The following is a 106,163-nucleotide window of genomic DNA, read 5'->3' as shown; positions in this document are numbered from 1 at the left end:
TACAGTTTTGATGTTGGCTTAAGGTAAGGGGAGAAAGTATTACACCGATCCAAATATCTTCTTCTTCTTATATAAGATTTAATGCCAGAAAGGTAAAGTGAAGGCTTGCACCTGTTTGTCTGTTTCATTTGATTCAGTAAAACCTGCTTGAGGCTCAAGAGACTGTGAGAGAGCATAATGACCAGAAGGGGTTGAAAGAATTAAAGTTAATATTTCTATTTCAAATAGAGGCTATTACACACTGTATGTTGTGTATCTGAACTGGAAAACATTAAAAGACATTCTTAAACAAATGCTGTGCCATCGCTTTTATGACATGGCTGGGTTTGTACTGCTAAAAAGGTGTTTGTGGTTTGGCCACTGGGTGGCAGAGGAATTCTGCAGCATGTGAACACAACTTGGCTTCCTAGTATTTAAGTATCGCATTAGCAGGCAAATTCTAATTTACAGAAAGACAAAACATGGCGTCATTTTAGCCTTAGTGTAAAAAAGATGTTAGTTACTCTGATGTGAAGTTTCCGAAGTCCATTTTGAAGTCTGGAGAGAAGCATGTCTGCTATTGTTTCCACTGTTGTAAAAATAATTGGATGTGGCAAGGACAGGCAGGTGTAACTGTAAATCTGCATTCTCATTGGCTTCCAGTTTATGATTTACAAATTAGTAGACCATGAGCAGTTTTGTTTGTTTGTTTGTTTTTAATTTGGTTTGACCCAAAATGAATGAATGAGCCAATAAATTTGCCCGGAAGGTGTTTATAGTAGTCAAGATAGAAAGGACCAGAAGCTTTTTTTGCAGCCACAGCCACCTGCTGACCTTCAGATAAAATGCGAATTTAAAGCACTTCCTCTTTGCCTTCATATTTTGAACTAAAGCTTCAAAGTTTCGTCCATGTTTTAGATCATCTATGGTTAGAGTGAGTAAAAATTAATTCCTGGATTTCAGATTTAGTCACTGCCAAGAACCTCTGGTCTGGTAAAAAAAAAAAAACAAGAAACCAAAAAAAGCTATTTAGCTAGTAGTTATTTAGTAAGCTAGCTTAGTTTCATGCTAGCTAGCTCAGTTTCTAGCTTACAGTACTTAATGTTTGCTAACAGATGCAGAACTCCTGCCGAAAGAATTTGACAATGGAAAGAATCTGACTAATGTAAAACTTCAAAAAGGGGTTAAGAAGGCAAGAAAAATAAAGAAAGGAAAAAAATTACAGAGTTAGTTGCTAGTGTTTTTGAAGGCATGTATTGTCCCACTACAACAATAAAATAGAACAGGTCAAACATGCCCTATAACTTCACCTGGGTCCTGCAGTCATTTGTAGGTTTTAAGAACTGTCTACAAGACCAGGGTGGATAAATATAATTTTATCTTTAACGGACTCAATCAGGAGAAAACAAATGTATGTTTGGTAAGAAAGCTACATCTAAGATGAATTTGAATGTAAGGAATGTGCTTAAAAACATTATCTTTTGCCTTCTCACTTCTTCCAGTCCAACATTTTGATTGTATTCTTTAAACTTATCAAAGTAACTATGCAAAGCATTATTTTCTGATTCTATTTGTATTATGATATATCTATATTGGACATGAATATTACCATTCGTGACCCTGTATCAGGTTTAGCGTACGGCTAGTTTTTCATCTGTAGTCACCTAGCATTTTATGTCTTCTTTTAGCTATATTTTTCAGAGTGTAAACTCTGGTTCATTGTTTCCTTTCTGTTTCTGGTACCAAGAAACTACTTGAGTTTCTTTAGGGTGTTTCAAGGTTACATAAGTATTTTATTTAAAGACTTTGAACACAACTCTGTTTCCCTGTCTCGTGTTTTTGTACTTGCAGGGTGGCCAGTTCTGTGGTGTAACTGTCCTCGGTGTCATTCAGCTGCCTCTCCAGTGAGTCATTTGTGACACATACTGACGACAGTCCTGTTTTCCACTGCACCTGATAATGCTGATGTCCTCTTTCTACACTGTAGTGTTCGTGATCTTGGCCAGGGGTATTGCAGGAGAGAGATGTTGCACTCATAGAATTCTTAATTGAAATCTGCAGAAGAATTGAAAAGTAGTAGCACTTTTTAGAATTTTAGATAGTAAGATAAGTAAGACTTGGATAAAACCAAATAGGGGAAGAGGATGAAGTCTGCTAATTTTTTAAAAGCATTTTTCGAAAAAGATTTGACAGGTAATTCTATATATGTAGAATGTCTACTCACATCATTGCCAGTATTGACATCACTCACCATGGTTGGTTGAAGTTCGTTCATTTTTTCTTTAATTTCAAAGGAGCAGTTTGTTAATTGGCATTTGTGTGCATCTCCTTTTCTGTTGTGCCTGTGTGGTCCAGTTTGTGACAAAGTTCATTTAAAAATGTGCTTCAAAATAACTGCTCAAATAAGTGCCTAGAGCCATTTCAATATGCCTTGATTTAACTTCACCTCAGAGGGTAATGTGCTTTTTCCCATCCCTTGGGGACATAGAATGGAGTGTCTCCAACTTTAAGGACTCTTTATTCGTCATATACCTTAAAACCAACCTTCAGTGTCTCCCTCCCTGCTCATTTCTCATTCCCCAACTACATCACACAGCCTCTACCTTCTTCAACCCTGATTTCTGCTTTATTCAAACATAATGATGATGAGACTATCATAACCATCATATTACTTCTTAGTTGCAAAGAAGATTTTCATTATGATAGATTACAGTGTGTGGCAGCATAGTACCCGAGTCAAAAAATAAAACACAATTCTTTGACATGTTTTAGCTCTGCCACAACACTGCCAAGCCGTGCCACACATGCACCAAAATTAGAGCTCCAGCTAATTCTGTGCATTCTGGTAGATAAACCAATGCTTATCCAGCACACATGGTGTAAAAACCATTGCCTTTCGCTGACTTGGTTTTGCAGAATGCTCATCAAGCAGAGATATGGCTCTGTGTAATATTCGGATCCTCGTGGAAATGTCCTACTGTTAGTCTGCCATTTGGAGGAAAAAAAAAACTCTGGTTCATTTTTGCAGTAATGCTTCCAGTCTCACCACGCCATCAATAGCTGATGAAACCTTCTTCTTAAAAGTATAAGGCTACTCATCATTATGTTAAATAAACAGGAATGAACACAAACTGAGCTCTGATTGTGGTTCAGTTCATTCACATCCAAATAATTCTAATTTCAAAGCCTGGCATAACTTGGCAGTGAGGGTTTCATGCTAGGAACTGTCCTCTCATCTGTTTATTCAGCTGCTGGTACACAATAATTTGTTATTACAGCAAATACACCAGACTAATGCACTACTTTAGTTGGATAAAGCTAGCAGAACGCTTTCCATTCATTCAGGTCCTTATGTGAAAATAAAACCTCCTTTGCCAAAGGTAAATTTCTTTGGTATCAGTGGTCAGTAAATGGTTTAAGAACTTGTTGCTCCTATTTTTACATCTCCCCCGTCAGATTTATTCTCCAATCAACTGATCATCTTTTTTCCAATTCCACTTTTGGCACTGTAAGTGAAACACCTCGAAATCTTTACAGTGGACAAACAAAAAGGACAGATCATTGTTGCGCATAATGCTTCCTGCAGCTGTGTACAGGCTTCCGTGTTCAACAGTTTTAGATCAATATATAGGAATTCCATAATGAAAAGCCTGAGAACTCAAACTGGTATACAATATATTTAACAGGTTTACTAAACATCATCTTCATCATTTCTTTTATCTCAAACACCACATCCTTATTTATACTTTAACAACTGCTTTAATGAATACACCCCACAAGGTTTAGTATAATTCATAAATACATATCACAGCTGTTTAGATGCACATTAATGTAATGTCAGGTCTTTTGCTCTCTGAATATACTCACTTGGATGATGTTTTCTGAACCCTAAGTTTTTTTTTCTCTACACTAGATGGCAGCATTGAGCTAGAAATTATAGAGAACACATCAAAACTTTTTTTTAAAGGGCATCTTGTACGAGGATATCTTTACCAACACAAAGACAGAGCATTGCCTTGTTTTTTGAATGTCCTCAGAATGATCAAATTTAGATTGTTATAGTTCTGGTTTTCAATTTGAGAACTTTACTACAAATGTGGGTTTAAAAAAACATATATATATTCAAAAGTCTTTTATTATTTGTAGGTTAACTAACCGATTAAAGACACTAAAACCCAACAGACACCCATAAAAGTCAAATCCAGTTTTTATATCTGGACAGACAATGAAACTTGCTCCACAATATACCACAGGGAGGCTATTTCTGATCTAACAACACCCTTTCTTTGGCATTTTACAAGAATTTCAAGTAAATGACTCCAGTGGACAGCTGTTGTAGTGTAAGAGGAGCCTTTATGTCCGAAAGCACATTTCTGATTCTTTTTGCTGTCAGCTTTAAAACAAGAGCAGTCTGATAATGAATGCCTCTGCAAAAGCTGAAAAATTCCCTCTACACCATGAATGAGTGCCGCGATCTGTCCAGGAGCAGATATTTGTGTTATAATTCTTGAGAACATCAAAATCATGTATTCCAGTTGTTTTCATTGCAGTTGGATATGACATGCAGTATTCAGTGTTAGGATTCGGGTAAAGAATCCTTTTTGAAAAGTTCATGTATCTGCATCCGGATTAATGCCAAAGTTAATGATAGCCTTATTGAAAACTTTTTACGCAAATGTGTCCATATACTTTTGAAAGTGGGGTTCAAAGATTAGTATTTTACACAAAAGCAACACAAACTCAGTTTGGGATATTAGATTAGGACAATTTATTAAATGAGCCAATTCCCATAGCCTTCCACACAAGATTACATAACTGTATTGCAATCCTTTTCTAAATAGAGTAGTCCTCCTCTAAAGCCTGAAAACCATCACCCAGAACATTTTTATTGAATGAAGAACATTTCATTTTATTCTGATACGGACTCCTTTCTTAGATAATATCTTGCAGGACAAAATTTGAATTACCTTACTTCTGCTATCATTGTTTTTATTATTGTTAATGGCTGCTGTTAGGCTACATAAACCCATATGCACACAGAGGATGTAGCTGAGATAGCATTCAGATGGTGTGCTGCAGATAAAGAGGAAGGGGTGAGGGAGAGACACAGTTGTCGTAGAAGATCTGAAGGTTGGTGTCGACTTCGATGTTATTTCTCAGAAACATTTCAAGCTCCAGGACTGTCATCTCGTGGATGCTGTTGCCCTCTTTGGCGTTTTTGGCTAGGGCTGCATGGGATGGGAAGAGAACGCGAACGTCATGGGGCGCGTTGCGGTCATACTCGGTGCAGCAGTAAGCAGACCACACATCTTCGGGGATGGCCACGCGGTTCTGATTGTTGCGACGGATCATGTTGCCCCTGGTGGTCACTCCGGTGACAATGTAGGCAGTGCCACGGCAGAAGTTGTTAAGGCGCACCCGGATCCGCTCCTCGTACTCTCGCCAAGGCCCGATGTTAAACTCTCGTATCTCTGGGACCACGTTGGTCAGTGTGTAAGTGGCAGCGCGGTCGTGTGGACTGGACTGATGCTGGTCTGGGTTCAGGTGACCTCTTTCATAAAGAACCACATCAGAGTAGTCATCCAGCACTGCCTGGCTGTCCTCAAACTTCATGTGCAGGTAGCCAGTTGGGAAGGGCAACATGTTCCCATTGCCATCGAGCTCTGCCAGCTGGGGAAATGAAATAAAACTTAAAGCAGTCTTTAACATGCCAAGAAATAGCACAAGATACCCAATAAAAGTTCTTTATGCAAGGCCTTTATGTCCCTTTTTCTTTCCAATTTTGGCTTCCTTGAAAGCTTCTTTTTTAACAAGTGTGGAATATCTCATTAGGCAATGGTTAAAATTCAAGGATTAATGAATGAAAAAAAAAGTATTTTTGAAACACTAACCTGTGGCTCGTACATCCAGGGGTAGTCCACACGTCTGTCTCCCTCAGTTTTCTTGAAGGTATAAGCCGAGTAAACTGGGATCCTCTTAGAAGGATCGTACAAGGTCACATAACGGGGTTTGTCAGCATATCGCTGGCAGATCTTCTTCAGTTTGGTGTCGACAAAACCCCGCGGCGGAGTCCCCATATAGAGGGAGTCCTTGCATCTCTCCACATGATTAAAATCTTGAACAACTGTTGCTGATGTGAGACTACTGATTATAAGAGCACAAACTAAAGGCAGCTGCAGGATCTCCATGGTCAACGTGTCTCTTCAATGTCTCGCACTGTGCTCTCTGCAGAACTATGACAGCGTAGGGTGTACGGTTAGGATTTAAATGTAACACAGCAGATAGGCAAAGCAGGAAGTGTGTGCGCCAACGACAGGCCTTCTAATGGATGGTGGCATTGATATGCAGGTTTGCTGCAGTATAGGTCAAACATACAGTGTTTAAAGCTTATGGACCTGTTGTGGTTAGGTTAAGTGCATCAGCTATATTGACTTTTAAGCTAACTATCAAAACTTTTTTAATGTTCTTAATGAAGTCGTGGCTTGATTTTTGAGACAGAGGCCAATATCATACTGATGGCCTAATCAAATAAATTCAAAGAGGATAGCTAGGATGTCACAATGACTTATTTTTCCCAAGAAAAACTGTAATTGGTATTCACTCTCGCATAAGCCCGAGGTCTGCTGAACGATAATGAAACAGAGGACACTGGAATGTATTCAGGAAGATGCTACTGGAGGAATCCTAAAATGCAAATCCATCTAATCTATGTTGGCGATGAACAAAAGGCTCACAGTCCAGAAAAAGGCACTACGTATACACGTTTCGCAGTAAAGTACTACTCACCGTGAAGCATGGATAAGCCAGAGGCATGAACAGATAAAGGATGGAAATTCAGCTACATAGTGACACTTGGTAACTATGTCATTCTCCTGTATAGCTGAAAACAATAGTTAAACTAGAGCATAATGACTTGGACAAGGATAATCGAGTGTCTATAAGCTTTGGTACCAAAGATGGTATTGTTTTTAATACATATAGCCAAGAATAAAAAATTCGAAATGCAAGTTTTGTGAGGACACTGGAGCAAAAGTACTTCATAGCAACTCAAGAAACTTCCCTTGCAGTACAGTGCAAGTATTTCTTAGCAAATGGCTCAGTGTTCTGCCAAAACGGCTTCGGCACTTATTTTGGCAGCTCACTGTGTACAGAGCGAGTAATCCATCTGAAGACGGCGTCCTTTTTCCAAAGTTTTTTTTTCCTCTTTGTCCTCTCACTTATAATAACAGCTTTTGAACCTATATTGCATATTCTTTATTTTTTACTGTATATTTTTCTTCATCCAACTTGTTGTCAGCCAGTATTTGATGACAGGCTCTCCTTATCAAGCTCACTTGAGCCTGTTTTCCACCTCATAAACATATCAAGCCACCGCCCACGTGTCCCGTCAGAGGTTGTTTGCTTTAATTAACCATGCTAGGATAAAGATTAACATTTGATTCAGGGTTACCTGTACCCACCTTTTGCAGATGGAAAGAACTGGAAAGTGTGTGAAAAGCTCAAAGTTACGGATGTGCAGCTGAGGCGTCTAAAAGCTTTGACATTTGATGTAAGCTGCCTTTTTTTATGACAATTTGAATTATCTCAAAATACCAGTCCAAGGAGCTAGATGGTGACGGATTCTGTTATAGCAATACAAAAGCATACAAAAAGAGCAATTCATGGAAAATGTTCGTTCATATTCATATTTTAAATATAGACAAGTGTATTGATTTTTTCTCTCTCATTAAAATCAGTTCAAATGAACACACTTAGGCTTTCGGGGTATGTCCAATATGAAGTGATGGGAACCACACATGTAAATAATGTGCGATGCAAAGCAAATAAAAGGAGCTACACGTCAGCGGCGGGAGTTTGTGGAGCTGTCCATACTGCCCTCTGCCAAAGTCGGTGTTATGCAAATGGAAACTGTCAAATTAGCCGGAGCAACAATCCTTCACTGCCCTAATAAGTCAATTTGAGTGACTGAGTGTTGTTATTCATTGAGGGACCAGCTTGCCTCTCTGATCTAATCTTGAGTTATGACAATCATAACTTATGTAGCCGGGGCTGATGATGCAGTTATGTGAACGGACATTTTTCAGCTGTCAGCATTTTTACCAATTAAAATTATAAATCCAGACCAAGTGTGTAGTCCCGGCTCCACTGCCCTCTGCTGCTCTTCGAGGGAAACAGAAACTCCAAAGTACCGGTCTGGTTCCCTTCATAGAAAAATGGTCAGTGTGATGAAACTGTGCTGTCAGATTGTGAATTTTGAACAAGGCTCTAGCTCAGCAGAGAAACCCATTTAACAGAGAATCTTATCAGCCAAAAATGATACTGTTAAAAAAAAAAAAGCTTTTGAAACAGTGCTAGATCTCAGCCAGCAGGCATCCTTCCGCCTGCCTGACTGCATGTCTGTGTGTCTCTTGGGGTGGATCAAAGAGGGCAAGAGTACTTTTCATACAAAGTTCTTTACAAACATGAAGCATCACTGTTTCAATGATGCTCAGACAGGCAATGAACATGTGATCAGAATACAGGAAGATTGTGTATGGCTGTTGAGTAATTTAATTACAAATGAAGTGCTTTATGATGGCTTATTATTGATGAATAAATATATAATGCAGTACATTAAAGCAATTCAATGTATGACACACTTTTAAATACAGATTTATTTAACCTTTATGATACAGGTAATCCCACTGAGACTCAATGTCTCATTTACAAGACAGACCTGTTTTAAACAAACATAAAAAATACAAAAATAAAGTAGTTAAAAATGTTTGCACAATCATATTAAAAACAAGAGTGATTCCATAAAACATAGACACACATATATTTACTAGTGATAATGCATTTATAGCATCAAACTGCTCTAACGTACAGCAGTTTTGCCATTATGTAATACTGCATATTAGCCACATGGAGGCACTACAGACTCGTCTCTTTTGTTTCCTCGTGCCCTCTCTCATGATAACTGCATGAAATCACGTTTATATATATGGTCATATGATGACAAACTGTTTTTAATTTCCAGTCTTTGCTTTTGTTTCTCCACTTTGTGCATCAGTGTATTATTGCTCCGTTATAGTCACGGTAAACTAATGCATCACAAAGTTTAAATTACATCCACATTTACACGAACTACTTTGAAGATGACAGACAAGACTGCAAAGAAGAAAAAAAGTTACAGGACTGAGAGTTTATGCTCCCATCCACTTGAGAACAGATTGTAGACCTTCATTGAACCGCCAGGGGGCACAATTTAGCAGGTATTGCTAGCCTGTGAGACTTTCCCCGCTTAGTTCTGCAGCAAAGACCGCTCATTGGTCCAAACACCCACATGGGGTTGAGCCCTGACCAATAGACTTTGAGCTGATCAGGGACTGTTGCTAAGGCACTTCAGGGGGGGAAAGGAAGAAAAAAAAATCTTCCAGCAGTCTGATTCCACCTTTTCACTCTTTACATTTGTCTGGCTGCTCGTCCTCTTCATCTCTGCCTCTCACTTTCACTCGCAGCTGAGAGGTCTGCCTGCTCGTTATTGGTCGCCGACGGGTGAAACGAGCGGAGAGGAGTGAGCGGTGGCTTTGCATTGTTAAAGCCACAAAGACAAGACCCTCCCTTCATGAACCAAAAGCTGTAGCTCCACCTCCCCTCAGTTATCCTGTCACTTGACATTTGAGCTCAGCCAACGCTGGCTAGCCTCTCTGTCACCATTTCACTCTGCTTCACTTTCCAGCGCACCCAGAAAGACAACACCGCGGGTATTGAGCCCTTACACGGTACACACTGAAACTGTGCTTCTGTGAGCCTTTGCGGGGTTTTTTTTCAGTGTTTTGGGGGAGGAAAAATGTTGTAACAAGAACACATGAGATATGTCATACTGGTGTAATATCTCTCTCCCTCTTTCTCTCTCTCTCTCTCCCTATATATATATATATATATATATATATATATATATATACATATATATATATATATATATATATATATATATATATATATATATATATATATATATATATATATATATATATATATATATATATATGAAAGGGGGACATGATAAGGTAAACGAGTCGCCAGTCTATTTATGCATAAATACGCATGTATAACCAATTTCTCTGCTTCCGAAGATTATTTTACAGCTGTGGAGAGATTTAAATATCTCCTCTACTGTACTGGCTGTGTTCCAGGTTATACACACACATACACACAGGGGAGGGGAAATAAAGAGGGGCTCTTTATTTCTCTCTCTGTCTGCCGTTCTCCCCTCCCCTCTCCTCTCGCATACCCTGCAAAGTGTGTTTGATAGGAAGCTCGCGCGCCTCATTCGCTCGCACCGCGTGATTGACAGTCGGCCGGCCCGCCCCCGTCGTTTCTGTGCACATGGATGGGTCTGCTGCGAGAGCGAGAACCAGCATCGGAGTGGAGTGGAAACAGGAAGAGGAGGAGAAGAGGGAAGAAAGGAGAGGATCGTGCGAGAGACGAGGTGGCCAGGAGTTGAAAGGGAGGAAAAAGGGGAACAGAGGGGCGTGCGACGAGAGAGAACCAAAACAAAAACAACAAAAAAAAAGAAGGTAAAGGAGAGAACCGCGGGCGGGTGGGCAGGAGGGAGGCGGGGGGGGGACTGGATGTGCATTTATGTCTGAGTGGAAATGTGTCGCTTTGTGTACAGCACTGTGGAAGGAGAAGTGTAACTGTTTTCTGTCCCCTTGCATTGTTGCTGTTATTTGTGTCACTATGCCAGAACGATCTGCCTTGGATGAGCATACTGCAGTGTGTGTGGTGTCTGCAGACTGCCGCACGTTCCTGAATGAAGCTCCCTCTCCCTCTCTCTCTCTCTCTCTCTCTCTCTCTCTCACACATACACACACACACACACACACACACACATACACATACATGCACACATACATGCTCACGTGCAGACACACAGCATGCGCAAGAACAGAAATGTGATGGGAGGGGGAGGTTGAAGATAGGGGAACTGTTGCAGTTACACTCTTGTTATGGCTACATCGGTGCTCTCCGGCACATTTAAACTGTTGAATATCCTCTTGTGTGAGCGTGGAGGGAGGGAAAGAGGTGTACAGTAGTAAGGCTCTTCAGTGCAACCAAGTGCTGTAATTATGGCTTTAGCTCAGGTCTGAACTGTGTCACTTGCTGGGCTCCTCTCAAAGTTCACTTCCCTCAACATGTTTCCCACAGTGGTTCTTTGGCCATGCGTTGACTCCATCTAAATATCTGGGTCACGTTTGATAACAGAAGCGATCCCTTTTTGTGATTTTGAAAGGAAAAGCAGCAGTCTGACGTTACTGTCAGTAATGTGAACCTGGTGTATGCTTTCAGCTGAAAGGATCAGTGCAAGCAACCACCTGCACGTGCATTTCTAGGTTACCATTCTCCCACAAACCCAGCTGTTTGTCACGCGCATTCATGCATGCATCCAGCGTCTTCTTCACTCCTGCTTCACAGTCTTTTGTTAAAGAGAGGGGGGAAAGCTGTACAAAAAAGCTTCATTTTTTTGCATTGTTTGCAAAAGGCACCCCTCTTTCTTGTTCTTGACCTTGCCTTGGTACATTCCAGCACCCCCTCGGAGAGCTGTGCTTTATGGAGCATACACTGGGAAGAAGCTGCTGTTACAGAAAGGGAGAAGGGGGATAGAGCAAGAAGGGGTGTGTGTGTGTGTATGCGTGTGTGTGTTGGGGGTTATTTTTAGAAATGTGATTGATATTCGCCTCATACTGTACGTTCTTTCTCTGCGATGGTGACACTATTTAAGGCCGGCGTCCGATAAAATCACGCATGTGCACGAGAGCCTGCCCAGTCTCTTGTTTCTCGTCTGTACATTGTTGCTCGTCCGCTCTCCTCCATCTGTTCTCCTCACGTCTCTGCTCTGTGTTAGCTTAGCAATAGGAGACCACCAGAGGCAGCCCATCGTTCCTTTTATGGTATAGGAGCTGTGCTACATATACACACACGCACACACATGCACATGATGGAGCCTCGGTGGAAAAAAAGATCTGCACATCTGCAGCGGGGTCACTGCAGTCGGCGTGGTGGAAGATTTGCATGAATTTGACAGCTTGTTTCTGAAGCTCTGGAGATCTCAGGAGCTGACAGAGCTGCTGTGTAAACAACACCCAAGCCTGAAGAGAGCGAACAGAGAAATGTGGCAGGATCCATTAAATCCTACCGCTCGCCCCCCCCCCCCCCCCATTTCCATGTCAAAATTCACACACAAATGTAAAAACTCCCCTCCTTGCTCGAGGCCTTCCTCCCAGCTCTGGACTAAATGATATCATTGGTTGCCAGGGATACAAGGACACAGCGTGCAGAGAAAAGGAAGGGTGAGGCATGGGCAGAGCCGTACAGATTGCCTGGAAGAGAAAGGGTGGGATATTGGATATCAAGAGGGAGGGAGAAGGAAAAAAAAAAGAGCCTTGTTGAAACAAGTAAGGAAGAGAGCAAAGGCAAAAGGGCAGACCAGCAAGGAGGGGAAGGCAGGAGGAAAGAATGCCTGCCAGCTTGTCAAACCATGCTTCCTCTCCTCTCTTGCTCACAGCTCTTTGTCTTAGAGGGGGTCAGGTTTGCAGCAATGTAGATCTTTGCAAAAAAAAAAAACAAGAACAGAAAGAAAGAGAATGGGCAGGTGTACCCAGGGGACAGATGAGATGGAAGTGCCCTTTTTCTTAAAAAAGCAAACAAACAAACAAAACCTTCCTTATCTTGTACATCTGTGCACCAACTGGCGATGGTATTTCCTCAGTCCTTTTTTACTGTGTGTCTGTCTGTGTGTGTGTGTTTACCAGCTAGCCAAGGATGAGGATGTCTATTTAGAGGGATCCGAGACTCTGCGGGTCTGCTGTCTTTCTATTCCGGCCTGACAGCATCATCTAATTTGGACCAGAAAGTCCCCACTCCCACTCACCCCCAACTCCACCAACAACACTGTTCTCTCAGCATTTATTTTGAAGGTAAGACTTGTGTAAGAGATGCACAAACACACACATGGGTTCTACATTTGGTTTCAAATAGCCAGATGTGGGTTTACATGGCTGTCCTTCTTTGGTGGCATGGAAAGAGAAAGGAGATGGTGGGTTTAAGTGAACAATAGGCGTCAACAAATGAAGGCTTTTTACCTGTCTGCGCACAAACGTTACACACTGCCAAAGCAAAGAGGGGACTGTAGTGGCCAAAGGTACAGTGGTAATTGAATGCACCTGGCATTTCATAAAGTCAGCTCTTACATACTACACTTTTGGAATTGTGTACGCTTTCTTTTGGGCTACCTTGCTGTGAAGGGAGTTTAACCTGCAGCAACTTAACCCATTCTGCACATGACATCATGTGGCCTCGCAGCTACAGCCCATATGTCTTGAATTAACTCCTGCACACATGGGTTTAATATTGGAGCCACAGAGCCGTTGTTGTGTGGAGTCAAATGCAAGCTGGTGCTGACTGACGGCTCCCCCTACAACACTGTAAGCAGGGAGGGTCTATACCAGATGGGTCTGCATACCGTTGCCCCATCACTTGCAAGCACAGCAACCGCAGCACTTTGTCCGCAAATGTTGTGAAAGTAGGAAAAAAGTGGAAACTGTTGTATGCAAGTAATTGTTTGGGACAGTCACAAACACTCAAAATACATTAACAGAACCAAGCGATATCTCAGCTAAGGAGACTTTTACTGATAAAGCGGCAGAGTGGAATTGCGGACGTTTGAAACAGCAGATTTTTAGCAGGACTGGGGTGGATGTCGCCAGATGTGTTGCATCTGCTGCACAGCATAACCCAGCGATGACTGATGTCACCCGGTTCTGTATGTGAAAGTGAAAGCATGCAGTGTTGTTGTAATGCATGCTAGCAGTGCAACGTTGTGTGCACGCTTAAAGACCTGTTGTGTTCTCAGTGTGCTCTAAAAATACATCTAAATGCAGTTGAGTCTGAAAAGCCTAGAGCTACAGCATTAGGAACTGTCTGGCCTCAGTTGCTCTAGCAACTGGTTGGAAATGGTCCCTTGAAGAGGCTGCTTCCTTCACTCATTCAGCACTCGCAGAAAAGTTAATATAACACAGCTGCAACAGTCTCACCACGCACAGAACCATGAAAAAAACAACAAAAAAACCCTACTTATAGTAGAATGAATGCACAGTGAGGGAAGTGGTGAAATGCTGCATGCCAGTTCATCATTCATTGTGAGAAATGAAGCCAATGTCTCACCGTAACAGCAAAGCTTTCTTCAGCAAGAAAAGTGTGTCATCATTAGAGGCAGTAAGTGATCTTTTCGGTCCACGCTAATGAAAGACGTACGTGTGACTTTCCTGTTTTAAGCAATGAAAGCAATCACAAAAGTGGAAATAAGAATTGAGGCTGTAAGACACTGTAAAAGACAGATACAGTGCAGCAAGCTCCTGACTTGATATAGATTGTGGCTTAGGAGGAATATAGGGAAACGCAGAGCTCCTGGAATAGCGACTGATAAAGCTGGCTAGAATGAACTCCTACTGTGGATGTCTGCTGCTGATTTGAGCCACATCTACCACCAGCTCTGTCAGTAAATTAGGGACTTATGGCTTGAAGGGAATGGTGATAAAATAAATGCAGCAGGCCACCATGGTTTTTTTTTTTTCTTTCTTTGTCTTCAAAGTGAGGTTGCCATGGCCCATGGTCTCACTGCAGTGGGCTTTTTTTTCCCATCACTGGGTGACCACTGGCGGTGGTGGCTGTGATTAGAGAGAAGCTGAGTGCACAGTGCAGCTGTGGCTGAGTGATGGTATTACCACTGAGCAGATACAGTGCAGCAGCAGAAAATTCGGCGAGCAGAATTAAATCTACCGGGAGCACACAGAGTGATAGTGTGGCATCAGTTCAGTCACAAACCCACATGATTAAAAAAATAAAGCTTCTTATAACGCCAGAAGAAATGCAAGTGTTGTGGAAAAATGCCTTGAACGGAATGTTTCACTTAACCACGTGTTTTGTCCACAGACTGCTTTTTTTGCTCTCAGGTGTGAAGTGGAGGGCCTCCAAAACACAGACCAAGACTGGTAACCACATAAATATTTTTGTCTGTCTCTGTGCTCTCTGTGTGTGGGTGTGTTTGTGCGTGACTATTTAAAAGCAGACATACTTCACAATTTGGCGCTACCGTACAGAGTTTATTATCACCCAAAGTCCTTACTGCACTACAACCCAGAGCTGCATCGACCTGAGGTATAAGTATCATGGAACTAAAGCTCCCTTTTTTATATACGTGGTATGAATGTAGGAATTACCTTCAAATGAAAATTACTGCACAATTCATTGCAGTGGACCCTGAATACCGTATACAGCATGTGTGCAGTATATGCATTTCATATACCTGGGATGTGCATGCTGAAATTTGTGTTAAAAGTTTAAAGGAGCATCATTTTGAAATTGCATTTCATAAAGTCAGGGTATTTAAATATTTACAGGTTGATTTGTGTATTCAGCATTTTCACTTACACATTAAACTCTGTGCGTGTGTTTGTGTGTGTGTTCCAGGCTGCATGTATCACCCAGCAGAGCTCTACTCTGGCCGTAACACATGGGACTCCTACTCAGCTGGAGGACCTAACAAAGGACAATGGGCTCCTGTAAATGCTCGCCCCTGGAGCCACACACAGAGGTCAGCAGCACCGTCCCCAAACCCACACACAAACGCAACACTTGCAGGACAGTATTTCATTTAAGGGGTACACATGTGATTCACCTGCAGCAGATAACATGTGCTATGCATGTGCCTCACCATACTATATTCGTTTGTTTCTATTTTCATGTCTCTGATCATATTGATATGAAAAAAATTAACCACTAAGGCTGCATCAGTTAAGAAAGCCAGTGTGACTTTTAAAAAAAGATTCTGGGTTTAAGCTCACTGCGGCCGTTGGTAGTGGAACAACTCGATGCTCGAACTTCCTCAAACAAGGGTCACTTGAGCACGTGAGACCTGAGCCTTTTGTAGTCTGGGCTGACTCAAGATAAGAGCCACTTTATGTGGCTGACTGATCAACTGAAACTCTGATGAGCATATTCATGAAAAGCTCTCACTTCATGTGCAGCTGTGGGAATAAACCCGTGTGCGGTTTCAACAGACAGGCTTGTGGTGAATGAAACTACAGCATCTTCAGCTGCAGTTGGCACAAGACTCAAGTCTCGCTATTCAGCTGCAACAGTTGAGGGTACGCGCTGATGAATGCGACTGTAGCTCATGCAGCTATGTGCAGTCGCGGCTTTTGGAGAGAAATAGATAATAAAAGTGAAAGGAAAGCGCTCGTTTTCAGCTCCATAGTTTTCTTCCTATTTCTAGGGTAAAGCTGCTACAGTAGCTTTGCATGATTCGCAGATCAAAATAATCTTCATGCATTTTATACGGAGCCTTGGTGCAGCCAAGTTCATCTAATGTCTGAAACAAGTCATTTTAGTTTTCTTTCCACTACCTTCAAGCAAACTTAGCTTCTGATTGGCTGCTTCTCATAGCAGCAGGTAGGTAGAGAGTGTGTTCTTGCAGACAAAGCGCTGTGCATGAGATGACCATATAAGGGAGATCAGCTGTTATTCACATCATACAAAGCCAAGAGTTTAAAAACATACTGCCTGGATATAGTGTTTTAGAGCAGTTTGAACTAACTGATAACAGTAATCTAAATAAGTAATGTAGAAATGAAGCTGATGCTCTTATTCCACTACGTATTTGATGTGTTTATTATGCGCATCCACCACTTAAAGTTTAAATAGTTTGGTTGAGTCATGGTGGTTACCGTGTGTGGTTAAACTAGTGTTTCTTAATCAGGCCCCTCTGGTGGAGCATAGAGCCACTGCAGGGCTGTAGGTAAAAACATAAAGCTAAATATAGTGTTCTTTATTTAACATAAGTAAACAAAATTCTGCTAATGCTGTGGTGATAGCATTTATTTCACAGAGAAAAAAAACACCTTGAAAACATTTTCTTGTGGGGTGTGGGCCGTAAACTATTTTCATTTTCTGAAGAGGAGGCATGCCAGGAGAAATTTTAGAAACAGTGGGATTAAATTATTCTTGCAGAGACCTTTGATGAACAAGCTGTGAAGTTTAGCATGTGGGAAAAAACTGGATTAGAGTCGCTGTGAAGGAAAACCTCATTTCTGAGTATGTCCAAAGTTGTGAGCAACTTTGAGCAACAGTGAACTACATTTAACATTTATTTGCAGAAAACATTTGAGAAATTAGCTTTAATCTGACTTCAGGCTACGAGTAAAAGCGTCACATCTTTTGAAACGAATTAAGACAACACAATATTTTTTTTGTCCCCCACTATAGGCTCCAAGAGGGGCGCAAACAGCCATATCATTCTCTGTCAAGTCGTATTTATAGCAGGTAAGTATTTATCGTTCATACCACACTTTAAAGGGGTTTGTGTTGACCAGCTTTCAGAGCTATGTGCTGTGATTTGTGACTGAAACTGCTTTTGTCAGTGTCATTTTCTCTAAGCTGGCTTCACTCGTACTGAGAAACTGAACAGTACAACTCTTGATGCCCTGATGAATCTGAGTATTGACCGGAAAAGTTTCCGTTGTACTGTGGTGTAATTACCATTAATGCCTGTCCACAGCGTGGTCCTGAGTTTAGTTGTTTTCACAGGGGTGACAGAACAATCAACCATGTCTCGGACAAAGGTATCCCAAAGGGGCATAGCCAGCTGCTGCGAATTTGGGATGGTAAAGAGGTGCAGTTTGAGGTCCAGAACTGGCATCACAACTCCATCCATTCGTTCCACATCCGAGATGGCACCAACAATGGTTATCTGCCAGGACCAGAGGAACGCTACGCAAACTGGCAAAACAATGTCAGCAACTTTGTGGTGAGGTGTTGCCGATAAGTCATTAGTTAAGGAATCTTGACTGTATTGTTTTTCTTTTCCCAATAGAACGGGGCTCCTCGCCTGCATCGCAACAACAGGGAGCTTCAGGGAACCACGCCAGAGAGATGGGCCCACTCGGACCCCCGCAGGAGTTTCCCAGACAGGATGGTGAACAACAGAACAGGACCATGGAAACGGCCAGCCCTCCACCAGCGACGGGAGCAAGCGCATCATCACAGTCCAACCCCGGAGCACCCATTAACCCCCCGGGATGAGTGTCCAGCTAAGAGGAGAAGAGACTTTGGACCTGATCAGGTAAATGTGTTTGATTTGGAGACACAACCTTTATTTCATTTTTTAAACGCAAAATGCGTAAAATGTCACTGCTAGATGTCAGGAGATTGCAGTCGGTCAGCCAAGAGAGATCAAAAGCATTCAATGTAAACAGTAACCCATAACTGCTATGGTCAACTTTTTTTCTACTATCTGTGTATAAAAGCATTTTTGTACACGCTTTGTTTTAACATATTTGAATAACACGGAAAGTAAATCAGGAAAGTGTTTTACGTTTTTTACCCCGTAAGTCACCTCAAAACCTCTGGCCTCAATTCATCTATGGTGAGTGCAATATGTATCCACGTCTGTAAAACTGTGTAAAACTTCTGTTCAATGGCAGTTATGCTGAGATAAGTTGTTGAGGATATCCAAAGGCTTTCTGTGTTTCTGGCTGCTGTTAGCGGCGTTTTTTACCGTGTTGGCTACTATTAGCTGGCTCTAGTGAAACTTTCTTTGAAGTGGCTCAAAAACTGGAAGTAAAGTTTATGTACATCTTTGTGTGTTAGAGCCCTGACTTCGGTTCAGGAGCAGAGGCTTGAGGTGAGGAAGAAGAGGATGGTATTTTATACAGATGCTGTGTTATCCCTTTCCCTTGTGTTTTAGCTTGTTGAAGGGGAAGCCTTCTCAGGCCATAAAACATAGGACTTTGACTATTACATATGTAGCTAGTCTCTAGCCACATACAGGAAACTCAATTTGCGAGGTCGGTGATGTCCATCTCGGGCACTCAAACACTGCATGTTTAATGGATTCGTTTTAAGTTCACGTGAATGGATCAGTTTGTTTAACGCCATAATTACTCACTAATCAATATTTATTTATGAATACAACATTGTTTTTTTTCTATTAACCTTAGTTTCTTAAACTTAGTCAGATAATTTCATTTGACCTTACTGTGCCAATTTCACTGCTGTCACTATGTTTACATGTACACATCTACATGGCATTTCATTTCTGTGTAACAGCCCCACCTATTGGTGTAATGCAGTTTTAAAAGAAAGGATATTTATCTGTTTAGGCTTGTCATACTGGATCCAGGCAATTACCTTTACTTGTTCGTGCCCCATCACCACCTCACCAACAGCGCTCCAACCAGGACGACTGGAAGCCTCCAAGTGACAGGGCGGGTCCATGCCACCACTCTGAACACAGGACCTCAACAAAACAGCAACAGGTGAGCATGTACAACATGTATTATTCCTCAGATTTGGCACAACCATTGATTCCCAAATCTGGTTTTTCACTTTTGCAGGAAACCTCTAAACTGCGAGCTGGGAAACACGGCTTCAGTGACCCAGTGCCATCCAACCAGAGCTGCGGCAGGAGGCCACCGCATTATGGAAGCAGAGGGAAGGTCGAGCGGAAAATCTCATCTTCACCAGCAGACCACACCCGTGTGCCTTACAGCCACCAACACCATCACTATAACCATCAACGGCACACAGGCCAGCCTAGAGCACCTCAGCACAACGCCCCACTACACCCTCTGGAGGATAAGGACTCTTGGAACCATTATCACAAACAAAGCACAGTAAGAGATAAACTACTATCACACTTTTATTTCAGTATGCTATTTTACACATAGTAAACAGGTAGAGTGTTTTTATTGCAAAGCCATATGCTCATAAAGTGTGGGTAGATGTTGCTCTTTATCACCTTCAGAATTGACAGGAGACAGTATGTTTTTAAAGGGGTCATGCTCTGGTGACCATGATGTTATTTGTTGTGTACAAGAAAGAAAAAGTAACCTGGTCTTTTTCCACCCATCCTGAGGATCCTCCAGAGCGTTTGGGATCTGTATATCCTAGCTACAGTACCCTATAGTTAAATCGATTAATAATGATTAATGATTAGTGTCAGTATAATTGTGTTTTCTTCCACATCCCCAGTTTTATTGTGAACCTAAAGACCATTACACACTGAGTACTTAGCGGAAAAGTGACACATTCCACATTTTTTCAGATGCAAACTTGTCGACCGCTCGTCGAAGCGCTGAATTTTAGCAGAAAATTAATTCTCAAAAAACGCACTGTGAAAAAAGTTGACATTCAATTCAATTCAATTCAATTCAATTCAATTTTATTTATATAGCGCCAAATCACAACAAAAGTCGCCTCAAGGCGCTTCATAATAGACATGAAGCGATGATGAGCTGATCCTGATGTTTCTAAACAAGAAAAGGAAGAAAAGGAAGAAAAGGAGATTCTGAGCTCATCCAATTCTCACATAAAGGCAGCAGCAGGGAGAATTTCTTGGTTTGGTCCAGGAGTTCAAGCTGTATCACGAACACTTTCGTACATATTTCAGGATGTCAGTGGGGTAGTTGGAATTCTTGTTGACAGAGTTTGGACCACATCTGAGGAGGCAGAGAAGTAATTTCCGAGAGCAGATTGAACAGTGTTTAGTAGGGGTGCAACGATACACAAAATTCACGGTTCGGTTCGGTTCGATACTTTGGTGTCACGGTTCGATATTTTTTCGATACAAAAAAAATGTTCATGCCTTTTTAATTTGTCATTTATTAAAATTATAAATGTATATATTTAAACTCAAAGGTACAGTTTTTAAATTTAACCCTAACCCTTGTGCGTGTTTTTTATTTTGACAGCGAATGCGCACCTGCGGACCACTTATGTGCAGCCCTGGTTATTTAGCTCGTCATATTGCAGCCACAGAAATTATTTTGTCCATGAAACCATAAAGCTGCACTTTCCTTTTGCCTTATAGTCTGATTTGTCATAACTTCTCCGTTTTGTGGTAAGCTTTTCTTTGGCTGTCACTTCTTCACCCTGACCTGTCTTATTTGGCTCAGCAGAACTAAAATATATATCCTGCTGCTTTTACACACGCACTCACATAAGCTCAGCGATTCTCTGCGCGATCAACCTCTCACATGTTTAAGCTTGCTGCGGGAGATTTCACTTGTCATGTTTGCATAGTAAGCTAACGATTAATAAGACGATGTCAGAGGAATTGGTGCACAAATTATCATCACTCACAGATCAGTGCTGTCGCTCTCTATACACAGTTCGCACGATTGCAAAGTGAAAGCAAAAAACAAGCGCAAATTCAAACGCGATCAATATGTCACATATTGACAGTGGCTCACCGATGCCAATGACATAATTACCCAGCTACATTTCTGAAAGAATGCAAAAGCATTGACATATATTTTTCCTTCCTACAATAGCCCAACGGGCAGGGAAGAGATAGATTTTGGTAGCCCGACTGAAAAAATCGCTAGCTCCAGGACGTCGGGCTAGCGATATTGCAAGCCATGTATCTGATTGAGGAATCACTCATCTTTGGAAAAGAGAGTTTATTACAGAGAAATGTCTCTTTCCAAAATAAAAGCTATACTATCCGCTTCTTCTGGGCTATATTCTCAGCAGCATAAGGAGAATCATGTGCTAACAGCTGTCTAAATGACTCGGCTAAAGTTAGTAGCATGCTTGTTGTTTTTGTCTTTGCACTAGGATGATGTCGGCGTAAATGTGCAGTCATATTCGTTGTGTTCCCACTAGTGCTTTCAGGTTAATCTCGTTGAAATGACCTTAACGCCACAACACGGCAAATCTCCGTTAACGAGCTACCGCCGATCGCCCCGTGCATGGGGCTAGACGGCCAACACGTTAACGAGCTAACTGCGCTAACACACTAGTTCCCACCCATGTAATTGAGCATTGCATGGCACATCCAACATACTGTTTTACTTTAGTCCATGACTCGCTTACCTTCAGGGTCATACGTCACATGAAAACCAAAATAATTCCAAACGCCAGATCTGAATGAGAGTGGGGGAGGTCCATGTTGCAAGGAGAGCTTAACTTCTGTCTTGCTAGCTTGCCCTGCGCTCTTCCTTCTGACTATGCTGTCTGTGTTGAGCGCTCAGTGGATCTGCGCTCGACAGTGCAGCCTAGGCGGAGTAGTCGAACACAGATTCACTGAGCGCTCCACACAGACAGCATCGTCAGAAGGAAAGTTGATAAAATAAATTACAAATGTTGTATTGTTCGATACATATGCGTACCAAACCGAAAGCACTGTATCGAACGGTTCAATATCGATACGAATATCGTTGCACCCCTAGTGTTTAGCTGTGTGTAAACAGGTAAAACAGTATAATTTTACTATTTACATATCATTGCATATTCAGTACTAGAGATGGACCGATCCGATATTACGTATCGGTATCGGTCCGATACTGACCTAAATTACTGGATCGGATATCGGAGAAAAATAAAAAATGTAATCCGATCCATTAAATATCACGAAAGCACCTCACAAAACTTGCAACACGCCGTAACTCACCTCAGAACGTTAGCACGTCGGAGCAGTATGCATCACGTGATAGAGCGGCTGTGGCATGCGGGACCTGTCGGTGGTCTGGATAGCATTTGGAGCTTCGCTAGCAACCCGGCATTTCATCTCCGACAAAGTTATCCCCGAGAGAAGTAAAGCAAGTGTGTAAGTCCATCTCTGAATGTAAAGCATTCCTGCGTTAAGCTTAACAAGCGACTGCCTCTTCTTGCTGCTACTTCAATCATGAAACTGCTTAATGATCAGCTGATCGGCTTTTCTGTCGCGAGTCCGTCTTTCTTGTTTGTTTTTGGCCCACTTTGCACCAGAAAGAGGAAACCAGCGGCTGAACAACAGCAGCACGTTTAAGCTTGATAAGCTGTTGTTAGAATTTATTTAATATTACTTTCTACTCGAGAATCTTTTTCTACGTAGCTGACGGCTGGTAACTGTGCAGGGGCGGATCTAGCAAAGTTTAGCCAGGGGGGCCGATAGGGCATTAACAGGGAAAAGGGGGCACAAAGACATACTTTTCTTTCTTATTCTCATTTAAAATGTCTAGCTTTTAATAAATAATTATCTGACACCCAAAGTTTTAATTTGATGTAAAATGAATAGAAGTCAATTACTGTATATAGTGACTATTAAGTCTAATATATATACCCTAGTAAGCTATAGTACTTTTTCCTTTGGGAAGGTACCATCTGTGCAGTCTGCAATTTTGTTGAAGAAAGATGTTGAATCTATTTAATATTTCTTGAAAAATAATTGATTTCTGTGCATTTTTTTTTCACACTGCATCAAATTAAGGTTGATTACGTCAATTAAGCATCATGAGGTGGAGCGTGAGGGGTGGTTCCCTATTTTTTATTTATTTATTTTTGTTGCTGGGAGTTGGAACCCTATTAGTTAGGTTGCTTAATATTTACGCTAAGTACTCTTTAAAATACCAGAATAGGGAGGATGGTGTAGGTTTAAGTTTATTAGATTGATCAGTATTGCTGAACTATGAAACATTTCTTTTTTGCATACAGGTATAACAGAATAGCTTTAGTGTAGTTGTTGTTTTAAACTTGAGTATGAACTTATACAAAATGCAGCAAGATATTTAAAAAAAAAACAGTTGATTAAAAAACACTATATTGGATTCATATCGGTATCGGCAGATATCCAAATTTATGATATCGGTATCGGACATAAAAAAGTGGTATCGTGCCATCTCTATTCAGTACTGGCTTTGAGCTACAATCATACTTTTTGCCAGATTCAGTGATCTGATTGGTCAGAATGTTTCTTTTCATCAGAAAACTTAGAAAAATTCAGCTTGGTCCCAAAAAGTACATGACAAGTTTGTCCAGTAAAATTACACAGTCACTTGCACAGTCACGTGCACCAAGAATAAGTGAGTCTGAAAGATATTTTTAACACTTAACCAATTTTACATGTCTGGTGTATAAAGGCCTTAAATGTACAATACAGCTTAAAGTTACTGATGCAAAATTAATTCTGCAGGAGAATCAGCGCATTCATCAACGGACAAATTCAAGGGACCCCTCCCTCTTGAAATCTGGTGTAAACTCTCCTCAGTACTCATCTGTACTCTGTGGTCCGAACAATGGAGGTTTTACTTCCAGCAGTACAGGTGCTCCTTCCAGTCCTTCTACAGACAAAATGCTCAATGGCAGAAAAGATTCACCAGTCATTCAGCCGCGTTGTCCCAGCCTCAGTGGGCAGCTAAAGCTCCAAGAAAGTCCCAGTGTCATCCCGAGACCCAGTCGGGGATCAAGTACATCTCCGACACCCCATGCTGGTTCAAAATCTAGGCTTTCAGACCTCAAGTACAGGAAGACCTCACAGCTCCTCTGCTCACTGCAGTCTCCCCACGATAGAGCAAGAGTGGACAAGCCTGAGAGGGAGTTAGAAGATAAAAAGTCTGAATCCAAACAAAAGTATAAGCTGCTGAAAAAGGAGAAGAAGGGTGACGTTCCAAAGATGGGCAGAAAGGGTGAGGACAGAAAAAGGCGGAAGAAAAAAGAGGAGAAAAGGTTGGCTGAGAAGAAAAAGAAACGCGATAAAGCATCTAAGAAGGAACGGAAATTAGCCCTCAAAATGAAAGTTACAGAACAGGAAATGTTTTCTTCCATCTCTGTTTCCACCTGTCTAAGTGAGGCAAAGATAAGTAAAATGCAGACTTTGAACGGAGAGAATCAGGCCCAGTCACCACCCAAACACAAGCACAGGGACAGGAGTGAAAAAGGAGAAAAGACTACGCATAGGTCATCCACAAACACCCTTCATCCCAGGCCCACTTCACAGCAGCCATCCTCAAAGTCTGAAAATCACAAAATGCTCAAAAAGAGCAGCAGTGCCCCAGAAACCCCTCTTCCTAAGAAAGCCAGCCACCACCAGGCCAGCAAGCGTTCCACCATCGTCTCAACCCAACTGGAAGGTGAGCCAAGAGCAAAGCCAGATGACATACTCCCTTCCCTCTTATTTAAAGCCTTAGCGCCTCTCAGTACAGTGTGCTCGGCTGGCTTAGAGCAGCAAGGTGGGCAGGGAGGAGTTCTCAATGCTCCAGACCTTCAGCCTGTGGCTGTGATGGGAAATTTAAGGGAAACGGGAGACAACCTTGCCAACACACCTCCTGTGCTTAGCTGGCAGGGATCTCCAGTATCAGATCTTGGAGATGAGGAGGAGGAGCTAGAGAAAGGTGTACTAAGCAGACCTGTCCTCCAGCTCAGCCCCACTCAATGTCTTTCACCCCCTCCTGTAGAGAGTGAAAGCATTGATCATATGAGTGCAGAAGATTATTCCCACAGCAGCATGTCTGAATTCTCTGATCTACCTTGTACAATTGAACAAGTCCTGGAGGAAGAAAAAGAAGCGATGATGGACAGCAGCAGGAAGCTGTCTGGCTCTCCCCTTCATGAGTTTCACAATGATGACGCAGGTCTTGATGATGTCTTTGAGAGCCTGGCCACCTTACTTGCCAGCCAGAGGGTCGCGTGCCGAGGTGGTCCATTCGGCGGTCCTCCTGCTAGTGATGCCAATGGAGTGAAGTACTCTTCCTCTCTTGAACTGGGCCCAGATATCCACTGCCCCGAGAGCCAGGACTTCTTCCCTACATCAAATCCCACAGAATCCTCCGAACCCAGTAATCAATCACCAGTTCACATTACCTCAGACACACTTGAAGAATTCCGCAGTCAGACAGATGTGAGTAAGCCAGCCACCAGCTCAATGGTGCAGGAAAAAGAGGAGGGAAATGAGAGTTATGTACAAGATGTGATGAAACAAGACAACAAGGATGCAGCAAACCCGATGGAGAGGACGAAGACTCTTTTGGATGGGGCACTGAGTGCGGAGCTGACTCTGACCACAACACATACAGTAATGAAGATGGTAAAGCAAGCTCCCTCTACCAAGGAAGAAAGTGGAAACGGCACAAAGACAGAACGTGCAGGCAAAGAGAAAAAGAGAAAACAGAAGGTAAAGGATGGGAAAAGAGAGGGAGCGATCAAGATTAAGATAAAGAGAGAAGAAAATAAGGTCATCAGCTGTAAAATTAAAACAAGTAGAGTACCCGATGTAAAAGACAGCAATGCTTTATCTTCAGTGCCAGTTATTTCATACTCAGCCAGACTGGTCAAAGACAGCATGAAGGGCCAGACTCCTCAGGAAAATCAAACCCCAAATGGTAAAGATATCAAAAGACAAAAAGTGGACACTGGGAATTCAAATGCAACAACAGATGAGAAGAAAGGGTTCGTTAATGAGACTGCCTGTGTAGTCGGAAATACAGACGTTACCACCTCAAATTCAACATCAGCTGTATCAACAAGTCCAACCAAATTAGATCGTCCTGCACCAGCAAGTAAAGTGGACCCACTGAAACTGAAAGCGCTGTCCATGGGCTTGTCTAAGGAGCTGAAGATCCTCTTGGTTAAAGTGGAGAGCGGCGGAAGGCAGACATTCAATATATCAGAAGTGCAGGAGCCCAGAATCCCAATCCCACTTTCCAAGATCAACATCACAAACACAGCCGCTGATGTGATCAGAGCATGCAGGTGAGTATAAAGCTGACAAATGTGCTACCAGCTCACTGAGTGTTATTCACCTCTCTTAATGAGTATTAATGCTCTGGTATCATTTTTTTTCCTAGGGGGGCAAGTCTGAAAGGGAAATTCAAGGAGTCGTACTTGCCTCCCGCATTCTCGGTTAAACCCAACATTGCAGTGGAGACCCCCATTCCTCGTGATAAGCTGAATCCTCCTACACCAAGCATCTATGTGAGTATGTGCTAATTAATGGAGCTCAAGTAACCAGACTTCAAAAGTAATCTTGTTTTTAGCCACGCTAACAGGCTGGTTCTGCGGATCATGTTCTCAGGCTAAGCTGGTCAGTTAGCCTAAACTCAAAAACCTGCTAACCTTTCTAGCCTAGCTTAGCCATTCTCAACTTTTGAAAGGTTAAGAATGAAATCTCTTGGAAATTTAAAAAAAAACTGGATGGATTGCAGTTCAATTAGTTTTTATGGATATACAACAAATCCCCATGTTAACATTTAGCTCAGTTCTATTTCTTGGCCTGTTTATTGGTTAGCAAGCGAGAGCTATCCTAACACACCTTGTTTGAGAAATCTGCAAATTTCAAACCTACTGTGAGGACTTTTCCCCTGGTTTCCAGAGAAATGTTCTCCAACACTGCATTCAGATCTCATCATGGTTTACCCCGTGCTGTTTTCACAGTTGGAGAGCAAGAGGGATGCCTTTTCTCCGGTTCTGCTTCAGTTCTGCACTGATCCCAAAAACGCTGTTACGGTCATCAGAGGCCTCGCTGGCTCCCTCCGCCTTAGTAAGTTTAATTACTGTTAAAAAAAATAATTTTACTTTATTGTTTTGTTCAAATCATCACACAAGAAGCAGGAAAGGTCAAATTAGGCACAGATTGTTCAGATTAAAAAAAACTGGTTTGTCATAGAAGTAGTGGATATTTTAATAGTGCTGTATCTTGCTATATAACCCATTTAAATTTTGTTAGCCACATAACACAATCGAATTTCCCAGAGGAACCCACCCGAGGGATTAATAAAGTTCTATCTAATCTAATCTAATCTAACACTTCCTGCTTCATCTTTCACATTTAAATGCAAAACATGTATTCTCAACTGCGATTGATGGCTTGGCAACCACTCTTCTATGATTGCCGCTTTGAATTCATTTGCATGGCAACACCGGTCTCAGCAATTGAACAGGGGAAAAAAATTTTGTTTTTGTAATTATCTGGTAATTATCGTTCTCTGTTTCTTTCTCCATCGCAGATCTTGGTCTGTTCTCAACCAAATCTCTGGTGGAGGCCAATTCGGACCATGCAGTGGAAGTGAGGACTCAGGTTAAGCAGCCTGCTGATGAGAACTGGGATGCAAGTGGCGCGAGTCAGACATGGCCCTGCGAGAGCAGCCGCTCACACACCATCATTGCCAAATACGCCCAGTACCAGGCCTCCACCTTTCAGGAGAGCCTGCAGGTAGGCATACTCTCATGTTACTTTTATGGCAATTAATGTTGGGTAATTAAATAACTGACTGAATAATTGAGTTGCACCAGCTTTTATTTCAGCTCATGGCTAAATAGATTTTAAAGAAATATTGTATCACATGTTCTAATGTGATTGCTGACATTGCTAAATTTGTTGTTTGCCTGCTGGTGTCTTTTCACCCCTGAATATCATTTTTTAACGGACACTTCAGGTTGGAAGTTCAGCAGCATTTGCTAGACCAGGGTATTTTAATAAAGCAAACAAAAAAAGTTCAAAATAGGGTGTATGGCCAGGTGGCTTCAGGTCATTTCTTCTGTCTGTTAAAGAGGAAAGGGGATTGACCAGTAGAGGACATGGGCAACAGTATGTGACCCAGTTCCAAAAGGCTCCTATATCATTGCAGTCTGTCTGCCCATTTGCACAGTCCACTGCATTAAGCTCCATTTTAAACCAACTGGCTTTTAGTCAGAGTGCATTATAAATCCCTCCCAACAAGAAGTGCGCATCAATGCAGGCTTTCTTACCACACCTGTTTTGTGACCGATATGGAGGAAGCTACACATGCAAAACAAATAAGCACTATCTTTGGTGTTGAAAAAAAGAAACAGATTACAGCTGTGATTTGAATATGAAGGCAGTGTTTTGGATCGTCTTGCATATATTACCAGGGACAGAAATCTGAGCCGTCCATTTCCTACTGCTATGCTTCTTGAAGAATAAAGGCTGCTAGCTCTTCCATGTATCAGCACAGAAAAAAACCAAACAAACAAAAAAAGAGGTCATGAATGAATGTAATCATAGGTCTGAATATAAGACAAGCGGGAACATTTTGGGAGTGTTGTTTTTAAATGTCTGAATGAAACAGAAGGTTGTTGGGTGCAGTTATAGGCACGTTATTAATGTGTTCATCTGATAACAGTATAAAACAAAGCATCCAAGGATCGCAAAGTTCATGTTTCTGTCTGAGAAAGGCAAAGCTATCTCAAAGCTAAAAGTCCTGTCCCGTAGTTAAGAGAACCTTATTTATCATGAAAAAATGTGGTGATCTTTTCTGTGTTAGACAAATGTGTTAACCGCTATGCTATAGACTGGAATTAGGTTGAAGTGGGGTCCATGAACTAGAACTTAAATGTTGGTTTACTTGAATAAACAACAGTGATTTGCAGTGTGTTAAAAACATTTTTAAAGTTGTATGAAAACTAATGTTTTGCAAACTGGAGATTAGCTTCTTTTTTGTCATCTCAGATGTGTGAGATGTATATTTTTCAAGAAAGAATCCATGCTTCTGTAAATAAGCATACATGTGTTATGTGTTCCACTGTGAATGATAATTCAGAATTGTTTTATATTCTTAGACTTGTATTTACTTTTGATGCAGGTCTGTCCATCGTTTAAAGCATTAGGGGGACACTAACAGTATTTTAAGGTATTTTGTTCAAAGGTTATTTGAATAAAATACATTAAATGAAGGTTGTAGGTTAGTAAGCAGATGTGTAGTAGTTTGTGTTTAACAATTTAAGTGTCTGAAGTGAGGAAATCAACACATGCAGGCAAAAACGTGATTGACTTCACAGATGTTTCTGTCCAAAACTTACCTTGAATTTATGTAATCATGCATTTGTTATCAGTTATAAGCTAAGCTCATGCAGATGTATTATAGGAGGAGAAGGAGAGTGACAATGAGGAAGATGAGGAACAGACTCCAAACCAATCGGCAGCCACAAAAGCCGCTCTGACACTATCCAACAGTAAAGGCAATCATACCTCAAAAGCCAGTTCTGCGTCCATCTTGAGCAAAGCTCAGCCTCCTCATGCCAACAGCTCTCTGAGGTTAGTGAAAAACTGTGATCTGTTCGTGTAAAAGGTCACAGTATTACAGCGAAGCATATTCATGTTAGGCTTGTGTCTCTCCCCAGCTCAGAGCAAAAACCTGTTGGAAAGATCATTAAATTCGGGACCAACATAGATCTGTCTGATCCTAAAAGGTAAGATCATGTTAAACTTACCTAATCGAGGATCCACAATCTCTCACATTACCTTCTTTTTTTATGACTTTTTTTTTTTTTCAAGGTGGAAGCCCCAGCTGCAGGAGCTGCTGAAGCTGCCAGCTTTCATGCGAGTGGAATCCAGTAACAACATGCTGAGTCACGTCGGTCACACCATCCTAGGCATGAACACTGTCCAGCTTTACATGAAGGTGCCGGGCAGCCGTACACCAGGTAAGTGCGTGTCTTGACTCAGGAGGGTGTTTTTTAATGTTTCAAATGAGGGATAGCTCAGTAGGTAGAGTGGTAGCCCCATGATCGGAAGGTCAGGGGTTCGACTCCACTGAACGGCTACCTTGAGGTACCCCTGAGCAAGGTACCGTCCCTACACACTGCTCCCCGGGCGCTGCACTGGCGGCTGCCCACTGCTTCACTGGGTGAATGGGTTAAATGCAGAGGAACTATTTCCCTATGGGGACTAACACGCACACTTTACACACTTTGCTTTTCAAATTAAAAGGACTGCTTGTGTTTCTCATCAGGTCATCAAGAGAACAACAACTTCTGCTCAGTTAACATCAACATCGGGCCTGGTGACTGCGAGTGGTTCGCAGTCCATGAGCACTACTGGGAACTTATTAATAATTTATGTGAAAAGTGAGTTAAGAACTTATTCAGTTGAAACAAAAATGATACAAAAGATGTTACTGTAGCCTGAATTGCTTTGGTCTTTCCTTCAGGCATGGAGTAGACTACCTTACAGGCTCCTGGTGGCCAGTTCTAGAGGATCTCTACAGTTCCAACATCCCTGTGTACCGCTTCATCCAGAGGCCAGGCGACCTGGTGTGGATTAATGCAGGGACTGTGCACTGGGTCCAAGCTGTGGGCTGGTGCAACAACATTGCCTGGAATGTGGGACCACTCAACTGTGAGTTACAAGGACAAAAATAAAATAAGCCAAAAGCAGCAGCTTCAAACCTCTTTGTCTAAAGTTACTACTTAAATATGCTGTTGCCTTTTGTCAGCCACTGTTTTGTGTTTGCTTTTTTTTCACTCCTCCAGCATACCAATATCAACTCGCCCTGGAGCGCTTTGAGTGGAACGAGGTGAAGAAGGTTAAGTCAATCGTTCCCATGATCCACGTTTCCTGGAATGTGGCTCGCACAATTAAAATCACAGATCAGGATACCTTCAAGATGATCAAGTAAGATGTGTGTTTGCATCTACAGAATACATGTGTGTATGTGAGGGGGCGTTAGTTTACATCTTTCACTGTCTTCCCCTCCCTCTCTGTCTCCCTCTCTCTCAAACACTCAGACACTGCCTGTTGCAGTCCATCAAGCACATCCAGATTCTGAGAGACCAGCTGGTGGCTGCAGGGAAGAAAATCTGTTACCAGAGCCGCGTGAAAGACGAGCCAGCCTACTACTGCAACGAGTGTGATGTGAGTGACTCTTCTGTTGTGTGAAAGAAGTGAAAGCATGATACGAGTCCCACTTTCAAAAGTCGAGCGCGGTGTTAGTTTAATCAGGCTATGAGGTCGCTCAGCTGACACCCTTTTACACATCCAATTGGCAAATCCATCCTAGAAGATGCTGTTTGTGCTGCTTTAGCTTTCCCTCAGTGCTGCATACCTGCAAGCTGCTTTGTAACCCTCCTCTGCTGTAGCTGCTCCTTTTCATGCTGTTTATGGCATAAGCAATGTTATATCTGCAGTCGCTGATACCTGCTTTGTCCTGTGTTGGGGCTTTGCTTTGGCTCTCCCTATGTCTGCATATAGAAGGGTCTGGAAGGTTCCCCAACAGAGTCATACCACTAAATATGAACTAATGCTTGACTAAAGTGGTGCTGACTACACTGTGTTTGTGCAGGTGGAGGTGTTTAACTTGCTGTTTGTGACCAGTGAGAACAGTAGTAAGACGACCTACGTGGTGCACTGTGAGGACTGTGCCAGAGCTAAGAGCCCGTCGCTGACAGGAGTAGTGGTGCTGGAACAGTATCGGACAGAGGAGCTGATGAAAATCTATGACGGTTTTGTGCTGGTTAGTATGATTTTATAATCTCTAATGGTCACTTTTTAATCTGGCATCTGGAATGAATTAAATTTATTTATTCAGACTGTTTTTTGTTTTTGATGGCATCTCTGTCATGCATTTGGAGCTACGGTGCTGTGAACAAGTATTTCCCCCGTTCTTGATTTTTTTTTCCCCACATATTTGTCATAATTACATGTTTCAGATCATAAAAATATTTGACAAAAATAACCCAAGTAAATACAAACTGTAGTTTTTAAATGAGTTCAATTTCATGGACTGTGAGCAGGCCTGCAACACATGTCTAATCAAGAAACCACTTTAAAAAAGCTGTCTGACAAAGTGGAGCAGGCTAAAAGATCTGAAAAAGCAACACATCATTATCATGAAACAACTGAGAAACAAAGTCGCTGAAAGAAAGCGTTATAAAGCCATTTCTAAGGCGTTGGGACTCCAGCAAACCACAGTGAGCTATTATCCACAAATGGAGAAAACTTTAATGGCCGGCCTACCAAAATTACTCCATAAAGCTTTTAACAACTCATCCAGTAGGTTATAAAAGAACCCAGAACAACATCTAAGGAACCCACTCATGATTCAACAGTAAGAAAGAGACGAAGGCTCATCTCATGTTTGCCAAAAAACATCTCGATGATCCTCAAGAAAATATTCTGTGGACTAACTGGACAAAAGTTGATTTATAATTATTTATTTATTTTTTTTGCATCATGTAACGGGAACAGAGCATGTCATAAAAAGAACATCACACCAGCAGTCAAACATGGTGGTGGATCTGTGATTGTCTGGGGCTGTTTTGCTGCTTCAGGGTCTGAGCGACTTGTCATAATTGGTACAACCATCAGTTCTGTTCTCTACCAGAAAATCCTGAATGAGGATGTCCTGCCGTTAGTTCATGCCCTTAAATTTAAGCACACTTTGCTTATGCAGCAGGTCAGTGATTCAAAACACATCAGCAAGTCCTCTAAATGGTTCAAAAAAACAGAATTAAGGTTTTTGGAGTGCCCAAAGTCCAGATTTAAATCCCCCCAAAACCCTCCAATGTGGCTCACTTAAAACAAATTCTCTAAAGAAGAGTGAGCCACAATTCCTCCACAGCGATGTGAAAGACTCACTTCCAATTATCACAAATGCTTAATTGCAGTTCTTGCTGCCAAGGATGACACAAGAAGTTACCAGGTTTACTTTTTCACATTTTCACTTGGTAGGTCTAGATAAAATTCTGTATTTACTCAGATTATCTTAGTCTAGTATTACCATTTGTTTGATGATCTGAATCATGTAAGTGTGACAAATATGCAAAAAGCTAAGAAATCAGGAAGGGGTCAAATACTTTTTCATGGTGTTGTTTTAGCGAAATTACCTTCCTACGTTTTCTTTTTAACAGGCTGAGCTAGCAAATTTGTGAAGTTCACAACCAAAAAAGAAAATCAGAATTTCCCTGTAACTTTTATTTTTTTCCAAACAGCTACATTGCTTCACTTTACAAAGTGATATCATCTTGCTTCCAAATCATGTATTTGTCATTTAAACAGAGAATAGTCATCATTCTCAAAAAGCACACTGGGTTGGATGAAGTGCTGTTTACTGGTGGCTGATGTGACGCTATTATGTTAATCCAGCCTTTAGAGTTTCTCCCTTTAGAAATGTGTGAATGAGAGTTTATTTCTCTCGATTTCTCTTTTTTTTGTTTTTTATTGGCTTTGGTTAACCTTCCCTAGAACTGCTCTCATCTACCATTATACATATCAAATAAGTCATGTGTTATTTGGCTAAAATTTATATTACTTTTGGCCATGTTGTAAAATTGGGGTTCACATTATGATTTCTTGCTGCAGTAAGGGAGTCTGCTAGGTTCCCTGTCCTGGTGCTTTTAAATAAACAACATCCTTATTGCAGATACTAGTTGTCTGCTTTGAAAAATAGTCCGCAGTAATGCAATGAGTATTTGATAACAGCTCTTTCCAAACCCCCAGCTGAACTGTCTCTCTTCCTCTTTTTTTTCTCCCCTCATCCTTCAGACTCCAACTCCCTTCTCAAAGTGAGGACTCCTCCACAGTGTCTTTCAGCCATAACCAAAACTCTAATGGCAGCACAAATGTTGCCTTCAAGGCAATCTGTTCCTGCAAACACTGTCTCAATCAGCCAATCACGTTTACTCAGTATTGTTTACATCACACTGTAAGGTATGGATACTCAGCCAGTCCAACTATATAGCTCACCGTCTTCCCCATACCAGCTGCTGATTGGACATGTGTTTTGAAATAGAATGACTAGACTGGTACTTTTCACAAGAAGCATTTTAGATAAGGACAGGAGAAAAAAAACACAATGTGAGCACTGCTAGCACTGAAAATCAGGTGATGTATTTTCAACGGACACTGCTGTGATTCAAAAGCGTCAAGTAGCCAGTTCTGTGTATTGATTCAGGTACTTTTATGCAAATTCAGTAGAACTTTTTTACACCAATCTAGTTATTCTATGTGTCCATGAATTTGCTGTGATTCTAATGTACCAGCAGGGGAAACGCTTCATAAGAGAAGTAGCTGATTGTCACATTTGGCATTGTACTGGTTTCTGTTTCTGGTTATTTGTTGTTGGGGGGTTTTTTTTGGTTTTTTTTTCATATTCAGGTAAAAGCTCTGACATTTGTAACTCCTGTCTGTAAACTCTCTGAGGTGCTATTCCAATCTTATTTATGCTCGTTAGATGCTTAAAAAAAGTTTTACCAGCCTAGAAGTACACCACATTGGCCTTGTGAACTTTAGAGGAGAGATAATTAGAAGATTAAACACACACAAAGGTTTTATGTAAGCATTAAAAAGAAAAAAACACAAATTTTTATCAGTGTCTCTAAAATACGGGTTTAGCAGAGGACTAAAACAGTTTTGTTCTTATTTGAAAATGAAGTGTGCAGAAAGAAAAACGAACTTGTCTTATTTGTTTTTGGCTTCTTCACAGGTCTAAATGGTGTTAGGTGTGGTTCTATGACACATGGAGGAAAAAAGGCATTGTGATGTCTTTTTCTTTTCTCTTTTTTCATTATTGGAATGGGCAAACAGTCCCAGTTTTATACCTCTTTTGTTTCAATATTCTTGTTTCTAGATGACAGAGAAGATAAATAATTGTAAATTGTGAATAAATTTATGGGATACGCAGTGGTGTGCATAGATGGGGTGCGAGAGAGCAGGGGTCGCCGTTCGGGTTTATGTCAGTGAAGTGCTCGTGAAGTGAAACGTCCGGAGGGACACACAATCATGTTATAATGCAAAAACCAGTGAGGTCAGACTGCAGGCCGCGTCAGTATCGTCAGTCCTGAAGGGTCCAGCTCAGTGCGCTGCTGCTCAGAAGTTTGGGTTGGTTTCGGAAGATTTTTTGTTTCTGAAATAGAAGCATATTTGTTTTTTGTCTAATGAGGCATAGTGCTGATCAGACATGCCACATGCTACAAAACAATTTCTGATTAATGGACAAAGTCGTCATTGCTTCGAAGAGAACCATCACTTCTGTGTTCTGCGGTGTTTCCTGTTACAGCTTTATCGTGCTAAAAGGCTATGTGGTCGTCAGAAGAGTGTTTTTGTAAATTAAATGAGTACATGTGAAAATGTTTTTTGAAGTAACGGAAGCAGTAAATTTGGCTCGTTCAGTTGTAGCCAAAAAGAAATTGACAAACTAGTTCTAATCAGAATGGAAAGAGATTTTGGAGAGGCTGGTGCACAGCTGAGGAAGAGGAAAAGTCCATTACTGACTAAAGACTGGTTTGAGAAACAGGTACCTCACAGGTCCTCACCTGGCATCTTCAGTGAACAGCAGCTACATAACGTCCGTCTCAGTGTCAGCAGTGAAGAGGTGACTCCAGGATTCTGGTCTTCAAGCAAAGTTGTGAGGAAAAAGCCATATTTTGCTGTTCGGTCTTCTGCCCGTCTTGTGGCTTTTTTCCTTTGTGACACTGCTTAGACGCCTCTTTACTGCAGATGTTCAGACAGGCATTTTATGGGCGCTGTTGAAGCTGCCAGAGAAGACGCCATGTGGCATCTATTGTTCAAACTGGAGACTCAGATGTACTTGGATACTTTATTGGCTGCACACAAGGACCTCCGACTTCTCTTGGTTATAAGCAGATTGTGCTGGTTCAGAGAAAGCTATCATATACGCTGTTTTATTAAATATTTTTGAAGAGCTTCATTATTTAGAACATAAACCTTCTTGATGAAGCAGCTGCAATCAGTCAAACAAAGGCCAATTCTGCAGCTTCCGAGCATGATCACTTAGCCTTCTAACTTAATAAACTTGTATCAGGTAACAGTGTACCACAGGAACACACGATGCTTCCTGAAAACAGCCCTCCATTAAAATAGTTACTAATGATGTATAGTTAACGATTCCGGTGGTCACTGATCATCATTTACAATGTGTCTAATTTAAACTAATGATTACTAAGTAATTTCAATTTTTTTCCAAAAACAAATTACTTTTTTATTCTAAAAAAAAAAAGTGCACCAAAACTTTTGAACAGTATTGCATGTTCAAGAGCGGCTGAATGTAAATATGACAGGAAAGACCCAGATTTCTTTGTTTAACAGCACATCAAATGATTTTCATTGTCATTAATTCATTTTATTGCTTATATTAGTAATGGCGCATTTATTGTTCATATGACCTACTTTTATTTTGCGTTCACTTTTACTTGGCTACAAAATGTGCCAAAGTTGATGTAGCTTCACATGTTGAGATTTTAAGTCACATATTAATGCAATCTATGATGATGTTGTTTTTTGTTTATAAACACAACTAATTTTGTCACAGATACTTTTTTAAAAAAATTCTAAGCTACAAGCTAAAAATCTCACGTGTGCTCTGTAATGTAGTGTGACGCTGGGAGGCTGGTTACCATGCTGTATGCGCCTAGCGCTGCTTCAAGTACATTCAGCAGCTTTTCTTCCTGCCGTTGTCTTTCGTGCTCGCTCCACAAGCTCGGGTCTGTTTTTATGAATTTGGATGGCGGTTCAACCTCACTGTCGTATAACCATTATAATAGAATGCCCACGAATGACATCTTCCACATCATACCTCTGCCCCTCATTAGTCTGTGCACACCATTCAATGTACATAATGTATCTGTTTTCAGGTTTGCTAGAAGACTGTAGATTTGTTCTCAATCAGAAATTTTAACTCGTCTTTGGTCGGACTTGTCCACCTTAGTCATTTGTTTCTGTTGTTGCTATATTAAAATACACCCTAAAAATATCTTGTTTCACTGTAGTTTAAATAACTGCAATGGGAAATCTTTCCCGCTTTTATACCTCTTTTTTTTGTTGTCAGTTTCGATTTTTTGGATCACAGAGAAAATGGAAAATTGTAAATTGTGACATTATTTATACTGTACATTGTCGTTTTCGTATATATTTATTGCATATCAAAGGATACGTCACTTGACAAGGGGCTACAAGGTATTTTAAAAATGTAGTATGGTCATAATGTGTTGATAGGGGAAGTGCAATCAGGGGGGTGGTTTAATTTTCATGGTGCTAGACCCCTCCTTGCCTCAGTGCCCCCTCATTAAACAGCATATAATGATATATGAACATAAGTCAGTGATACAACTCAAACCAACCATTTGGTGCTCAGAACCATTTCAACACAGTTTACTGGTAACAGAAATGGAATGATGTCTTTGTACTGTATCTAACAGATAAATACGAGATCTTTTTTAACATTTTTTTTCCATTGTATGAAATTCATAATCTTGTGAGGCATTAGTGATTTTATGATGAGCATTAGCAGTAGTTGTAACTCTTGACACTTTTGCAGAGACTTTTAGGGATGTGACTTTTAATGGCGTCGAGGTTTTTCGTGTCTTGTCTTCATTATTGGGATTATTTGGAGGGTGTAATAATGCTTCTTTTTTCCCCCTCTTGACTTGTTTGATTTATGCTGCACTTACTGTTTGAAAAAGAACTCACATAGAAGAAAAAACCTGAGCCAGACCTGTCTTAAATCCCTCTGTGATTTTTCTGTGACATATTGTATGGTTGTGCAAGAAAATAAAATGTTTTGATAAATTATCCCACAATGATTTTTTCCGACGTTTCATTTCTTTTTTGGAGTCCCATCGAGTACCTTCTTCAGTCTTAACTGGCTAACCCTCTCTGCTCTCTTTGAGATTAGCTCAATATGAGCGGATGTCTTTTAGCTGATGGGTAAGCTACAGCCTCTATTTGCATTCTATGAGAAAATCTTAAAAAGAGCTTTGCCCGCCCACATTTGTAGATGGCTCGGCAAGCTGCTTTGCAACCCAACTCCATTCTAGTGTGGAGGTACAGAAGTTTATAAGCATTTAAAAACACGACTTATTTTATATGGTATCGTTTTCTAAGAAAGTGAGACTGAACTGCATGCAACTTGCTTCTGTCTGAATCTTTTATTAATTTGAATAAAAATTAGTTTTACAGGAGAATAAAACCTCGTGTTATTGGTGATGCAATTCCCCCTTTTTTTCTAGAACCAGTACATCAAAATTTCCATTTTCTAAAAATTCAAATAATCTCACTATGCACCATCCATTATCCATTAATTACTAAATCCCACTATCATTCCTGTCAAACTCAGTATTAATTAAAAAGTGTTAGCTATCAAGCCAAACTAACAAATGCTGAAACAAAGGATAATATTTTTTATTTTCATTTTAGTTTTCCAAGTTCACAAAATTGTTTCACTTTTGAAGGCATATCTGTGCAACAATGAGGTCTTGTGGTCCTGAAGGATCTGATCCAGCGTTTAAATGTGCCAGCTGCACTTCTGTCAGTCTGCTTATGGCCACTGAGTGGCTCCACTGGACACTGTGCTTCCCTCAGAGTTGATGCTGAGGGAGGCGAGCACACAGCTCGTTTATTTTTCCCTCCAACACTTTCCTGATACCATCTTGTCAAAGCTACAAGCTGCAGCTGCTCTCGAGTTCAGCAGGAAAGTAATTCAAATGTAGCAATAAGTCAACTAAGTCATACAGTAAAACAATGAAGTCAGTGCCTAAAGTGACCAAAAGAAGTAACGCTACATATTGCTTATACAATGATAATGAACCAAAATAATATAACAGATGTAGACTTGCATGAAACTGTTTGAAAACAGGCGCCACACGCAATGAGAGTGTCATTCTTTCTGTCTCACGGGTATGAGATTGCCAGACCTGTGCACATCACAGTGTCGAGCGTGGACACAGCAGCGGATATCCCGGATCCAAGGACAGGAAGACTGGTCTTCCTCTACCAGCCCTCTCATACACTCACATGCACATGCAAACAACACACACTGTGGCACTGCTAATGGCAAAAACACTGGTTGACCCCCGTCACCTTCTCTGTTCCTCATCCCCTCTTTCTATTTTAAACCCACAGATTAAACGCCAAGAGTTCTTTGATCAGTCTCATTCTCTTTGGGTAATTTACAGATCTGCCCCTTGTTAAAAAAAGAAATAAACAAAGATGTCTACGGTGAGCTTTTTAAAAAAAAGATAATAAAATTAGACTTCATATCAAAATACTAATTTCACCCTTTGATCTGAGCCCCTCTGGCTTCTTATCAGTCCCATGATAGCCTCTTTCCCCACCTCTAAATTAGCAAGTGTTCCCCCGCTTCCTCGTTTCCTTATGTTTTCTGAAAGAGCAGATCTGTTTTTCATCACAGGGTCAAAGGCCAAACCCCTGTCACTCCCGCACTGGGAAGAAACCTTATGTAAGTCTGTCTGTGCCTTAAACATCTTACTTCAGGCTATATTGCCAAGTGGTTGAATTGAGCTCTCAGTGAAAATGTAAATATAGCAAGTCTTCTGTCAGACTCTCAGTTTGACTTCTCCCAGAATGGGTTCAAATTTATTTATTTTTTCTCTTTTGGCTTGAAAAGCGATACAAAATGAGCTGTTTTGGATTTTGAACAGGACCTTATTGGGACTTGACAGTGAAGAAAAAGCTCAGTGAAGGTGTAAAGTGTTGCAGACTGGGCTGCATATAACTCCTCTAATCCATCCAAATAAACACTCTTCCTCCCTCCCCCTTCCTCTCAGGGGTTATCATATATAAACCCCTCCACTGCACCTCTGCCCAACAAACCTAACATCAGCCTTTAACACAGCCCAGCCTTCTTTCTGTGCATTCGAGGCAACACAGGATACAGGCTCACTGGCTCGGATCTCAAAACTGGAGTCAGAGTGAAAATCTTAAAAAGGGAAGGAAAAGCATGTCAGGGAAGGAAGCCAGTAGGAAAGCACAATTTGCCACCAGCCTGTAGAGCTTTTTTCTCCCCGCCTCTGTGACATCTCTAAAGTCCAAACTGCTGACAGATTCCTGATTCTTCTTCTTATTATTATTATTATTAGCTTGTATAATTAGCCCTGAGCACAGAAGAAGACTTAGCCGAGAGGTAGAAACTCCACCTTTACTTGGATATACGTTCGAAATCTGGATTTTTAGTCGGAGAAGACGCACATCAGGAGGAAATTCTTGAAATTCTCTTCATCTGCTGGTGCCACTACTGAGCTGCACCGGGGAAGGTCATCAGGTTTATAACGCAAGTAAGTATGACAGGATCCATCCTTTACTTTTGCTTTCCTTTCTTTTTTCTTTTTTTCAAAAATAAACAAAACAGCTCATTTTATTTGAATGTGTACACACTAAATCAGTGCCATTCAGTAGGGTTCATTTTGATCTGGAAGCAAACAGCCTATTTTCTCCAGTGTCTCCAAAAGGCCATCCCAGATCGAAGGAACTGTTAAAATGTTGTGTAAGCCGTTAATATGTTTTTTTAATACTCAAAAAGCCCTTTTAATCTATGTGATAGTTGTTACTCAAGTTGTACTCTTTGACTGCCATATAATGCACAATAATCTAGTTTTAGAAGAGATATTTTTTAATGATCTTAACACCTAACTGGACAGTCGATTGGAGGGTGAGGTTGAAATGCCAAAGTGAAAGATTTCACACTGGTGAATACCAGCAGCTGTCAGTGCAGCACAGATCAGAGGGAAGTAGTGTTAGTGCTCCTCTTTATCGCGTGGAAACACTTGAATGAATTGAAATGTAGGAATTAAAAGCTCACACCCAGCATTTCATGAATAAAATTGTGACATTGTTCTGACACTTCGGTGAGTAGTGGAATTTTTTCAAACTTTTCCAGATGCTCCTGGCTCATTGTTTTGGGAGGGGGTTGGAGGTGGAGTCAGGGAAGTTAATTTCCTTGCACTTACAACTGTGCAGTTATCTCATGGTGACTTTCCATATCTTTCGCCATAATATTTCAGGGAGCTATTGCATAATATGGTTTAACATTCTGTAACTTTCCATCTTTGTAGCGGTCAGACTGAATCAGAATCAGAGCATGCAGGGAGAGGGAAGGTTTTTAACAGACAATCAAAGACCCAAGATGAGATCGATAACGTCGGGATTAAAACAAAGTCATGCTGATCCAGGTTGTTTTGTGGATTGTCTAGCTGCATGAATGACTCGTGTGTGGTTTTTTTATGCAGAAAAGACCACAAAGAAGATGAGCCTCTCACGGACCGGGACGCTGGAGAAGACAATGTCTGAGCAAGCCCGCTCCGAAGCACGGTTCTCCTCCAGATTGGGGTCAGGGGTCGTGGTGCCGCCTCCTTACTCTCACAGAGGGAGCGAAGCCGCTGACCCCCCTGTGGAGTTGAGGGGCTCTCTGGACTGCTGGGCGTGCTCCGTGCTGGTCACTGCACAGAATATGATCATCGCTCTGATCAATTTCAGTCTGGCCAGCATCTTGTTCGGCATCATTCTCACCCCTGCGCTGACCATGATCATATTCGGCTTTCTCTGCCACTCCACAGTAAATGCATATATATATTTATATAATTATCTTGGATTTAATGAAAGAAAATGCTGTTTTAAAAGATTGAAAGAAAGGGGTTAAAACTAGATTCTACTGGTAATCACAGTTTATCAAACCAACCACTGGAGTTGCACCTCCTGATGTCGATTTTTAATCAAACTCTTATGTTGGAATGCCAAAGAAAAGAAAGGAATTCCTTTATTTCCGGAGATTTGACGCTGTTTTCTCAGCTGTTTCTGGAGCCTCCCAGAGCTCATTTACTAAGCTGCTCTAGGTCACTGTGAGACTTAGGCCCTCACAAACAGCACACTGCATGCTGACCGTGTTGTACATCACTAGTGTGAGCACCTTAAATACACAAACACTTCTTAGAGTTAGTGCTGATGATGTGCTGCTCATCCCTTCTCCTTCAGGTGCAGCCCCATGGAACATCACTATACTGTTCAGACCTGCTGGACGACACAGCCTGCATAGCCCTGCTGGTGGTGGGCTTTCTGCTGCTCACCCCTCTGCTGGTCTTGGCGCTGGCGGCTTACTGCCGTCTGGCCCGACACCTCCAGCTGGGCCTGTGCTTCATCCCCTACAGCCGGGCTGTGTACAAGAACCTGCCCACCCAACGCAATCAGAAGCAAGGTCCGGGGAGCTGCTTTAGTCAACAGGATGCAATGGAGAGACAGGGGAAGGGTAGCATCTGGGTGTAGATGAGAGGAGTGGAGAGGAGGATTATATATGATTATATTATCAAGTTTCCTGCTTTATAACGAAATCTACTTTTATATGTCCTTTTTCTGTAGCCATTGTAAAAATCCATCACATTTAATCATTCATATTCATTGTTTAAGAGTCACAATTGCGTTTTGAATACAGTTTCAATGTATTTAATTTCTTTTCTTTTCTTTTATACAGTAAAGTTATTTTTAAAAAAAAAAAGTGTCACTCAGCTTTTTTTTTTTTTTTACACAAAAGAAAACCTGCCCTGATAGCTCAGTTAACTCAGTGACATATACTTTTGGCCAGATGCAGGAAAAACTCATGACACGAGCTACATAAAATATAGCATGGGCCAGATGTGGCTCAAAGGGTATGACCTGAGACTGACTTAGGATACGGCACGTGTCTGGGGTCATAAGGTAGACCCGTGGCTTAGTTGAGGCAGCTAGACTGCATCTCAGCCTCATTAGTCAAAGCCAAAGGTAGCCCAAAGAAAATTACAAATGTGGGCCAAATGCTGAACATGGTGAAGGAGGACATGCAGAGTGTTGGTGTGGCAGAAGAGGATGCTAGGGATGAAACTGAAGATAAAATTGAAGAATGAGGAGAAGACTGGGTAGTAGATCTAATGGACAAACTGCCATCAACAACCCACATAACAAGCTGCTGGAAAGCAAAGAGGGCATATGGGGATGTCAGCTTTTTCACAGGTGAGTCTGTTACACTGGACTTCTCACTTAGACATAAAAAGCCACATCCCTGCTGTGTGACTGATGGTAGGAGTACTCTGTTATTTTTCTTTCTGTTATTTCTACAACTTGTGATGCCCTGGTATAGCCGTGTGAAACACATTTATACTAATAAACTTCAGTAATAATTAAAAAAGCAAGGTTTCCAATTATAATTCCGTACTAAAAGTACAGAACATTTTTTGGTTGCACTCTAGTTATATGAGGTCAGAACAGGAATTTGTAGAAACCTTTTTGAAAAACGTGACATCTTGATTTAGACTCTTTGACCAAAGACTTTAGACTTTATCACCTCTTGAGATTTTTAATAGGAACCACGGATCTCAAATATAAGGTCAGTCTGCCAGACCCTGGCCCTAGAAGTATTCAGTGGTTCAGATGGTTTTGCAAGCTACAAAAACGGCAGAGAAAAAGTGAGCAATTCCATTTCCTTTGTTAATAAAATTGAGGAATTTCTTGATATATCTTTCGAAAATTGACTTTGTCATTCCTGGCTTCAGAATCTTCGAATAAAAAAATATTGAAAAAAAAATGAAGGTAAACTGGTCTCTGTGTTTATGAATGACAATACATTTTCTTCATCTAGAGCCATGATTATCCGATTCATAATGTGCAGGTTGCTCTTACTTTTTAAATCCACAAGGTGGAGTCAGAGACATCATTCTAATATTAAGTGTCACAGTTGATACACACACACAAAGTAGCCAGTCAGATAAAATGAAAGAGATATAAAACCTTTATTCAGTTATAAATTACAAACATAAGGTTTGGCAGAGTTTTGAATAAGACATTACAATTGCCTTCCTTTTAATTATTTTGCGGTACAACACTGAAGTTATGTATTCCTGTATAACATATATATAGTGCTTTGAAAGAGCTGCATTTCACATTAAAATGTCTAGATTTGTGTTTCCATTTTCTGGTCTGGACGGGTATTTGAGGTTAACAGGGTTGTTGGCTGATATTCATTAACAATTTGTGGTGTGGGGCTTTGTAGAGAGCTGTGAATGCACCGGGTTCCAGGGTACCTTGTCCCTGTTCATTCACCTGACCCATGATGATGTAGTTGACACCTGTGAGAATGAAAAAAAAAACGAAACCCAAAAAACCCCACAAACATTAAGATTAAATGAGGTTATGTTTGTTGAGTTAAAGACGATACTGCTGATCTCCGGCACCTGGATAATACGAATTAAAAAATAAGCAACAACCCACCTTTGCGGAACAGCGGGCACTTCTTGCACTGCGACATCAGCTTAACTGACATGGTCTCTCCAACTTGTGTTATGGTTAGCCGGCCTGCTTTGTAGGCCTTGATGAGGGACACAGTAATCTGAATAGCACCTCGGGGCCTCGGGGCCACAGAGGTCACCTTCCCGGTTAATACTGGAAAAAAGGTGGGGTCAGTCAGAACGCAACATCTGATTGATAATGCATGTGTGTGTATATATGTCAACAGCAGGAAACTTACCAAATTCACTGGCACAGAAACTAGTCTTGATTGTTCCATTTCTTTTACAGGCTTTGGCACAGAGTGGATTTTGAGGCACTAATAAGAAAATAGTGAAAAAGAAATAATATGTTTTTAGTGATACTAGTTGTTAACTTTTTTATTTTTATTTTGTACATTTACCTACCAGGCCTCTTTCCATTTGGCTTTGCATTACGGTCTCTAGTGGGCTTGACTGGTTTGGGGCTCGGAGTGGACCTAGGGACAGGAGCTGGCACATATTTGGTGGTTGTTTCTATCGGGGTAGAAGGATGTGCAGGTTTGACAGAAGGTACTGGAGGACTGTATCTTGTAGTCTGTCCTGAGTTGACTGTTGGTATCTGAGAACCACGTGCGATGCTGGTAAAGTGGGCGAGGAACCCATCAGACGTCACACTGAGGTCTGACACAAACTGGACCAGTAGCACATTTCCGCTGGTAACAATAGGTCTAGGAACGAGACAGGAAAAAGGATGAGGTGTAAAATTAGAAATGGCTATTTTAAAACGACTTTAAAGGCTTCAGAAATTTCTGTCACTCACTCTGGGACCTGATCGCCACAGTATTTTCCAATCAGACGTGAGTCATCCCTCTCTCCGCCATTAAAGAATGCCACATAGTCAAAGCGACAATAAGCGTCATCCTCCACGGCAAACTTATCAAAATTCACGTGGATCACCTGGTATCCAAAGAGACACAAGTATAAAGATTCAATTAATCAAAGTAAGGAACTTTGGACTATACAGTGGCTGCACACTGCGAGTCAGCTTGCCACTGACCATATTGGGCTCCACAGTGATCAGCCAGGAGCAGCTTGTTCCTGGTTCGTATTTTTTGTCGGGCCAGTTGGGTGTCTTGATCTCTCCCTGGGCTTTTGTCATCCTCCCCCCACAGAACTGTTCGTCTGAAACAAGCCGTAAACACTCCATTAGGGTGCTAAATGAAGAGACTTGTAAATTTTTCTTAAAGCTGTCTGCACCATTAATATCAAATAAGACATTTCACATTTATAACAAAGATATCAATTTCAACATTTTGAGCTGTTATTAATAATCTAGCCTGTTGGCTGGAACACTTTTTAAAACACATTGTGCAAGCTCAGGGGTGTAGCATCATACTTTGGCCTCTATTCCGGCCCCCCTTCTACTATTATTACACAATTTCTGATGAGCCCCCAGGGTACTGCTGGAGGTCGCTGGTGCAGCATGACTCAGGGTCACATTTGAAGCATATTATTGAAGCTTAATTATAAGCTCTTCCAAACAAAAAAGAAACGTCTGAAGACTAATCTCAGGCTTGATACTCAACATCTATCTGCTGAATCCAGACTGTCGATGGTTCTGCCTCCTGTTACTTTTAATGATATGTTTCAGATCATTTGCCAGAGGTTACTTTAATTACCAGTAATAATTTGCTATTGAAGGTTTTAATGCAAAGAAATTCACTACTTATTATTCTGCTCCCTTACAACAGTACTGTGAAAGCTGGATGAGGTGGGAAACTTCCTGTTTTCTTTAACACTGTAAACACTTCATTCCTAAACTATGAAAGCTGCACTTGCCAATCGTTTTAAAGAATATAGTCATTTTTAATAGTTTAAATCCAAAACAGGCTTAATCTGGGATTTATAAAAATTTTAGGAGTCATAAATGTTGTTAAACTAATGTGTATTGAGAACCTCTGCAGTGCTTTCAAATGTTTTATTATTATTGTTATTATTATTACTTTGGTTTTAGGTTTGCCACCACTTAAAGCTGAGCAGGCAAGAGGCCAAGAAGAAGAGGAGATTAACTATTTAATTAAGCTTAACTTTAATTTAAGGCAAAATTACCTCATTAGAAATTGTGGTCATGGATACGAAGTCCAAAAATATATGCTACATTCAGGCACTGGGATTATTTGGGAATGCATACATGGCATTATAATGAAAAACACAAAAACAAAACAGCTTCATCATGTGACCACATACCAGATACGTAGGGTTTGACTGCACTGAAATAGGCCAGAAATCCTCGACTCTGCGTCTCGTCATCAGTCACCATCTCCAGCATCATCATGTTTGTGGTTGAAATGAGCGCTCCAGGTCGGAAAGTTCCACAAAAGCGACCCAGTTTTTGCACCAAGTTGGAATGTCCATTGTAAACATCCAGATAGTCGTAGCGGCATTGTGAGTCAGCCTCGAGGTCAAAAATGCGAAAGGAGAGCGTTATCACGTTTCCCTCTGGGACCTGGAAAGCATCGAGATCACATGAGTCAGACACAGAAAGCTTGGAAAAGCTGGAGAACTCAGGCTTGGGGAAGGGAGAGTGACTCACAGTGATGCGCCAGGCACATTTGCTGTTTGGTTTGTAGAAGCTTGGGAACCCTTCACTTCCAACAAAGCCTGATTCAGCAACCATGTCTCCTCCGCAGTAGAACACAGGCCTGTGGTAAAGGAGTCAGTGAGAAATGGGAATCTCAAGCAGAGTCCTAAAAGGACTAACATCCTCTAGTTGTCTCTCTAAATGAACTCTTGGCTGTTGTGGTTGTTGTTGTGGGAATTTACTGGAAGAAATTAGTGTAAGAAGATGGAAATTTTCATTATATGATGATTTAATCGCAGGGTGCAGATGTTGCTACATGTATTCTTGCAATGTTTTTCTTAATTAAAGTCTGCTGCTTAATTGACACTAAAACAGGGAAAGAATGAAAAAAACAACAATAATCACACTTCAATCAAGTTGGAGTCAGCACTTGAGCTCTGTAACAGGATCATAATTAAGTTAAGATGACTTCTTTTGACAGACCCTTGTTTACTCTATATCAGTCATTTATAAAGCCTATAAATCGATTTATAGTCTTAGCTTGGCTGTACCTCAGGAAATAGAGCCAGAGACTGTATATAAAACATGGCTGTGGCTTTCTGCTCTTAAGACAGAAGCCAGCGCAGAAGTACTTTGCATTCTTTTTAAAGTCCAGCAAGAGGAAAATCTTGTGATTGCAAAAAGACTTCTGATTAAATGGTTATACGTGTGGGTTTACATAGCGATTTTCTTTTGTCAATTATCGTCCCCATAGGAATCTGAACTTTTGATTGATTGAAGTCATTAGCCTTTTGCTAATGTTGAAGCTTCACAGCTGGACTTCCATTACCAATAGGAGACGCCAAGGTCCACTAATCTAAAGGTTGGTGGTTTCATTCGCAGATCTTATAGCCACATGTTGAATAGCATTTTAGTAAGATAAATTGCTCCCAAATTACCTGTCATTATTTGTGTGTTTTAAATAGACTTGTACCTATAGTTTGCTTTTCTATTCAATTTGAGCACTCAAAGGGCTTTCTTATACAAGCCTCATCTACCCAGTCACACAACTGCCTTTTTCTTAGTCCATTTATACAGTAAAAGATTTTCAAACTTAACAGAGTTTGAACTAACCAGCCATGGTTTGAGTTTGGGCTAGCATAACTAATGTAAACTGGTTATCATGTTTGTGTCTTTTGATCCCCAATGTGTTCCTTGGACAAAACAACACTTTACATGAACAAGAAAGAGGTGGGTATTTCCTTCTTCTTGCTAGTTAACATTATCTGTTATCTTTGGTGTTGGAAACTATCTAAGTTGTTGTAACTAGTTTACCCACGAGGTAAGATTTGTAATGCTTGTTAAATAGAGATGTTCTTGCATTTGTGCAATGTGCGTATTTACATCAAATAACTGTTTGACTCAGACTGACTTTGATATTGTGTGCAGCTAACAGAGGCTAACTAGCTAAATTTAATAGGGGTTAGAGACAATACCATCACAGTGGTTGTACATATTAATTTTTAATTTGTATTTTTTTAAACTTGAGTGCTTTGGTAGTCCATAACTATGTAGTGACTAGTCAGTAGCTTGAAGTAAAGAGTTGAATAATTGTAGGCCAGTGAAAAGTACTGGGGATTTTACAGCTGACGCTCAGGTTTTGGACACTTTGTCAAAATGTACTTTCCAGGAAGAAAAATGTCCTATTTTGGCAAGGATACATTTGTAAAACTAGGAGCCACTGAAAAAATGTCAGTTATTATGAAGTCATTTCTGTTAAGGGATATTTTACAGTTAGTGGTGTAGAGAGTTTTGGAGAGTTCAAGTTTTTAAGAAATATAAAACATCTTTCAATCATGCCTCATTTTAGAGGAAGTAAACAAATTGTAAGGAGGCAAAAACAGCAACGTGGACAACCAAAATTAGAAAACTAAAATTAGATTGAAACATAACGTTGTTGTTTTCCCAGACTAGGACTCAGACAGCAGAACCCCAGCAAAGTCAGACAGCTGCTGATTACAGCCTAAATGCACAGAATCAGAGCCAAGTTTCTCTGATTCAACCCCACAGGCAGAGCTGAAAGCATTAACATCTGTGGCACCTCAGCCTTTGCAAACTCAGTGCGCCACACATCATGAGCCCAAAACCAACAGGACAGCTCTGTGCCCAATTAAACAGTCAGCTGGAAAGAATGTACAGAAGCAGGACTGAATTAAAATGTCATAGTAAAGATCATTTCAAAGAGCCTTTTTATCCTGGTTGATATTTGTTAAAATAAACAAAAGTATCTTCACCTCACATATCTGCATATGAGGATCAGAGTGAATTTCAAGAAGAACCTTTCTTTTGCAGGTTCTCGATCACAAATGGTTTAAAATGCAACCTCACCTGGTGAAATTTGTCTGTTGGGCCTTTGTCCATCCCAAACTCAGAGACAAGACCAAGGAGAGACCCCAGATATGGCTCATTGGCTTCATGATGCTGCGTACAAAAAGCAAACCAGACTATTTGCAGAAAAGGAAGATGGTAACAGGAGGCAAGAGGTGAAAGACAGAGGAGGAGGAAGTGGAGGAGAAGGAGGAGGAGGAGGCTCGGAATGGGCGGAGAGAATGAATGAGTAGGGGGGCAAGAATGGACGAAGAGATGGACAATAAGGATGAAAGGGCTAAAGTTGCAAAAAATAACCATGAGGGGGGGGATGACGTGAGTGGCGAGGGACGGAGGAGAAGGCTTTAATTTGAGCCAGATGTTTCTTCCAGAGTAAGTCTGGTCTCAGTCTCAGTGAGCATCTAGGAAGGAGGAGCAAAGGGCTCCAGTATCAGAAGTCTGGAAAGTTTTGTTTCTGGATGTTTCTGGACCTTTAAATGCCTAAAAGTTCAGGAAAAATGAACTCCAGCTTGCGTCTGACTCCTGATTACAGAGAGGGCACAGGTAGAGGCAAAGCCTGAGGCTGTATGGGCTGTACGTGCACAGGAAGGCCCGTAAATCTTTACATTCCACAGCATGATGTGAGACCTTTAATTTGCAAAACAGAATGTTTTTCTTTAAAAAAAATAGCCTTAGTTGAATGAAAAATACATGTGGGAGTCAAAATAAGCTCTAATAGGAATGATAATAAACCTGATGCTCTTATTTCCCTAAGCCCCAGGAGCTCCTTTGGCTCCATTGACTCAAGGACTGTTTATTTGCCACCAAGGCAAGAATAACACTTGAGAGGAGGGAGTATCCTTTCTCTGTTGAGATTCAGTAATGAGCCAACTCTTTCGCCTGCGTTATTGAGGCCTGTGGAGGGTACGCTGATGTAAAATGATAAATTTTTATGGACTACAAAGGTGGACATCTTGATCAAACTGTGAGGGAAAAGGTCCAGACAGTCTGTAAAATCACAAAGATATTTCCACAAAGAAGTTTTTTTTCTTTTCTCTTCTTTCTTTTTTTATGTTTAGTAAGATTTTATAGTTCAGATCTCATTGTGGCGTTCCAGATTGCTTGAAAGAGGTTTTGTGCCACATGCTTTCCAAACTTTTGACAGATTTGGTGCTTGTCTGTTTTGCAGTTAGAGAAATGAGCATTCCCCAGTTGTGCTGTGTTGTGTTTGTGTTTAACCCCAAAGACTCTGATAAGAGTCAGCGGGGGAAGGAATGCAAAGGCGCACAGGAGTCTGCTGGTGGTGGTGGTGGGTGGGGTGGGGGGTGGGGGGGTGGAGTGTACGACGTCTGCACAACCATGCAGCCGCTGCCAATATGTGTGGGAGTAACAGTGACCTTTAAGCCGTAATCCGAGGCAAGAGTGTAGGTTTCTGCTGTAACTCCTGAAAGAGTCCTCCAAGCTGGCCCCACATTCCTGCTGGGGAGTCAAGAGGGAACAGCAGCGGGGGAGGAGATGACTTGTAGTGAACGGATGGCTGAGGCAAAAGAGGAGGGGTGCGCTGACTGAGAAAAATGGAAAACAAACTTAAAACAGTTTGACAGCGAGACAGTCCCAGAAAAGTGAAAAGTTGTTTTTGGTACGCACCCTGGAGTTAGGTCACGTCCATGCCTCCTCCCTGAGCCAGCACATTACTGTTATTACATCCACACATTTCCTTTTGCAAGCTGTTAATCTCTCTCCCTCTCTTTTTAAACTCTGAAACACAATTTAACGTGACACTGCGCTTCAGAGGTGAGGAAAAAAAAAACCAAAACCAGAATGCGTGCAGTTGTGTGAATCCATCTGTAAAGGTGATGGATCCAAACTGATGATTTTAAAGCAACTGTGGAGCCATCTGTTCTGTTTAAATATGGTTCCTCACAAATTCACTCCACACATTTTTTTTTAACAAAAGAAGAAAAAAACATTCCTCAAATCATGTGGTGCGTTGCAGTAAGGACCAACTCTCATAGGATCTCAGTGATAACTAGATGGAAGCACATGCAGAGGTGACTTGGAATGACTGTGTCCTGCTTTGTCTGAGTTTGTCACTTTTCAGGAGGGAAGTCGTTGAGGCATAATAGCCTTTTTCCTGGATGCACTTCATTGTGCGTTTTATGGGGAAAATAAGATATTCCAGTGAATGAGCCAAAAAGCTCACAGCAATAACAGGATGTCTCACTAAAGTCAGATCTAACGGCAACTCAAATGTCACACCTAATACTTGACTTCCCTCACATTTTATGGTAGCTGCTCAGGAGACATCATTATTTGCCAGTAAGTCCGAGTCATGGTAATGACAGTATTCAGCTAGAAAGTTAATTCCTTTCACATGCATGCTTTTTCCCTTATGCTGCAGTGGCAGACATGTGGTTTACAGAAATAAAAAGCACAAGTTAGACAGATTAGAAAATAGCTAACTATATCCATCTGTAGAAATGAGTTCAAATAATAAACACCATCAAAACAAAAACAAGACGCTTGCATGAGGAAACATCTGAAAAGAAAACTCTAAGTGCGCAAATAGAGCAGTGGTTACCCTCACAGATTTCGATGTAGCTGGTTGCATGCAGAGGTGATATAAACGAAGTGTTGCAAGCCAGCATCTATGCTTTTGCATGCTGGCAAGTAGTTTAGTGTGAGTAATTTCAGTCTGTAGTGTACGTGAAGTAATGTTGTAGAGGACAGGGCGACACCCAGCGGTGAAAACGTGAAGCTACATCTTGGGTGCAGTGTTATTTCTTATCGCCGCCCTCACAAATAGATGGTGAAGTCGTGTAACAACAATGGTCTATCCCCCCTCTTTCTGTTTCATCATCTTCGGAGTGATAGCAGCTCATTTTCTGTTTCTTCGTCCAAGTTGTTCCATTTGAAGCGTGTGCAGTCGTTCATTTAGCCACTCTGTCAGAAAGCCTGTTTTGCGCTGACGAAGCAATTGGAAAGAGTCAGCGCCATGATAATAATGTGCAAAATGAAGCTTTGCTTTTATGTGCTTAATTTAGAGCTAGCGCTTGCTGGAGAGCTTTCTTCTTCTTCTTTTATTACATATGTGGGCTAGGAAATTCATATTTAGTGAACCGATAGCAAGAAATATGACCGCTTTAGCTACTCTTCAAAATAAAAGCCACCGGAAACGACGATGATAACGTTTTGGTTTTTTGATTGAGCATTTATTAGAATTAAGTAGAAAATTCGAGAATAAAGGTAAAATACTGCTTGATCTTGGAATAAAATTGTCGGCAATAAGATAAAATTGTTAATTTTCGATACTTACTTGGTTACCAGATGCTAAAAGAGAAAATATCTATCTGTTACCTGACACAAAAAGTAGTACATTCTCACAAATTGTGGCTTTACTATTAAAATTTCTATTTATGTTCTCAAAATTTCAACTTTAATTATTGTATTTTTAAAAATATGATCCTAATACTCCTTCATAGGTTTCCCTGGTTCCAAAACCCTAATTAGATATTGGCAGGTTGTTAGAAGTTTTTAGAGAGCAACCCCCCCCCCCCCCAATCCCATTCTGCGATGTACATGAGTGTCTCAGCCACACCTGACAGTTTGTATTTTTGCCCTCTGGTTTCAAGAGACTTACTTTTCTGATACAGAATTTAGTGTGCGTAATTACTATGGAGGCGTAAGTTTTGTGCCTACTTTATTAGTCTAACTACAGTGAACGAGCTACATTATAGTTTAGCTCATTTATATGCTCATGCAACTGGTTGTGCATGCTGTTTAGTTTTCAGTGATGCGAGAGTCTTAATGTGAGTTTAAGGAGTTAAAAAGAGACTATAAACCAGACTGAATGGATGCAGAGGTGCACATTTTTCTGACTTCAGGTCTTAACATAGTCTTTTTTGGCACTCTTGCATATACTAAGGATCAATTAAGGATATCATTTGCATTGGTAATAACTGTATGCTTATTCACACAGGTCCCAGATTTGCAGTCACATTTGCATTTCCCCATTGTTGCACACGGACAAAGCGCAGGAAGCACAAATGAAAGCACAAGCTGTCATAGACACAGTTTTTCCAATATACATATATTTCATGATGTTCATCAATATAATAAGACATTGATAGATTTACACTACAATTATTTTATGTACTTTAGTTTCTCATTCAGTCTCCTCTCCTTTGCGTTGAGTCAACCTTGTTAAGTTTCTAATCCCATACCAAATGACAGCACAATAAATGTATCAATAAATAAAAGCAAACAGAGAAAAAACATACAGCCCAGCACATTGCCTGTGATCTTCCAGTCCTGTCCCTCCTGTAAGGCCAGATGACCAGGGGCAATATGGACCATCATCTCAGAAAACCCACTCCCAAAAAGACAAAAAAAAAGAAAGAAAAGTCTTTCCTCAAAAATAAACTGATTTAAACAAAAAATATATCTGGTAGATACAAACAGCAATCTGATGTAAACTGTAGAGTCATTCTAAGCACTCTGGACTATTGAAAGGTAAAAATACTTTCCCCTGCCCTTCTAACTTCCCATTTTCTTTACCTTTACCCATCAGTGCTGACACACAAAAACTCAGTGACATCTGGAGTTATTACTAAACTGATGCAAAATAAAAACACAATATTTGGTTTCAAAAAAGGAACAAAAGAAACATGTTAACATATGTTAAGTAGAATATTGTGAATTGATAGCCATCAAAAGAACATTCAGAGACTCAAAAGGTTCCCTCCTATTGCTGCGTTCACCCCCTTTAGGGCTTAATGGCGAACATTTCAATAAGGTTGCGGATTTTGCGTTGGTCTCCTTCTTTCTTGCTCGTTTGCTTTCAAAATTTGAATTACAAATTCAAGAGCCCTGTAAAAAAAAGGGCTCCAAACACTTATTCCCCCTAAATGACCTGAACACAGCACTGAGATCACTGAACGGTCCTTGAGGCTGACGTAAGACAATATTCACCAGTGAATCATATTCCCATCCCGCTTGAAAATGAATGAGTCACAACATTTTAAAAAGAAGAAGAAAGTGCCACGGTGTTCAAATTTATGCACACTTCTTTTCATACAGACAGTAAAGCAACAGAAAAAGAGAGCAATCACTTCGTTTTCACTATTGTGACCAATAGGGTTGAGCTCTCACGGGACAACAGCTGGATTTATGGAGAACACACAAATCCTACCCCAATCAGTAGTGTTATACCACTTCAGTCCACTGTATGGTTAACTCCTGTAAGATGGCTAAAAGGACTACATCTGTAACCCAATGATGATTTGATATTGCCAAAAATATCCAATTTTACTTTTTCTCATGCAGTTTTTGTCCTTGTACATATTATGGTAAATTTACTAGTGGCTTAAACCTGAGGATATGGACCCCTTATCCCCAAAACACCCCCATATTACAACACCAAACAGATGCAGATTTCACTGTTTTTCTCGGGTTTGTCTAATAGCTGTAGTTTGTATCTTAATTTTTATGTCTTCTGAAAAATTGGCAGCACTGTGGAGACACACAAAAAAGAAGACTTGTGCTATAATTAGTTATAGGATCATGTGTCTACAAACTAGTTACAGATTAAAGAAGCTCCTCAAACCTGGATACACATAATTAGGGGAAGGCTAATGTAGTTTTGAGATTTGAAGCATGCAGTCCTCAAGTTTTGGTTTAACTTGCATACGTTTAGTAGGATGGCACACTCACAAGCCGTAACTGACACACACACTCGTACACACATAAACAGTGTGTACGAGTTCAAAGTTCCTATAGGTAGAGTAAGGGTGTAAGCTATCTGAGACAGACTGGGATAGCTTGGGTAACATCTTCCTATCCGCTTGTTTTTGATGGCAATTGGCAGCATAAGCATGGAATTCTGGTCTTTGGTAATCTTCTGTGGTTTGCTTTTGCTTTGTTTGGGGATAAATATATGTGTATGTGGGGGGGGGGGGGGGTGTTAAGGTTGGAACGGGCCAACAGTTCTGGTAACCTCTCTGTTCATCGTACTTCAGTGATCAAGGAAACAACGTGCCTTCACTCTGAGAGTTAAGCGGCCTAATCTGTCAGGATAAACTGGGGATATTCCCAAGACTGAGCTATTCTAACACACACACATGCACACACACACACACACACATACACATTAAAGCACTTGTGCACACATACACTCACACGCGCAGACAAGGAATTTCGAAAAGTGAGTTGAGCAAAGAGGGGCAGGTTGGTTTACTCAGGTGGTGGGGAAGATAAAAAGACACAAGGCTGCTAAGGCTTTATACACATTTGCTCTGAAATGCTGTATTTCCTTCAAAACTAAATTTCAGGACTGTGGCATCAGTGGCAGTAAAGGATAAACTGAGCGGTTTCCTGTTGAGCATTTATCAATGCTAGGCCGGTACATCATTTCTCTAAACGCAATATAAACTTTAATTCACCACAACCTCAAGGGAAAATTCTAAATCATCCCGCAGCTGAGAGCGAAACCTTTTCGGCGGTTTTGAGAAATGAAATGTGTAAAAGGCCTTAGTGTCCCAGTGTCTGAAAATTAAAAAAAAAGAAATCAAGTGCATCTATATTGCCCTGCTCTCCTGCTCCTAGAATAGCCGAAATGGTCACGCGCAGGAGTTAGATGCCGAAATCAAGTTACGTAAGAGTTCAAGACCAAACCAGTGAGGGCACCAATGAAAGAAAGAACTGCGATAACAGAAGCCTCTCCCTTTGATGCTTGGCAGTGTGTAACGCACAGAGCTGAATTACAAAAAACACAGCAGACAGAGGTAAAGAGGAGCTCGCTGCCAGTTAGCAGCAAATGGTACTGATTGCACACTTCCTCTTTACCTGTCTGTTTCACACAAAAATATACTATAATTAAAAAATAGAATCTATATATTTAAAAAAGAAAAAGGCCTTGACTATAGGGAGACACACCGAGACAAACCACTGCTCTAGCAAAATGCTCGTCTTAGGAATGCTACTGTTTGTTGTTTGTTTTTTTTAAATTGTGACTTACTTGTCTTGTCGCTAGCTAACCTTTGAAGGTTAGCAAACTGCTCAAGTAAATCTAAAACTGTGAATCTGACTAATTAGCCCCTGTCCCTGTTGCTAAATCTACAAGGCTGAATTGTCTTGTTTTATAATGTGCTCTTCATGTGGAGAGGTTTTTTTTTTGTTTGTTTCTTTGATTTTTACTGCACCAGGACCTGCTTTGGCCAGGCTATGGAAGAGCCAGACAGCGCCATCAAAAACAAGGTAGCTTGTGCATTTGAAGCAGACTCCTCTTCTGCAGTCCCTCCACACCTACTAAAAGTGTGAGGGGGATGGGGGGAGATTGTGTGACTGGAAATAATTGACACTTACTGAAAAAAAGTGACTGAAGACTAAGACTAAGGCCTTTTAGTGTCCACACTGGGGAAACGTTGCTGTGTGCGAATTCAACAATTTATACAACGGTACCTTCACAGAATACATCTCCAGAATATAAGTGTGAGTGTGTAAGATAATACCTCTAAAAAAATAATCTGGACAGTTTCAAAGTCTAATCCTGCCTATTGAAAATGTACCCTTACAGCTATTTAACTTTTTTCTCCAGTGGTTTGCACGACTGACGTTTTCGACAATAGGTTCATCGCATTTTTTGTTACTTTTTTTTTTTCAAGATACTTACACTTACATGTGCTACAGTAAGAGCGTTTGCACTAGACTGCAATGAAGGAATGTTTTCGAAATAAGACACTACGTAATATTTAAATAAAAAAAGAAACATCTACAGACATTGGTCCAAATGTACTATGGCAGTTTCGAAATTATCACAAGAAATTGAGGTGTCCAAGCATGCCGAGAGACAGAAGGTGGGGTGGGGGCATAAAAGACGCAACAGATGAAAGTTATTCAAGAGGGAAATTTCAAAAGAGAAATGGAGGTTAATGGGAGGATTACATGGAAAGGGGTCCGGAGGGGTGATGATTATTAGAGCAGTTTCACAATTCATGCATTATTTGTACGCTTGATGGATTATCAGTGAGCGTTAAATCGCTCAAAAAGCCATAAAAGAAGCTAAGACTTGATTTTTGTTTTTCACGGCATCAAGTTATCGAAATCCTGAGCCGAACAAGGAGTAACCTGGAGATTTTCTAAGGGCAGTTCTTTCTGCAGATTAGCTCCAATTTCTGTAACTTGATGTCACTTTTTTTTTTTTAAATGCAAGTTTTAGTTCTCTGGCTTGTTTTGCTGGATGCGAGTAACCCAGACAAGATGAAAATTTGTATCCCAGTTGAATGGAGGCGAACTCCACTGTGCAAAAATACACCAAAAAGAGAGGAGAAGCAAGGGGACGGAAAGATGATGAAAAACATGCAAAAAGTACACACTTCGATTAATAGGCAGTAGTTACCGCTGAAGCATACGTAAAATTAATACAAAAAATAAAAAGTACAAAATGCACACGCACCGCACGCACACACACACACCTACAAAACGGTATATATCAGAATAAAACTCTACAAAGAACTATATATATATCAGTTATGTAACAATTATCGCCAATCGTTGTTTCCTTTTCTGTTGATGCATCGTCACAAGTGTTTGGTTCTCAGTATGGCAGGTTAGAAAAGCCAAGAGTACCCAGAAAGGAGACAGGGCCACACACTCACAGGACAAATATTGACAGGGGTCCAGAGGCGAGGTGGTGGAAGTGGGGGAGCCGTGGGGGCCCTGACGGGTTTAGGGGTGTTATATCAAGGCTAATTGGGGAGATGTAATTATATATAGAGAGAGTAAATTAATCATCTGCAGTTAATTTTGTCATCAATTCGAGGTTGTTTTTTTTTCTGTAGCAAGGAAGTTAGGATCAGACTGGGGTAGGAGCAATTCTTCTTAGGTGCTGAAGTACACTGTAGAGACATAGAAGAGAGGAGAGGTGAAGGAGGGTAAATCGCTGCATGGGTTAGGAGATTATAAAGGCAACTACAAAGAAATGTATGTGTATTACAAATAAATAACACCATTGAAATAACTGTTATATCTGTTATAGAAAATATCAGTGTGCTTCTTACCAATAATGACGATGAGGACAATCACACATATCACACCCAGGATAATCATCATCTGTAATCAGCAGATTTCCAGAAAAAAACAGAGATTTTTAATAAAAACTCTTTAAAGCACTAAAAATATCAATATCACATAAATATCACATACAGCACACATATAATTTCTACCAGTGACAAACAAAATTAGGCTCAAGAGCAAAGTTTATAGCAGAAACTGATGGTTGTAGTTGGCTCCATGTTTGCAGAGGCTTTCTGTTTCACTTTGATTTTTATTCTTTTCTTTTTTTTTTCATTTTGTCTGTAAACAGACAGACATTTGCTATTCAAGTAAGGATGTCTGCATGACCTCACCTTGGCATTCTTCCACCAGTATTTATTCTTCAGTTTTGCAGCGCTGGTCTCAAACTGAGAGGCTCCAGCCTGCAGGGCATCGGCCCTGTCGTCCAGTTCTGACAGCTTCTGATCACGCTCCAGAACCTTGTCCACATTTACACGCATGATATCCACCACCTGGGGGGGAAACACACAGAGCAGTGTGGTGTAATCGGCCATCAACACAACATGACTGCATGTAAGGGTTACTAGATATAGGATATTGTTTATATATTTTTATAGCAAAAGCTGTTTGAAGACTTGGAGAAATGATAGAGGAGTCAAACCCACTACTTATTATTAAATGTTCATTTTTTTCAGTTCTTTTTTTAGTATGTGAGGAATGAATGAATGAAATGAAAAGCATGAATGCCTGGCTGTGTGTTTGCACTGTACTCACCTCATCCACCTGTGCCTGTGTCTGCTGCAGACGGCGGTTGCTGGTGAGGTTGGGAGGCTGATTCCCTCCCTCTGGTGCAGGGGCTCCGGCGGCTGGGGCAGACCTGATGATAAACAAATGCAAATATTCAATAGCATGTTCATCATGTTAAATTCCCACATTACTCTACAACAGAAATGGAAAAAAAGCCACAAGTGTTTTTTTTGTGATGCGGTGAAAATTAGTCTACAAAAGAATGAGTCATGCTCCCCAAAATCTTCACAAAAACCTAAAGAGGCCATCGAGTGTGATGCAACAGATGTGGAGGTTTCACAATGTGTCAGTTCTATATGCTAGTATATATCAATCCACTGAACTTGTCCTCTTGGGCTAGATGAGCCTGTTCTTTGACATTATGTACAAACGGTGACCACAGTGAGAGAGTGTCATTTCACAGAGTGGGAGTGTCATTTACCGCTAAAAGGTCAACATATGTATGTATATGTATATATGTATATGTGTATATATATATATATATATATTAAGTCAAAAGGGCCCAAATAGTGAAACAGTTTGGGTAAAATGACCCTACATCCCAACCCAGATGTCTCTTCATCATTGCCATTTCTAAACCTCCTGTGCAGAGTTCCACCACATGGCAGTTTCAGAATAGTTTCTCTGCTTCTTTTTGTCTTAGTGAAAAATACTTAAATTTGTCACCGCTGATGCAAATGTCATTTATATCTATTTGAAACTTTAGCCTTTTCTGTGCTGCTACACTACTTGTGATTCAGGTATATCCATAGTTTTTGTAGTATATCAATAGAAATAAAAAATATCCACTTTGAATCCTCTATGACACGCATCTCATGACTGAGATGGAGAATGAATGGGCATCAGGCGCAAATTACAACCGCAAATATACTTTTTAATATTTTTTTCAGGAATAGTTTGTGGCTATTTTAAACATAACCTTTAAACATTATACAGCTTGATGTAGAATGTATAACGCGGTCGCTACAACTCCTGAAATGCAAGTGAGAAAGTGTTGAAAATACTTAGATGGAGTGTGATCTAATGCTTACCATTTGCTTCTATAAATCCAAACTAAATCAATGACCACAAAGTAAGATCGTGAACAAACACTCTATGATAAAGCTAAGCTTGTAGCATCTTACGAGAAATATACCTTAGCTGTAACTGAGCTACTTCACTAGTGCGAGGGGAAACTCTGTATAAAGGTCACCTCTGCACACTCACAAATGACTAATCCTTTAACAACAACAAATCCTTTCAAATAGTTTACGTGGTGCTGCTGGTGGTCCCTATGAGTCGCCAAGGAAAAATTATAACAGCTAAATGTCATATTAATAATATTATTTGCCTTAAAATACAAACATGTGCAAAATACTGATATTATTTTATTTTATCAGACTAGTATGACTACTATTCTATAACTGTATATTTACAGGCATGAATGTACAATAAAGTTGCACAGATATATATATATAATTACTATGAGCTCCCTCCAACTTTCCAATGGGTCCCACCATAAAGGTGTAATGTGTACAGAGGTTCACACTGTCATCACCTCTAAACTAGCACCAAGAAGAGCTGCTAGTGCTGTGACGAGGTTTCTCACCAGCTTTCACATCCTGCGAAAACTGTGTGCTGCTGATTTGATCAACCATTTCTCATCTGTGTGCAACTTCAGAACATAATCTAAAACCTTTAAAGTTTTAAAGTTAAGAAAACAAACTGAAAATAAACTAAATAAAGTGATTTCATGCTCTCTGTATTTTTTAACAAAGGATATATTGTTTTCATTTTAATACATTAAAAAAGGAGACATAGTTATTTTATAAATGACTCTATCAGCAATCTGTGTGCCAGTATTCCAATTCAATCGCACTTTGAGATTGTAATCAGTGAAAACAACAAAAACAAAAAAAACATTTAATAAAAGATGCAGTTTGGTCTACAGTCCACTGCTAATGTCAGTTTTCCTATGAACGCTAAATATATATTTAACCTTCTTTCAAGATAGTGCTTTTAAAAATAGTCTTGCCCTGTGGAGAGCTGCTGCAACACTGATGGGACTTATTAAGGGGGGCCCTGATGATATGAGGAAGCTTTTCAACATTTATGCTTGGTTTCCTTAAGCCAGAGTAAGATTGGCAGATAGACAGACGTTTAACTCTGCAATTGATTTCTGTTTGTCGCTGTCACGGAAAAGCATGCCGCCTGATTTTCAGCACTGGAGAGCGACATTTCAGCACTGGACAGCGCAACAGCAGTCCACACTAAACTGTCTGATCCCAGCATATCTGTGCCAGTCTGTTTGATGCTGGGCACTGGATCCTAACCTACACGACTTTCATGTGTGACCGTGTACCCACACAGACCAGGAAACACGAAACATCCCTGTTCACCGCGAGCAGGACGGGCCTGTAAAACACCTACAGCACTGCCAACGTCGAGGGCGGGGAGGTTCCTTATTAGGGAGGATGTATTTTAAGCTCTTAAATGCACAATAACAACCAAATATGGCGACAAATGTAACTCAAAGCCCAAAAAGAAAACACTAACAGGCACGACGACCCTGGTAAATGACAGGTAGTGTGTCGGAACCAGGCTGCTTCACCCTTAAAACTGCCTGCTATGCTTATGCTGACAGTGAAGGCTGTGGCGGCTACTTTTCCTCAGCCCACCCTTTCTCACCGTGCGGTCAAAAACAACAAAAAATGGACAATAAAGGTGCGTGAAGAAAGACATTTACATGCTTCATTTACCCACGAAGACCCAACAACAATGAAATGTGGTGAGATATACAGCTGTCCGCCCTCGCACTACAATCGACGACATACAGTAGGAGGCTAGGCTATCCCCACCCCCCGCTGTAGGTTGCAAACATCACGTAAACTAGGCCTAAGACTAATTCAGAGCTAATAATAACAGTCTTTGACAAGTATTATGGTGTATTCGTCGAAAATCGTCGAGGGTGTGTTCAACAGGCTATCCAAATAGTCTGGCGCTGGTCAAACAGCTAGTATGGCTCGTTCAGCGTTATGTCCTTGCTGTTTCTAGAATCGGCCAAATCGTCACCTGTGACTGGGCAAGGGAAGAATAATGCACTGGAAATGTTGAACAAGGGGACACAGCTTTAGAGAACACGACGTCTTTTCCCTTCTTAATATTATTATTAATAATAAGAAATAAATAAATGTATTTTAATTAGCCCGTGGGTATAATCACACAGACGGTGTCCTTTTCAAATCAAACCAGTCCAAACTGGAAAAAAATGCGTACGTGCTGGCTCAAGTCAAATGTAGCTCACGGCAAAAGAAAAAAAACAACAACAACTAATAATAATTACAACAAGGAAAAAGACAGTCGACAAAAACGTTCACTGCACACACACTGGAAATAAGGCTAATAACGCGTTTAATAACAGTTAAACCCGACCCCACCGTCTGCTCTAAGGTTAGGCCGACGCGTTAGCCTCTTCACTTTTGGGTCATATTATCAGAAAGAGACAGCTGTGAAATGAGATCAAACTGCGATATTTCTCCATGATCAACACAACAGCAGAGATTAATAACCATCTCAGTTTATGACGGCTGAGGAACACTGTTCACACGCCACAAATCCCCACAAAGCCTCCCAAACACCAGTCGTGAGGACCAAATTGCAATTAAATAAATTCGGATTTGACAAAAAAAATAAATTAAAAAAAATCAGCGAGCTGTACTTACATTTTCCTGGTAGCAGGGAGACAGCTGTGCTCTAATCCGGACTGGAAATGTTAGCGCGTGCTAAGTGGCTGGCAGATGGATGTGGATGTGCCTTCTGCGCTCCTCTCTACCCTCTGGCAGCCTTTGGTTGGTTATTGTGGCGTTTGCCTGCCTATATATCCTAGGAGGAGCACTGAGTTTGAATCTGCCACTGAGAGGTGTCTCCTCGCTATATATTTCTTCTTCTTTTTTTTCTTTTTTAAAAATTATCTCTATGTCTACAGATTTGCGGCACCTGACAGGCTATTTACTAGAGCCCGGTGCTGTCGGAGACCGTGCTGTAATGAAGGTGTAATAACCCTCCGCCTGGATTAGGTGGACAAAGATGGCTCGGTGACGTCAATCGCGGCGACTTTCATGTTGAAATGGGTGGCCGGAGACTTCAAACACGCCATTTTAGCGCCCACAAAGCATCGTTTTCAACCGTGGGGGCTATTATTGGGGATCTGCTCGTGTTTCATTTAAATACATTGCATGTTGCGGTCACATTTGGGGTTCTAGCTCCTCAGAAAGGAGCTTTTTCTCATGGCGAGTCTGTCTGTCAACAAAATGGCGTTCCTCGAAAGGGGGTGTGGCGAGATAAGCAGTAGCCTAGGTTATCATTTATAGTAAATATGAATGTGGCTGTTAAAATATATATATATATATATATATATATATATATATATATATTGTATAAAAGGCCCCAAAGTTCATAGAATAGTGTTACTGGTGTTTATAAGTTTATATAGGTTCATGTAATGTTCAGTCTTCTGTCAGTTTGGGCCAGCCGTGCCTATCTTCGATATCTCCACTACACACACACACACACACACACACACACACATATATATATATATATATATATCAAACTGGCATAAATCTGCATTGTAATAGCTTTGATACTGTAACGTGTATATGTACAGTTCATGTGTGACAGGCTGGTACAAGCTTGACCTTTGTGGACAGTTCCTACATCCCAAGGATGATTAGTAGAAGTTAAGTAAAACGAAAGGTCAAGCAACAAAAAATGGTTTTGAAACATTATTTTTCTGCAGCCTTTCTTTTTATTTTATCGTGTTTTGTAATGACTTCATAATAATGAAGGTTCTAATGAAGGTCCTAATTGGTCCTAATTGGACCAACCATCACCATGATGGTGATGGTTGGTCCAATTAGATCTTGATGACGTAGAATTACACCTTAAGGAAGTTTAAAGGTCAGCCTTTAAAAATAGTTATTGTTTGTAGGTCTTGAGAGCTCTTGACAGCTGCCCCAAATGTATTACCTTCAAAGATGTTCCAAGTTGAAGATGATAACGAGGCAGAGTTCAATTAATGTACTATAAACCCTAAAAGAGTGGAAGATGCTCTCGCTGCTGCAGGATCAACACAGTGTATGGAAATCAATGTGCCTTAATTATGTTTTACCTTTGGCTAAAAAATATATATATCTATAGTGTTTCCATTACAGTCTGTGTAATGAACAACTGTGTTGCTGTGCAAGACTGGGGGCATCCTTGGTAAAATAAATAACACAAAGCGCAGTTAAATTTAATATGATCCTATGTGACACACCAATGGGCTTGTTCTGCTGCATTAATAAACCACACAAACTGAAATACCTTGCAAGACTAAACAAATGTAAGGTTGAAATGGTGAAAAACAGCCCGTTTTCTTTAATTCTCTGCGTTGGGTCCGTTGATAAGGTTCAATCATGATAAAAATGTCACGCTAGAAGAAAATTTAACAAGACCATGTAAATGTGCACTAGATTGCTTGTCTAAAATTTGGCAAATACAACTTATTATGGTGTTTGGGGTTACTGTTACAGAGCTGAAGAATCCTCTTGTTAGCCTGCAGCATATTCTCAGAGGAGCTGTAGGTGCTCACACTCAACCACTTGGTGGCATCAAAAGGCAGCGTTACTTCACTGCCCACCCCCTCACAGGCTAACTATGCACTGGTAACTATCCCCTTCACAGTGATGACCTCAGTCACGATGTGGAACATGTTGTACAGCTGGCACTCAATAAAAAATTGAGAAAACCCAGCTTGTTATTATGATGTTTTGTTTTTTCATTTCGTATGTATAGAAAGCTTTGAGACCTGAACACAGCTAATCAGCTGATGACGAAATAACACCTTTTTTTTTTAACTGTGCAGCTTAAGTTGTATTTGTAGACTTAATAATATGTTTGTTCCTTTTGTTAATTCTTGAAAAGACACAATTTAAATCGGCACGGATTTTCTACGTGTTTGCTTCCAGTACACCATACAGCAGATTTCACTGTCAAGCCTTACCTTTAGACTTAATTTTGATATCTTTCAAATGCACATTGGCTTTAATGACTTAAGAACTAAACTGTGTCATTTATTTGCACACTCATAAATATATCCATCCATGGAGTGACATGTTTTAATTTCAGTCTGTACGCATTTGCTGCCAGGAACTCTGTGCAAAACTGAATTGGAATGAAATTCATTGTCATGTACAGCCTGTAAGTGTTTATCCCACAGTGTGGATGAGGGACGAATTGCAATGTGGTTGATACAGGTGCATTGCTCGTATCCTACCATTCAGACATGCACGCCTTGATCTATTATTGATGGCAGCCCTGAGCTATGATGCGCTCTTAAATATTCAGGCAGACATGACCCTTTTGCACCCCCACCCTGCCACCCCTGCACTACATCTAAGACCAAAATGTTAAGAGAGATTTGAAGTATGTGTTACGTCTGCCCTGTTATGCTGAACCAATTTAGGCAGAAAAAGTCTAGATGACACCGAAACAATAAAGACTAAACCTCGACTTTTATATTTCGGTTCAAAGACACCCTTTCATGTTTGTGATCCAATGAAGGGAGATGACCTAACGACAAGCAAACTGTCAAAATAATTCCACGAAAGGTCTGAGAAACAGCTTTTAACGTAAAACACATTCAAAGACTCAATTGCAACAGAGATGGGAGATTTATTCTTTTGTTTCAAAGTGCCTTTTCTAGTAACATATGAGGTATACATTTTTGCGAGGCTCTAATGATTCAGCGAAGGGTTTTCTGTGACAAACAATGATATATGGCACTACACTCACAGCATGAACAATTTCAGGATGTGCCTGTTAAAACTCAGTTACGTCAGAGTGAGCATTTCATTCACAGTTATCGCCCCGTTTTGCTTTTTTTTACTTTCCAAATAATCCCAAAGATGTGCGGCACCAAAACTTCACCAGTTAGTCCCTGAAGCACAAAGTGTCTAAACAGCCAAAAAAACCATCCCTGGTGAGGCTCTCGACTCTCTGAGATAACCCTGTCTACATATTGCTTCTTTTTAAAAACGCAATAGTGCAAAAAAATCTCTGTGACAATTAACATTTACCTAAAAGTAAGCCCACAGACATGTGGGGCATTGCGTAAAGGAGTGATATTGCACTGCTATTCGACAAAAAGAAGGTATCATAGTGGTGCCAAACATCTTTCAGTACACCCATGACACAGGCACCCACTGAGGGGTGGACGTGGCCCGCTCCATGGCCTCCTCCACACCCTTAACACTTTCATCCACGTCGTTGTTGATGAGAACCACATCAAAGAAGTGTCCATATGTGCTCAGGATGGCGTCTGACTCTTTCTGGATCATCTGCAGATTTTCCGTCTAGGAGAGGAGATGTAGATGATTAGCAGTTTGTGGTTGGGAAATTTGGGGATTTTAAAACACTTGGATAAGATGTAGTACCTGGGGAGCGGTGTTGGTCGGTGCAATGAAAACTACCAGAGGTGCAAAATCAGCTGTCCGCAAGAGTTTCAAGGTCTGCAAGAAGGATTTAGTGGTAGTTTAGAAGCACGTACATCAGTGGGACAGCTTACGTTGAGCAGTTTGAAGAAGAATTTGGAGAGGCAAGGCGGAGATGGTTTAGACATGTGCAGATGAGGGAATATGGATATTCTGTACAAGAAATGTTGAATATGGAGCAGTGTGTCTACTATCTATGTGTTGGTGTTGTTCCTGTATCATCACAACAACGTTAGTTTTGAATCAGCGTCGCAACTGAGCAGTTACATTGTTGTGATGTCATTACACTGCAAGGTGGACTTTCAAGTTTGGTTTGCTGTTAGACAAATTTAGGTTACTCACGTTGCTTCACCAGTGATAGTTTTTAAAAGCATAAGCTAGCTTCTTGTCTAATGCTAACTGAATGCTCAGACAACGTCATTTGTCAGTTGCGATGTTGATCCTGAACTAATGTGTTGATGATGTAGGAACAATGACAGCTTCGTCCAAGATGGGATATCAGATCATGTAATATGAAGCTGCCAGGCAGAAGGAAAAGAGGAAAACTATAGAGGAGATTTGTGGATGCATTGCAGGAGGACATGCAGAGGGTTGGTGTGACAGTGGAGGATGCTTGGGATGGGGTGAAATGGATTCAGATGATCTGATGATCGGCTGACCGCTAAAGGGAGCAGCCGGAAGAAGAAGAACTGATGAAGTACAGCGCATTTCACACATTTGATACTTTAAACATCCTCTAAACAAGACAAGATAAAGGCAAATATGAATTGTTTTTGCAGTGCAAGAGACTGACTCAAAGCACAGAAGGAGCAGCTTTTCCTTCACTTGTTAGCCCAGTTTTATTTGAAAAATAATTTGAAAAATGAAATTGTTATAAAAATCATACGTTTACCTGTAAGGAGTGTGAATTTCATTCAAAAAGATGCCTTTTGAGTCATTATTTAACAAAAGGGGATTTTAGGGGATTTTTAATAACTACTTCAGTCTAGACTATCCTAAAATATACCACATTATCACTTCTATACACTGTGCTGCATGAATATGAGTACAAAAGCAACTCACTGCAGGAGAATATAAAATTATCATCTTTGGTTTGTCAAAGGTGGATAGTAGGTTTAGCAAACACAGCTATAGCTACTGAAACAATAGCTAATAATATGACTGCTGAATCTGCACCATATTACTTTAACAATGTGGTTAGGTTAAAGGGCAAAAAGTTAGATTGGATATGCATTTTCTTTCCATTTGAGTGAAGCTAATTCATGTAGGTGAATATCTCAATTCTAAAGAACTTTAAGAAAACAAAAAAGCTCTCAAATTAAGCATAAAAACATTTAGTGAGTTTATGCAACTCTGAGAAATGGTAAAATAGCACTCCAGGGCAGACACAGTATTCTTTATTTAGATCAACTGCGTTGATGCTACATGAAAAGAAGTTTGGCGCTAACCTGTGGTTCTATATCCAGCAGAGCGATTTTGCCCTGCGTGTGGATCTTCTGAATGGTCTCAATTTTGGTGCCAAACATGAAACCCTGGAAGCTGCCATACTCCAGCAGCTCATTTCCAGAGATGCTCTTGGTCATGGCTTCATGGGAGATGAAGTAATATTCCTTTCCATTCTCTTCATCCTTACGTTGGGGTCTGGTGGTGTCTGCGCAAGAATGAGAGTTAAGAATTAGTGAGAATTAGCCCACGGATGGTAACAACCTGCACCACGTTAGAGGAATAAAAAGGCCTTACGTGGTGAAGGGTATGAAAACTTCTCGGGGTATCGTGTCAACAGTGCATTCTTAATATGACTCCTTCCAACACCAGGTGCCCCTGAGAAAAAAAGGCAGAATTAACAAAACAGTGCTAATTTTTTAAGGAAATTTTAATCAGACCCAAACTGTGCTAACTATGCTTTCATTACCGTTGATTAAAGATATACTTATATGCAATTTCAATGAAGACACAATCTATGTTATTTTAACTTCTTGCTAAAGCATATTAAAGTTACTGTTACTTAACACATGTGGGCTAAAAGTGTAGGCTCTCAGCTATTGTAGTCCACTATTTTACAGGGAATCAGAGCTAACTGGACTCAAGTGACTCAAAACGGTTTGATAGACACATCTGAGCTATTCCTGTGTTATATCTCATTAATTTAAGCAGGCAAATAGTCTACAGCCGATTCCAAGTATGGCATCTGTTTTTGGAATTTACTGTTGTGAATCCACAGCATATATTCAAAAGGGCTCTCGATGCAAGTAAAGCAAGACATCCTTACACATCAATAGCAGTAGCATTAAGCGTGGCCTAACAGCTCTCACAACAACAACAACAACAACAACAAAAAAACCCAGACCATGCTGGCAAAATGCATCATTAACAGACCTGGCAACCCATTAAAGAAAACAGTGGTGAATAATCACAGGATTCTTTTGATGCTAAAGACAAAAAAGCTGCACAGCTGCGCACAGCTGCAGTAAAAGTCTGACAAAGAATCGCAAACAAAGAAAATTTATTCTTTAGTTATGATCATGGGTTCCAGACTTCAGGCCTTCATTGCCCACAGAGGATTCTGGACAATGTTTTAACAATGAACATCTTATTATTTCTGAAACCCAGGAAAAAAGTGACTGATCTGAGGACTGTGCACATTTTCTGCATCTTGCTTGTTTTATTTCCTATTGCGGTGATGTGGAAAGCAAAAGGCAAAGGTTACAAACTTATAATATAACTGAGCTAGGAAGCTTACCAATAAGGACCAGTGTTTTCCTTTGAAAAGCTGGGAGCCGAACAACCTCCTCATAAGAAATCACATCCAGCTGGTCAAAAACTGCAGAAGAAGATTATTTTAGGTCGCACTAGAGAAGAAATGAATGAAACTGTGGGACTGAGAGTTGCAGTGTTCTACTTACTAGAGCTGTGTTTAGCTAGGTACTTGTCCTTGCACTTCTTTTTCTTTCCAAATGGACTGCAGGACTGAGTGCCCTCTTTGGCCTTGCTTTTACTGGCCACCCTCCTGCAGGGAAAACAGGTATTTAAGTTAGCCTGAGAATATCTGGTACAGTTCACTCTGTATTATAAATCAGCCACGACATTAAACCAGCAAACCTAGATCGTGTACATCCCTAACATGATGTCAAAAGCGCTCTGACCACATGGGGCATGGAAACTGCCATTCTTAAGAGGATCTTGTGGTTTTCTATCAATAGATCCTTGGGGTCCAATGACTTGAGAGTTTGGGTTTTGATGGACTGAGCTTAGCCTGGCAGAACCCGTGAATAATTGTTTTGGTTGAGCTTTGGGCAGTTTGAAACCCAGTCAATCTGGACCAGTTTTATTCTGGTGGTGGGGTGCACTGTACTGTTTGGAGAATGGAGATGCCAGGCAGGACACTTTCCAAACAGAACATTGCAGTAATGGCAGGTATGCCCCTCCCTGAGGCTGGAGGTTTCTTCCTGTTAAAAGGGAGTTTTCCCTTCCCACTGTTGCCAAGTGCTTGCCCATAGGATGTCATCTAAATGCTGGCGATTTCTCTCTATTATTGTACCTTACCTTACAGTTACGTTAAAATATAAAGTTCTTTAAAGCAACTATTGTTGTGATTTTGGCGCTATATAAATAAAATACAATTGGATTGATTTGTGATGTGATTGGTATATTAAAGAGTTTACCATTCTTGGAGCTCTGGAGAAGGTATGAGTCCAGCAAAGTCAGTAGCACTGCTCTCCACTCTGCCCTGCCACCAGTTTGGATCCTGCTTGTTGATGATCTGAATGATGTCCCCAGTCTGAAACTTCAGACCTGCCTCTTTGCATGGGATGAGGTCATCTGTGGCAGGGTCATAATTGAACTGAGCCCTCATGTACATCTGGAGATTGTGAACAAATCTTATTAGTTCCCCTGGCAGTAAAAGAACTAAAGATTTACAGTTGGCATTATGTAAGGTACTACTGATAACCTGCTGACCTTACCAGAGTGTTCAGTTATCACCCAACACTTATTTAAGGTCAGCCGGGAGTAAAGTTCTAATCTGTAGAACTTAATAGTTTATCTGAAGTCTACGATTCTGTGATTCTACTGATAACTGTGAATTCACCCTGAAGTAGAATACTAGTAAACAATTTCATGATATGATCTTGGACAGCTCCTTTCAAACTGTGGACATGGCTACATTTCTAACCAAGGGACAAGGTCTACTTGTGCGAATAAATAACTGTAACTAAGTAACTGTTTGTTACTTTTTATATCTCAGGTTAAAATCCAAAGGGTGCAAACTATGAGGAAACTGTCAAAGATCATAGCAGGAACACATGTAGGGTCCCCTCAGCGTAAATGATTACTAATGTTAGTAGAGTCCATGAACATGTATTTGTGGTTTCCCCAAGAGACTCCAGTAGAAGTTTACACAAGCTTACACCCCAAAATGTGCACAAACATTGATGCACTGGAGTGATCTGGGTCACCAAAAATGCTGTTCTCTGTATGGAAAGCATATTAACAATGCCTACATATTAATGCAGTGCAATCTTTAAAGTAAACTGCCATCACTGACCACAACAGGGACGAACTTTGATGCTGAAAAAAGAAATATATGTCAATTCTTTTAAAGCTATTTTAAGTTGATGTCGTCTGTACTTAAAAGTATGTTACAGGGCAGCCATTTTTATGCCACAAGAAAGATGTAAATGGAGAGACATGCTGTGGTCACTAGATGGCAGAATGAAACACACTACCAATGTGTTTCATGTCAAAAAGCAACAATGAGTGATGTTCTTAACATTAAAGCTAGGTTTATAGTCACCTGGTTTGTTCACTGACTAACAGCAGATTCACCTAAACAAAATCATTGTAAGCAAGTAAGATGCAGAAGAAAAAGACTGCGAGAAAAGTGACCAAACTAATACTTGACTGTGCTCTAATATGACCAGAAAAGCCTGCTTTCCTGGATTCACTCATGCAAATCTCAAAAGTCTCTTGGAGAGAATAAATATGAATCAAATTATTCAACATAAGCATCACAACACTAAAGCTGTGCATAGTCTGTCGGTCGTATCGTTACCTCGCAGATTCGGGATCGACTCTTCATGTTGGGTATGATTTTCATCGTGACGACTCCATTGGTTTCTCTCTGTATGTAAAATAGAAATGGATTTATGTTTTTATAGCACTGCCGAGTTAAAATGAAGTGCAAAAACTGTGATTCAGTATAGCTCCAAACATAAATGGAAGGACTTAAGAGCTGGTGGCTTACCAGGATCTTTTGTAGCTGATCTACAGTTTGGTTTGTCACAGTTTTTCCATTGATTTCTGCTATTTCATCTCCTTCGTGTATAGACCCTGAAAAGACAAAGAATGCAAACTAGATGTCTTACTGATCCTCCAGTACTATAACAACTAATCAGGACATCAGATAAAACTCCCTCGTGACACACTATATTAATATCTTTTCTTGCACAATTCCTGCAAACTGTAAAAAAACAAAACAAAAAAACAAAATGTGCTGAATCACCTTGTCTGTGAATCATCCCTCCATGCAATATCCTGGCCACCGTGCATCGCTGTTTCTCGTTCAGTTTCAGAGTGACCCCCTACAGACACAGACCACAGTCAATGAGGAGGAATCATTTCTTTCAAATTTAAAGCAGGAGTACTGAGTGAACAGTCGAGGCTGATTACATACCATTGGCTCTGAAGCACTCTTTTCAAACGCCACTTCTTTCATCCTGGGAACCTCTGTGCAATTTCTGTGTCCAGCACTGCCGTTGGTATAAAAGTCAGCCCCCTGATTCTCAAAGTTTTGCATAGCTGCCTGTTAAAATGAAGAAAGAAAACAAATGAATCACATGACATCACAGGAAATGAAATTAACTAAAGAACAAGAAGCCTCCCATTATACAGGGAACCGAATTCACTATTCTGTCAGATCAGATCATTAGCTTACTGCTCTTTCTAATAACGGCGGCGGACACTTTCTGCCCTTGTGAGCACAACAGCTACGTTTCCTTTGCACTTTCAACATATGTTCAAAGTTGAAAATTAACCAGACATTAAAACACACTTCATTAACCACGTCCACTCATCTGGTCCACCAGGTTCGTGTGGTCATGGATACCAGCAGTGTGATGAACAAAGCACTGATGTAGCAAAACGAATACACTACGAAGCATGCTGCTTGAATGTTTGCTACAGAAATCAAATGTGTAGATTTGTGCTATTCTTTTACACCAAAAGCGTAGCAGGACAACCTCGTCTGAGTTATTTCCCGAGTGTAAGCATCGCCGTAAAAGAAGAAATCCACGTAGCTCCCCTGACAAATCAAGACACTACGGAATTACATTAAATCTACTGAGTACAAGATAAGATACCACGTAATGACTCTGTGAGAGTAAAGTGCCCTCCAGGATCGGGCAATGAGTGCACCATATCAAAGCTTTTATAATTTGTTCACTTAACTGACATCAGAGAGATGATTGCCTGCATCAGCAAACTTTCTTGCGTGAATATGACACATCAGCACTGCTTCAGCAAAAAAAAAAAAAATTATCTACCTTCCATCATCAGCATTACAATAATCCAATCGTTATCACTGTCTACCTCACCAATAGCTTTAGCTGCTCTAAAGCCAACTCTGGGTTTAGAAACTACTCCTGCACTGATGAGCATCCAGTCAGGTCACTTCTCTGTGAGGTGTGATAGTAATTCATCAGCTGTGTGTGCTGTTAGCCATCGGGAGTGTTGAGCACCAGGAAAGAGTGAAAAGCTGTATAAGAAATAAATAAAAATCTTGATATTCCGATACACGATATGTATCTTCCCTCTCATTTCTTTTCACACACAAAAAAGAATCTGCAATAATGTCCGCTTACTCACAAATCAGCTGAACGTGTCTGAAGAAAGGAGCAGAAATGTCTCTGATCTCTTGAGGAATTAGATTTAGACTAGCACTAAAGGGTCATTTTAATAAAACCCACCTCATCAAGATGTTGACAGTGAGCTCTGTCAGCTCCACCACTTGGAGTGTAACAAGATCAAGATTTAATTAAAGGTTTGAGAAATGCTTCAGTAACTGGAAACAAGCTATCCTTCAACAAGTATGGTCAGGTCATGGCCACAGTTTTAATGCTGGTTTCAAGTTTGGAGGAGCATCATGGTAAAGAAAGAGTGTTCAAAGCGGCGGCTTGTCTCTTCAGGGTGAAAAACAGAAGGTGACAGGCATGTAGAGGAAGACCATCCGTGCCGAGATAAATTAATTCAACATAAAAATCTATATCAGTAGTTCCATTTGCTTTTCTGCACACAGTTGGGTTACTAATATAACACAGAATAGTTGATTATACTTTATCTTTCTTACATGATCTGCTGTTTTTAACTAAAGGAATATAAATCATCAGCCCTCCCCAATGAAGGGTTTACAGGTTTTTGTTTTCCTTCTATTGATCTCTTGGAGAAACACAGTGGGAGATTAATAGTTGACATTTGAACACTGTGTGGTTAATGAGCTTTCCACAAAAAAGGAGAAAAAAAAGGAGGAAAGAGCTGCCAAAAGTTCTGCGTGTCCCACTTATCAACTTGCCTCAACTTGCCTTAAGACCTTAAATGCCTTATTGTCTATCTAAGTAGGGCAGTACACAGTTATTAAGCATGAGATATTAGAAGCATAACTCAGTGCAAAGGAGCAAAAAAAAGGGAAAAAAAGTAAGAAAGAAAGACACAAAATATGATTAATCAGCCTTAAACACACCATTTAAGATAATGCCCTCGTGCCCTCAGTTAGAGACATGCTGATTAACACAGATCAGAAAGATATGTAGGCAAGATTGCAACTCAAGGCTATTGAACTGCAAACTGCTGATGTCAGGAATAAAGTTTCCTCTCTTTCACATTTCCCTCAGTGGCTCAGTGCTGACTTTTCAAATTCTGAGAAGGCACCGGTCTCCTGCTGGAAATCAAATCCAGGTCTAAAGTGTGCCAGAGATTTAACTCTGGCTTTCTCCCTTCCGACATATTCTAAATGTTTTCTGGGACATCTTTTCAGTCATACTTGTAAGCTTAGTCTTTGTTAGAGGCAAAGACAGTATTTTCATGACATACTCCAGGATCTTTAAGGGGAGGAAAATGCAAACAAGTTTAACAGTGTGCTTGGCAGTGTGGTGTAAACAACTTTTACTTGACTGATTCCTGAGCAGAGGCTCAGGGTAAGCTGTAAGCAAAATTACACAATATGTTTCAAAACTGTACGAAGGCACAGTCCCAGAAACGACTTCACAGCTGACATGTTACTTCTTTATGATCTTATTGCCGCTCTTAAATGCGTTCATATCACTATAGCCCAGCTGGTTAGTGAGACAGTTCATACTACTCTGTGAAATACAGGAACATAGTCTTATGATGGCTAAAAGAAAACCAACAAAAAAAAAAAACCCTTCCCTAATGTTTTCCCCGAGTTGTCAAAATACTTGCGTGAATTTGTGAGAAATGGAGAACTGAAACTGCCACAGCAATGTCTGCTGATTTCAAGCTGAGGCTGACCGATAGTGCTGAGCAATGAAGAAGCTGCTAAAGATCTAAATGTTCTTTGTTTAAGAGATCAACACATTCAGCTGCTGCAGTATGAAAACATAAACGGGTCTATTCTTAGAGATCTTGTTCGGAAATAAACAACGATCACATGTCCCCGTATCTGCTTCCCGGAAGCAAATAAGAACAGCGAAATCAGAGGGGTCTAAATAAATTAATAAGGTATATATATACAAAAAAGATCATCTTACCTTGTCAGACTTTGGTTTGTTTTGAAGGAGCTGCTCCAGGTAGAGATCGGAAAGGGCTGTCCGGGCGCTGTTCACGGACTCCAGTGTGACAGTGGGATCGTTTTTATTGGATTTTAACGTCATCTTTCCCGTTAGATAAAAAAAAAACATACACAGTGAACTCGATTTGCCCCCTCGATCAAAGTCCTCAAGACACTGGCCACAAACTGCTGATAAGGAGTGACTATGAGATAAGTCACTGTCGGAGATAAAAGTCCAAAGATGTGATCAGCAGTAGGTGAGGTTCATGCGATAACTACTGCAGGGACACCGCTGACAAAGCAAGTAAACATGCATCTGACTGCTGCTGTGCTCTGAGGGGCTGGCTGCTGATGCGTTCAAGTTCCCCGTGCGAGCTCAGGAATCTCATTATTAAAGTTATTATCACAAAATGAGCGGAAATCAGAGAATTACAAACGATAATGTAGCGCTTCTTATTGTTATTTTCTTTGGATATTTCTACGTTGGCATCGTATATCCCTATTGATCTATAGGCTTTCTCTAAACTGCGATGTTTATTCAAACATCATCTACCTATGTGTCACAAAAACCCTTTTAAAGATTCTTTGTTTATTTTTCGTTTTATTTTTTTAAAAAGAGTACAAAAATAATTCAAAACCGGTGCTAAATAAGCCTTTGGAATCTGATGGGCCAACACGGAAATCAATTTCCATTTTGAGCCCCACAAAATGCTAAATGTCCCACAGGCGGAGAATGCAACATTACCGCAGCATTTTCAGCAGGGCTACCCTCTCAAGCTACAGAGAAGCAAAAAATAACGTAGTCCCGGTGATTCCAGCAGCTAGCTTGCAAGAACTTCAGTTTGGAACATAGTGTACCCAGCTGCAGTGTGATAGTCTCTCTGTGCTAATTTAACAAACAAACAAAAAATAATCAGTGGGAAAGTCGAGTGATCCTATTACTGATACATTACTGAGTGATTACAGATGACATCAGTGTTGCAACATGCACACTGCATGTGATTAGGTTTAATACAGTGCAGCTGTGGGAGACTGTGAGCAGGAAGCCCCGTCCTTAAATGGCCTGTCTATTTCCACTGTGTACTCATACAACATATACAAGCATGTATGCAGTCTTTTTGACAGGTGAACTGAGGGCTGGTTCACAAAACACATGGATTTCATCTCCTTTACTGTTTTAATGAACTTTAAATAGATTTATATTACACCGCTTTCAATTCAATTCAGTCTCATTTATATAGAAAACAAATCACTATATCTCAAGGAGCTTTACATTGCAAGTAGACTACAATAATAAATAGAAAACTCGAATAATCAGAAAACCCCCTAGCAGCAAGTCTTGGGTGACAGTGGGAAGGAAAAACTCCCTTGCAAAAAGAAACCTCCAGCAAAACCAGGGAGGGGTAGCCATCTGCCGTGAAGAGAGCAGAGAGAGGATAGCACAAAAGACACACATGGGAGACAGCCAGAGTTTAAAATTAACGATGAAATACAACATGGAGAGTGAAACAGAAGTGAGTGAAGAAGAAACAATCAGTGGATCATGAGAAGCCCCCAGCAGTCCGGAGCTATTGCAGATTAACTAAGAGAGGGTTCAGGTTCACCCAAACCAGCCCCAATTTGTTGAAATAGGAACATTTTAAGCCTAATCTCAGAAAAAGAGAATGTGTCTGTCTCCCAAATGCAAACTGGGAACTGATTCCACAGAAGAGGAGCCTGAAAGTTGGCTGAATCTTCTTCCCCTTACCGCCAACCAGTCATGGCAGATGGCTGTCCATCTCTGAGCCCAGTTCTACTCCATTTAAAGGGAGTTTTTCCTTCCCACTATCACCAAGTGCTTGCTCACAGGGGGTCATCTAATTGTCGGGGTTTTCTCTCTATTATATGGGGTCTTACCTTACAATATTGGTACATAATGGTGCTATATCAATAAAGCACAATTGAATTGAATTGAATTGAATTGAATTGAATTGAATTGAACAGAGAGAATAGCCCTGTACACTCAGAATTCATCCTACTGCTTCTATCAGCTGTCACATCATGATACCCAGCTTTATTCATTTGTGAAGCCAGAAGATACAAATCAACTAGCTAAACTATAGACATCTCTTAAAGATATAAAGGTCTGGATGACATCTACGTTCCTTCTTCATACTTTTCTCTTCTGATCATTCTGATACAAATTAATCCTGGTTTTATCCATAAATTTTTTTTTTATTCATTTATTTTTCAAAAATATATATTTCAGATGCTTCCTGGCAAAGAAGATGGGAAATTGTCCTTAAAAGGTGTGTACTTCTCCACAATGGAAATCTTACAAACTGGAAATCCATCCATCCATTTTCTTCCGCTTATCCGGGGCCAGGTCGCGGGGGCAGCAGCCCAAGCAGAGAAGCCCAGACCTCCCTCTCCCCAGCCACCTCCTCCAGCTTGTCCAGGGAAACACCAAGGCGTTCCCTGGCCAGCTGAGAGATATAATATCTCCAGCGTGTCCTGGGTCTGCCCCAGGGTCTCCTCCCGGGACCAGACAAAGAGTGATTCAGAGGACCCCTATGAAAAGACCATCGAGGGAACAGTTCACCCTGCCCGGATAGGGTTAGCGGGGCCCCGCCCTGGAGCCACGCCCGGGGAGGGTGCCCGAGGGCGAGCGTCTGGTGGCCGGGCACAGCCCGAAAAAGGGACATGGGCCCATCTTCCTGCAGGCCCACCACCCGTAGGAGGCATGTAGGGGTCGGGTGCAATGTGAGCCGGGCGGCGGCCAGGAACAGAGGTCCTGGCGGACCGATCCCTGGCTACCAAGACTGGAAATTAAAAGATTAAATTAAACCATATTAGACTTTCCAATCATTTGAACCATATAGAAGTTACCAGGCTATTTCATAATGTGGAATATCACGATAATAATTTCATGTTATTCAAAAGTTTAGATGGATAGTGAAGGCTGATGGGTTTGCAGTGTTGTGGTGGATTGTGGTAAGTTAGGTCGTGGGTAACTACAGAGATATTATAAAATAGAGAGCAGTGAAAGAACTGTGAATTGTATTGGAGACTTTTGTGACAGCAAAGATGGTGATAAAAGTTTTAAAAGTTTATTTGAGGACAACATCAGAAAACATTTAATTTGATCAAATTTGACTTGACATTATATGCAGTTTTTATTTCATTAAAATAAAAGTTAAATGAAAGTGCCCAGATGTTTCGGCATGTCTGCTGACTAACGGAACTTGCTTCCAGAAGGAGTCATCAATCCGAATATAAGAATTCCAAGTTTGACCTTCATCCCAGCTGTTTAGAGTCGTGTACCATCTGTTGTTTCTGTGTTGGGCTAAATAGTGATTTCTGGTGTTTCTGTGTGTTTTTTTTATGTGTGACATCTTATATTATTAAATAAACTGTAATCAACAGGATTTATGAAGGGTTATTATATTTTTAAAAAGGACCTGTTTTTAAGGTTGTTTTTTTTTATGTCTCTGCAGTGTTGTACCCCATTATAATCAACCCAGTCCTTTTTGACCACTCAAAATATCTTTATAAAACGATTCTTTTTTTTTCTTCTTTTTTTTTTTTTACATTTATTTTTATTTATTTTTTTGCAGTTCCTGCCCTCTTGGGCTGATCTCTCTTAAAAAGCCATTTTTAATGTCAGTGATTTTTACTGGAATAAATAAAAGAGTTATAAAAGTATTTTTAACAACAAAAAACAAAACAAAAAATAAAACAACAACAAAACAGATTGCGGCTTCTACATTGTGGCAGGGATATTGTTTCTGGCTCAAAGTGACTTGATATCATTCATGAAAGATATATTTGACATATGTTTCACAGATTATAGGCCAACAAGTTATTTACAACAGTTTAAATACGGACAAAAGTTATTTGGCAAATACCGGAAATCACTTTTTGGAACTTAAAGTTCCCCACCTGCCAAAACCCTCTTGTATATGCAAAGTATAAACAAACCACGAGCTGCCAACTCTTTATTGCGTGGCACAAAAAAAAAAAACGTGTAGTAAACAGGAGGCAAGGAAATAGGTATTAAGCCAGCTAATGAGTTTAAGCTCCCCGATGGAGTGCCAGTTTCAACTCCAGAGGGAGCCAGCAAGCATGTTTCTATCAGCTGTCCACTCACTAACATGACCCGGACTCTTACAGGTCGGCAAGCTACATTTGGGCTTCATTTCTGTTTCTCCTGCAGATATCCATCAGGTTCATAAAAAGGCTTCCTATCGCCGAGCTGGAAAGTAATCTTTAAACGGCGCATTTATTAAAGGTGGTAAACTGTGCCATCAAAAGCTCTGCCATTTAACACAGATGCCCATCCATCCAATCTTTTCCGCTTATTCAGTTCAGGGCCACCGGGGTCCTGAATCCTATCCCAGCCGCCAGGGGACTGTGGGTTATGATAAGTAAAAAGAACTTCGTGTGTTTAATTCAAATTAAAGTGTGTAAAGACGGCGGGGAAGCAGATCCGGGTTCTCTGATGTGGTTGAAATCCAGAAGATGGCAGTAATGCAACTTCACTGATGGTTACAAAAGAGAAAAGCTCAAAGAAGAAGAGAGCCAACTGATGGAGGAGTGCAGCAACTCTGCAGGAGGAGTCGCTTAATAATTAATTTGGACTTTTACGCCATGCCAAGAAACTTTTACAAGTTTTAAGACTCTCTTGTGTGCAAGTGAAGGGCTGACGGGAGAAACACACACCAGCATGCACAAAGCACGCCGCTGTGGTTTAAGTTGGTCGGATTACTGCTGGGAGGCTTAACGGAAAACCATTTTAAATTTTGGGGTTCAGTTCAGTTTTTTAGTGCATCTCTGTGTGTTTGCACCTGAAATGTTTTGCAGATTGCACAGGAGTGTGCTGAGACAGGCTCAGCTTCTGCGTGGTGTCAGCAGGAGCACGGCTTTGCCACGGAGGGCTTGTGCTACTTTCCGCACACACGAGCAGTGTCTTGGTGGGTTTAGCTGTAACCTTTTAACCCGGTTTGCGCATGCCTGGTTTTGTTTGTTTTTATGTTATCACAAATTTCGCTGTTAACCCCCTGAACACATGTTTCTGAAATCACCAGAACTGCACTATGGAGGGACGCAGATGCATTTTAACTATGTGTGGCTGCGAGATCACTGCCTCTCTGCTGCTTCGTACAACTCCAAAACTAACCAGAGGAACCTGGACACTGGGAGCATAGATCTGACTATACGTCCCGAAAGCACACGAGTGGAAGAAGACCACCTTGTTATCACCTGTAAGTGGGGCACTATAAGTGCAACAGTGGGTTGCACAGGCGGGTGGGAGAGAACATGATGAAAATTGACTTTAAATTGTGTGAAGAACTAAGACACATTGTTGAAGTGCAACTTAGTATTATTTTTTGAAGGATGGCCATCATCTGTTTTCTAAATGGAATCTTCATTCAATGTGGCCATTTCTGTAAAACAAAATAGTTTGGAAATAACACATTTTCTTTAGTTAAATTGCATTAAAATGGCACATGCTAAACGCAGGAGCAAGGTTATTGAAACTCAACTAAAACTGAAGCTAAACGTGTAAAAACATTTTAGTTTTTTTAGTTTTCAGTTTTTTATTTTCACAAATAGTACATAATTACATAACATAATACAGTGTACAATTCAAAACCAAAAAATAAACAAACAGACAAACAAACATAAAACAAACAAACTGATAACTAAACACACAAAAAAACAAAAAACAAAAAAACCCCCAGCTCAGTTCCATTACAGTTTAAACACTCAAGAGAATCCTTGTAACATAATATTAGAAACATCAGGTTCCACATAGTTCAAGTATGGTTCCCACACCTTAAAGAATTGATCTGTTTTTGAATGCAATATACATGTAAGATATTCCAGTGGCACTAAATCCAACACTACTCTTTTCCAACCTCTAATAGTTGGTACTTTTTCATAAATCCATTGGAGTAGTATATTCTTCCTTGCCGCATAGGTGAGAACACAGTACAATCTCCTATTATTCTTGGATATTAATCGCTGGCTGGGGAGGCCCAGTATGAGAGACAGAGGGTCCATCTCCAATTCACAACTGAAAATCTTCTCCATTTCAAATAGCACATTAGACCAATATTCTTGCAATTTCAAACATGACCAGAAGCTGTGAGTTAGGGTACCAATTACTGTCTTACATTTAAGGCACATGGGTGAAAGGGTAGGATTATATTGATGTCTGCGAAACATAGATATGTGCATTCTATGTATAATTTTTAACTGTATTGCTTTGGTACGATTACAAACTGATATTGATTTGGCGTAACTCCAGACATCTTCCCACTCCTCATCATCAATTACTATACCTAATTCCTTTTCCCATTTGCCTTTAAGCCTCTGTGACGTCCCTGAGAGTACAGAATATAAAGCCTTATAAAATATCTTCACAGGTACCTCTTTGTCTGTTAAAAATAATAATTTTTCAACAGGAGAGACTTCATGACTCTCACTAAAGTTAGTACTATGCAAAATATAATGCCTTATCTGTAAGTAACGGAAAAAGTCATGCTTGGGGAGAGAATATTTCTCAACCATTTGGTCAAATGGCATAACTACATTATCGGAGAATAAGTCCCTCAGTCTCTGAATTCCTTTGTTCTTCCATTCCTTAAATCCTATATCAAACATCCCCGGTTGAAAGTCAAGATTATTCACAATAGGAGTAAACATAGATGTTAGCTTCAACCTTCCCTCAATTCGACATACAAAAAAAACATTTTAGTTAACTAAACATAAAAAAATATTGAAAAATCAAAAATTAAATGAAACAATTAAGTAAACTACAATAAAAATATAGAAGAATCGTTCTTCGTTTTAGTGTTAGTTTGGTAAAAATTGTATTACAGCTTGTCTGATGGGGGAGCTGATAGACATGTTTATTGAGACTAGATGTGTACAAGGCTGGCAAAACTTTCCATGCAGTAAACTAAACTAAAACAAGAGAATCCATCTCTGGAAACTTATTGAAACTAAACTGAATTTAAAACAAAAATTCAAATTGAAATAAAAAAAAAAATCTAATTAGAAAAAGCAAAGCTATAACAACTGCCCAGGACCGGCTCGTCTGAAGTTCTCTGCACAGCCAAATATACTGTAGTGGTCTTTGCCCCCTGGCACATTGTATTTGTGTAAAGATTTACTTCATGTGCAGGTACAGTAAGGCTTAGGGTGTAATTATCCAAAGGAGAAAAACATAGACAGTTTTAGTTATATACCATAAAATTGATTTACACGTACAGGGAATGTTGCCTAAGCTGGCTTTAGATAGCAGCCTTTATCAGCAGTCACTGTCAAATAAAAAGATGAGACCAAGACATACCTGTGCTCCTCCTTTAGTGTTTTCTGCTGACCCCTAAAAGCTAGTTGAAGTTTGACACAAGGAAAAAAACCCTAAATTTGTCATTTCTGCCTGCATTCCAGTCTGCTCTGGAACACAACTGAGAAAAAGAGCAGGTTTATATTTTTCTGTGATCTCCTGCCCAGAACTCAGGGGGAGGATCGTGGGTTTCTCTTCCTGCCCACCACTGAAGAAACCCTTTCCATGCTCTCTAACACCTCATCTTCCACATAATCGCCCAGCTACTGTAGACACAAGCCATTGCTCAGCTCACAGTGCTGTTCCCCAGAGAGAGCCCCAGCAGGGCGAGCTAGCTTAACTAGCACAAAGCACTGGCTAGCTGGAGTCATTACTTATTCTGTCTGCTAAGTGGAAAAAGTCAGGTGGGATTTAGTTGCCCTTGCTTTGGGAAATCCGAAGATTAAATGGTCCTGCAGATGCCAGGTGTGGACCAGTGGAAACTATTCACTCCCTCTGCTCTAGTTTGAAAAAATGTTAATCTCTGACCCATGGGACTCAGACACAAGCTGGAATTATTCACTCTTTAGTACAGGAGTCAGTGTACAGACCGGGAAACTCCATCTTCCTTTAACCTTTTAAGAACATAGCAGTCCCGTCAGAGTGTTGTAGAGCCGAGATCCCTTTTCTCTGTGGGAATCTCTCTGGATTATACTCTACCATTCATTTAAAAAAAAAAAAAAACAGACTGTGCAGCTGCTGAAAAATACTCTCACTATGGTTTTATGCAGGCACAAGAGTGACACGGTGTCTTACATACAGTGACATATGTGGGTGTGGCAACCCCATGACAGCTGCTGATGCAGGCATTCTTGCATGCATGCCTCTCCCTGTTAGTGGAACATATTCAAGGTCAGCTCAGTTTCTGAGCATGTATTCTGTTTGTGAACAGGGGGGCTTTCAGAGTTAGGTTAGCAAATGCTAAATCACAGCAGCACATGGACCGCCTGCTATAAATTTTGCGTTCAGATCCGAGTCAGGTAATCTTGAGAACCCCTCTGCTATTGTACGCTTGCTTGCACTCTGGTGGCAACAGTCAATATTTTGAGGCTTCCAGCAGTTACTCGCCAAGACTTCCTGTTTGTTGTTATTGTTCACAGTACAGCTAGAATACAGATCCATTTAAGATAAAATGAAAAAGAAAATACAAAGCAAAATCATGGACGGACAATAGAAATTGGTGCTTAAATGGCTGTTTGGCTCAATGGCTTCCTGTTTTGCACCGTACATGGGCTGTTTTCCTGTATTCTGCCAAAGTCCACACAAGCTTAATTAGCCTAGCGAGCAAGGACTACAAACAGAATCCAGAAAACTTCTTCTATGACTACACACATTCTCATGTAGAGTCTTTATAGAGAAAATTGTATGTAATAAGAGTCCCTGCAACTCATTTGCTACATATGTACGTACAGACGGAGGATTTTACAGGCCTCTTAATGTCCTGCAATCCTGTATGTATACTGCCTAGCTGTCACAGGGCACAAGAGGCAGGGTACACCTTGGATACAGTCATGGAGACAGACAACCATTCACTCAAACTGTTTTAAAAATGTCTAATTCAGCCGATAATTTATTTAATAATGCGTTCTAACACTTACACTCTGATTAATGCATTGGGAGCAACTCGGGATTCACTATCTTGGCTAGCAGCATTTGACTGGAGGAGCCAAGGATTGAACCACCAACATTCCAACTGCACTGTAAAATGTAATATTGTGTTTAATTAAAAATATTAAATAGGCTGAACTCAGTTTTTATCAATTTGTTATTAGAGCTTGTTACACCCCGGCCTAGGCAACCGGGGTGCAACGCAGGAAAATAAAAATAAGGAAAATAAAACCACGAAGGCCCTCCACCAAAATCCCAAAACGAAGGTGTCTCAAACGAAAATATTAACAAACCCATTCACAACTATTTACAACAGACTATTTATTTACAACAAACACACCAAACTATTTACAACACGGGGGAGATCGCGACCATGACATACTGAAACACAAGGCTTAAATACATAGAAGGAGCAATCAGGGAATGGACCACAGGAGGGAAACACAGCTGGGGCAAATTAGAACTGACGAGACAGGGAAAACGTAAACTGAACACACTAAAATAACACAGACTTTCAAAGTAAAGCAGGAAATACATAACAGTCACGCAAAAACAAAACACTGACACACCGAAACGTAACAGAGCTCGATTTAAATACTTTTTATGCAAAAAACTCTGATAAACTCAATTTATTTGAGTTGTCTTAACTAAGTAAGATGGAAGTTTTGCTTCTCAGTGCGGAAGGATGAAAGATGTGTTTTGAAAATGCCCCGTCACTACCGTCCTCCTCCCTCTCGGATCAGTCCGCATGTTCATGGTGCCAGCATTTGTTGAGCAAACCTGGAAAAGCGTCAGCTCAAGATATTATTGTTGTCATTGCTGTGAATCTTTACCTGATTCACTGACTTGGTTGAGTAAATGTTTGCCTCACAGGCATTCACACTATTGAGATCCTGTTTCTCTTTATTCTTTATCCTTTATTATTCTAGTTGCTCCGTTTCTTTGCCGCTTAACTACTCCCTCGGTTTTCACCGTTCGAACTTTAAACTGTTCTGCTATTTCTGCTTTCGACTGCTATATCTTTTGGTGATAATAACTTTTATACTTTTTGAGATATTCAGCTTTTTATGCCATTTTTTTGGCCCATTTTACTGTCAGAGACCACATTATCAGTGTGATCACCAGTTTTGCTTGCTGGGCTGAGCCATGTTTTAGCTCAGTGAGATGAGCAGCCGTTCTCAGACCAGGAGGGCAGGGTTCGAATCCCGCTTATGGCAACATTTTCTTCAGAATCAGAATCGTGTGTATTGACCAAGTATATGTGCAGACACATACAAGGAATTTGGTTCCGGTAGATGGTGGCTCTCAAGCACAGCAATGTAAATCACACACACACACACACACACACGCACGCGTGTCTATATATACATTACACATACATACACAAAGCTGTGTAAACCAACTATAAATAACTAATCTAAACTTATATACATAAAATACAGAAATGAAATGAGGTGGAATGAATACTACAGAAAGTTAACACTTCAACTGTTTAAACTCCTTTCCACACAAATTTTAGCTTTTTCACCTCTTTTTAGCAAAATTTTCAGTTTTTCACTACTTTTCAGCACAAATTCCAGCTTCTTAAGCTTTTTTTCATCATATCTTTGTTTTGAGGCCAGAACTGGTTAGGCGCAGTGGGCAGCACAGCTGCCGTGAGTTCTGGTGGCAAGGGTTCGAGTACTACATGTGACAGATGCTGCACATCTTCCCTGCTTGCATGTAATCTCCTTTCTTGACACTCTTCAGTGTAGTCTTTCAAAAAAAACAATACGCCAGGAGTTAGCTGTGCTCGCGGACTCTTATCAAGCCTTGGCCTCCCGGTCAGCTATTCCGCTGGTGGATAACAGAGCTCTCCGAAAACGTGGAAGCACTTTTGCAAATATGTGATATTTTGATAAATTAAGTAGATATTTGAGCATTACACAGCTACATTCTCGGCTGAAAATATCTTAAAAGGTTCGTCTATGCTCTCGTGTCAGGTGCTTCAGTAGGCTACTCATGCTATTAACAGCGGCCGATAGTTTTTACATATTACTGTAATGTTCTTGTCTGCTTGTTTCAGAAAAGTGAAGAGACGGGAATATGTCCACTTCATAAAACAGCCACTCGCTTCAGCCGAGTCCGACATCTTCCGCTTTAGAATACGACTACGCAGCAAACTGGCGCAAGATGACGCGCAGCTGCACTACAGCGATGTTAAAGCGGCAGAATTTACTTTTACCTTTAGAAGATAAATTATTGAAATTAAATAATGATATTCAGCGAGTTTAATTATTTTACAATGTATCGCAAGTACATTGTAAGTAACTGTAATTAAAATACCTAAAAATGAACAGTAATCAGTTACTCTACTTTTTCAGTGGAAAAGTAATTTAATTACAGTAACGCGTTACACCCAACACTGCTCATAGGGGATACTGTACTTGCACATAGGATTACATCATTATCTGAAATGTTTATTACAGGAAGTAGAATCATCCAATATAACCTTAAAGTAGAAATCTGTCAAAGTCAGCTTAACCTTATTTTGCATGTCTATGTTCCAGGGCCTGGTGGTCACATGTCCAGGTACAGTCTCAGTTGGCTTGCTGAGAACAGCTTTGAGAGAAAGTACCAGAGTACAGAACAACCGCGCATCCTTTGGAATTCAGACATCTATAAAAATGCAAACATAACCTCATCCAAATGGGACACGTTCATGAGCTGTGATGACGAGCTAAAGAAATTTCTTCAAAATTATCTTCTGTACGGGATCGCGTTTATAGACGATGTCCCAACCACAGTGGAAGCCACAGAGGCAGTAACCCAGAGGGTCAGTCTAATCAGGTATGCTTCTGTTGGCCTACAGATCACATTCTCATCTTTACGTTAACGCTTCGTATCCAGTGGCGTCGTTCAACCAGCTGTCTGTTGATTATCCTCAATTTCATCTGTTTCTCACAAAGGGAGACTACCTATGGCAGAATGTGGTGCTTCACTTCAGATTTTTCCAGGGGAGATACTGCCTACAGCCAGTTGGCCCTGGACCGTCACACTGACACCTCCTACTTTCAGGAACCGTGTGGGTAGGTGCAGCAGAGATGGGGTTGTTGGTGCAACGTTGACTTCTCATGATTATGTTTGGATATTTGATGCTTCTGTTCGTTATGGCAGAATCCAGGTTTTCCACTGTCTCAAGCATGAGGGAACCGGGGGAAGGACGCTGCTTGTTGATGGGTTCTACGCTGCAGAAAAATTACGTCAGAGCTCACCTGAAAGCTTTGAGCTGCTTGCTCAGGTGCCCGTCAAGCACGATTACATCGAAAATACCGACAGGCACCAAAACCACATCACAGGCATCGGCCCCCTGCTCAACGTGTATCCTTGGAACAATGAAATGTATCTTATACGGTATGTTGATGCTGAAATTTAGTGTAGTTTTTATTTTTCTGATGTTGTGTTCACTTGTTTAGTGGTTGTCCATTTAATTAGCGCAACTGATGTATTTATGTATTGACAGATACAACAACTACGATCGATCTGTGCTAAACACAATCCCCCATGATGTGGTTCAGCGCTGGTACGCAGCACATCGAGAGCTGACCACAGAGCTGAGGAGGCCAGAGAACGAGCTATGGGTGAAGCTAACTCCGGGAAAAGTAAGATATGTGCAGGCCACAAAGTCAAAACATAAATGCTTCTCCGAGTTCCAACTAAAATGAATTCGTAGTCAAGTCACAGGACAACTTAAATGTCAGTGTTGCTTTATAATCTGAGTGTTTTGCCCTGTCTTTTCCCCGTAAGGTTGTTTTCATAGACAACTGGCGAGTCTTACACGGGAGGGAGTCTTTCACTGGCTCGAGGCAACTCTGTGGATGCTATCTGACCAGAGATGACGTCCTCAGTGCTGCCCGCTGCTTCGGGCTCCAGGCCTGAACGTGAAGTTTTCTTCACTTGACTGCCTTATCACTCTGCCCACAATACAGGTTTAATTAACACTGCACCGATACTGCTGGAGCATGTTTTATTTTGCTCTTCTGTATTTTTTAATTAACATTAGATTTTTTTTAAGCAGTTTATGTGAAGTTAGAGTGTGAATGTGTCCCGAATTTGACTTGAAACAATGAAATGTCTTAATCCTCAAATGGCTTCCAGTTATTAAACTGTGTCGTGATGTGTTGTGCGTTCAGTGTTACTTCTACTTCCATGTGCTGATCCTGTTTTTATCACACAGCATATCCTCGACACTCTCACAATACTCAGTAAACACAGCCTCTGACACTCTTGTGACAAATCTTGAGGCACTCTGGTGATTCAGAAATGTTTTATTTAATCATGATCTGTGAAGTTTGCATGTGATACAAAACAAATTGATGGTGTAACTTTTTTACATTTATTACTTCTGTTACTACTGAAAAAAAAGGTTATTTAAAAAACATTTAAAACACAGGTTATGATAAAAATCAGAAAAAAAGACAAAACAAAATCACAGACTGAGCTGGTTGTGCACATTAAAGTGGTGCGACCTCAGTGTTAGGAACTTAGCATATTGATCATTCATAGTGTTACGAGTTCAAATATTGAGGGTGAGCACAAAAACAACAATTGGTCCAGGAGAGTCGGTCAAACAATGATTTTAATGAACACACGCGTGGGGAGATGAACACTGCACGCAGACAGCATCGATCTCCGCCCAATAATACACAAGCAGTTGTTTTATAACATCAGGGTATTATTTATGACGCCCCCTCATGCGTCAAAGCAGATACAATACATGCATAAGTTTCAAAACCACAAATGTTCTGTGGACGACTTTTGACACATTTAAAAGGACATCTTCTCCGTCTCGAGGCCAGGTGCTTCCTATTAATCTTCTAGCTCTCGCTTATCTCCTGGAACAAACTGTCCCGTAGGCAAACACAATTTTGCAGTCACAAGCTTTTGCAAACTATTATTTGAACTCTTACCTAAACACGAGTCTAACTACTGTTTGTGTGTGTGTGTATGTCTCGACCTCCAACGCACTCAGCCTCACCCCGCCCGTTGGCGCTTCTAACCTTTTACCAGACAGAAGCTCTCTGTGGTAGGTGTAATAACCTTAACTAAGAACATGTGTAATCTATTGAATAAATGCTTTGATGAAATGATAATTAATGTAATGGTAATGATGATGCTTATGAATAGTAGCAGTAAAATATTTCCCTGATCTCCACAATAGGATTCGAGTGCAATCAAACAATACTGAATTATTCACAAAGCCTATGGAATACAGTACATTCAAAACTGGGCTCTGATTTAATGTCCCTTGGTATAGGCATGACATCATCAATGTGATTTATTTGATTTTCTTTTATGTAAAAAATCTTTTAGAATCATGTTCATACAGTTTATTTTTTTCACACAATGTAAGAAAAAAGATTGAAATTTAAAACATTCATTACTTAACTGAAATTGGAAAAAAAAAAGCTGTAAAACTGACAGAATTTGAGTAAGCACAGAAAATGCAAATTCAAACATGAAGATTAGCTCCATTGTTCTCATTACATCTGAATTCTCTCCATATCAAGGACTGGTATACATAATAGTGATGCTAATGCAATACTTTAGCTGTTTAAAGTGGCATTTAGGCTTGAGGGCCTTCTTCCTCATCCTGAACGTTGTCAGCCGTGTTTGCATTGGGAATGCTCTCATAGGCCTCCTGGGCTGGAGGAGAGCTCCCCCTAGTGGACAAACAAACAGTAGCCGTTACACCCTTGAACTCTAAATGACCAAATCGATGGAAGAAGTGTATCAAAAATCTGTAATCTCACTTCATCTCGTTGGCCTCTGCCATTTTAACAGCGTTGTATTTGTGTTTCTTGACTGTGTGAGCGATGAACCACGCAACCAGGCCGATCAGCACGCACCCGAGCAGCGCTCCGATAACCGCGCCTGCGATAACCCCATCTGCCACTTCTATACAAACACAAACATTTTATACCTGTGAGGGGGGATTATTACACACACACAAACACACACAAACACACATATTAAAGCTCCCCAAAAAATAAATGTGAGGACAAACCAGGACTCAGCTCAATGGTGCATGTTGCAAAGCCCACAACATTTGTAGCAATGCACTGGTACTCCCCAAACTCAAACTGGGAGATGTTTTTGATTTCCAGTATTCCAGTTGTGGTTGCTGAGAAAAAACAAAGTTCACTCAGATTCATGAGATGGTAAATGTGCTAATGCGCGCATATATATATATATATATATATATATATATATATATATATATATATATATATATATATATATACGTGTATATATATGTATATATATATATATATATATATACATATATATATATACATATATGTATATGTATATATATATATATATATATATATATATATATATACATATATGTGTATATATACGTGTATATATATATATATATATATATATATATATATATATACACATACACGTGTGTGTATATAGATGCTGGACTCACTTCTTCCCAGCACAGGCCTCCTTGTCTTGGTCTGATCCAGTTTGGCCCAGTTGTAGGTCGGTGTTGGGTTTCCCTGCTCACTGTGGCAGGTCAGAGTGACCAGGTGACCCGATTCAACATTGCCATGGACGGCGCAGTAAGGAGCAGATGGTTTCTCTGGCGGACCACAGGGAAGTTAAGGCTTTATTGGCTACTTGACATTATTACAAAGCACACATTCAGCCTGGAGAAAACACTGACATTTTTCAAGCCATTTAAACAGCAGCTCCTGAATAAAGAGATCAGCTTCCCTTTGAGGCTTGGCAAGGAAATCCAGTCATCATCATAGCCTTGAAACCTTCCTTTTTGATAAAGCTTATAGTTAGGTCTTGATCAGGTGACCCCAAACCTTCCTTTAGTTGCAACACTGCTACTGGGGGCTTCCCATGATGCTTCTTCACTCCTCGTTTTCCCTCTCTATGTGTTTATAGACCACTCTGCATTTAATAATTAGTTAGTATTAACCTCTGACTCTCCTCTACAGCTTGTCTTTTGTCCTGTCTCCTTCCCCTCACCCCCACCCACAAACTGGTCAAAACAGCTTTTGCCAAGTGTTTGCTTATAGGGGTCATCTGATTGTTGGGGTTTTTTCTGTATTACTGTAGGATTTTACCTTATAATATATGACACCTTGAGGCGACTGTTGTTATTATTTGATGAAATATGAATAATTTACTATTTTTTTCTTTTTCTTTCTCTTCTCTTTTTATTACTTTTGTATAGTTTTACCACCGCAAGCTTTGATGTTATTTCAGTGAAACCACAGGGTAACTTTAGAGGGGAAATCACACTTGTGACAGCTTATGAGCATCTGATGGGACTGCAAGCAAAACACATTGAAAGTGCTGATTTTATTCTTTAACACCACATTGTTTTATAATCCTCTTAGACTGAGTTAGATACTGAGGACTGGAAACAACTAGTAGATATGTCAGATAAAAAAAAATGTACTTTCTTTTCTGAAATTTGTTGCAGTATGAAGTGGGATAAAGCAGCAATGGTCAAGTGCCTCTAGATGCTCTTTCAGTCGCTGCTTTAGAACAGATGGTCTACACCGTATTGATTACCGCTATATTCCAGTCCGCAGCTCTGTGTGTGTTTATCAGTGTGTATTTTCTTCTTTCCTGTTTATGCTGGTTTCTCCCTGTAGGTGCCATCAATTATTGGCTTCCACTGCTGAGTGTCTCTCCAACACCTGATTGGCAGATTTTAATCTTGAGGGAATAAATCACCAGCCAGAGCAGATCGCAAGTATGAGGGTCCTCTCTCCTCTCTGCCCTATCTGTGTGAACTGTTGACACTGCACTGGCAATTTAGATGCATTTTGTAGACCATAGGAAGTAGATAATGGAAAATGAAGGGATGAAGGCAAATTCTGGTGCCCTTTTTATTTTCATTCATACACCAGCGTGTTTTTTAGTCTTTCCTTGGAGTTTTCAGGTGAAACAATTCATTGTGTATTGTAGATTGTTTATCAAAGATGGTTAACAGATTTGTTCGTTAAAATAGCAAATCCTTTTAATCAAACAAAACGTCACGTGGCTAGCCATTAGTCATCGTGATTCAGGATACGTTAGGAGTGGCCTCATCGTGAGCTCAGCAGCTACTGAAGAGGCAATCTGTGTTTCATTGCTGCCCGCTGATTATTAGATCGTTCAGTAAGACAGTTGGAAACAAACTGTACGCCAAAATCACGTTTGATACCACATGCGTTTTAACTTTCACAAAAAAGACATCAGGAAAACAAACAAAGTTTCTATACATATGTATTTGTAATTTATGGCAAAGCTGTCCAGTGTTAGTCGTTCTATGTGAAAATAAGTGATGCAAATCAGCCTTGAGCCCATGTTAATCAGCATGAGTGTGTTCATACATATTCATATTGTGCCTCACAGTCAGTATAAAGAAAGTGCCCCACTCCCCAGTCATTTTTTTCCATAAAGGCTGTACAGTATTTAGGTAGCACATGCATGCAGCAGACACTCATATATATTCTGTATGCAGTACGAGGATGCAGTCACAGTCCTTTTTCTAATTTCCAACACTGACAATGAGGAGACTGCTGAAGTAACCATGGAAACTACTGAGGCCTGCAAGGTTGTCCTGGTAACTCGGTGAATGAGGGGATTTGAGATGAATGTAATTCCCTATTTACACTGTTCAGGGCCACTACTTTAATAGGTTTGTTAATGTTACAACATTGATAATTGATACAGAAATCTCAGGTGAGGAAAGATAGCTGAAACATTCTTACTGAAATCACAGTTTCGATAAAAACACTGGCACTCCCTTTTCAGGGAGTCACACACGCTTACTTAGAGGAGGAGAATAATGGCTGAAGCAGCAGCATTCTAATGGGTGTAATCAGGTAGCATGAAATCTCCTACACACCCACTGTTTACCCTCGCAACCTTTCTGATTCCTGGACTGTGAGAATGTGTGTAGGTTCCTTTCCATGACTCATTCCTTTTGTTCACTTTTACCCGTGCTTTTGTGTGGCCTAAGTGTGTTAGGGTTCATGTTTTGTCTTTAAAAAATGATCAAATAGGATCAAACAGGGTTTGAAAATGTAATAACATAAAAACACAATAATATACCAAACACCAAAAATCTATTTCAAAAGTGGGCAAAACTCACCGAGGACATTCACGATGATATTTGCTTGAGACTGTCCATCAACGTCGGGCAAATTGTGAACTTCACACGTGTAGAGCCCAGAGTCCGATGGTTGCATGTTTCTTATAGTTATGGAGGCATTCATGGTGGCCCCTGGAGCAGCTGGAGTTTGAATCCTGCCTTCGTAAGACTTGGGAATAACAACCTTTCCTGATTGATAGTAAAAGATCTGAAAGCAAATGGCAAGAAGTCAAATCCGATCATCTGTTGGCTATCGCTGCACAAACTCACTGTCCTCGAGCTAGTTTGCATGAGTGATCCAAATAATTGGAGAGATGAAACCTTTAGTTCTCCAGTTAATATGATATTTACAGGACCAACGTTTTTTTTTTTTTCACATCAGCATGTAGTAGATGTCTTTAAAAGCACTTTTTGACATTGCATGAAGCAGCACATTTGTGAGTCTGTGGCTGTAGGTTAAATGAGCACTGCCTGAAAGATATTTGTCGATCTCAGTCACAGGCTTCGCGATCCAGACTGGGTGTGTCTGCTAGCTGGTAAGAAAACGTGGCACAGCAGGAAAAGGCGCAAACCTGTATGTGTAGCTGTGCGTAGACATATGTTTTTAAAATATTTAAAATACAGGAAAAAACTAAATGTTTGCTGCTCTGATGAGAATCAATTCCTTCGAAGCATTTTGAAGCATCTCGAAGATGATGCTATGTTCTGAGAAAGCGATTCTTATCTGCTCTGGAGAACTTGGAAGAAACACAAAATTACTCATGTCTTTCAGAAGTGATCACCGTGTGTAGTCGCATGAGTTTATTGGCCTGAACTTCAACTTGCACACCCTATTTTTAGCTACTAAATTGAAAGACATTTCATCATCCTGGTCCATAAAACTACAAATTAGTTGGCACATGGCTGTAATCCGAACAATAGACTCCATCTACCTGCTGTGCAGTCATGGCGGATTTTGAGAGAAACTCCCACTGGATTGTTAGGTCGGCAGTTGTCGCCACTGTAGTGGCAAACGTACAGTCGAGCAGGACACTACCACCAATTGTCACATTGACGTATTTCTGCGTGGTCGTCACTGTGATGAGTTCGACACATCCTGTAAAACAATATCAGAGCTCAAGTAGGTTTCCAATAAAATGTAAACTTGCTACAAAAAAACAAATGATAATGTAAGACAGAAATGTGCTTACCTGTAATGCTTAAAAGCACCAACAAGAGCTGCACAGAGCACATCTTTACAAAAGCTGTGGGGATTCTCACAGAATGTCCTAAGAACTGAACTTTATACTCGCCGTGCAAGCAGGTCTAGAAGAGGAAGGGGTAAATGCATTACAGTATCACAGGCAAGGTCGGGGAATTCATGGTAACAGAACTGCTGATAATGCGCATGTTTGCATTTCCATGTTTGCCAGACAAGGTGTGTACACTGGGTGTGTAGAGAACTGTTTTTCATAAATTATAGATTTGGGCATTCGGGCTCAAAAAGTTTAAATCAGGGTGGATTAAAATGAGAAATGATGGCAAAGAAAACCCCTAATCTGGTCATGCTTTGGGCAGATACAACGTGACCTTAAAGGAAACAAATGGACTGAGTGCAGTCTGCTCTGTGTGTGTGTGTGTTTTGAAATGTTGACTGTACATGGCAGGTGTTTTGACAATGATGGTTAATTCATTTTTCAGTACTTTGGCAGTAGTTTCACCACAGCTCATCCTCCTTGTCTTGTAAGTCATTCTGGGTCAGGGCCTCTGGCAAAGGAATTAATGTAATTTAATCTCCACCTGGCCTTTATCGTTTGCCTCGAGGAAGTGTAAGCCAAAGCGCTGCAACATGCCGCTTATCACTGGGGAGTCCACTCCCCGGTGCTGCTGCCTACTTAATAAAGGCAGTTTCACCTTTGTCGTTTTCGCTCACACAGCGTGCAGCACAATGCTGACAGGGAGAGACAGTGAATCATACATGATTAATTGTCTATAATTACCAGAAGCTGACATAAGTGATTAACAATGTGAAAAATGTTGATTAGGGGTGACTGGAGGGGTGAGGGAGGGAGGCAGCGGCATGATGTGGGAAGCGGAGGAAGGCGTGTAGAGCTCATTATCCAGAAGACGTTTATGTGATAGGCTGGCAAATGACACAATATCACTGTCTGTAGGCTTTGTCTGAAAATTTAAAAAAAGAAAAAGAAAGTGTTGGCAGCTGTGTGTTTGGGCAGAACTGCAGAGTGAAACAACAAGGGGCCAGTCTTTAAATAAATGCATCAGCATGACTCACGACCAGCTAATCAGAGTCTGAGAGCGTTCTGATTCCATGACAAATCAAGTGGGAAAACCACTAATGAATGAGTAGAACCATTAATAATGTATTCAGTTAGTTACATTTGGGAAATGCTTATTCCCACATAAGTTGAGATCAGGATTATAGAAACACAATAAGCAGATCCCTTGTTATTTGAGGGCAGATTTTAGATCACATTTCTGCCAAATTCGGTCCTTCTCCAGCTCTCCACGCAGACTCTTTGACCTCCGTGCAACCAAAGCCCACTCAGGCTTGATTTAACAATAGCACTTGAATTACAGATGTAAATGAGAACACTTTGTGTACTAGAAAATCCACAGGTGTTACATATTCATGCGCAGAGATCTGTTTTTAGAGATTAGAGTGACAGAAGCTGACATTGTAATAGGACATCTGGCAGAACTTGATAAAACATTCAAATTTGTGCTTCCTGTTTTAGCTAAATTTTATCGAAGGTGACGGATCGTCCACGTTCAGCAAAACAATGGCCTGTTTCATTTATGGCTGGCTATGTTTATTTTGATTCAAAGAAGTCATTTTTTTACACTATTACTGCAAAAAATTATACAGTTTTACAGGGTCATGGGGAAAATAATATATTAAAATAAAATAAAATAAAAATAATACTACATTCACATGCACAGCCATTAGGGGCCAGTTACAGCCTCTTTGTTAGAGTAAGTCTAAGAGTTTACCCCATGATGCTATAAATGATCACGCTGCTGCTTTCAACTGAATGCTTAGCACTAATATTTTAGCATAAAGATTTGATTCATCACCTGATTCATCCACTTGACGCTTGAATACTTGTACTAAAAACAAAAAAACTAAAATTACCCATTAGCTATTGAAGCACTTCAGAAGAAATCCAAAAAAATCTACTGTTAAAATATGTTGGGAACCTGTTAAAGAATGCTTCACAAAATCCTGACCACTTGTTTTAGTGGTAGCCTTAGAGGAGAAAGGGATCATCAGAGTCATTGTCATAAATGCTCTGGGGAACATAAATGCTTGCACCTGTACCGAGCAAGCAAGACCGCAACTTAGCCATCATGGATAATAAAATGGGAAGATTAGATTGTTGCCATTTTCTGACTGTTTCACCCTTCAGCCACACTATACTGACTCTTCTTTCTATTCCAGTCACATTAATGGCTCTGCAGTTAGTTTGAATCCGAGGGGAGAGCTGATGATGCATGCACCCTGTAGCATCCACCAAGCCGCGAGCGTCATCTCACGAGGCTGCTTGGACCTGTAGCTGTGTCCTCCTCAAACCTCCGGCAGGTTTCTGTGTAATACCTCCACACAGACTTACTCATCCACCCACTGCAAACAGTGCTTCCCTGTCGGCAGACTGCGAGGGGGCGTAAAACTCCGAGCTCAGAAAGAGTGAGTACACATTGAGTGGTATTTTCTTCTGCTTTTTTTTGACGGACCTATCTGAACAATCCGACTGGTTGTTGTAGTAATGCACAGTGCTGGGGGAAGTATTTGAACCCCTCATGGTGGAAAAGTACCACAGCACTTTCAAACCATTGTAGTAAGTTATGACAAGTGCTGCTTAGAACACAAATCAATTAAAAGTATATGAGTGTAATTGTAAAGGTGCACCTCTGAAAATAAAAGTGTACCCAGTGCAGAAGAAGACATCTGTGAATGTTCTGCACTTAAATGTCTCTCAATCTTTCATGAAGATTTACAACTTTTCCCCCACAGTGTTTCATTCTGCTCCAAAGTAATGGATAAACAATTAGATGAAAGTTCCTGTTTTTTCACTATCAACATTTTTTGTGAGTTAACAAAAAACCTTCTGCTTAATAATTACTGGGCAATGAGCTACCAGAACTTTTTCTGTCATTTTACACATTTATTTCCTATCCTTAAAGCCCAGTGAGTCATGCTGACAGGTTTCTTTCATTAAATAAAGCATCATTTCTTTATGATGTAAATCTGAGACGTGCTGTTGAAACTGCACTTCTTTTTCTTATTTTGAGATATTTCAGTGATTAAATGTGCAGCTAAACTAATTTACACTGACAGAAATGTTTATTGGTATGGCCCACTTAAGGTCAAAATGCACTGTATGCCCCCAAGTCCCCCAATTTAAAGAGCTCAAAGCCATTTATAAACAAATATCATCTATTCTTTAATGTGTTTTCCTCCTGCGCTCTTGCTTTGTCTTGCAGATGAAGCGGTCAGATAAATGATGTCATGTAAAAGGTACTCGCATTAACACTGCTGCTATTGAGGAGAACAGGGGTGCAATTCAGTCATTGGACAATAGATGGCAGGCCAGCCTGTTAGATGTGTTGTGATGAGCATTTCTCTAAGTATGTGCATGTGGATGTACATGTACATGTTGGGTGGGGGAAGCTTGATGCAACGAAGCCAAGAATGCCACACTCCTCAACCTCAGCAGGCCTGGCTCTTCTTCACCCTCCTCTCCCACTTGGATAACAAAAATATATAGGCCAGGCATTTAGCGTGGCTTCGCTTAATGTCCCCACAGCTACCAAGCAACCTTACCACTTCTAAAAACAGTGATGGTACAAAACCAAATCATATGCGAGAGTAAGAACTTTAAAAAAACAACAAAAAAAACAACAGTGTAGTGTGAAACATCATCTGACTAACACAGATGAAAAAGTCTCCTTTGCATTGCTTTTTTATTTTCCCCTTGCCTCTAAAAACCACACGCAGTGACACTGAACTATCATCTCACATTGCCATCAAATGCTAGCATGAGACGCCGCTTTCACAAAGATTGACACAATTGTGCAAACAAACCTAAAAGAAGTGGGATACAGTCAGTCAGACGCAACATCTCCTGATACTTTTGTCATCTCTGAAATTCAGAGTCTGTCACTGAAGAGGGCGACCTGTGACGAATTGTCTCAGGAAGAGAAACAAGGGGCGCAGAAGGGGAGTACATTTACATCAGCAAACAGTCTAATCGACAAGCTGTCAGTGCTGCATTTGGACTATAACTTTTGTAAAATGCCAGAAGTAAAAAAAGAAAAAGAAAAGGAGCAATCGCACAGATGACCCTTTCTGGCACAGAGAAACGTTACGCTTTCAGAAGATGCATAACGTCCCCACATCCATTTTGTCTAATGATATTTTTGATCGTCTAAAATCTGTCCTTTAGCAACAAGGGAAATGCCAAAATAAATTGAGAGGCAAGCTGTTAGATTTGCCAGCAAAAGTATAATTTTATGCGTTAGAGCCGTGATCTTCTCAACACTTAACTGAAAGATGGTTCTTGCCAAGTGGAAATGTGTGTTTTCCACAAAGTACACTAATGTTTTAAAGAGATATTCACAGTTTTTTATGTCCAGCTTAGAATACTGAGACCTTGGAGTGGTTGGAGTGGTCGTTATTGAGGGGATGAAGCAAATTTTAGAGATAAAAATCAGCTGTTGTTAACCACACTTTATAGGTTAGTTTTTAAAAATGACTTTGGCATATTCTTCCTTGGGTATATTAAACACAAAAATATGCAGTGCTGGGATATGTAGTCTTGACCTAACCCTTTTGTGTGTTTTCCTAGACATAGGGTTTTCTACATAGTGGTCTTAGTAGTTCAGTCATGGTCACAGTAATATTAATATTAATATTTTAATATTACACGCATTATGTTTCCACTCCTTCTCAGCTCCTCACTCTCTTTTCACGTCACAAACAAAAACTCCATGGTAACACCGATGAACATGCTGTAAAATTAAAACACCTGCTCACCAAGTATTATAGCAGCGATCGTGTCAGACTAGATGCTTAAAGAATGAACATGATGCGTAAAGTAACAGATGTAAGTGTTTATTAGCTGAATAGTTGATCATTATCCATTCAACCAATCCAAGCTGATGCTCGGTCACATGACCTTTTCTTGGAATAGTGGACTGATCTGGTGAGGCTGACTAGGTCAAGCATAAATGCAATAATTACAACTAGTAAAGATGATTTATTAAAAACATTTGAAACAAACTTGGTGGTTTGAACCACAAACCAAAGAATCCAGTGCTTTTTTAACTGCTGTTTTTTCCCCTCTGAGAGAAACAGCCATCAATTTCTGATCCATGTTAATGCACCCTTTCAATATTTTATGTTTTTATATGGAGAGCTGACAATAGAACACGGAAATGGAAGGCACATTTCGCTGAGCTACTTCACCAGCCCAGTATCCATCTCCTCAGAAAAGCTGTGCACTTCAATGCAGACAGAGCCCGTGCACTGAAAGTAAGATGAAAATATAGGATGCAAAAATGTCTATGTACACTAAAAAAAAACAGATCAAATGACATGATTTTTTTTTCTCCAGCATATTTAATAAGCTGTAACAGGCCATGGGTTAATCATGAGTTAACTGCGTGTTAGACATATTATTTATACTGTATGTGAACCTTAGCTCTTCTCAAGGTGAACTCACTTGGCAGCGTAATCAGCCGTTGAAGTGTCTGGGGGAGTCTAGCAAGAGTAAATTAAAAGAAATCAATTAGGAAGAGACAAACCTGTGCATTAAATCTCCATCGTATCTGAAGGAGGACGCGTCAGCAGTGCATCATTACACAGGCCAGAGCGACCAGAGAAGGCTAAGCAGCAACGACGAAAACACACCAAGTCTGTCACGACTACATATCAAATCAGCCTGAAAGGATGAAGATCAGTATCACTTGAAGTAAACAATAAGTAGATTTACCCAAATCTCACATTATAATCAGAAATGAAGAAACTAACGTAAAAGAAATGAAACAGACAAAATAAACCATTTTAAATACATGATGTTAGGTGATTTGGAATAAGAGTATCTTTGTTTAATCTAACCACACTTGCTTCAGTATTGCCCATAAATATGTTTTACATTGCTAAATGTGCTCTTCTTTCATTTGCAACTTAATATTGTAGTATCGTGTTTCAAACTATCCAGTTATTTTCTTTTTATTTAACCCTTTCCAACAAGAAACAATATTGTAACAAGTAAATCCTAGCTAAACGGTACATTAGCCTTAATGGTGTTTTTAAAAAACTAAAAAAAACTAAAATCTCAGGCTACATTTTCTTACTTACTATATCATTTATATACATGTGTGTAATATTTACAGTATACGCTGGAAATTTTGAGACCGATTCTCTTCCATTTTAACCGTGTTACTGCATGCCTTTTCTTGGTCCTGTGAATTATTCATAGTAAAAAAAGCTATGCCTCAAAAAAGAACTGATATGGAGCAGAAAAATAGGGAACATGGGAAAAAGAAGAAAGAGGTGGGCTGTTGATACTATTTGTGGCTAGTAGAAGCCTGCTTTGCATGTCCGAGGCTTACAACTGCTATTCAAACTGCTACAGTGTAAGTAAAGCATTTCTTTTCTTTTGCTTTTGTTAAAAATAAGTGGATCACTGTGCATCAGTGGCTTATTAAAAATGCTTTTTGAACACTATGAATAATCTCAAATATATACATTGGCATATATTAAACAATAAAGTCTTAAATATAAAGACTTAAAGGCATGTTATGCTTTTCCGCATCAGCGAGTATGCTAGTGTCTGCTTGGGTAAGTTTCATCATCGGATGGTGAGCCTGAGGCTCCATGCAGAGGTCTGCGTGCGTCCCAATTTTTAAATTACATTACATTGAAAAAAATAAGTATGCAAACAAATGAAGAAACAGAGAAACAAATATTGTCAATATACATTTCACGATTTCAGTTTCAGGTTACTGGTATTTACTCTAGCATGACCTGCTGGTACACTTGCCAAGGCTGTAGTTATTAGTTACGTTTGCGCTTTATTCTAGTACAAAAGGTCAAAATGTCTTCAGGCCTACTGGTGAGCACAGTTAAGTCATGTCTGTTAGAAAAAGAAGTAGCAGAGGAAGAACAAAAAACTTGCTAGATGTTAAAAATAAATCGAAAGAATGTTTCATTGAAAACATGGTAGCTATCTAGATTAACACAGGCAGTTAAGCCTCCGTTGCACTAACATAAGTTCTGTTAACTCTACTGATTAGTTAGTTAGAGAAACAGCTTTTGATATATTACTAATGTTAGATAAAACCTTGTTTGCCAATCACACTAAACTGGCTGCTATTAATTAAGCTGAATGTCTAAAATGTCAAAATCATATTTGTTCTTCTTTTTCTTCATGATGTTCCAAGGCAATGAGGCTAACATGGTAAAAATGGCTTAAAAGTGTCATATTCATTAGAGGGGGTCTTTGAACTGTTGGCTGTTCTTTGGATGGTTCAGAACTTAGTTAGTCCCAATATTTATATGTTTCCAGTCTAATTTCTACCTTTTGTTTAATCCTATATCAACAAATTAAATCCATAGATATCAACAAATTAAATCCATAGTAAAAAAGAAATTTAAACCGGGTCAAGTTGAACTGCAAACACCACCAAGTGTGGTTCAATTTCTTACTCTTAAAACCCCCAAATTACTATCCAAAATATACAGAATGCTTTCTAAAAAAGATGAATCAATATCACTTCCTATTGCAAAATGGGAAGCGGATTTATCAGTTAACTTAGACCTAAACTTCTGGTCTCAGATTTGCTTAAAAACCTTTCATCTAATTAGAAATCCCAGTCTTCAATTAATTCAATACAAAATATTACATAGAGTGCACTATACAGGTCATCGGATGTTCAAGATGGGCTTTACGTCTACCAACAACTGCTCACACTGCCAAACCAATTCACCGGACAATTATATCCACGCTCTTTGTTTCTGTCCACCAGTTCAGAAGTTTTGGCGCGAGATATGTGAAGACTTATCAAAGTGTCTGAAATGTAACATTCCAACTTCCCCCTTAGTGTGTTTGTTGGGCAGCTTAGATAATGTCACTTCAGAAAAGAATATAGCCCATATGGTTTTCACTGCCCTATGCATAGCCAAGAAAACAGTCCTCATGAACTGGAAAAATAAAAATAATCTTAATTCTAACCAATATAGAAATTATCTATTAGATTACATTAGTCTTGATACAGCCTCTGCCACCACATCAGATCAATTGCTCTGGGCTCCTTTGATCAGCTCCATCACCTAGTGGGGGTGGGGGGGTCTTAGTTTGGTCCCGCCTTCACTGTTGTGATTGGTGTGGGGGTAGGGACAGGCTTAGGGCGTCGGGGGGTTCCCCGGAGGCATCTTCCTTGGGGGGCTCAACCCGGGGTAGCGGTCATGTCCGGTTAGGGGCTCTGTTGGCTCTCAGGTGACTGTTTCCTCGTGGCTGCGTGCAGCGGGGCTAGGGGAGGGTCTGTGCTGACGGACGTGGGTTACTGACCTGGTAGCCTGTCTGCCCCTGGGTGGGTCCGGGATGGGCGTTAGGTTCTGGGGGCGCTCCGTCTCTGGGCTGGGGCCCTGGCCGGGCCTTGGGGGCTTGGGTCCTGGTTGGTGTGTTGCCGGGGTTGTGGGCGGGTGGGTGCATGGGGGCCCATCCCTGGCGCAGGGTGCCGCAGGTGCGTCGAGCCACCTGGGGGGCTCTTCAACTGGTGGGGGAGATTGTCACATCTTGCAGGAGCTTTCCTCTCTTCAGGAACTCTCTCTGCAGGAAGGGGAGATACAGGAGAGGTGGAGGAAGATCTCAGCCTGGGTGTCTATTGTCTCATGTAGTCTGGAAGATGAGTGGATGGTGGGGTGGGTGCAGTTTTCTCTGTGGTGGGGTTGGGTGGACTGTCTTGGGCTCTGTGGGGCCGTGAGGCGCTGCTGCACTGGGCCCCGGTCTGGATGGGCCTGGGCCCCCTTTCCCTCGTGGAGTATGGGGGTGCCTACTGGGGTCAGCGGGGGAGCTGGCCCCAGGGAGGGGTCACTTGCCCCTCCCTTCCTTCCCTCCCCATCTCCAGCTGCCTCCCTCTTCCCGCTCCACCACAACCACCCACACATGCAGGGCCTTGGAGTAGGGGTATGTCACCAGGGTGCAGAGGAGGCTACCCCCCCCCCCCCCTCTGTCCCCTTCTGGCTGCCTCTGCCTCAATTTTATCCCACAACTTAGACATTCACATTACTCACACTCTCATTACACATACATATAGGATCTTGGGGGTGGGCACGCTACACGGACTCCAAAAGACCATCAGGGTGTACACCTCACCCCTGGCGTCGTTGCCCACCCCTCAATGTTAAATACACGTAGACATTGAGGGCTAGCAGGAGGGACTATGCGCTTACCTGCTGCTCTCTGGCAGGTAGCTCCATGCCCTCCTGGGTTTTAAATGCACCTTAGAACACACATGCATCAACACTACAATGAGCGGGTGGAGGGAGGTTTGGAGTCTTCTCTCACCCCCATTCTCTGCGACCTGCTGGAGCGGGGGGGCTAGGAGGAGGAGTTGGCCGTCCGACTGCGGTCTGGGGTGTGGGGCCTCCCTGCTGCTGCGGAGTCGGGGCGGTCTGCTTCTCCCCACCGCAGGGAAAAGGGTAACACCACCTGGGTCTGGGTGCAGTTCCCCCCTCCAGGGGCAAGGGTACCTAGACCCGGTTCGTAGAGTACGCTTGGGGAGTGTGATCGTGTGTACAGCGTCTCTTTATGTTTGTCTCCACGTTGGTTGAGTGTGGAGTAAGTGCACATGAGAGCATGAGGGTGGGAATGGATGTTTGTATCTGTGTGTGCCTGTATTTCTGTGTCTATATGTCAGGTTGGGTGTCAGGCGCCACCTCTCTGGGGACATCTCAGGCCCTCCAAGGTTTGGAGGTCTATCTCCCCCCACCACCACTTCCCCTGCCAGTGGCGGACTCCCTCAGACATCGGTGCGTTGGTGGTTCTTTGTGTCTGGGGATGGGCGTCCAGGTACACACCGGCTCACTCCTTGGCGGCCGCTTATCGGGGCCTGGAGCCTGGGGCTCGCTTGGGCCACTTCGGAGGTGGGGTGCGCCTCGGCCTCTCGGCCTGGGGCTCGGTCACTCAGGCACAGCTGGCTGCCGGCGGAGCTCACGGGCGCGTCACTGCAACTCCCCCTGGCTTCTGCCTCACCCTTTTTGGCTCCTACCTCAAAGCACACTGTGTTCTGTTGATCTTATGTGCTGCACAATAATGTTTAATATTTAGTATTTACTGTCATATTCCCATATATCATTGTGATGTTGTTTATTCTATTACTCTTGTTCTCTTCTGCTTGTTTTCTTTTTTCTTTCTCAACAGGTGATCCGGGTGATCGATATATGGTTTTCTTTTTTTTCTTTTTTCTTTTTTTTTTTTGCTGCCCGTTCTGTTGGTTTTTGTTTTTTGCCCTTCTCCCCCGTCCCTCTTCTTAGCTGTTTCTCTTTCCCTCTTTCTTTCTCCCCTTCTTTCCCCCAGTCAAGTCTGTCCCGTATTCAGCAAGTGAAAATAAAATAAACAATAAAAGGTGAATCAAATGGACCATTATGGCAAGGCTGGGATGGTCAATTTGGTAAAGTAAATCCGTTGGGCATCTTTCTTTGCCTTTAGACAATAATTCTGATGGCAAAAGAGCCAAACGGGACGGGCAAAAAATAAATAAATAAATAAATTGAAAGAATGTTTCATTGAAAACATGGTAGCTATCTAGATTAACACAGGCAGTTAAGCCTCCGTTGCACTAACATAAGTTCTGTTAACTCTACTGATTAGTTAGTTAGAGAAACAGCTTTTGATATATTACTAATGTTAGATAAAACCTTGTTTGCCAATCACACTAAACTGGCTGCTGTTAATTAAGCTGAATGTCTAAAATGTCAAAATCATATTTTTTCTTCTTTTTCTTCATGATGTTCCAAGGCAATGAGGCTAACATGGTAAGAATGGCTTAAAAGTGTCATATTCATTAGAGGGGGTCTTTGAACTGTTGGCTGTTCTTTGGATGGTTCAGAACTTAGTTAGTCCCAATATTTATATGTTTCCAGTCTAATTTCTACCTTTTGTTTAATCCTAATTAGCTGGTTATAGAAACTGTAAAAAAAAAAAGAGTTGATATTAGCTTTTAGCCCAAGCCTTGCTATTTATAAATCTAGCCACATGACACTGCAGTTAGCATGGGTATAGAGTCTTACTGGGGCTCCAAACAGGATGTGTCAACGGCAACGATGCTACCACCGCTGTGTGCACGCATTGTGATTGAAGTTCATCTTATTTGAAATTCGATAAATCCCC

At 40.7% G+C, this 106,163-nt stretch overlaps 8 protein-coding genes and 1 long non-coding RNA gene across 14 annotated transcripts; 3 read left to right on the top strand and 6 right to left on the bottom strand.

Moving 5' to 3' along the window:
- Nucleotides 1-4,254: 4,254 nt before the first annotated feature.
- Nucleotides 4,255-6,234, bottom strand: LOC309715092 (endonuclease domain-containing 1 protein). The gene is made up of 2 exons (XM_082547921.1): nucleotides 5,871-6,234; nucleotides 4,255-5,649 (listed from the first exon to the last, which is right to left on the bottom strand). Exons 1-2 carry the CDS (start codon nucleotides 6,165-6,167, stop codon nucleotides 5,041-5,043), a joined length of 906 nt encoding a protein of 301 aa, XP_082404047.1. The 5' UTR covers nucleotides 6,168-6,234; the 3' UTR covers nucleotides 4,255-5,040.
- A 4,045-nt stretch (nucleotides 6,235-10,279) lies between these two features.
- kdm6bb (lysine (K)-specific demethylase 6B, b) lies at nucleotides 10,280-38,109 on the top strand. Of its 5 annotated transcripts, XM_082548561.1 has the most exons (22): nucleotides 10,285-10,541; nucleotides 12,777-12,941; nucleotides 14,956-15,014; nucleotides 15,493-15,616; nucleotides 17,287-17,343; nucleotides 17,608-17,812; nucleotides 17,894-18,142; nucleotides 19,182-19,337; nucleotides 19,416-19,694; nucleotides 23,975-26,529; nucleotides 26,625-26,751; nucleotides 27,211-27,316; nucleotides 27,783-27,988; nucleotides 29,661-29,830; nucleotides 29,917-29,985; nucleotides 30,071-30,219; nucleotides 30,528-30,642; nucleotides 30,726-30,913; nucleotides 31,048-31,189; nucleotides 31,303-31,429; nucleotides 31,857-32,027; nucleotides 34,058-38,109. In XM_082548561.1, the coding sequence occupies exons 4-22, from the start codon at nucleotides 15,498-15,500 to the stop codon at nucleotides 34,079-34,081; spliced, it is 5,214 nt and encodes a 1,737-aa protein (XP_082404687.1). In that variant the 5' UTR covers nucleotides 10,285-10,541; nucleotides 12,777-12,941; nucleotides 14,956-15,014; nucleotides 15,493-15,497; the 3' UTR covers nucleotides 34,082-38,109. The 5 variants fall into 5 exon arrangements, 4 of the variants coding, with proteins under 4 accessions (XP_082404686.1, XP_082404684.1, XP_082404685.1 ...); XM_082548560.1 differs by having other exon boundaries at nucleotides 10,280-10,541; nucleotides 12,781-12,941; nucleotides 19,182-19,694; XM_082548558.1 differs by having other exon boundaries at nucleotides 10,284-10,541; nucleotides 19,182-19,694.
- A 2,013-nt stretch (nucleotides 38,110-40,122) lies between these two features.
- Nucleotides 40,123-43,809, top strand: tmem88a (transmembrane protein 88 a). 2 transcript variants are annotated; one of them, XM_082547911.1, is made up of 3 exons: nucleotides 40,123-40,602; nucleotides 41,554-41,879; nucleotides 42,296-43,808. In XM_082547911.1, the coding sequence occupies exons 2-3, from the start codon at nucleotides 41,571-41,573 to the stop codon at nucleotides 42,581-42,583; spliced, it is 597 nt and encodes a 198-aa protein (XP_082404037.1). In that variant the 5' UTR covers nucleotides 40,123-40,602; nucleotides 41,554-41,570; the 3' UTR covers nucleotides 42,584-43,808. The 2 variants fall into 2 exon arrangements, with proteins under 2 accessions (XP_082404037.1, XP_082404038.1); XM_082547912.1 differs by lacking the exon at nucleotides 40,123-40,602 and having other exon boundaries at nucleotides 41,556-41,879; nucleotides 42,296-43,809.
- A 246-nt stretch (nucleotides 43,810-44,055) lies between these two features.
- Nucleotides 44,056-49,784, bottom strand: pcolcea (procollagen C-endopeptidase enhancer a). Its single transcript, XM_082547813.1, has 9 exons — nucleotides 49,502-49,784; nucleotides 47,147-47,255; nucleotides 46,801-47,059; nucleotides 45,611-45,735; nucleotides 45,374-45,510; nucleotides 44,980-45,281; nucleotides 44,814-44,891; nucleotides 44,558-44,728; nucleotides 44,056-44,415 (listed from the first exon to the last, which is right to left on the bottom strand). Exons 1-9 carry the CDS (start codon nucleotides 49,588-49,590, stop codon nucleotides 44,285-44,287), a joined length of 1,401 nt encoding a protein of 466 aa, XP_082403939.1. The 5' UTR covers nucleotides 49,591-49,784; the 3' UTR covers nucleotides 44,056-44,284.
- Nucleotides 49,785-50,816: 1,032 nt separating this feature from the next.
- On the bottom strand, nucleotides 50,817-52,966 carry LOC309715193. The gene is made up of 3 exons (XR_014279165.1): nucleotides 52,062-52,966; nucleotides 51,128-51,238; nucleotides 50,817-51,045 (listed from the first exon to the last, which is right to left on the bottom strand). It is a non-coding gene; the product is annotated as an uncharacterized lncRNA (long non-coding RNA).
- Nucleotides 52,967-53,549: 583 nt separating this feature from the next.
- Nucleotides 53,550-63,395, bottom strand: vamp2 (vesicle-associated membrane protein 2). The gene is made up of 5 exons (XM_082548571.1): nucleotides 63,040-63,395; nucleotides 59,306-59,408; nucleotides 58,885-59,043; nucleotides 58,537-58,588; nucleotides 53,550-58,374 (listed from the first exon to the last, which is right to left on the bottom strand). Coding segments are annotated over exons 1-5 (333 nt in total). The 5' UTR covers nucleotides 63,042-63,395; the 3' UTR covers nucleotides 53,550-58,357.
- A 2,616-nt stretch (nucleotides 63,396-66,011) lies between these two features.
- On the bottom strand, nucleotides 66,012-75,977 carry mpp1 (MAGUK p55 scaffold protein 1). The gene is made up of 12 exons (XM_082548416.1): nucleotides 75,609-75,977; nucleotides 72,521-72,649; nucleotides 72,350-72,428; nucleotides 72,092-72,177; nucleotides 71,900-71,968; nucleotides 70,512-70,708; nucleotides 69,753-69,856; nucleotides 69,590-69,670; nucleotides 68,590-68,670; nucleotides 68,298-68,500; nucleotides 66,793-66,867; nucleotides 66,012-66,711 (listed from the first exon to the last, which is right to left on the bottom strand). Exons 1-12 carry the CDS (start codon nucleotides 75,756-75,758, stop codon nucleotides 66,535-66,537), a joined length of 1,431 nt encoding a protein of 476 aa, XP_082404542.1. The 5' UTR covers nucleotides 75,759-75,977; the 3' UTR covers nucleotides 66,012-66,534.
- Nucleotides 75,978-80,151: 4,174 nt separating this feature from the next.
- On the top strand, nucleotides 80,152-88,771 carry tmlhe (trimethyllysine hydroxylase, epsilon). The gene is made up of 7 exons (XM_082548568.1): nucleotides 80,152-80,580; nucleotides 80,695-80,871; nucleotides 87,161-87,440; nucleotides 87,560-87,679; nucleotides 87,768-88,004; nucleotides 88,114-88,252; nucleotides 88,398-88,771. The coding sequence occupies exons 1-7, from the start codon at nucleotides 80,460-80,462 to the stop codon at nucleotides 88,527-88,529; spliced, it is 1,206 nt and encodes a 401-aa protein (XP_082404694.1). The 5' UTR covers nucleotides 80,152-80,459; the 3' UTR covers nucleotides 88,530-88,771.
- A 1,061-nt stretch (nucleotides 88,772-89,832) lies between these two features.
- Nucleotides 89,833-95,105, bottom strand: LOC309715435 (V-set and immunoglobulin domain-containing protein 1-like). The gene is made up of 7 exons (XM_082548569.1): nucleotides 94,959-95,105; nucleotides 94,701-94,864; nucleotides 93,769-93,976; nucleotides 91,093-91,248; nucleotides 90,658-90,774; nucleotides 90,404-90,548; nucleotides 89,833-90,313 (listed from the first exon to the last, which is right to left on the bottom strand). The coding sequence occupies exons 1-7, from the start codon at nucleotides 94,999-95,001 to the stop codon at nucleotides 90,217-90,219; spliced, it is 930 nt and encodes a 309-aa protein (XP_082404695.1). The 5' UTR covers nucleotides 95,002-95,105; the 3' UTR covers nucleotides 89,833-90,216.
- Nucleotides 95,106-106,163: the final 11,058 nt, after the last annotated feature.

The sequence above is a fragment of the Aulonocara stuartgranti genome (genome assembly GCF_965226115.1).
Source record: "Aulonocara stuartgranti genome assembly, chromosome: 10".
In the NCBI taxonomy this organism is placed as follows: Eukaryota; Metazoa; Chordata; class Actinopteri; order Cichliformes; family Cichlidae; genus Aulonocara; species Aulonocara stuartgranti.
Note: the sequence above shows the minus strand (reverse complement) of the source record. Positions and strands in the feature narration are given on the sequence as shown.

Excerpts from the sequence above, each read along its gene's own strand:
- LOC309715092 (XM_082547921.1), bottom strand. The coding sequence starts at position 6,167 with ATGGAGATCCTGCAGCTGCCTTTAGTTTGTGCTCTTATAATCAGTAGT. Across the intron at positions 5,650-5,870 it reads CCTGGATGTACGAGCCACAG|CTGGCAGAGCTCGATGGCAA; the intron begins GTTAGTGTTTCA and ends TCATTTCCCCAG.
- kdm6bb (XM_082548560.1), top strand. The coding sequence starts at position 15,498 with ATGTATCACCCAGCAGAGCTCTACTCTGGCCGTAACACATGGGACTCC. Across the intron at positions 19,695-23,974 it reads ATTATCACAAACAAAGCACA|GAGAATCAGCGCATTCATCA; the intron begins GTAAGAGATAAA and ends TTAATTCTGCAG. Across the intron at positions 27,989-29,660 it reads CCTTTCAGGAGAGCCTGCAG|GAGGAGAAGGAGAGTGACAA; the intron begins GTAGGCATACTC and ends GATGTATTATAG.
- tmem88a (XM_082547912.1), top strand. The coding sequence starts at position 41,571 with ATGAGCCTCTCACGGACCGGGACGCTGGAGAAGACAATGTCTGAGCAA. Across the intron at positions 41,880-42,295 it reads GCTTTCTCTGCCACTCCACA|GTGCAGCCCCATGGAACATC; the intron begins GTAAATGCATAT and ends CTTCTCCTTCAG.
- pcolcea (XM_082547813.1), bottom strand. The coding sequence starts at position 49,590 with ATGAAGCCAATGAGCCATATCTGGGGTCTCTCCTTGGTCTTGTCTCTG. Across the intron at positions 47,256-49,501 it reads CAACAGACAAATTTCACCAG|GCCTGTGTTCTACTGCGGAG; the intron begins GTGAGGTTGCAT and ends CCTTTACCACAG. Across the intron at positions 45,282-45,373 it reads TGTGGCGATCAGGTCCCAGA|ACCTATTGTTACCAGCGGAA; the intron begins GTGAGTGACAGA and ends TCTCGTTCCTAG.
- vamp2 (XM_082548571.1), bottom strand. Across the intron at positions 59,044-59,305 it reads CACAGGCACAGGTGGATGAG|GTGGTGGATATCATGCGTGT; the intron begins GTGAGTACAGTG and ends TTTCCCCCCCAG. Across the intron at positions 58,589-58,884 it reads ACTGGTGGAAGAATGCCAAG|ATGATGATTATCCTGGGTGT; the intron begins GTGAGGTCATGC and ends TGCTGATTACAG.
- mpp1 (XM_082548416.1), bottom strand. The coding sequence starts at position 75,758 with ATGTTTTTTTTTTATCTAACGGGAAAGATGACGTTAAAATCCAATAAA. Across the intron at positions 66,868-68,297 it reads TGCTGGATATAGAACCACAG|ACCTTGAAACTCTTGCGGAC; the intron begins GTTAGCGCCAAA and ends TCCTTCTTGCAG. Across the intron at positions 66,712-66,792 it reads CGACCAACACCGCTCCCCAG|ACGGAAAATCTGCAGATGAT; the intron begins GTACTACATCTT and ends CTCCTCTCCTAG.
- tmlhe (XM_082548568.1), top strand. The coding sequence starts at position 80,460 with ATGTTTTGCAGATTGCACAGGAGTGTGCTGAGACAGGCTCAGCTTCTG. Across the intron at positions 80,872-87,160 it reads AGACCACCTTGTTATCACCT|GGCCTGGTGGTCACATGTCC; the intron begins GTAAGTGGGGCA and ends TCTATGTTCCAG. Across the intron at positions 87,441-87,559 it reads CAGAGGGTCAGTCTAATCAG|GGAGACTACCTATGGCAGAA; the intron begins GTATGCTTCTGT and ends TTTCTCACAAAG.
- LOC309715435 (XM_082548569.1), bottom strand. The coding sequence starts at position 95,001 with ATGTGCTCTGTGCAGCTCTTGTTGGTGCTTTTAAGCATTACAG. Across the intron at positions 91,249-93,768 it reads TATCATCGTGAATGTCCTCG|AGAAACCATCTGCTCCTTAC; the intron begins GTGAGTTTTGCC and ends GTGGTCCGCCAG. Across the intron at positions 90,314-90,403 it reads GCAGAGGCCAACGAGATGAA|GGGGAGCTCTCCTCCAGCCC; the intron begins GTGAGATTACAG and ends TTTGTCCACTAG.